This window comes from Galeopterus variegatus, unplaced genomic scaffold (assembly GCF_000696425.1).
Source record: "Galeopterus variegatus unplaced genomic scaffold, G_variegatus-3.0.2 Scaffold106, whole genome shotgun sequence".
Lineage (NCBI taxonomy): Eukaryota > Metazoa > Chordata > Mammalia > Dermoptera > Cynocephalidae > Galeopterus > Galeopterus variegatus.
The window spans coordinates 572,068-713,985 of NW_007726217.1; the positions used below are offsets into that span (position 1 = coordinate 572,068).

General features: G+C 44.2%; 5 protein-coding genes and 1 pseudogene across 13 annotated transcripts in view; 5 read left to right on the forward strand and 1 right to left on the reverse strand.

Moving 5' to 3' along the window:
- ZMYM4 (zinc finger, MYM-type 4) overlaps window positions 1–2,335 on the forward strand; it is a 144,831-nt gene extending 142,496 nt beyond the window's left edge. For all 3 annotated transcript variants that reach the window (XM_008585292.1, XM_008585300.1, XM_008585310.1), the window contains exon 30: window positions 1–2,335. This exon is cut by the window's left edge and continues 1,227 nt beyond it. The gene's annotated coding sequence lies outside the window, so the exon portion shown is untranslated.
- A 9,795-nt stretch (window positions 2,336–12,130) lies between these two features.
- Window positions 12,131–101,472, reverse strand: KIAA0319L (KIAA0319-like ortholog). Of its 4 annotated transcripts, none has more exons than XM_008585356.1 (22): window positions 101,432–101,472; window positions 98,789–98,888; window positions 98,330–98,499; window positions 69,400–69,929; window positions 49,007–49,253; window positions 46,200–46,301; window positions 43,170–43,267; window positions 39,381–39,468; window positions 37,973–38,065; window positions 35,858–35,990; window positions 32,588–32,816; window positions 31,191–31,314; window positions 30,448–30,580; window positions 28,367–28,515; window positions 27,152–27,303; window positions 26,472–26,610; window positions 24,839–24,998; window positions 20,693–20,835; window positions 19,724–19,846; window positions 19,058–19,148; window positions 17,909–18,000; window positions 12,131–13,445 (listed from the first exon to the last, which is right to left on the reverse strand). In XM_008585356.1, exons 3-22 carry the CDS (start codon window positions 98,469–98,471, stop codon window positions 13,258–13,260), a joined length of 3,156 nt encoding a protein of 1,051 aa, XP_008583578.1. In that variant the 5' UTR covers window positions 98,472–98,499; window positions 98,789–98,888; window positions 101,432–101,472; the 3' UTR covers window positions 12,131–13,257. The 4 variants fall into 4 exon arrangements, with proteins under 4 accessions (XP_008583578.1, XP_008583570.1, XP_008583562.1 ...); XM_008585348.1 differs by lacking the exon at window positions 101,432–101,472 and adding an exon at window positions 101,093–101,234; XM_008585340.1 differs by lacking the exons at window positions 98,789–98,888; window positions 101,432–101,472 and adding an exon at window positions 101,093–101,269.
- LOC103600961 lies at window positions 72,525–73,966 on the forward strand (annotated as a pseudogene).
- On the forward strand, window positions 93,928–94,230 carry LOC103600952 (uncharacterized protein C8orf59 homolog). The gene is given in 1 exon segment (XM_008585321.1): window positions 93,928–94,230. A coding segment is annotated over 1 exon segment (303 nt).
- Window positions 101,473–101,664: 192 nt separating the features above from the next.
- Window positions 101,665–110,918, forward strand: NCDN (neurochondrin). Of its 4 annotated transcripts, XM_008585388.1 has the most exons (8): window positions 101,690–101,765; window positions 102,153–102,246; window positions 102,958–103,098; window positions 104,184–105,152; window positions 106,223–106,464; window positions 107,020–107,244; window positions 107,660–107,802; window positions 109,404–110,918. In XM_008585388.1, the coding sequence occupies exons 3-8, from the start codon at window positions 102,976–102,978 to the stop codon at window positions 109,838–109,840; spliced, it is 2,139 nt and encodes a 712-aa protein (XP_008583610.1). In that variant the 5' UTR covers window positions 101,690–101,765; window positions 102,153–102,246; window positions 102,958–102,975; the 3' UTR covers window positions 109,841–110,918. The 4 variants fall into 4 exon arrangements, with proteins under 4 accessions (XP_008583594.1, XP_008583603.1, XP_008583610.1 ...); XM_008585372.1 differs by lacking the exon at window positions 102,153–102,246 and having other exon boundaries at window positions 101,665–102,101; XM_008585381.1 differs by lacking the exon at window positions 102,153–102,246 and having other exon boundaries at window positions 101,675–101,765.
- A 6,535-nt stretch (window positions 110,919–117,453) lies between these two features.
- Window positions 117,454–133,975, forward strand: TFAP2E (transcription factor AP-2 epsilon (activating enhancer binding protein 2 epsilon)). The gene is given in 8 exon segments (XM_008585404.1): window positions 117,454–117,480; window positions 117,792–117,962; window positions 117,965–118,081; window positions 118,637–118,688; window positions 128,296–128,518; window positions 129,942–130,060; window positions 130,653–130,794; window positions 133,073–133,975. Coding segments are annotated over 8 exon segments (1,134 nt in total). The 3' UTR covers window positions 133,356–133,975.
- The last annotated feature ends 7,943 nt before the right edge of the window (window positions 133,976–141,918 follow it).

The window sequence follows — 141,918 nt, forward strand, 5'->3', positions numbered from 1 at the left end:
CTCCTTCTTAACTGGCAAACCTGTGGGTGATTCCACAAAGACACAGTATTAACTTAGCTATCTGAATTATGGTAGAAAAGGTCTTAGTAGGGTCCTATATAAAGCATTTGGAAGATGACCTTGTTGCCCTAAGAAACTTGAAAATAGGTATTCTGGGGTTAGGATACAAAGACTTTGTCTGGCATATCCATAAGCGGGTCTTCTTATAGCATTATTCCAAACTAGCTGTTTAAGTAGTTCTATGAGGATTGCAAGTCATAGGCGTGAGTGGCATATCAATCCATCTCCCTCATCTCCATTCTCAGTTTCTTCCTCACAAAATTTTGACTCAAAGCATTTATGATGTTGGCCAATCACAGAACTTTTTTAGCTGAGGTTAATTTGACCCTATGATAAAGTTGAGAGAAGTCAAAAAGCCTTTTAGAAATTTTAACCTTGAAAGACTTTTCAGTATGTACCATTTTTTAGGTGGGGATGGCAGATTTTTTTTTTTTTAAACAAATAAAGGTAATTTAATAAAAAATTGAAAAGTAGGCATAGGCCTTTTGACATTGTATACTTGATGGTTCTTTCCTTCTGCCTGTAACAAATCTCATTTTTGTTACCAAGAACTGTGTGAAAGAAGTAAATTTGCCCCGATTCTGTATGATTAATTCCATCTGTGTTTGTCATTTCTGACTGGAAAACTTCTTACTTCCATACCTTGTTTGATATGGAGGAAAAACAATTGAATTGTCTGATAAATCTGCCAATAAACTATCCAGAAACATCAGGTAGAATAGTCCCCACTGTAGGAATTTTATGGTTTGTATAAACACTAACATTTTCCCCTTATGTAGTTGTATGAAAAACAAATATTGTTAGCATAGTAGATAAATTGTTATAAAATACCAGAAAGAAAAAAAAGTCTGTATCTTTTAACTAAGAACAAACAATACCCAGATAAATGATTGTATCAGAACTTCAATTGCATGTTAGTCCACAGAGTTGCCCAGAACCCTAAACTAATTCATAACAGAAAATATTGCTTACTTATTGGTCATTCCTCATAAGTGTAGCAGTTGATGTGTGTATTTGATTATTTTCTTTTTTTATCTTATTAAAATTGTGTAAAATTACATTTTTTTTTCCAGGGGAGAAAAAAAAGAGAAATATCTAAATCATCCTTTCCGTTCTTTTTTGATTTTTAACCACTTTTGGGTTTTCCCCTTGAAGAAACCACAGAAATATTCCCTTAGAATAAAATAGTATATTTGTATTTGATGGGTGAGTTCTTTTTCTTTATGTCTTGAAAGAATTTTAAATATCTTTTACTCTTTGACCTTATTGGTATGAGCCAACAGATAGTAAAATTGCAAAGAAAGAGAGCAGTTTTCAGAAAAGTTATTTGGTTTTTATTCAATCCAGTAAACATACTGTTTCACTGCAAAGTCTTCCAGTTTCCTTTTTTCCCTCAAAAGACACTTGTTCCCAGTTTTAGTTAATTTATTAACTATACAAAAATGCTTCAAAAAGTTTGTGGAAAATGGAATTAAAAGATAATATGAATCTTTCCATGAATTGTTTGAAGACCCCTCCTCATATTTAAAACACCAACATCTAGAAATATCAGGTACATAAGTATTTGATTTCAGGCAAACTTTTTTGAGATTTACAAGCTTAGATCAGTTTAACAATTTTGAAATTGTGAGATTAGAATAAGGAATATGCCCATTTTTAAGTATAAATCATATTTAAATTGAGAATGTAAAACTAAATGGCATTTTTCTTAGACTGTAAAGTTGTCTTGGTATTGTACAAACACATCTTCAAATTTCGTACTGTTTCTATCCACCTGCCCTATGGCATTCCTAATTTTGTAAAACAGAAGTTGTCATAAAAAGTATAAAGTAAAATGAATTTCTGTAAATGAATCCCAGTTTTTTATTAAATTCAGAATTTAATTTTCAATGTGAATTAAAAGGTCTCCTGTGGTACTGAGTTGAAATTTTAGGAAAGAATTAAGTAATAATATCTCTAATCCCTTTATGCTAGTACTTGTCTATCATCGTACTTTGTTATCATCACTGAAAAAAATAATAATTAAGAGGTATTGTTACATAGTGGAAAGATCATAACTTTGGAGCCTCGTCGTTCCACTTACTAGTTGTATAACTTTAGGTAAGTTAGTTAACCTCTCTGTGCCTCAGTTTTATCATCTATAAAGTGGGCATAATAACTTCCTTATAAGTTGTGCCTGGCACATGGTGGGCTTTCAAATGTCAGATATTTTTCATTATAACATATACAGTTGCCTGGCATGTACTAAGACTTTCAATAAATGTAAATTCTCATACTACAGTCTGAATTTTCACTAAATTCAGCACTTTGGATTCTGCAAAACATAATACTCGATCAATTCTTCATATTTGAATCAAATATTTAGAATGACTACATACTATAATAAAATCATAAGTTCTTTACCCATATGTGTTTATATGCATATCAGTAGTGATCAGCATCACAAAAATTCGTTGGTGTACTTCAGTACATTGAAAAAGGGAGGGAATACATGGTATATCAACAGATACAAAAGAGCATATGATATTTTATTTACTTGTTTTTTAATTGGAGAAAGAACACTTAATCTGTGAAACTTCTTTTGCTTGGTAACAGTTATATATCATCACTTTAGGAACAAGACAACTGTACCGTATTCATCTCCCTACTACCGCACCTCATTAGCAGAATCCTCCTTCCCCTCAAGTTTTAGGCAGTGGTTCCCTGGGTATTAGAGTGTATTTTCCAGGCTACCTTGCAACTAGGAGTGAACATGGGACAAGTTTTGATCAATGGAATGGAAGCAGAAGTGAGTTTCCTATTGAACTGTTCTTGAATTCCTTAGATAAACCCTTGTGGATTTGAAAAAAATACTGTTAGATCTGGCAGGCTAATATTTTATTTAGTTTTTTTGTGTTATTGCATCTATAGTCACAAGTGAAATATTAATTTTTTTCCTCTTTAATTCTCCTTATTTGGTTTTGGAATTACTGTTAACACTAGTCTCAGAAAGAGCTGGGCAGGTTTTCTTCCTTTTCCATTTTGTGGAACACCTCACATAGAACTTCAGTTCTCAAGTGTGGTCAAACTAAACTTTTTAATTCTGTTTGTGTTTTTTTTATCCCCCTAAAAGGAGATCTTTGCCTTTTTGATTAATGCTGATTGGTCTATTCAAGTTTTTAATGTCTTGCCAATTTGGATTTTTATGTTGCTCTACAACTTTTTCATTTTTTTCTACATATATTCAGGTTTATTAACTCATAGTTCATAATTATTTCCTTTTTCCATTTTGTATTTTGTTTGCATCTTCTCATTTTCCTGATCGTTCTTATTATCTTATAATCTTTTCAAAGAACCAGCATTTGGTTTTGTCAACCTTTTTTTCTTATTTATTTCTGACTTTATTACTGTTTTTCTTCTTTTTGTTTTTTATTCTTTAAATTATTTAATTCAATGATTTCTTCATTCATTGTTAATCTTTCTTGTTTCCTGTAAATGATTTCAAATGTATAATTTTTCCATCTCAGTACTGCTAGAAGCTGTATTTCCAGATTCAGACAAAATGATTTGTCATCAGTGTGTTCTAAGTGTTTTCCCATTTCTTTTCTTATCCCAATAGTAATCCATCCTCCCTTTACCTACCTGCAGTTTTGTGCATTTTCAGGCTGTGTTTGAGGTATACTAATATACATGATATTTACATTTTCTGGATTCATTGTTCTTATCTGTATATAATCATCTCCCACCTTTTTTCTTTCTTCATTGTTTTATCAGATGCTATAAATATTGCTTCTACAGTTTCTCTTGGTTTAAATTTGCTTGATATTTTTTCGCCATCATTTTTGCTCTAGAATTGTTAGATTTTTTAAAAAATCATACTGAGAGTCTTTGCAATTTTTTATTCATTTATTTACATTATTATAGACTCATGAATTCCTATTTTATTCATTAGGTTCTAATCTGGTACTCTCATGGTTTATTTTGATGCTCCAATTGTCCTAGATTTGACCAATGGAATCCTCTTCTAGCTGGCTCCTATGTTCTTCTGACATGTCCCCATCGTTTTTTCAGCATTTCTTCACTCAAAACAAATTCTGGGAGCTTTTTTCTTTCCTTGCCCCAGTGTTGGAATCAGCCATTTCTCCATAGAGTCATAATGCCTTAGCACTTGCTAAGGTAAAATTGCTATTATGCCCTCTCGGTGGGTAGAGCGAACAATCAATAAACAAATATTGTACATATATTCATATAACTATATATACATCTATATCCATGTACATATGCATATATAGTCTTTTGTTGTTTATTTGTTTAAATGTGTTAAGTTCATACAAATCTTCCAGTTTCAGTTCAACACCTCATGATTCCTTCTAGCCTTCCCTTTCTCAATGAGTGAGAAACCTGGCTCCCATTATTCTCAATATATGTGCTTATTTTCTCAGTCAGCTGACTTGTTTGCAGTGTAACCAATCTCCCAACCATTCTAGCCACCCACTGCACCACATGCTTCCATGGGCTCCAGGCATTTACTTCCTCAAATGCCAGTGTCTCCGTGGAGGGAGGGTAGGTGGAGATGGGAAGGAAAGGGGTGAGACTCTGTCTTTTGTTAAGTTTAAGATGTTTGCATTTATTTTAAGTACTGCTAGTAGAACCTATTTCTGCTTTTATTTCACAATTTCCACCTACTGTACTTTTGGGTTTTTTCCCTCTTTGTTTTCCATTAAATAGCAAATTTTTTTCTACCTGTTTAAAAGTAATACATTCTGGGCCGGCCCGGTGGCGCACTGCTACAGTGCGCCGCTTGGGAGTGTGGCGGCGCTCCCGCCGAGGGTTTGGATCCCACATCCAGATCTGCCGCTCACTGGCTGAGCGAGGTGTGGGCGCAACACCGAGGGTTGCGATCCCGTTGCCAGTCCCGGTCCAGTACGGGCGCGACACTGAGGGTTGCGATCCGTTGCCGGTCACAAAAAAAAAAAAGACAAAAAGGAAAAAAATAAATAAATAAAAAATAAAAGTAATACATTCTACTTTTTTTATTTATAATACTCTTAATACTAATCATGTTTGTTTACCCCTATGTCTTTATTACAATCTCAGTCTTCTTCCTTTGATTCTGGATTGTTAATATACTTAAAAATTTTCTTTTTCTTTTTCGTTAGTCTTAGTTGTTTCATACTACAAACTTTGCCAAAGTATTTGCTCACTGTTACTTCGTATATCTCTTCTCATGTCCAAATCTATTTTTTATATTTGACCACTTCTTCCAAGAATATTTTCTTTTTTTTTTTTTTGTCTTTTTTCCGTGTCCGGCAACAGATCGCAACCCTCAGTGTTGCCCCTGTACCGGACCGGGGACCGGCGACGGGATCGCAAGCCTCGGCGTTGCTCCCGCGCCTCGCTCAGCCAGTGAGCGGGAGCCGGTCTGTACGTGGGATCCGAACCCTCGGACGGGAGCGCCGCCGCGCTTCCCAAGCGGCGCACTATCCAGTGCGCCACCGGGCCGGCCCCCAAGAATATTTTCTAAATGGGTCTTTTGTGAAAACTTTTCTGAAGCCTCCTGTCCCTGAGAATATTTTTTATCACACTCATGTTTAAGTGATTTTGTCTTGGTATAAATTTTGAGGTCAAAGTTCTCTCCTTCAGCATTTTGAAAACATTCCTTTATCTTCTTTCCTGTAAGGATACTGTTAAAAAGTCTGATGTCCGTCTGATTCTTGTTCCTTTGTAATTGATCTGCTATTTCTGAGAGCTTTCAGATTTTTTGCTTTTCTTAGATTATCTTAAATGTCTTTCACTACAGTGTTTCTGATTGTACTTTTTCCTTACTCTTCATTCTATGATTTCTTTCATCCTTAATTCAGGAAGATTTATTTTCACTATTTTTTCAAATATTTCCTACACTTATTCCCCTTTCCTTCTAGGACTCCCATTATCCAGATGCTGGCACTTCTACTCTGTCCCTGGACTGTTGTGTGTGTGTGTCCCATGTCTTCACCCTTTCCTGCTGCTGCTTGGTAAAGTTCCTCAGTCTTCAGCTCACTGGTTTTGAGATGTATCTGTTCCTCTATCCTGTTCATTATATTTTTCACACTTAGTATTTCCACCTGGTTCTTGTTCCTGTTTTGAATTGCTAATAGTTCCTTTCTGTTTATTTTGTTTTGTTTTGAATTCTTGTTTAGTATGTTGTCTTTGAGGGCAGGGACCTGTCCTCCTAAGGTGGCATCTAGTTATTTGAGCCGTGTTCCCTCACAGCACCAGCTCCTCTGTCTGGTAGTATTTCTTGGTGAAAGACCAAAGCCAGGCTCTATTCAGAAGGGGAAGCTGCAGTCACTTCACAGTTGCTGTTGACCACTTAACCAGCAACTGCTCAAAGATCTACCTTCAGACTTCTAAAGCAGCAGCAGCACTGGGGGAAGTCATGATTCCTAGTTGTCATCTACCAGATCTGGGGCTTTGGTTGGGAGAAGGACTCTGAGTTTTAGTCCAAGAGCACCTGCCCAGCACAGCCAGCCCAACCCATCCCTTTTCACCTCAGCAGAGCTTTTAAGCTGCTCTGGTAGTGTCCTACTGACACCAGTGACTTTGCTGATTGTCCCATATCCAACAAGAGTAGACATGTCCCTGATGTATGATGTATGACATGTCTAGTATATGATAACCTTCAGTCTCCTGGAGGGGTTTTACAGGGTTTGAGAGGACTTTTTATGTTTTGGTAGTGGTTCCTCAGGTTTGTTTTTTCCTAGCATTGATTTTGGGGGAAGGGAGCCAGTAGCTTGTGCTAGTTCATTGTCTTAATAGGAACCAAAGCTCCGGTATATCTATTGTCCTTTTATTTTCAATCTTTCTATGTGGTATTTTAGGTCTCTCTCTTATAAATAGAAATTTATTCTCCTCTGTTAACTTCTGTTTGGTGGTGGTGGTGTCATTGTTTTAACATCCAGTCTGACAACTTCTGCCTATTAAATGGTCAAATTTTTAATGCTGATTTTTTCCCCCCTCCATTCCTGCTTTCTGATTGATTGATTTAAATATTTTCACTTATTTTCTTTCCTGGTTTAAATGTTATATATTCTAGTTCTGGATTTTTAGTGGCTTTCTCAATATTTATAACATGAACACCTGACTTAAACTCTAATCAGTATTTCTGCCATCTTATGGAAGGACCTTCCTTTCATTTCAGTCATCACACCACCCCCATCTTATATGTTATTGTTCAATGTTTTAATCCCATCTCTATTCTACCTGTAGTACTACCTGGGAACTTCCTAGGCCAGGTTCTGTTGGAGTCAGCAGAAGCTAGCAGTGCCTGGATCTGCCATCTTCTTCCCCTCTTTACTGGTGTTTTCCTTTGAGAGGCCCTGTCTTCCTTCCACACCCTGGGCTAGTCAACCTGTGTCCTCCTCCTGTGCTCCTGGAACCCTCCCCGTGCCTCTGTTCATGCTCGTTAGGCTCTGTGTTCATCATGGGCATCCCAGCTACTGTGATTGATAGGGACTCAGGATATGATGATAAATAAGATGCCATTGGTGTTTTTGAAATACTGAGGTTTATTTTTCTTCTCCAAACAAGAGTATGGTGTTTACCATTTCCAAAGAGTACTACATTTAAAAGCGCGTCATGCTTTTGAGAGAGATATCTTGGGATTTTTGAGATATGGTCAGGATAAAGTGTGTGCTGTGGTCACTCCTAAAAATGGTCATGTTTACGGTTTCTGTGGGTTCTCTACTGTCTGTTAATCACTGATGGGCACTTATGGCTTATAGGCAGCATGATAAGAAAGCTCTTCACCTGAGGCTGTTGGGAGTCATGTGTTGTTTCTATGTAACAGAATCAGAATGGGATGTTCCTTAGGAAGTGACTACTCCCAGATCATTTAGCTATCACTTGTAATGCCTGAACATCTGTGCTCCGTTAGAGGTAAGAGTGTTAACAAAACACAAGGTATGGCTCCAGCCTCATGAACTTACAAGCAGGTGGGAGACAAAAAAGGCCGAAGGCTGTGCAGTGTCAGAGGCACACAAATCATTGTGGTCCCAAACGTGGCCTTGAGTTTCAGAAAGAGATTCTAGGTTCCTAGGATCCAGACTGGAGGGCATTACCAGGGAAAAAGCTTCAACTGCTCCAACAGGATGGCACTTTGTGTGTTTTAATTTATTTAGCTTTAATTTATTTGGCCAACTAATAAACGCCAGAGAAAATCAGTGACCCCAGCTGTTCCCATGATTAAGCTCCCCATTTGGGGCACTACTGTTCAGACCATGAGTGCAGGTCTGACTCCTGGTGTTTACAGACAGTGTTTTACTTAAGGGCACTGGGCTCCTTCAAAGATTCTAGGCGCGAGTGATTACCTACACGTTACAAAGATATGACTTTCCTCCATGTAGCCATTATTTCCAGTTGAAAAATACTGAAATGCTGTCGTTATTTACAGTACAAAGTTTGAATTAAACACTTTTTGTACTGGATTTGTCCTGGTTCTTCATTTAAACAAGATCATAGAAATGGGCATTTTAAAGTATGTTCCATTTCCTGAGCTACAAGGTACAGAAACAGTTGGAATACCTCCTGTCAGCAGTCAGAGTGGGGGTGGAGGTAGGGGAGTTCTTCCACATACAGATACAGGGGTTTGTCTCATAGTGCTGCTGGTTATTTCTCTTTGAGCCTTCAAGCCTCCAAACCACACACTACAGGTACACATGCCCTTGTCCCCCAACCCTTCCCCACTTCCAGCTCCAGATCCCTGAGCATGTTACTCTTATTCTAAGGGAAGCTCTGGGGTATTACTGCCTGTTCTTCAGAACAAAAAAAAACATGTGATCTAGAACTGTATGGCCAAGACTGATGTTTCTCTTAGTCCACCTCAGCCCACATGGCTGTTGTGGAGGCACAGGCCTGGGCCAAGGCATCATTGTCACCCTGGTGGCCTACTCAGGTCCATGGAGGCCTGACACAGAAATGAGCCTGGGCCCTATGATCTTAACGCTAGCTATTTTTTCTTTGATGCAGTGGCTAATATAAAAATAGATAATAAAATAATAATAGAATTTACTTCCCTCATAACAACCCAACTCTTCTAAATAGTGGTTCGGGACCAGACTCCCTCCATCTTGTGTCTTCACTGTGGCCTCCGAGTCCCCCAAATGATCCTGTGCAGCTAGCCAGCAAGTACAGGAAGGAAATGGGTGCCGCAGTTTTCAGTGGGCCAGGGCTGAAGATGGAGCACGTGTCTTCCACCCATGTTGTGCAGAAGGCTGGAAATGTATACTAGCTGTGTGTCCTGGACAAGACACCTGGTTTGGTGAACAGCTAATCTCGGCCACACCCAACTTAAGGGATCTCTCCCTGAGCTGATTAGGAGGTACTGGGTGCCTGGGTGCTTTCCCTCTGTCTACCCAAACCCAACTGGTTTTGCAAGTCTTTTTGAATTGAGCTACTATGAGCTTCTTGACGGCAAGGTATGACTGCACAAGTTATCTGAGGAATTAGTGAATATTTAAAAATCGAAGTAACCTCTGTGTTACAGGTTCCAGGCTTCAATGCTTTATGTTCCCCAGGTGATTCTAATATGCAGCCAGCATGAGAACACCAATGTCAACGCACAAGAATGTGTTGGCTGATTAGGAGTGAGGGGAAAAATAAAGAGTAGATGAGGAGGGTGAGACTAGGCACTAACTTGCCAGGCAGAGGTGGTTCTGGATCTGACTGAGCACTAGAGAAAAGGCTGGCTGAGCCTGACCTTCCCAGGAGCAGTAACTTTAGTTCTGTTCCTTGTGACCAATACCCTGATGCCAAACCTGAGCAACTCAGAGCACCCCTTCAAGGACGGGGAGTTTTACCTGTTTTGGCAGCACTTGGACACAGGTGCACACCCTGTGGGGGCCCCTTTGTGGGGAGGCATAAGAGTGGACAGTCCTGAAAACCTTGGATGTTAGGGAGCTACAGCCACCAGCACCAATCACAAAAGGGGCGTTAGGGACATGGAAGGGGTTTTAATAGTAGCCCAGATTTAACTAGAGACTATAAGCCAGTCAACACCAATTCCACAGAGCCAAGTTTGTGTTCATGTCCTGCTCCATGTTCCCCAAACCCTAATCCGTGGGCTCATGGCTCCTCACTGTAGCTGTTTTCAGAGAGCTCCTCTCAGTGCCTGTGAGGACCTCGTCAGCTCCTTCCCCTTACCAGACAGGGCAAAGGTAAGCTGGAACAAGGATCAGAGCCTCTCATCCTTAGCTCCCCAAGCTGAAAGGCCACAGCTTGCAGCCCTATGGGGTCTTCTTGGAGTGTTGCCCCCCCAGTGACTGAGTTTCCACTACGCACACAGTACCTAGTGGGGTTTGAGAAATGCAGCAGTCTCCTCTGTTGGCCCTCCTCCTGGCCATTCGAGAAAATGAAAGACTGGGAGCCCTTTGGAGAGGGTGGAAGAGTATTTAACCAAGCTAAGTTTGGTCAAGGCAGGGGTTTCCAGGCTCCTGGATTTCATTATTATTTCTGAAGGGTTGCTTTGGGGTGACATGAGTTGACAGGAATTAATGTGGTGGCCTAGCTTCCCCTAAGCAACTCCAGGAATTTCTGCCTCTTGGACTAGTCAGACACAATAGGGACATGGCAGTCTTCTCAATGCAAGACTCCAAGCCGGAAAGCAGCATTGGTTCCTGATTTTTGTCATTTTCTGGGACAGGGAATGAAAAAATATTTTTCTCATCTCTGAAAATGAGGTAAAAGTATGTCCTTCAGTGGGCTGTGACTGAGAGAAACAAGATGAGAAATGAGTCCCAGAGGAAACAGGAAGCTCCCTACACAGCCAGTAGGTGGTCAAGTCCTGTAGCTCCTTCCTGAATCCTTGACAGCTATTCCCAACACAAGACCTTATGACCTCCCTGCCCATCTGCTGCCATGCAGTCTGGCCTGCCCCCAGCTCCACTTTTTCTGCTGCCCGTGCTGCTAATGGCTCTGCTGCATGCAGGCCGATTGTTTTTCCTCTTGTCACTCTCTCCAGAGCACCTTCCACTGCCGTGGGCTGTTGCTGCAGCTGTGTTTGGGCAGCATCACGCCCCTGCAAACTGAGCAATTCTGTCCTTAGCTTGGAGTACACTCTTGGCAGATTCCAGCTCTCCCTTCTCTGAACTTCTTTCACTTTCATTCATTTCTCCTATTCATGTTGCACTTAATATATGCATCTAGAATATAGGTTCTCAAAGTGGGGCCCCAGACCAGCAGCGTCAGCATCTCTGGGAACTTGTTAGAGAGGCAAATTCTAATGTCCCACCCCAGATCTACTGAATGAGAAACCTGCTGTGTTAACAAGTTCTCTCATGCTGAAGTCTGAGAAGCACTGATCCAGAGCAAGCACAGCCCTGTGGGCCTCAGTTCTTCCGTCCCCTTCTCCATGGTCTGAGTCACTTCATCTCACTATGCCTCGGCTTCTGAATGTGTAAAAACAGCCCCTGTTGCCCACCAGCAGCTGGTTTTTGTGCACAGGGCCTTGGGTAGAGCAAGAACTCAACTGTCTCCCTTTCCTCTCCCTTCCTTGGGAATCCAAGACTGTAGGCCAGTCCCCTTCTACTCCACATGCCCGACAAAGTGCTCCACTAACAACATACAGTGAATGCAGCTGAGGCCATGTGGCCAACCCTTACTGATCTTGATCCCCAAAGGGACGAGGAGTGGCCATAAATTCTGAAGGCCACACCCTGGATTTTAGTACACTCTGTCCCCCAGCTTGACCACAGGGGGACATGAATCATATTTGTGTTAACAAAAGGTATGGGAAGAAAGGACATAAACTCCTCTCACGGCCAGTTAGCTCGGTTGGTTAGAGCACAGTGCCGATGACACCAAGATCCAGGGTTCCATCCCTGCAAGGGCCAGCCACCAAAAAAACAGAAGCCAAAGAGCAGCAGTGGCAGTGGGGTCACAGAGGTAGTGCGCTGCACCCACCGGTGGCAGACAGGGTCCCAGTACCATTGGCCATATGTGCTGATGCCAGGCCTGAGACTTCCCTGCCAGAGGCCATGACCTCACGGCTGTACAGGTGGCGGGCCTGTGGCCCACGTGAGAGACGCAGCATGAAGCAGCACACCTGGCAGACAAGCACAGTTAAACAGCAGGTTTAATCATCTCACAACAGACAGTAGTGCAGTAGTAGAAACTGTAAGTTTCTTTTTAAAAAGTCATTCCCCCAAAGCTCCCATTCCTCAACACCTAGATCCCATGGCTGAGGAACCAGTGACAGGACCAGAGGGATTCAGGAAGTCTCTGTTACAAGGAGCTGAAAGTCGATACACGTCAAGGTTGCCTTGTGAGCAGCCAAGAGCCCTATGAGGAGTTGATGCACACATGCTCACTCTCGCTCACACGTGCAAGGGACAGATGAGCGGCAGAGAGCGACCACAATGGGGCGGTCGCAAACACTCTCTGTCATGCCTCAACATTCTAGTTTGTTCACGGCCACCTCCTCTGGGGACAGAGTGGTGGCCTGAGCCCTGAAGCAGCAAGTCCTGGTCAGAGGAAGAGGAAGGGAGGCTGTCTGTGTCCAGCCTGGCTGCTCCGACAGCCCCAGCAGCCATCCCTGAAACAGCCAGCCCTCCCCTAATCTCAGGCCAGACAGGAGACGGAGGAGGGAGGGGGGCTCCAGTGCTAAGGGGGGCCAGACATCGTTTCTGCACTACCTTCCCAGCATCCATGGCGAGGGGAGGGGAGGCCACTTCTTCTTGGCCTACCAAGAGGGCGCACTCTACCCCAGAGAAGAGAACAAAGAACACGGCCACAGTCAGGCTCTTTGGAGCCAGGAGGCTGGTGGTGCTTCCTTCCATGCCCAGGTGTGTGTGGGGGGTTGGGGGAGAGCACAGTAGGCCTTGCCACGCAGCACTCTGGGAGCAGCGACACTGTTAACAGGAGCCAGAGAGGCCAGGAGCCGGCTGTGTCCACACTTGGGGCAGGGGAGTGTGTGAAAAAGGAGGCCCTGAGGTGAGGGTACATATCTTGGGGGCCTACCAGACAGGGTTAAAGAAGAAACCTCTTCATTCACAGCTTCGTTCAGGGGTTCCTGGAGAATGATTGGATTCAAGTACCAGCAGTTCTGGTTGGGGTGTTGGGGTGGTTACCAGCGGATGCTGGGAGAGCAGCTGCCCACAGACTTGGGAGGTAGGAGAACCAGCTTGGCATTGCTCTGGGCCCTGACACTGCCAACCCCTTATCCTGAGGAGACAGACCAGACGGCTACAAGATCTCCTCCCGTGGGCTCCTGGCCTTGAGTGGGGTCTGCCCGTTGGGCATGGAGCCATTCTGCCCATGCAGGAGCTTGCCCTTCTCTCGGTCTGGCCACGTGAAGATGGCGTCATCGCTGTCCAGCTCCGACTCGGAGTGCATTAGGCTGCTGTTCAGCATGGGGCCTTTCAGTTTGATGCCTGCAAGAAGACAAGGAGCCCTAGTGTCAGGAGACAAATGTTCTCAGGCTTGAACCACACTCCGTGCCCTCATCCCAGCCTAGAGAGGAACAAGGGGTGGGGAAGGTTATGGTCCCTCTCCAGGCTGGCAAGAGCAGCAGGGAAGGAGGCCTTCTTAGTCCTTCTCCCAGTCCTGGCTGGCTGGAACCGTCCACTGAGGGGAGTCACAGAGAGGGACAGACTGGAGAGCAGACCTGGGTGTGTTCACTTATGAAAACCTGTCAAGCTGTACTTATGGTTTTCTGTACAGATTAGGTTGAACCACATAAAACTGCCACTGTTATAGGTCAAAGAAGTCAAACATCAGTAATTTCACATGGTTCAACCTAATATACTTCAATAGAAGGCTTTGAAAAAAATCAATAGACTAGTAAAACAAAAAACAAAACAAAACCCAAAACCACAGCTGCTGAAGGTAAACCTAGTCTCCTGAGGGCAGGCACCCCAGGCTCCACCTGGGGCCTTCGGTGTCCACGAGCTCCCTGCTCATACAGGTGGGACTGCTCTATCTCCACGGCTACTTGTGGCCCTGAGACTCACCTGGCTCCCAGCATGCACTGCCTGTTTAGGCTCACTTCCACACACATTGTCTTTCTCCGCCACATGCCCACTCAATCTACTCTTCCAAGCTAAACATCTTCAGTGCCACACATTATGCAAAATGGTCTTGAGTCCCGTCCCATTCTCCTCAGCTTGCTAGTGACTCTGCCTTGGGTGGGACCTGCTAAGCCACAGAGCCCAGGACAAGAGCCGGTGCTGCTGGCCTTCTCAGCCCACGCCAATGCTAGCAGACTCTCTCAGCTAGACACTGGCCATGACAGAAAGGCCCCGCAGACCCTCACCTGGTCTCACACTCTTGGTTCTGGCTACCTAGATGCCACTGGTCCATCCTGTGGCTCTGGCTCCCCTTTCTCAGTCTGCCAGACTGAGATCAGGTCCCATCCAACCTCACCTCTTCAGCTCAGTGCTTCCTGGTGCCATCACCTGTTTCTCCTCCCCTCCTTCCTCAGAAGAAGCATCTTAACTCCATGGCTCCCTTTCTCTCCTTTGTCCCCTACTCCCTCCTTCCTCCTCAGGAACCCCAGCTCTACAACAATCCCCTGTCTTCTGCATCTCTGCCTACAGATCTGCTCATGAATTCCCCACCTGAGGACACCCTTGCCCTCCAACCTCCATCCTGCCTCTCTTCCAGTTTTCACTGCTCAACTTCTAAAAGGATATTTGTATAGGGCCTCCATCCGCTCAGCACCTGTCTTTCTACATAACCTGCACTTCCCCTTCTGCCATCCCTCAGCACTCTACTCCAGCTCTTAGGTGACCAGTACCTTCCCCAGTGTCATTGTCAATTCTGAGTCTCTGACCTCTGCAGCAGCAAATGCTGATGGCCACTCCCTAATGACTCCCTTCCTCCCATCCCACACATTCTGCCCTAAGGGATATGACCCGCTTTTGTGGTGCTGATCCTCACCAGCAGGTAGAAGATTCCTATTTCTACACTTTCAGTTCTGACTGTTCTGCTGAGTTCAATTTAATTCATCTTCTCTTACCCAAACAGTCATTGCACCAGATGTCCTGGTTCTGTCAACAGCGCTATCATTCTCTGGGCTGGAAGTCAACCTCAACCTTGCCTGTCCCTCTGTCCCACTGACACCACACTGTTTGAGCCATCTCCGTCTCTTCCAAGGAACAAAACTCTCCTTGCTGTCCTCCCTCCCTGTAATCTCTCCCCTTCAAGAGATTATATGCTGTCACCACACTAATTTTCCTAAACCAGCACTTTTTTTTTTTTTTTTTTTTTTCCTTTTTTTCAAAATATACCTCTGTGTGTATTTACATAAAATGTAAATATGTTGTTATATAACATTAGTAGATTTTTGCTTTTTGTCTTATCCATTATCCCTCGCCTTCTAAATATCTAATAGGAAATTTAACTCCCTGTCTTTTTTCTTTTTTGACCAGTAAGGGGATCATAACCTTGACTTGGTGTCGCCTGCACCACGCTCAGCCACTGACCGCACCGGCGATCCCTATATAGGATCCGAACCTGTGGCCTCAGCGCTACCAGCGCTGCTGCGCTCCCAGCGCCACACACTCCCGAGTGCACCATGGGCTCGGCCCCTAAACCAGCACTTTTAAGATGTCACTTCTCATCACCATCAGGACAAAGGCTTAACTCCTTAGGTTAGGGAGATGTTCAAAACTTCCCACAATTTGGTTCTCTTCAGTCTTCCTGTCTCATTTCCTCAATTCCATTCGCAACTGTCCTAAACCAAATACTTGATCTTCTCCAACATTTCTTCTCCAGCCTTTCCCATCTTGGGGAATAACACCACCCAATCCACAGATGCTCGAGCAGAAGCCTGGGAACCATGCTCCACCTCTGTCTCTCTCTCACACCCCTCAGCCAGCATCCCATAAGCTCATCAAGTCTTCATCCACGTGTCTGCAATCTAGCTGCCCCTCTTTATCCCACCATCTCTCTATCAAAAGGACATTCTATCTAATCTCCTTTCACCCATTCATGCCCCCTCCAATTCCCTCACATGCCAGCCACAGCTGCCTTTTTAATATGTATATTAAATAACATCGTTCATCCCCTTACAAAACTATCAGTGGCTCCCCACTGCCCTCAGAAGGAACCCACAGCAATATCCTTGCCTGCCCACCCGGCCTCAGGCCACTCACCCCTTGCTCCTGTCCAGCTGTCGCCTTCCTCCACTTCATCACATGCCCTCTGCCCCTTCCAGCAGCAGGGACTTCACCACCTGTCCCTCTGTCTGGAATGCCATTTCCTGCAGTCTTCACCTGGCTTACTCCTACTCATCCTTCGGGTCTCAGCTTAAGTGTTATTCTTTACAAAGACCTTTTGTGCTCACATTTTATGTATTTGTGAGTTTGTTTGTTTAATGTCCATCTGACGCATGCTACACAAAAGCAGTCTGGATGTTTGGTTCACCACGATACAACCAGCATCAGCATGGGGCCTGGCCCGCAGTCGTCTCAGCCCACATTCAGAGCTGAGTAGGACACAGTCCTCACCCTCGAGGACTGCACTGACCGGTAAGGGGACAGACAGATACATAACAAATTAGAATACATGTGGCAGAAAGACAAGCACAGCTTCAGGAGGTTAAGGGAGGGATGAGAAAGAACTTTCTGGACAGAGATATGAACTAGCAGAACATGTTCAAAAAAGGGGGGGATCAGCAAGGAGGAAGATCCCAGAAAAGCAAACTGACGTAAGCTCACAAAGGCCATGTCTCTCAGACCAAAAGTTCTAGCTTTCTGTGATAGGAATAGCAAGTCACTGAAGGACTTCAAGGAGTGGCAAAGCCTGGTTAGAGTAATATGACAAAGCCAGGATTGGCTGCTGTGTGGAGGGCTGATTGGGCGTGTTTTGTCTTCTAGGCCTTCATTCTTAGTGTTCCAGGCAGAATGCTATGCCTCACTTCTCGGGTTTCCTGGGGCTTATTTCGAGCTGCTTGGGTGCAGAGCCCAGACTGCCTGTGAGCGTGTACTCTCTTCTGATGTGTTCTTGTCCCTCACTAGGCTGTCATTCTCTGAGGGCAGAGCTGTGTCTTAGGACTCATTACACCCCCTAAAGCCTCTCCCTAATACAAAGCTTTAAGGATGAAAGGTGTTTAATAAATACTTCATATAAAAATAGTTATATTTGCAGAGTGTTTAGGAACATTTTTATATAACATCCAGCTCTCATGAACAGACGATACCTGTCCTGTGGCCTCCATGATGAGTAGAAACCTCACCAGGTGACTGAGGCCAGCCAAGGAAGGGAGGCCCACTACCTGCCCTAACTCTCCCAGCGCCATCACTCAAAGCTACCTTAGGGTTTGTGCAGTAAGAAATTCTTCCAGTGGGAGGCACCTGACAGATAAGCCCAAGGCACCTGGAGCCAGCAGGGAAGCTGCCCTCCTGTCTGCCTTGAGACAATGATGGAGGCTGTGGATTTGCCAAATAATGGAGAGGGGAAGATGGAAGAGGAAGGCTGGCCGAGAAGGAGGTAAGCTGGCAGGTAGGTGCTGGCTTTGATCTCATCTCTGCTTGCAAAGGGCAGACTGGTCAGGTATAAGAGACCAAGATCCCTGACCCTGACCACATGGGGAAGCTTGGAAAGCTGAACTCCAGGCAATAAACCTGAGGGGCATGAGAAGACGAAGGAAAGCTAGAGGCCTGGCCCCTCTGCAAAGTGAAAGGAGTACTGAGAGTACCTAGAGTCAGCTTGTCCAGGATATAGCTCCTGACAGCTCAGGGCAAATTCCACCCTCAGTCTTCATCAGACACGGGAACAAAATATTTCCAGCATGAATGGCTGTTAGCACCACATTTAGGAGGGGGCTAGTGATGGTGGCTCTTCACAGAGAGAGTGCACAGACCTAGAGGCCCCCAGCTCCCAGGCCCCCTACCTGCTCGGGAGGTTGGCTTCAGCTCCAGGCTTTCCTGATCTGTGGCATCCAGGATCTTGTACTTGCTTTTCCTCTTGGGTTTTCCTTTTTGCCTACAAAACACGATCCTCTCCTTTACTCAGGAAAGAAGTTCTGTATGAGGCTCAGGAAGAGAGCCAGATGTGCATGCATGGCCCTGTCTTGGGGGGCTGCCTAATGGGAGGAGTGTCACTCCTCACTCCTCAGCCAGGGAAGGTGGCAACTGTGATTTGTTCCTCACCGATTCTGGGAAAAGGCAAGGAAGTTATAACAATCTCAGCATGGACCACCACTCCAGCAACGAATGAATAATTGGTTAAAAAAGTAAAGAAAGCAAAACCCTCTGCTTGAGGGGCATGGGAGGAGGGAAGCATTACACCACCACAGTTGTTAATGGTAGTTATCTTAGGTCGGTGGGAGCTTTAAAAAATTCCTTTAATTTTCTAAAGGTTTTATTGTAGGTTGCATCTCAGCTCTGTCACTTATTAACTGTATCCTCAAAGAAGTGATACAATTTTCCTGAGCCTAAGTTTCATTATCTGTAAGACAGGAAAATGTCATGATGTGTATTAAAGAAGATATTACCTGCAAAATGTTATGGTACATAGTAAACACAGAAATCATATTTATTATTATTAACGAAAAACATATCATAGATATAACCATTTATTATAAGCGTAGATAGGAAGACTCAATGAAAAACCAAGAGCATTTAATCATCACTAACCTAAGTCTACAATTGTGTGAACCCATGTATACACATGAATCCCAACTAAAAAGGAAGGCAGATTTAAGAACTCATGTGTTAAGTGGTGAGGCTGAGCTGTGGAGCATTAAAGCACATACACCTTAGACTTGTGATCCAGGCCACATCCCAGGCCCACCCACCTACCTCCTTACCTGCCCCAGCCATGTTCCCAGGTTCCAAATCACTGCAGTGACAGCCATTTGACTGCAGGAGTGTGCTCCTGCCCTCAGCAGCGTTTGAGAGAGAGAAGCCTTTCTGCACATGCCATGGGTGGGCCAAACCACTCACTTTAAGTGACTGGAGACCCAGCACAGTCCTTCCATGTGGAAGGTGCTAAATACAAAGAGAAGCCCAAGTGAACTTCAAAGGAAAATCCATCTTACCTCTTACAACAACAGACCACAGTCCAGGACAGGATTCCCAAGGCAACAACAATGACAAAGGCAGCAATGATAACATATAACACGCTCCACTCTGCCAAGAAAATCAAAACAGTGAGGGCTGTACAGAGAAGCTAGAGAACAGTATGGGCTGCCCTGGCTCGGGCAGGAGGTGGCTTCACTCTGTAGACAAGAATGCTCCAGGGCCCCCAGGTACCTCAGGTCCAGTGAGACCCTGGAGTTAAGGGCAACTGAGGCTTTAAACCTTTTGAAACGTCCCTGCTTTCTGGTACCTGCTCCAAGCAAGCCCTGAGACCCTGTAGTAGTGGGGCAGGCTGAAAAGAGCTTTAAGAGAGAGAAACGAGGGCTTCCATTAGGCTGTAGCATACAGGCCCTCCAAAAACACAGGAGGCCCTGTAGCTGATCACACTTAGGTTGCAGTTTGCAGTTGGTCTGATTCAAGCCTGGGTCTCCTTACACGACTGCTTTAGAGTTTTCCTCTAACTTGAGCAAGTGTGGAGGAAGGAAGTAAAAGTCCTCTGCAAACAGAAAATACACGAAGTTCTCCTTGCCTGCTCATCTGCCTCAGAAACACCAACACCCACCCACTCAGTGCAGAGCCACAGTCAGTGCCAAGCCTCCTGGCACAGTGCCACACAGGAAACTCACCACAGTTGCTCTCTCCATCCCTCAGCTGCACCTTGATGAAATTCTCCATCCAAAAAGGGTCACAGATACAACGTTTGGTGAATGAATCACAGTGGCCATGGTCAGAACAGTTCAACTGACACGCTGAAGGTGGCGGGAAAGGGAAAAAGTCAACAAGAGTCAGAGCCAGGGGGACAAGCAGCATGCAGTCCAGTGAGGGAACTAAGGCACCCCTGCTTAATGCTGTGCAGTGAAATGTCCTGGAGACTTGACCCAAGAGCTTTTACAGCCCGGGCATGTTGCCAAAATATCATCACTGTTAGATAAAACTGGTGCAGTTAGAAAGGCTGCTAGAAAGACAGTTCCAGTCTGTCCTCCCTTGTTGTTTATAGCAACAATTCTTAATCTTTTATGTGCCATACACCCCCTTCTCAGAAAAATGTAACTGCAATAATAAAATATATATAGTATTAGTATTACAGAGGAAAGCAATTACTTTGGACATGTTTTTGAAACATTTAAGAACACAGATTTTTGAAATAATAATACGTACGTGTCTTCATTAAAACATTAAGTAACGAGATCTAGAAGTGGGTCTAACGGCCATTGTAATTTTGAAGTATGATGATTAAAAATGATATTTTGTCATGTAACGTGATACAAAATTACTTGTGATTTCTATTGCCTCAAAGTGACAGGTTCTGTTAATACTATTGAAGTTTGTTGCTCACCTTCATAATTGAAGGAAATAATGAACTTCAATCAGGGATTAAGGAAATTAAAGATGTAATTTTTTCCCATTCAAGCTCACAGCCCCCCTGAATACTATCCCAGGTCCCCAGGTTAAGAAGCCCTGTGATGAATTGGGACTCTTTCAAGATAATGGGAATGCAGGAAAATGACTATCTCCCTGTTCCCAGAGAAAAGGAGATACAGGCGAGCTGCAGGCACTGAGCAGGCTCTTGCTCCCAACTTCCCAGAATCACTCACTGACAGTATTGATTTCCAGGGCTCCAAAAATCAGAAAGTCTGCCTTTTGTTTCCGCAGTTCACTCTTGAGCATTGCTGCCACCTCATGGCCTTTGAAGATCTGGTGGGGAGGCTCATTTTGAATAAAAAATACCATCTTGGTGCTGCAGAGACATGCAACAGTAGGAATGAGCTGAAGCTATCCACGACAACAACAGCAGTAGCTACCATTTGCTAATAAGTACATTCTGTTTGTGCCAGTCACTGTGCTGAGTGTTACATGTATTCTGTCACAGCAAGCCAGTGAGAAAGGTGTTATCAGTATCATCTCCATTTTACAGAGGCCAACACTGGGGCTCAGAGGGGTTAAGTAACTTGCCCAAGGTCACACAGTTAATTATGACAAAGCCAGATCCCAACCCTGTTATGTCTGAGTCCAATGTCTATTCTTTTAAAAATGTCTTATGCAGCTGCCCCAGCTAACAAGAGGACCCATTCCAAAAAGCTAACTGGAGGATGAGAAAACTAATAGGTATTTGGTTAAGGCTACATCCCTGTGGTCAGCATTTTCACAGCAAGATGGTAGTGCTGCTGAGTTTGTGCCTGGGTTACTTGCAAGACAAACCACAACGCTTTGTAGAATGTAAATTGTCAGACAGCATCAAAGATTATCCACAGGTCAAAACAGAGCCAAAATGCTTGTTACTATGACAGCAAAAAGAAAGACCCTACATGACAGTGTGGCTTGTGTGAAATCCTATTACTCCATGTCCAGAATCTGTTTGCTTTCTGACTGTCGATTTCTGTCCAAGAAAGACCATGTTTGAACTCACATTTGGAAAGCATATAATCTGTTCTCTGTGCCTGAGCCTTAAGTTTTGGTAGCCTGCTTCTTGAGCTCCATATTAGTTTCATAAACTGAACTTTGCCAATCAGTGGGTCACACTGGGTTCACAGGTGTGCCCAAGATGTTGAATCCCTCAGCATGCAGGGTGGATGGGAAGGACCTGAGTATACCAGAGGCCCTGGATCAGCTGCTTCCAGTATAAGTAGCCTTGTCTATTTATCCCAAGGTACCATATAAATAGTATAATTTTCTATGCGTGGCATGACATAACAATTTGTGAGGGCTGGCCAGATAGCTTATTGGTTAGAGTGTGGTGTTGTAACACCAAGGTCAAGGGTTTGGATCCCCATACTGGCCAGCCACCAAAAAAAAAAAAAAAAAAATCTGTGTGGCACTATCATAGATTTCTAAAAGTTTGCTAGACAGTGAGGCTAACAAGGGCATTATAAAGTCCAGAATCAAGAAACAAATCTTTAACATAAAAGATTTGTGGTCTATTTCCTATTATTTTCTCCCAGTTACCTAATCCATTCTTACAGTTTTAATTTCTATCTATATAACAATAACTCTCGGATTTTTATCTCTTCTCCCCATGTTTCTCTTGAGTGACCAATCTATATCTGCAAATGCTTGTGAGAATATCCACCCCAGATCTTCCATAGACACCTCAAATCCAACATGTCTCAAAATAAACTCATAGTAATAACCATTAATTGAACATTACGTTTTAGGGATTATGCAAACATTATCTTATGTAATCCTCAATAACAATTAAAAAAATAGGTACTAGCATTTTCACAGGGGGTAAAATAGGTTCAGGGAGGTGAAGTAACTTGCTTACTATCACAGAGCTAACACTAGTGGTGCAGGCTCAGAAGCCAGGTCTGTCTAGTGTAAGACCCATGCTTTTTCCCACTGCAATATACTATCTTCTTCCAATCACATGCCCCTCCAGAATTACTCAACTAAGTCAATGCAGTCCAACCCAGAAACCCAGAAAAATCCAAATGCTTCTCTCTTCCTCATGCCTCTTATGCAGTGATAGCAAGTCTTACCAAACCTGCCAACAACACTCTTACCAGCATTCTTTGCTAACATCTTTCTGCTGCTTCTACCCAACCAATTCCCACCAACTTGGATCAATCCAAGCAGCCATTCGCCCTGTTTCTACTCCCAGGCTGCTAAGCATAGCTTAGAATACAAAACAAAAAAAGTCCCAATCATGCTATCTCTGATCCAGTAAACCCTTATTGCATATCAAATTCACCTAAGGAGATTTTAAATTTTAGGTGTCCAGGCCCCACTCCAGACCACTGAATCATAACCTCAGGGGTCGAGGCTGGGTAACGAAGTTCAGAAAGGCTCCAGGTAGTGGTATTGCGCAGCTAGAGCAGGAACCATGCTCTCACCTCGTGACTCCAGCCTTGGCTGAGATCCAAGCATTGCTCAAAGTCAGCCTCCTTTCCTGGGGCTGCTCCCACCCTTTGCCACTTTCCTCAGGTTTCACCCCTCACTCCTATCTCCTCAAAGTGGAGGGTCTCACGTCCAGGCTCACAGGACGCTGGTAACGACACTTCAGATTTCATCCTCTTACCTCTAAATCTACCCAAAACAGCATATCTCTTTCCTCTCCTCCTGTCTCCAGAGAAAAGGATGCTCCTGCTATACCCATGGCCAGTCCCTAAGACCTGCCCCCATTTATTACCTACCCACCCCCTTTTCCTCTGCACTTTACCCTCAGTCTATACAAATGTGCAAGTATTCCCTGCCTTTAAAAGGTGTTCTTTCAATCCTACCTCCCATATTATTTTCAGCACCAGCTTCTTCAAAGAGGTGTTATTCTTACCCTCTCTGCATCCTCAAACCATGAAATCTGTCCTCTGCCTCCAACATCTAAGTAAAATGCTTTCACTATAGTTCTGATGATCTACTAGTGATAAACCCAAAGGCCTCTTTTGTGTGCTCACACCTCTGTCCCTGTAGCGTCTAAATCCTCTGGCAGCCCCCACTGCCAGATCATCCCTTAACTTCCTACAGACCACTCCCACCTGTTTTCCTCCCACCTGTTTTCCTCCCACCTCTCTCACTGCTGTTTCTTAGTTTCCTTTGCAACTTCTTGTTTCTCTGCCTCCTCCTTAAATATTGGTGTCCCACAGAGTTCTGTCCTCACCCCTCTTGACTCTCCTCCAGTGTGACTCATCCATAGTCATGGCTTTGACTTCTGCCTGTATGTTGGTGACTCCCTGTCTGTGGCTCTTCCTTCCACCCCAAGTTCCAGCCTAGACTTGCAACTATCTGATGGAACATCTCCCCACATAACCCATAAAACACCCCAAATTCAATAGTTGAAGCTGGTTTCTTTTGCCTCCCTAATCTCAATGAATGGCTGCACCATCCATCCAGGCATCCAAAACACCAGCCTCACCAGCAATGCCTCACTCACCTTCCTTCCCAAAGGGCCACATCCTGTTGATTTACTTCTGAATTTCCTTCAAATCTTTTCCTCTTCTGCTGCTGCCTGAATTCAGGTTTTATCACCTTTTTACTGGACAAATCCAGAAGCTTCCTGATTGGTCTCTCAGCCTTTGGTCTCTCCCTATTTTAGTCTAGCCTCCATACTACTTACCTCTATTTAAAAAAAAAAAAATCTAACTATGGAATTTCCTTGCTTTAAAAACAAAACAAACAAAAACTTCACACACATAAAACTAACTTAGGTCCTCCTACCCAAACTATTAAAACTAAACTCCGTGGCTTAAATACAACTGTTCTCGGTCTCCACAGCCAGCTTGATCTACCACATTCTGGGGCCCATAAGCTCTGCACCAAATGACTTCTGCCAGAAGAAACCCTGCATTTTCACATGACAGGGCCACTGCTCATCTTGTTCCCCTGTTCTGAATGTCCTCCTTGTCCTCCTATACAAGTTTTCCTGCTTTTGGAAAATCCTTGGATGTTTCTCTACCCCAGCTCTCCTGAAAGAATGAACTGCCCTGCCTCTGTGTTTCCACAATGTCACACTTTGTGTCAAACCCACCCTGCACTAACGTTATATGCTTTCTTGGTATCTCCCCTATTAGGGTATGGCCTTCAACGATAATGGACGTCCTCTGACCTTGTACCCCAGTGCTCTGCTGCAGTGCCCAGTGTGGAGCACAACACCTGTACTATAAGAGTTCATTACAGAAACAGACACTGTGAGTGGCTCCTGGTTAGAGCACCCACCCTTCTCTATCTATCCACACTATTTCTCAGCTCAGTCAAGAAGCCCAGGGGGCCCCTGGTCTTTCCTTTTCTCCCCCCATTCATCACCCAGCTACCTCTGCTCCGTGTACGGCTGAATCTTTTGCACAATGATGTCGGAATCCAGCACCCCCAGGAGGACCCCAATCTGGCGGATGAACATCCCCTTCAGCCTCTCAGTTAGCTGACTGACGTTGACATCCAAGATGATCTCCACCAGGTTGTTTTTCCTGGGATCTGGAAAGCATGTGGATCAGTCATGGCTTTAGAAGCAGGTGAGTTAACACAGACCTGCCACTGACTGTGCTTGGCAAAAAAGTAGTCAGAGCATTCAGACCTCCTTCAGATGGAAAGAAACAATAGTGAATTCCTGATACAGCAATTTGGGGCTGGCTTGGAAAGTTGCCACAGCATGCCTGGTTTCTATACCAACTTGAGAATCCCCACACCTGTGCTAGGATAAGGCTGAAACAGTGAGGCAACAGAGGCTTAGTGAAGGGAGTGGGGAAGAGAGAAACACTTGAGTGTTTTAAAAGCCTCTGCCCAGTTGGCATTGCTGAGCTCTCCAGGCCAAGTGGGGGTATCAAGCAATCTTTCCTGACTCAGATCCAATTTCCAGTGACTTGCTGTACTTTGTCTACAACACTGAGAGGAAAAATGTCCATCTCAACAATCTTCTCAGTAATGGGAAAGCACCTGTCCCTACAGCTTTAAACACAGTAAACACAAAGAAGATCCAGGCAGCCAAGAAACATCAAAGCTGCACTATCATTTTACAATTGTGAGACTACTGTGCTTTCCTTTTGAATATGTCCTAAAAACTGTTCTTCATTTGGAAGTTAAAGCTGATGTTCAGAATAACTTATTCACATACTTGGGTGCACCATTTGCCTGTTCTGATATATAATTTACATATTTAGTAGACTGTATGTGATCTGACTTTAAACACAGAAGACACTTTATAGGGTCTCAGCTGTTGTCCTCCCTAGAGGCAGGACAAGGCCTAGAAGACCTCCCCAAATCCCTTCCCATCTAAGACATCCGTGCATGAGCCTGGCCTAGACAATACAGAGTAGGTTTAAAGATAATACCTTCTCAACAGAAGCTCAGGAATTTATAAAATTCTATCCCACCTCCATACTCAGTTCCTCCCTATTACCAAATTAGCCTCAAAGCAAAACAAAAACATGGCTTTATTTAAGAAATAAATTTTATTTCTGCAAATATGAAAAGTGTAAAGGACCCTACTTACTTTACCTTCCCTTCGTTGTCAGATAAAACCTGAGACTCAAAATAAGTATTTTTCTGCATCTGGGTGCAAAGGAGATGTTATGACTCAAGCTATTCCTTTGCTTAGATTCCCAAAGCACCCTAGGCCCTCTCTCATCAGTCACATGTAGAGAAGGAACTGCTGGACTAAGGACACAAAGGCCTGGCTCTGACACAACTGCTGTGTGACACTGAGCAAGCCCTGCCCTCTCTGAGTTTGTTTCTCCATCTGAGATAAGTAGGGAGAGGTCTATAATCCTGCGTGGGTAAGAGGGGTATTGTTGGAACAGATTTCTCAGCTTGGGGTTTTTAGGTTTTTTTAAAAAGCTGGACATGCCATCTGGCTCTGTCATCCAGGCTGTGGGGGAAGGGGTCTCAGGATAGGGACCATGATTGGCTGATGCAGCAATTCCACTCTATCTCATCACTAAATGAACTCACCAGGTTTCACCTCCACAGTGGTCCGGTCTGTGTCACTCTCACCCTTTGCATCAGTCACTTTCAGGTGAAATGTGTAGGTTCCCTCGACCAGATTGGAAAGAAAGAGGATAGGATGATGGTCAGAATGATTTAACACCTCCTGCAGGATTAAACAACATGGCTCTGTTGGAGAACAAAATACCACTCCTTGGAGTCTGTTGCTGCTTCTGCCATAACTAAGCCCCTCTGGGCTGGACTGTTTCAACCTTGGCAGCTCCTGATCGTAATAGCACTGCAGCCTGTGGCTGCCAGGATGAGGGAGAGAAACCCATTCTGTGCCACACTAGCTTGCAGACTGACCTTGAGCAAGTCATTTAACCTCCCTAAATTTCAGAGAAGAATTCAGATTTGATACAAGGGGCCACTGGGTTAAAGCAGATACTGGACTGTTTGGTTCCTGATCCTCTCTCCATGTCACCATTTTTTTTTTTTTTTTTTTTTTTGGTCCTTTTTGAGACCGGCCGCACCGCACTCAGCCAGTGAGCACTGTGAGCGCACCAGACATCCCTATATAGGATCCGAACCCACGGCGGGAGTGCTGCTGCGCTCCCAGCGCCGCACTCTCCCGAGTGCGCCACGGGCTCGGCCCTCCACGTCACCATTTAAACCTTGTGCAGCTCTCCTGCTCCTGGCACACTTACCCCTGCTGCCGGGCTCCCCTCATCTCGAGTCCAGAGGTAGCTGACTATTGCCTTGTCATCTGAGGACTTGGAGCCATCCAACTCTGCTGTGTTCATGGGCAAGGTAATCACCACATTCCCAGTTATCTTGGCTATAGGTGGTTTGTTCATTTCTAACCAAAGAGATATCATTGAAATAATATGACATTTTTGGAAAAGAAGGAATGCTTTTTCGTGATGCTTATGGGGAAATTAAGCATCAAGAGCATCTTAAATGGATAACTGTTTTAAGTGCCTGTCCATGCCAGCAACCAACAGGACAGACATAAAGCCACCAGTGCTGGACATCTGAGGCGCCAGTCCTACCCAAAGAAATGTTCTCCTGACAACATACAACAGAGGGGACAAGATGCTTTCCTCTTGTATTCTCACAGTAGCCTTCCCAAAAGGAATACTTTGGAGGTAAATGATGATAGAAAACAAAGGCCCAAAGTGGCTTAAAGCCTTAGAATATAGGTTTCATTCAGCTGATATCTCAAATTCCCCTTTAAAATATCTTGAAACATTATTCTTTGAATACCTTTTTTAGTTCCTTCCTTGGCCCTTATCAAGAGAAAAAGGAGAGAGACCTCTCTTATCCTGGCCCCACCTGGAGCTTTGTTTACTTGAACATATATTCAGTATTTACTCAGCTCAGTATACTATATCTGGAGGTCCCCTGCATATCTGATGGTTTGTCCCACTATCAGCTTATGGCCCTCTCCTAAGGCCCTCAATGGTCACTATGCCTGCAAACCAGGGCAAGGCCAATCAACTGCTTCCAGCTGGCCCCAGCCCGCAGGCTCACAGGGCAGGCACAGGCAGCTGCAGTGCAGCACAGTCATTCTAAAGTCTGACAGCAGGTGTCACTGTAGCTAGCAGGAGAGTCAGAAATCTCAGGCAGCACAGGGGCAAAATAAAAACGCAAAGAAGAAAAACCCTAATTTTTTCCCTATTCATTTGTGAAAGTAAGAAAGAAAAGCTGGGTAGGGGGAGAAGGAGGGATGGAAGTTAAATTCACCTTACAGTCACTTTCACTTAAAGGTTGTTTTAGAAAAGCAAATAACAGCTGCCCTTACACCAACCTTCTTCCCCACCTCTTGTCTCTAGTCAATTTCTGCAGCCAAACAAGACATGATGGATTCCTCAGCTACCTAACCCAAAGAGGCTGCTACACAAACCAAGGCAGGGAGGTACCTTCTTTGACAATGACATTCACAGAGCTCTGGCTTTGCAAGTTCCTCTCATCTTTGACAGTCAAGGTGAACACATAGGTCCCCACTTGCAGCCCGGTCACAGTAACAATGCTGCTGTTAGCATTGTCGAGCTGCACGCCATCAGGTCCGCTGGATTAGGAGAGAAACAGGAGGGTAAAGTTGTACCCACCCTGACTCATAAGGAGGAGACGATCACTGCCTCAGCTACAACATGAACTATTATTTCTCAGACCTTGACAGGACATGTTTAAAAATATTCCATTTTGGGCCGGCCCGTGGCTTACTCGGGAGAGTGCAGTGCTGATAACACCAAGGCCACGAGTTCGGATCCCATATAGGGATGGCCGGTTCACTCACTGGCTGAGTGTGGTGCTGACAACACCAAGCCAAGGGTTGCGATCCCCTTACTGGTCACCTTTAAAAAAAAAAAAAATTCCATTTGGACAAAGTGTCATTTGGCCCCAAAATACAGGATACCTGCTGGTCAAAAAATCCGTTCACCAGCTTTCAAACACATCTAGCCTTATCCTTTATATGAGCTTCTAGAACACTTGAACTCTTTACTGTTCCAGTTTGTAAAAGGAAGAAAGTTCTCTGAGCAGGTCTCTGATCAAAAGAATGACTTAAGAGTGATGTTTCTGAAAAGCATTTCTGGCCCAGCAGTTGGTTCAGCTCTTGCCAGCAAAGCAGCAAAATGCATTTCTTAATCACGTGATCAAATCCCTCCTGATGAAAAGTCAAGGAAAGGAAATGGGCCAAGGCTGCAGGGGAACTCTCAGGACAAAACCATTTTTTCTCAGCAGCTCTATAAGCAAAGCTCCCTCCAGCTCTTCGACAGAGGCCGTCAAGGACCCAGGACACCCTGCATCTTTTCTGTTCCCGTTGTGGCCTCAGAGGGCAGCCTGAGCAGGGAAGTGAGCTCTGTGCCAACAACCAGGCACAAGGCTGCACACAACCAGAGAGCCCTTCTGCTCAAGGATCAAAATGCTCCAGAGCTTGCCTTAAAATTACAGGACAACCAGAGAAATCTACAGATGTCCTGATATTGCTTTGTTTTTCTTTTTAAAATTATAACCTCTGACCCTAGTGGCTCCTTCTGCAGCAGATTCTCCTCCAAGAAGCTATTGTAAGCATTATCTCTGATGTAAACTTACACTAATAAAACTCAGCTAAAAGGTTTATCAGCTGTATCTTCAATAAACAAAATTAAAACACACTGGGCTGAGGAAGATTATGTCTTCCAAAAGACATAAACAAGAGCTGAGGGAAATAATTTCTAGAATCCAACTCAGCAATTGTAAGTCAAGTAGTTTCTTCAGTCAAATTAAATCCCCTTTCCACCCATCTCTAATACCATAGCAAAAAAACAAAAACCAAAAAACCCAGTCTGTCCTATGGTTGCTACCTTTGGAAACTGAGAATGCTTTTAACTCTTCCTTGGAAATCTTTTGCTTCCTGTGGGATTCTGCATATAATTTGAGTTCCATTTGTTATGGTTTAAAGGAGCTGAAAGAAACTGTGAGAACCAGGAATGGTTCAGTTAGGTAATTTCAGTTTAATTAGTATTATTTTGGTTACTGCCTTTGGCCTCTGGCTAACTTAATTGGTAAATGGTGTCTTCAAGAAAACAATAACAGAGTAATGCTTTCATTTTGTAGGAGAAATTTCAATTCCTCTTAATAGCTGCTCTGCCTCATCCCCCCTGCCAGTCTTACCCAGTTAATTTTGAGCAACAGTATTTTTCTGCTCCATTACCCCTTCCATCCTGCCTCTCAAGTGTAATTAAACTATGCATTTCAGCAGATGGATTGTACCTGCAAAAGCACCAGGACCACACAGCACTACCTGGGGACTAGCTGATGGTAAGCATTCTTTCTTTCTTACAAAAATTATTTATAATATCATTTTTTTAGAGTTGAAGTATGGGATTGCAAACATTTCTCTCTCGGTACCCCCCATGGATAAGCCAATAGGAGCAAGTCAACACTTAAAAGCAAATAAAACCTGGCTCTTCCAAGGTCTAGAGGATTTGTATAAACATGGGTTTGTGTCAATACTCACTGTGTTTTTTCCCAAAGATATGAGATAATTTTCTGATCATCTGAGCTTTTGCTGCCATCCAGGGTTGTACTGTCCACAGGGAGGGTCAGCTCTTTATCTGGGCCTGCATCTGCCTGAGGAGGCTTGTTGTTTTCTGGAAAACAGAGATCTGGAAGTCAAAAGCAGCCAGTCCAGATGTGAAAGGCTGAGGAACCAATTGGGACATATGTTCTGGATGCCATGGGAACTCTGCCTCTCAGCCTACAGAACTATCAGATACTGTGGGAGATATGGACACCATCAGGGTGCTCACAGTGAAGAATATAATAAGACTGAAACTATCACACAATTCTGAAAGAAAGAAAGTAGGAGGTAACGAAGTTATAATACCATGCTAAATTTGAAATCTAATGCTATAGGAATTCAAATGAAAGGGTCTGAATGATAAGACAGGGCTTCCCTGAGGAAGTGATTTTTAAGCTGACCCTTAAAGGACATGGTAGGATTTCAGATGACATAGACTCTCATCCCCTCAAAGGCGCAATAACTAGCCAAGGGGAGGGCACAAGCTGAGGCTGGTAAAAATACTCGATCTCTAGCTATGAGGAAAGCACCAGGGAAATGGACAACAGAACTTGCCAGAAACTCCATGGATTGGTGCCTTCTGCTTCTACCCTCATACAGCTCAGAACCCACCCCTCCTCTCCCCCAAGGTGAAAGGGACCAGCTAATAGAAGAGCCTGAAACACAAGGTTGGAACTTACCAGGCTGCACAATAACAGTCACTTGAGCAGTGGCCTGTTGTCCTATTGTGTCAGTCACTGTGAGTTGGTAAGTGTAGTCTCCTTCTTGCATTGCAGAGAGCTGCAGGATTGGTGTTCTAACACCCTACACATAAATACAGAAGTGGAAAATCAAACTCCCAGAATCACCACATTACACAGTAATTCCTACTTTGGTAGAAATGGTTTACCCAGTTTTCTAAACCTAAGTTGGTATCGGGCTGTTACCTCTCAGTTCAGCATAATTAGTGAACGCTGAATCAGACATTATGAGACATCTTACTAAAAGGTTCCCCCTGCAAGGGGACAACCTGACATAGCAGCAGTTTCAAATAAAGCCAGAGTACTCACAATAGAGTATGAAAAATGCGCAGAGATTGCCAAAGCCAGTCTATATGACCCAAACCAGAAGAACACAATGAACATATAATAAAATGACACAGTTTTTAAAACACTGTTTAAGAAGATCCTCTTTCTACTGAGGCTACACAGCAAAGTTGTCTCAATAAAACATGGCAGCAACTCGGGATGCTAAATACTGCCATGCTGTCCCCTTACAGGTTTGTACAGATTCTGCAACAGCAGAGAAACCTAACACAGTACTTAAACTAATGACAGGTAAAATGTGGCCTTTAAGTCATGCCTCAAATCAAGAAACATAGAATCTTGAGTATCAGAAGGAACATGATAAATAATTTAGGGCAAACTTCCAATGCAGGAACTTCCTGTAGAACAGTGGGCAAAAACTGGCAGCCTGTGAGCTGAATCCAGCTTGCATTTTGTTTTAAAAGTTGTAAATTTTCACAAAAAGGTCTCAATTTCTGTCCTCTCTTGAAAAGCTGGACTGTCAAGCAATGTCAAGACCATACTTCCACATGGCAACAACCAGCTGGACCTGAAGAGCAGATGACCCCTTGAGTCAGAGCTTCAGCTCTCAAGTTCACCACAGCCCCCATCCAGTTTTATTTACTTACTTACATCACCTGCCTGGTGACAGCTCTAGTCTCTTAAATATCTCCAGAGAGAAGATAGTCTACCAGCTGGTCAGACAATCCACTCCAATTTGTAACAGAGCTCACTAAGATTTGCACCCTTGTGGCATCTAAATAGTCTGACTCTCTGGAGTCATCCAGAATAAGTTTCCTATCTAGCCTTTTCCTCTCATGCTAAATGTTTAAGATAAAGATTTTTGCTAACATGTTAATCAAAGGCTCCTAAACCTTTCTGGATTTGTTTTTGGGTTTCTTAAATCTAAATGTTCTATGCATAAAGCTGACTTTGGTAATTAAAATGGAGCAGAAATAAGGCTTGGATGGGTGACCCAGTCCAGCACCTCTATTTCTCCTGGGCAAAAAAAGACAGGAACCATTCCCTCGTACCTGCATCTCCACCACTTTCCCTTTGCTGCTAGGGCTGAGTGACCACTCATAGCTGGTGATGCCATGATCATCGGTGCTCTGGTTCCCAAAGAGGGTGATGGAGTTTTGGGGCAGAGTGATCACTTGGTTGGGGCCTGCGTTGGCCACAGGGGGGTAATCCACAGCTTTGTTCACTGTCAGGCTTGCAGTGGTGGAGTTGGTAGCTCCATCAGAGTCCACTACAGTCAAGCTATCAGGGCAGAGAGAGGAGTATAATCAGGGATGGGTTTAAGGAAAGAGGAACATACAGTAGAGGACTGAAAATCAAGGCTAAGAAATACCAAGGTGACAGGGTCACCTATTCTTCCCCATTCCTCTTGGAAAGGAAGAGAGTAACACTAGACACTAACATTAAGGGTTTACTATGTGCTAGGCACGGTTCCAAGTGGTTTATATCTCACTAAATCTTCACAATAGCTCTATAAAGTATTATCATCACTTTATTCCTTAAGAGACTGAAGCAAAGAGAGGTAAAGTAACTTTCCCAAGGTCATACAGCATGAAAGTGGTGGAGTCAGGATCTAAATCCAGGCAATTGTCTCCAGCACCAATTAGCTCTGCTGCCTGTATGCATCTGTATGCTGAGACCTTTATAAGCACTGTCTGATACGGCCCTCACAACAACCATATAAAGTAAGTATCATCAACTCCACTCTCCAGCAGGCTTTGACAGACTGAGTAACCTGCCCAGGCTGAGCCAAGATGCAAGCCCAGTTCTCAGATTACAAAGCTCAGAAACCAAGTCTTAGGAAGAGATCATCCTTGGCCACTATTCCTGTGGAGTCAAAAGATACATATTAAATAGAGCAAGCTCTGTCTGCAGCAGGCTGCCCACCCATCATCCTGTTTCAGCTGTGTACATATCACAGGAATGGACATCCTGGCCAGACAGCCTCTGGGACGGACCAGGAGGACTGGATCCGGTAAGGCAGAAGCTTGAGATGGAAATGAATTCTCCTACGCAACAGTCCCACAGTTTGTGCCAGTGAGAAACAGGATTTGCAAGATAAAAAAAATGTTCATTTATAAGAGCAGGCTTTTACCTAAATGATGCCTTCCAGCTGAACAGCCTAAAGCTTCTCATTGCACCTCAAAATGTGAACATAAGCAAGCAAGGAGGTTTGGGCTCCTTCCATTTTGCTGACAGAAAAAGGAAAAGCATAGAAAAGACATGTAGTTTGTTTAAATCTCACCACCAGCCACAGACACAGCAAAATATGTGTGGGGCTTTACTTCACCATTTCACCTTTTACCTATGGTCTGAAGCAGATTTGTGGGGTTTTTTGTGGTATTTTTTCCTTTAGAAAAAGAGCACAAAAACAGACACACACATACAAATCAGCAAATACCTGAAAAAGAAAAAATTCAAAGAAGTTTTGCCTCTTTTCCCTATTTCCCTGTTGTTTTCATGTGTTTTTTTCTTCTTTTAAAAAATATATCCCACTTATGTCTTATGTCAGAACAAAAGCAAGTTACAGACAGATGGCAAAATGGAAGCTGCCCATTACTCTGACTTTCACCTCACACAGTCCCCAGCTTGCCTGCAGGAATCCTGGAACCAAACGAGAGCTCACTACAGGGCTGGAGAACGAGGCTACTGCCATGTAAAAGTAGGAGAAAGGAAAAGGTGAATGAATCACAACCAGATTGGACATTAATGCCAATCAAATCCAATCCTATCATTTCATAAGCTTTTTTTAAAAATTGAGGGCTAGGAAGAAAGAATCACTCCCAATACCCCATCTACCCCAAAAACTTTAGGCTAATACTGTGGTTAAAAGCTCAAGTAGGGAGTCAGACTGCTTGTGTAACCTTGGGTAAATTACACAACCTCTTTGTGCCAGAATTTCTTAATCTGCAAAATGAGAATAACCATAATACCTGTAAATAAGGATTAAATGAGAAACTGCAAGCAAAGAATAGTAGCTAGCACAAAGTAAATGTTCAGCTAACATTAACTATTATTGTTACCATTTTTTAAAAGGATCAACCTGGCCCAGGCTAAATTCTATAAATGAAAAAATTCCTATATTAGAAATCTAAGGTAGAAACCAACTCAAATGTCCATTTAATCCAGTGAGAAAGCTCCGATCTTGTACTGGCAGCTACTTTTCATTCACCTGAAGTCTTGAGTCAGAGTGCTGCTGCTGTGTCAGAACTTGCATATTGATTTTTATGGTAGGTGTGTGCTAGGACACTCATCTCTGTGTCCCTGGTGTCTAAAACTTGATTAAACTCAGATCCATGAGAAGACAGACACTCATGAATAAGCTGCCAAACTAGGGTAGGTGCCACATAAAGGCACTGAGTGCAACAGGGAAAGAGGAGAGTCATATTCTCTCCTCTCTGAAGAGATCTCAGAGAGCCTAATGGAAAATGGAGCAGGTCCTTAAGGATGGACAGAACTTTAGCAGATTGAGAAGGGCATTCATAGAAGCATAAACAAAACATATATGGATCAAGTCAAGCAGTGGAGTAAAATGAGCCCTGACTTGAGGGATAGAAAATCTGCATTTTAGATCCAACTGTATGACTTCAGAGATGTTACTAAATACAAGGAGCCTCATTTTTCTCAGCTGTAAATGAGGATATTATCATCTACATACCGTGTTTGTATGATTCTTACATACAAGTGCTTTGTAATGTACAAGGAATTATGCAAATATAAGGAAAATTATTCTAGAGTCAGCCTCAAAGTTTTATTAATCACATTCTAGAATGTCAACACTCGTTCCCAAAAAAGGGCTTTCTTTGAATCAAATTCTCCAAAAGCCCCAACAGAGAAAGATCCTACAAATCATATTCAAAGAAACCACTAGTCAAAAGTAAATAGTTTGAGGTATCAGAAGTTAAGGAAGAAATTCCCAAAGGAAAGAGACAAGATGGGAGTAGGTTCCTTCTAGATTTTGCCTGAGAAAAGCCAAAGGAAGATGAGCCCTTTCACTTAATGTCAGAAATCCTAAAAAAATTTTGGAGATCTGCCAGATAAGGCTTTGAGAAGGATTAACTGCGGTAGACCTTGATTTACTTAGCAAAGACATTTGCCCTAAAAAGTTAACATCGTTATGATCACAATCACCATAGGGCTCAGAGAACCAATGGAACCAAAGGCTATATTATCAACCAACTCCACGGTGAATTTGATATTTGTCAGTTACTCCTACAAGAATGTAAAACCCATGAGGGAAAAAAAATGGCCTACAGTAAACTTGAAGCTGAATCCTAAATTACCTGAAAGTGTAGTTCCCAGGGACAAGTTTACTTAGTTTTAATATGGCTGTATCTTCAGAAATCTTCTCTTCTCTCAGAGGCCCCTTAAGTTCCTCCCAATGGTACTGGACGATTTTATCATCATCAGTGCTTTCTTGACCATAAAGAAACATCAGTTACAACATGAGAACACTGGGTCTCAGCACTTATCCAGTTTACACAAACCGGGGCAACTAACTACCCAGAGATTTGAAGCTAGGAAAACTTCATGAAATTACAGACTCTCTCTCCAGAGTGTTTCTTCTCTAAGAATATTGGGTCATTCTGCCTCTCTATGAATATTTCACTGCATAGTTTTCCAAGGACTCTAACACAGGCAACATCTGGTTAAAATGCTACTGTATGAAAAAAGGAAAATCAATAATTCTTAAACACATGAAAAGATACTCAACCTCGCTTAAAGGAAATTCAAATTAAAATTACACTTGACATGCCATTTTTTAACCTATCAGATTGGTAAAGACCAAAGTTTCATAACATATTACGTGGGTAAAAATGAGGAGAAAGAGGCCCAGACCACTTATTAGTCATGGTGGTGGCATAAATTGACACAACCTCTATAATGAGTAATTTGGCAATATTTATCTTTGCCCCTGCAATTCTTCTTCTAGGAATTTATCCTACAGATAACACTTGCGGATGCATTAAACATCATGTTTACAAGATTATTCATGATAACATTGTAATTACCGAAGAATAAAAGCAATCTAAATAGTCATTAATAGAGATTGATTGAAAACAAGTATATATTAATACAATGAAATTATACATCTATAGAATGGAATGCTATGTAATCACTAAAAAAAAAGAACAAGCATTTCATGTACTGATTCAGAAAAATCTCCAACATATAGAAACAAGTATTGTACATAATAGTGCACATAATGTATTATCATTTGTATAAACAAGGGAGATAAAGACTCTCTATGTATTTTTTATCTATGTAAAAAACATCTCTGGAGGGATACATAAAATAATACCATTGGTTGTCTGGAGGAAAACTGGATAGTTGGGGAAAAGGGATGATATGGTTCTTTTCACTGTATACCTTTATGTATTTAAATCTATAAAATATAAACAATACCATGTGAACCCTTTCTGCCACTCTCTATCACAAGTGATTCTTCCTGTTCTCTCTTCCTTCTTTCCCTGCTATTCTCCTAGCCTCCTCTTCTTGCCAGAACCATTGACACGAAATGCTCAACCTCACTAGAGAGTCCTCTCATAAAGCAGTGACTGCCTCTGCCAAAACCCACTGTTAGTGCTAAGACAGTCAGGGTAATGGGGCCTTAAAGGATTTCAAAAGAAACCAAGCAAATACTGGAAAGAAGACAGGCATGAAACCTCCTGCACATACACAGCCAGGATCAAGGGCAAAGACCCAGAAATCCTCTCATGTCACTCTGAAGAGTAAAATGTTAATGAGCCCAGGTAGGGGTGTGGAGTGCATTCTGTGAGTCTCTCCAAGAAGAGGCTGGCAAGAATCTTGTTAGGCAGTGATGGCTGCATGAGAGCTCCTCAGTCAGGCTCTCAGTTACTTATCTTGCTAAGATAGGAAGAAACCGTTTCCTTAACCAAGAAAGGCAACTCCATCTAAGTAAATCTGAAAACCAGTGAGTTTCAACTAAAATAATGTCAATGCTAAACACATGCATAATCCCACTTTCTTACCATCTCAGAAATATTACTTAAAACTAGCCACATGAGGGCCGGCCTGTGGCTCACTCGGGAGAGTGTGGTGCTGATAACACCAAGGCCAAGGGTTCGGATCCCATATAGGGATGGCCGGTTCGCTCACTGGCTGAGCGTGGTGCTGACAACACCAAGTCAAGGGTTAAGATCCCCTTACCGGTCATCTTTATAAAAAAAAAAAAAAAAAAACTAGCCACATGAGGATTTTAAATAGGGCCTGTCTGGTTTGTTACTTCCTAATCAGTTGTTTCAGATGATTGGTCTTCTTATAACATGGTCTACACAGAAGGCAGACATAGCTGGCTCCAAATTTTCTACCAGACTTTTCTACCCAAGTACACAGCAAATGCTCTTCTAAAACATCATGCTTAGACAAGTACTCACGGCTGCCATCAATGACTGTAGAAGTGGTTGGCAGAGAGATCTCTTGGAACTGAGGTGACACAATAGCAACAGGAGGCCGATTCTTGCGGGGCTCTGCAAGGAAGTGGTCAGGAAGAAATTGGGTGAGGGGCTTTAAAAATTATAGGAAGAGCAGGCTATATCTGAGTGGATTATAAATCAGTTTCATTACATAATTGATGGATGAAGTATTGCCACATGGGAAAGTAACATGACCAGGTTGCCAATCTAACACAGATGCCTGGGAATTTAAATGCCTCTTCCAAACCTGACCATTCCTAAGACCATGCCCTGTACATTCTTTCAATGCTCATGTGCTATTTAGTTCATGAAAAGTACTATGGCAACAAGTGACTGCTTTTAGGCAAGCCTGACTAGAGGTGGACAACAAGCAAGCTTTGTGCAAAAAGGCCTTGGCAAGCAAACCATCCCTTCGCACAGACTGTGCTGAAAAGATGATAGGTGGTTTCTCAACCATCCCTGAGCTGAATGTGTGAGAAGTGACTCTGGCTGACTAACGGGAAGGTCACAAACCACTCTGGTCCACCTGAGTCACTGTGAGCTAGAAACCCAACGACCTTTTCTTTGAGAAATGATCAAATGGTCTTCATGTTGATTACATTTTAAGATGACAAAGGCATTACCTTGGCTACAAATTCAAGGAATAAAAAGAAAATCTACAAGGATACTTCAAAAAGTTCGCGGAAAGACAGAATTGAGATAATATGAATCTGTCCACGAACTTTTTGAAGCAGCCTCATATTACCAACAAAGACAGAAAACAGTATTAAGAATTTGTGCCAGTATATGTGCCACTCTCCAACTTCTCCCCAATTTCTCTGAAAATGCAAAACAAGATAACTTGCTATTGCACTGTGATCTACCAACAGTGGCTCATTTAAAAAGAAAAACAGAATTTGGTTCTCAAGGTGGAAGAGACTGGTAGGGTTTAAACCTGGAACTCTGTGGACAAAGGCACATATCTCTGGAAAGAGATCAGAAAGAGCCTATTACTTCCGGTTCTCTTTCTACATGCTTCTTCTAGGCTCCTGGCTTTCTTGTGTCTCGATTACTACACATGGTCCTCTCTCAGCATGGCCCACTTGGAGAAGCTCTCTGGTACAGAGGCCATTGCTTGGGCTAAATTGCACTGTGGCCCATGTGACTCACGTTTCCCCTGCCCAGCCTGGTGTTCCAACTAGAACACTGTTGGAACAAAGGAGGTATTTTGCTACTAAAACCTTTTACTATATTGAACTAGGAATTGCCCAATAAATATATTACCAAAAAAAAAAGAATGGGAATTAAAAACTCCAAAGTCAAATCTCCCTCTCCTTAGAAGTCCTGCAGAGAGAACAATGGAGACACAGCCTGGGCTAGAAACACATACCTGGCTTTACTGTCACATTCACGTAGCCTTCCCCATGGGCATTTTGACCATCTACAATCACTTTGAATTCATACAAGCCTGGAGTGAGCTGCAGAAGTGAGAAAAGATCTTTTAGACAACCACAAAGAGCAGCAAGTATATTTAAGATACATATCTGAACTTTACCATGCTGGATCTTGCATTCTTTTCTTGCCCTGTTTCCAAAATGAAAAAAGCAAACTAACTAAAGAGATGAAACAATGAGTTAAACTAAACCATAGCTTTTAATGTGAATCTTATGACTAGCTGACTCTAGAACAACAGAAGGGATTTCAATATCTCTGTACTCCCATTTTCTTTTCAGAAGAATATTAAGGGCCCAACCATCCTACTTTACAGAGTTATGAAACTAAAATAATCTCTTCAAAGAAAAACATTTTGTAAAGATACCAAATAATTCCCAAATATCTAAATATTTTTCCCTCCTGATTTCCACTAACTATATACACACAATATAGAAGGGAAAGAAAACCAAAAATTGCCCACTACCTCACTATTCTAACACACCAACTCATATTTCTCTATTTCCTTCCAATCTTTGACCATATACAAAAAATAGTTTTATATAGTTCATTCATTCAACAAACATTTATTGAGAACCAGTCATGTACCAGTCATTGTCCTAGGCTTGGGGTTTGGAGATGAGCTCATATTTCAATGGTATTCAGGGTCTAGCTAAAATCAAGGTGTCAAACTTTTTACCATCCTTTCTTCCATTCATTTAGTATGAACACTTTCCTCATTATGATATAGTCATTTTAATATTCAGCTTAATGACTATGGAATAGTACATGAATGAATGTGTTATAATTCACAAAAGTATTCCACATTGTGGGATACTTCGGTTGTTTCCAAATTTTTACTATTATGACTAATGCTGTAATGAACATCTTCCAGGCAAATGGTAGGGGCGGGTGGGGAATGGTTTCTTCTGAATTATCCTTTTCAGGTAAATACTAATTGACTGCTAGTAGCATTTTTTACGTCTTTGTCCTTATAATGCTCTCCTTCCTTGGCTTTCACTTCTCTGCCCACTTCTCTTTCCCTTCAGCTTCCTCTACCTGCCATCCCTTACGTGATACTGCTCCCCAGGACTCTAAGCTCAGCCTGCTTATCTCTCCACTCTACATACTCTCCCTGGTTGATCTCATCTATTGCTATGGCTTCAATTATCATCTGTTAGAGGTTGATGTGCAAATTTTTCTCTCTAGCCCAGACTTGTCTCCTGATCTCTACCCCTTTACCCGCAGCTACTACTATCTGAACAACTCCACTCAAATGTCTCACAGGGACCTCAAACTCATTCTGTCCAAAAAGGAATTAACCACCTGCAAACCTCCCCCAAACGTGCTCTTCCTTCTATGCTCCTCATTTCAGTGAACGTCCACCCAGGTGCCCAAGCCAAAAATCTAGAATTATCCTAGACTTCTCTTCCCCAACATCCCCACCCAGTTCATCCATCATCAAATGTTATCCAGTTGACCTCCATATTATTTCTCAAACCCATTTACTTGTCTTCACCCACACTGCCATCACTTAGTTTTTAACCACTCATCATGGCACAGTTACTAAAAGCATGGGCTTTAGAGATGGAAAGCTCCAGTACAAATCTACTGTTTAATAGCTTTATGAACTTGGGCCAAACCACTTCATTTTTCCAATGACTAAAAAGTTTTGTAATTTGTTTTTTTATTTTTATTTATTTATTTTGTATAAAATCTTTTGTTTATTTATTTGTTTGTTTGTTTTTTAGTTTTATTTTGTCAATAAACAATGTGGTTGATTCTTGTAGCCCATTACCGAAACCTCCCTCCCTCCTTCTGTTTGCTTGTAGTGTCAGCTTCAAGGAATTGTAATTGTTGTGTCTTCTTCCCTCCCCCGCCCCAGGTTGTTTGTGTATTTATTTATTTAATTTTAGCTCCCACAAATAAGTGAGAACATGTGATATTTCTCTTTCTGTGCCTGACTAGTTTCACTTAATATAATTCTCTCTAGGGCCGGCCCTGTGGCTCACTCAGGAGAATGCAGCGCTGGTAGCACCAAGGCCACAGGTTTGGATCCTATATAGGGATGGCCAGTGTGCTCACTGGCTGAGCGTGGTGCAGACCACACCGTGCCGAGGCTTGCAATCCCCTTACCAGTCAAAAATAAATAAATAAATATAATTCTCTCTAGGTCCATCCATGTTGTTGCAAATGGCAGTATTTCGTTCTTTTTTATAGCAGAGTAGTATCCCATTGTGTAGATATACCACATTTTCCATATCCACTCATCTGATGATGGACATTTGGGCTGGTTCCAACTCTTAGCTATTGTAAAAAAATATGGAACACTTCACGAATTTGTGTGTCATCCTTGCACAGGGGCCATGCTAATCTTCTCTGTATCATTCCAATTTTAGTATATGTGCTGCTGAAGTGAGCACAAGTTTTGTATTGTAAAAGAGAGATTAATACCTGCATCTTGGGGCTGTCATGAAGATTAAAAGAAATAATTGTATAAAACAATTAGCACCATGTCTGGTACATTTTATGAGTTCAACAGGTGGTTTTAAATTTTTTTTTAGTTTTTTTTTTACTCAGGCTACTGTCACTTCACACCTAAATTTTTCAACAGATTCCTCACTCGTCTTCCTACTTTGAATCTTATCTCTTCCGATCTGCAGTCAGAGTGATCTTTCTAAACTAAAAATCTGAACAATGTCTTTCTCCTGCTTAAAACCTTTCAAAAGTTCCCTATTCCCTCTGAATAAGAGTCAAAGTCCTTAATCTGGCATACAAGATTCTGCTCCTCTGGCCCCTGCATCTCTCTAACTTACTTGTGCCATTGCCTTTCTCATACCTTAGGGTCCAGTCAGGCTATAATTCCCTTTTTTTTAAAAAAGATGATCGGTAAGGGGATTTTAACCCTTGACTTGGTGTTGGCAGCACCACGCTCACCCAATGAGCTAACCGGCCATCCGTATATGGGATCCGAACCCGTAGCCTTGGTGTTATCAGCACCACACTCTCCTGAGTAAGCCACGGGCCGGCCCAATAATTCCCTTTTCCCCACATTTTCTCTATCATTTTTGGCCCAGTGGACAGGTTGCTTCTTCTACTTGGGGTATTATCTCTCCCGCCACTCTTTACCCAGTAAGTCAGTCACCTTTCATGACTCAACTAGGCAGACCCTTAGAAATCTACTCTAATGACCCCCTGCACTGACCTAGTGTATCACCTGTTACAATTACCTGCTTCCTTTCATATCACCAACAACAATCTATTGTTCTTGAACATTAAGATTATGATTAATTCACTGATAATCCCCAATGCCTGCCACATAATCAGTGTACAATAAATAATTGTTGAGTGAGTGAATGAATGAGATGGCTAGGCCAAAGAATACAAACATTTCCACGGCTCTTAATAACTACACTGAATCCCAAAAGGACTGAGCCAATACACACAGTCATGTGGCCACAAATAACCTAGCTCATCTCCCAAATTCTAAAATCCTTATGTTACCCTTTAAAGCTGTTTAGTGTATGTTTTCAGCTATCACTACCATGCTGGTACAGTCTTCTCACCATAAATGAAAATTTGAGAATCATACACTAACAAATACTGGATGTCAGCCAGGCTTTTGGAGGATTCACTTCTGAAAGACTGTTCCCAACTTAAATGTAGACAGAAAACTCTGTATTATACATTTAAGAAAAAAGTCAACTTCCTCTATCTTAGCCCTGCAAGTGAAAGGAGGCACATTCACCTTGGATAGTTTGAGGATCTGGGAATGTTTCCCTTCCATTTCTCCACTATAGTCTTTAGGATGAGTAATCAGCTGCCAGTCGTAGGTGTAGGTTTCTCCTATAGAAGGGCAGTTACAAAAATCATGAAAATACACACCTACACACAAAGAGGACAGCCACATAGCCTGCCAATAACAAATCTCTTCTAAATCTTGACAAGGCCTTAGTTTTCAAAATTTCACCCCAAAGCCTGTAGGCAAAACAAACCATCCGCTGAAAGAAAGGGTGGATTCTGCTGGGTCAGCTACAGTTATGGCTTCTTCCACTCTCTCCCAGCAATGCTCATTCCTGTCCCATACCCACCCTCCCCAGCACTAAATCTCCCTAAAAATACCAGGTTGCTCTTGGTGTGCCATCTCACTGAAAATACATGCCTTACCAACCACTACAGATGAACTCATTGGGAACAAAGGCCATTTTCTTGCAAAACTTCTCTTGCAACAAAGAACAGCAATGACTTCTAAATAACATGGTTCAAAAATAGCTTTTTACAGAGTGCTAACAATGCTCGTCTCACTGAGGTCATCACACCCTGGTGAGTTAAAAGAGCTACTTCATTCCTGCTGAGCTAAATAACACACTGCAGAAGATGGTAGGGGATGGCCCATTTAAAATAGGCCCTACAGAAATTAATTAAGATCAAATGAAGCATTAAATGGTCCTCATTTGCTGCTCAGATTGTATCACTGGGTAGGGCAAGGGTAGAATCCTATTATCTAAATGGAATCCTTCCGCAATAAAAGTGGTCTTAAAAATTTTTTTGGAAGAAAATGCATCTCGAGCTAGGGAAGAGTGGGATTTGGTAGGAAAGTTTAGTTTAAGTTACTACTCAAAACTAAAAAAGAGGGTCGGCCCGGTGGCGCACTCGGTAGAGTGCGGCACTTGGGAGCGCGGTGGCGCTCCCGCAGAGGGTTTGGATCCCATACAGAGACCGGTCTGCTCACTGGTTGAGAGCGGTGCGGGCGCGACACCGAGGGTTGCGATCCCGTTACTGGTCACGAAAAAGGACAAAAAGGAAAAAAAAAAAAGAAACCTCAAATGCTTAGCAGAAAATGATCGTCTTTTTCTTATTTCATGAGTTCAAATGCTGAAGTTAGCACACAGAACCTAATTCCAAGATATCCTTCATCTGAAGACCAGATTTTATTTTACAAGCCTGGAACACAAGATCTTCCTTCCTTCCTCCAGCCAAAAATAGTATTGTTTTGGTCAGTCGTCAGCCCCAGCAGCTCTCGCAAATGTGTAATGTAGAGGTTGGGTTAGGAGAGGAACAGGAAAGAAGCAGAAGAAGGACCTGTGCTAAGAGACATTTCCTCCAATCATTGTTGGAAATTTTTTCCACACAGAAAACAGATACACTAGTTTGGGAACTGGTAATTTTATAATATGTAAGGCTAGCAACACGAATTTCAGAAAAGGACAATATTCCTAAAAGCTCAAGGGATGAGCTTATGTCATACAGGCAGAAATTTGCCCAAGAGTAGGAACAACTGAGTGTAGGTCTGTTAGACAGAATACTGGTTGTAATGACTTAGAACAGTGGTTTTGAAACTGGACCTCCAAACCCCAAGGAGGGACTCTAATGGGCTGCCATGGGTGGGGTTGGGGGATGAAGAACATGCAGAGTTGGTCCTGCCTCATGGCTGCCAACCTTTGAAAAGTTTGAAACCATCCATCTTGTGTATCTGATAAAGGCTGAAAAACCTGGGGAGAAGCGAGTTGAAAAGAATCTGTTTCTGAACTGATATGCTTTGCAATACTAATCTATAAGGTGATAGTAACTCATAGAAATGTATATGCAAAAAGAAAAAAGAAATATATGTGCAAATATGGATTAGAAAAGAAAATACAGTAGAGCCAAGCGAAGCGTATCTTTCACAAAACAGTGCAAATGATCACAGCTTAAGGCAGTTCTTTCCTCACCTCCATCTTCAAAGGCCACCTAAGTCCATTCACCCTAACTTACTACCAGAGGAAGAAAGGAAAAAGCTTCTCCAGGGCAACATGGAATTAACTAAGAGGGAGACCTCAATTTGAGAGCAGAAATATAGAATAGAGATGCATTTTGGTTCTGGAAAAGTACTTTTTGTATAAATGCACTATTTGGTATTAGACCCAGAAATTTGGAATACTGTATTGGAAACATGTGTACCTAAAAGGGAAGGACATCCTGAATAGGGAAGGACATTCTACTTGACTAACCTATTAAGGAGAGTAACATAACCCAACACAATCAATTTTCATCAAAGTATGCTTCACTCATGTCATAAATAGTCTTAAGTGAATACATGTGTGCTTATAAGTCAAACTCTGGTATGCTAATATATACTTCAAAGGTGAAAGGGATGCTCATATTAGAATAGTTTTCTTAAATAATGAGTTAATCATCCCCTAATTTATATATTTTATAAATATCGATTTTGTATATCACATTGGGCTTGCCTTTTTTTTTTTTCTTAAGTGACAAAATCTACATTAGCAATAGTTTTGAATAACTTCTCTTTAAGTTCTGTATCTGCTATTTAGTAGTTGTATGGCTGAAATAAATAAGTTAATCTGAGTCTCCGTTTCTTCTCCTTTAAATGGTATAATATAACCTAATAAATAAGATCTATGTTAATGAGCATCAGCTATATGCCAGGCACTGAACTAGGTGACTTATATACTATCTCATTTTTCCCTTTAAAGGAGCCTTATGAGGTAGGAATTATTACCAACATTTTACTGAAACAGAAGTGGAAACTTGGAGAAGTTAAGTCATTTGCTTAAAATCATTCAGCTAATGACTGGGTGGACTGGGATTTGAACCCAGGTTTGACATCAGAGAAAGCCTATGATCTCAAACCCTATACTATATTGCCTTTCATATTACATAAATATTTGTGCACATACACGCTATATCCTCTCCTCAGAGGACTGAGTAAAAAATAAATGGGTATGTGGACATCACTGCAAATTAAAACATTATCCAAATATAAGGGGATTTTTACCTTCAGGTGGTTCTGGGAGAACATATGCGTTTAACTGAACTTCATTCTTAGGCAGGGTTATCTGGACACTCTCTCCAGCAGATACCACCAGTTCTTTTATAACTGGAAACAAAGTAAATATACAAGAGATAAGAACTAGGTCCAGACTGTCCCACCTCCCTCTTTCCGTTGTGAACAAACTCCTTTTGTGAATGATATTCAGCTACTGACTTCATTTCCTAATTATTTTTCTACTCTCTAATCTCCTGAAATTCGATTTGGCCCCAATTTTCCAGCGAAAAGACTCTTTCAAAGACATCCACAAACTGCTTATCAAATCTAACAACTGTGTCTTAATCCTCATCCTTCACCTCAGTGGCATCTACACTGCTGACTGCCTCCACCCAAAAACTCTTGCTTATCATGACTCCATATTACTCTACTTTTCCTCCTTTCTCTCCACTGTGTTTTTTTTTTTTTCCTTTTTGTCTTTTTTCGTGACCGGTAACGGGATCGCAACCCTCGGTGTCATGCCCACACTGCGCTCAACCAGTGAGCGGACCAGTCTCTATATGGGATCCGAACCCTCAGCGGGAACGCCGCTGCGCTCCCAAGCGCCGCACTCAACCGAGTGCGCCACCGGGCCGGCCCTCTCCACTGTGTTTTAATTATGGTCTGCAAATGTCAGTCACAAGGCCTGCCTTACTTTCTTTCCATTCCAATTGCTACAACCATAGACTCGTTGTTCACACTAGATTATTCCAAGAATCTTAACTGGTCTTCCCTCTGATAGTTCTTCCCACTCCAATCCATTCTGTCTTCCTAAAATACCCACCACTATTAGTCTTTTTAAAATACTCACCATGCTACTCTCCTATTTAAGACCCCCAGCTCCCACACCATGTTTAAGACCAAATTCCTAAACCTGGCATTAGGAAACCATCTTCTGATCTCACTGTCTCCCCCTTCCTACCTAATTCTGCCTCTAGTTATACTAATTTTCCCTCTGTGCTCTGCAGAAACCATGGTCTACTCTCGGGAACTTTGCTGAAGCTACCTCCTTCAGTTGGGGTGTTTGCCTTTCTTTATTCTAAATACAGGACTTTGTTTCTAGCTCAAACCCTATCTCCTCTCCAAAAAATCTTCCCAGACCATTTCAGTTCAAATGGATCTCCTTTAGCGTTTTTGGAACACTCAACTCAGCAAACAGCTATATACTGTTTTCATACTATTCACGAGCTATCTCATATATGTCAGGGTTTCTCAATCTCAGCACTTTTGCCATTTTAGACCAGATAATTCTTTGTTATTGGGGGGATTGTCCTAAGCACTGTAAAATGTTTAGCAGTATCCCTGGCCTCTACCCACAAGATGTCAGTAGCACCACCACCACCCAACTATAACAACCAAAAACATTTGCAGACCATTGAGAACCACTGATTATATAAATCTTATTTCTCTGACAGTAATTATTCATTTGGTATGAGACCTCAAAACTAGGAGAGCTTAAAGCAAACAACAGGCTGGCCCACTCATATTTCTGGGAGGTGAGAAAGGCTTCCTAGACAAATGTGAAACTTGAGATTTATCTGCTTCTGCTTGAGAACATTGCACCTGAGGAGAATTGAAACCATCCTTTATGGAAAGCTTCAGAATTTGGATGCTCCAGGAGGTGAAATAAGAACTCTCTGAAGTGACTTCAAAAAAAGAAAGAAAGAAAAAAACCATTATACTGAGAGAAAGTGTAATGGACAAAAAAATGGGTGCTCAATACAGTACAATCCAAACCCCTCACTATTACACCAAAACCTACAGGCATTCTGCCTGAATACAAAAATGATTTTAGTGCCTCAGGATTGAAACCCTAAAATTTCACATTATGTTACCATGAAAGGAGATCCTATGAAATTAAAAACTGCCAAAAACGGGCCGGCCCGGTGGCGCACTGCTACAGTGCGCCGCTTGGGAAGTGCGGCGGCGCTCCCGCCGAGGGTTCGGATCCCATATACAGACCGGCCGCTCACTGGCTGAGCAAGGTGTGGGAGCAGCACCGTGGGTTGCGATCCCGTTGCCGGTCCCGGTCCGGTACGGGCGCGACACTGAGGGTTGTGATCCGTTGCTGGTCACGAAAAAAGACAAAAAAAAAAAAAAAAACTGCCAAAAATTTGTTTTCACTGGCTTTGCTTCACTCTCTTGACTTTTTCAGGGAATAAAGATCACCTTAATTACCTTGATTAACCATTTCCTTCTAATACCTTAGAAAAGTACCAGTGAAGCACAGACTTAAAACACAACACTCTATGTGTGTATAAATCTCCTTCTTGTGGGTTGCTTTAAAAATAAAGATGCTGTAAAAAGCAGAGAGACAAATATCTGACCCAGAACCAGCCTTTCAGAGGGCAAACAGGTACATCAATCCAACTCTTTCTTCCCAGTGGCCTCTGTTTACTTAATTCCTTGAACATTACTTAACTGAATCTTTGTTGTTGATGTTGGCAGCTGGCCAGTAGAGGGATCTGAACCCTTGACCTTGGTTACACTGTGGTCTAACCAACTGAGTAGCCAACCAGCACCTTAACTGAATCTTGTGCCTTTAAGTCACAGTAGAATCTACCGCTGGAAAAATGAGCCTTATCAACTTCCACAGGCTCGAGGCCTGCTTGGAAAGGTATCGAGAGCCCCAAACCCTATGATGATAGGATTATTTTTTCTCTAACATACAGTATTCAAGTCATGCCTCCCTCTCTTCTGTCCTCTAAAAGCAAACACTTTGATCAAATGCTCCACTTCCCCATCCTGTCTCCAGGGGCAGGGGCAAAGGGCCTCACCTGGGTATGGTGCTGAGGTGCTCTGGAAAGAGGCCCGGGGGGTGGGGGTAGCATAACTGTAGGAGGGAGCCACAGGCAGAGGGGTAGCAACCTGAATTTTCTCAAGACTTTTTACTTGCTGAGTGCTGGGCAGAGTACCGGGACCCTCTGATGTTTCAGGTTGGATCGATACATTCTTTGGCCAATCAGGAATCTCTGCAGTCATGCCTGTGGTTAAGGGACTGGAGACTGTAACTGCCTTGTGGACCTAAAGAAATGCAAAAATTCATCTGAGTAGGCAAAAGTTACACAGATTTTCAGGTTATGTCTCATGAAATACCACATTAAATGTTTTCTTGAGAAATACAAAAATGTCAAAAATATTAAAGTAGTCACATAACCCAAAGAAAAATGGTGCTAAAAATGATATAAATCTTCTATTTTTTCTATGCAAATGTTTTTTTTAAAACAAAATAGTAATAACCATATTATGTACACTTTTATCTTCTTTTCTTACTTAATATTTATATTCAATATTCCTACAAATACTTATTGAGCACCTACTGTGCAACAGGCCTTGTGGATCCAAAACATAAATGAAACTAAATCATTGTGCTCAACAAGTGGGGGAGAGAGAACTGAAATCATAAGCCAAAACAGCAAATATACTTATAAAAGTTACAATGAATGACAGAAACACAATCTGAGGGTACTTAACTTTCTCCCTAGGAGAGAGGGAGGGTGTGGAGAAGGATGATTTTAAAAAAAGAAAAAGGCTTCCTGGAGAAAGAGAATCCTAAGCTGAGTTTTAAAGGGCAAACAGTTGTTTACTACACAAAAGGCTGAGGGGAGAGAAAGAATAGGCAAACAAAATGAAATAAACTTCGTGTGTGTTGAGAACTGAGAACCATAAGCCAGGTGAGAGGTAGGAAGTGGTCTAAGATGATCTGGAAAAATAGGCAAGGACCAAACGGAAGAAGGCATTATATGCTACTTTAAGGAACTAGGTAACAGTGAGCAATTAAAGGGTTGTATGAAGGAAGTGACAAGGTCAGGCTTTGTAGCGCATGGGTTTGAAGAAGTAAGTCAACAGCAAGATACCACTTAGAAGGGTACTACGTTCATCCACATGAGAATGACAAGTAGCTAAACAGGGGTGGTGGTATGGACATTTTAAAATCTACTTAGTTGAAGTGTAATTCACATAAAATTAACTGCACACATTTCAAGTATATAAGGTCAATGTTTTGATAAATATATATAGCCATATAACAATTAAAACAGAACATTTCTATCGGCCCCAAAAGTTCATTCTTGTCCCTTTGCAGTAAATTCCTGTCTCCACCTCCAGGCTCAGGCAACCAATAATTTGTTTTCTATCATGGTTGATTAGTTTGGGCGTTCTTATATTTCATATAAAAGGAATCATATACATACTATTTTTTGTTTCTGGCTACTTTCACTAAACATAACGTTTTCATGATTTATCCATGGTATTGATTCAGTAGAACATTCTTTTTTATTGCTGAGTAATATTCCATTACAGAGATATACCAAAATTGGTTTTCCATTCATCTACTGGTGAAGATTAAAGTTGTTTTCAGTTCTCAGCTATTATAAATAAAGCTATAAGTGAATAAAAATGTTTCTGTAAACATGTTTTAATTTATCCTGGGTAAATACTTAAGAGAATTGCTTGTTATATATAAGGGCATGTTTAACTTCATAAGAAACTGTGAACTGTTACCCAATGTGGCTGTACCACTTTGCATTCTTACCAGCAATGTATGAGAGTTCCAGTTGCTCCACAACTTCACCAACACTTGGTATTCCTGATCTTTTTTTTTTTTTTTTTGTCATTCTAGAGGTTCTGAAGTGGTATCTCACTGATTTAATTTGAATGTCCTCAGGACTAATAATATTAAACATATTTTCATGTGTGTATTGGCCAGTCATTTTTTCTTTGGTGATGTTTACTCAAATCTCTGCTTATTTTTTTTACAGCGTTATTAAAGTATAATTGACATACATTGACCATATTTAAAGCATACGGGGCTGGCTGGTCGGCTCAGTTGGTTAGAGTGCAACCTTGTAACACCAACATCATGGGTTTGGATCGCCATACCAGCCAGTTGCAAAAAATAAATAAATTAAAGCATACAATCTGATAAATTTTGACATATGCATATACCTATGAAAGCATCACCACAATCAAGATAATGAACATATTCATCACTTCCAAAGATTCCTCATGCTCCTGTGTAATCCCTTCTCCTCCCCACCCATATTTCCTAAGCAACCATTCTCTTCTTCCTGTCACTATAGACTACTTTGCATTTTCTAGATTTTTATATAAATGGAACCACACAATATGTAATCTTTTTTAGGGTCTGGCTTATTTCATTCAGCAAAATTATTTTGTTATTCATCCATGTTGTATCAATAATTCATTCCTTATTATTGCTGAGTAGTGTTCTGCTATATGAATATACCACAATTTGTTTATTCTCTCACTTATAGATGGACATTTAGGTTGATTCCAGTTTTTGGCTATTACAAATTGAGCTGCTATCACCATTCTTCTACAAGTCTTTGTATGGACATGTACTTTCATTTTTCTTAGGTAAATACTTGTGAGTAGAATGCCTGGTCATATGGAAAGTGTTATTTTAACTTTTTTATAAAACCGCCACACAGTTTTCCAAAATTGCTGTGACATTATATATCTACTACCTCACCAGAATTTGGTGTGGAAGTCTTTTTAGTTTTAGCCATTCTAGAGGCACATAGTGGCATCTAACTAGGGTTTTAATTTGCATTTTCTTGATGATTAATGATGTCAAACATCTTTTCATGCATTTGTTGTACATCTGTATAACTTCTTTGGTGGACTATCAGTTCAAATCTTTTGCTCATTTTTTAAAATGAGTTATTAGTTTTTTAATTGAGTTGCAAGAGCTCTTTATATATTCTATACACAAGTCCTTTGTCAGATATATAATTTGCAAATATGTTTTCCCAGTCTGTAGCTTGCTTTTTCATTTTCTTAGTGTTTTCTTTAAATTAGCAAACATTTATAAATTTGATGAGCTCCAATTTATGATTTTTTTCTTCATGGTTCATGCTTTTAGTGACTATGAGTTTTACAGTTTTAGCTCTTCAGTTTAGGTCTATGATCCATTTTGAGTTAATCTGTACTGTGAGAAGTAAAGGTCAAGGTTCACGTTTCTACATATCACTGTCCAATTGTTCTACCATCAATTGTTGAAACGATTATCCCTTCCTCAATGAATTGCCTTGGCAAACCAAATTGATCATATATGTGTGGATCTATTTCTGGACTCCGTTTCATTCATTTAGTTGATTTTTACACCAATACCACTGCCTTGATTACTGCGGCTTTCTAAGTCTCCAAAGTGGACAGTTGAAGTCCTCCATCTTTGTTGGTTTTTTTCCAAAATCATTTTGACCATTCTAGAATTTATGAACATGGTTTGTTAGTTTCCTAAAGCTGCCACAACAAATTACCATGAACTTGTGGCTTAAAACAACAGAAATTTATCCTCTCACAGTTCTGGAGGCTAAAAGTCTGAAATCAAGGTATTGGCAAGGCCACACCCCCTCTGAAGGCTCCAGGGGAGAATCCTTCTTTGCTTCTTCCAGCTCCCAGAGACTCATAGCATTCCTTGACTTGTGGCAACATAACTCTGATCTCTGCTTCCATCTTCACATGGCCCATTATCACTGTAATTTCTTTGCTTTGGTGGATTCCTTCCAAACTTCTCAACCTTCAACTCTGTCCTCTGACACTTCATGTACTTAAGATTTCAGGTTTCTGCTGCCTGTTTCCTCATGGTTAAGAAATGCACTCAGTTAAAAAAACAGCAATTCACAGAGCTCACCTGGTGTAAGTTTTGTTTTTCAAAGACAGAACTCTGCACACTGCCTATCGGATCTGTGTCTGCTTTTTCACCAGGCCTCCTAGAGTAGCCCCATGTGGGTTTAGAGGTTCAGCCAGGGGTTTTAGCAGAGTCTATAGTCAGGTTATGGGGTTTGTCCTTTTTTCTTACTTTCAAGGCTCTCCTACTAAATTTCCAGATACCTTTTCTATCATGAACTCTGTTCTTTGCCACCATAAGAAAGTAAGCCTAGGGTTTTTCACTGCTACTTTCCTCTGCTGTGGGGTTGGTGAATGCCCTCTGGCAAAAATATTAAAAAGCTGCAAATTCACAATTCTTGTCACTTCCAGTTGCTGTTTTTTCAAAAGCAGACTCTCCTCTGCTTCTTTCTTCTTTCGGATTCTTTCCAGTCCTTTAAATACATTTTTTTTTAAAACAGATTTTATAATTATTATCTGTGGGAAGGTTCAGAAGACCACTTCACTCTGCCACCATTACTGGAAATTCCCCCTGTGGGATGAATTTTAAAATATTAAGGAACTAATATTTGTGAAACAGATATAGACCAAGGGTTTGGGGAAAAGAGTTCGAGATAATAGCCATGTCTCTAACCTGAGTAAGAAACTGACTACAGTAATGTCAAAAATTAAGACAGACTACAGAAGAGCAACTTTTGGGATGGCCCAGTGATGCACTGGAGAGTGTGCTGCTTGGGAGCGCGGTGGTGCTCCCGCCAAGGGTTCGGATCCCATGTGGAGACCGGTTCCCGCTCACTGTCTGAGTGCGGTGCGGGCGCGACACCGAGGGTTGCGATCCCGTTACCGGTCAGTAAAAAAGACAAAAAGGAAAAAAAAAAAAAGAAGAGCAATTTTTAAGGAAATTACAGGCAAGTTATGTTTTAGACATACTGAATTTAAAGTATCTCTGAGAAATTCAAGTAGAGACTCAGACTTGGAAAAAAAGTCTCAAGGATAGTAGCTGAAGCCATAGGAGTGGATGAACTACAATAAGAAGAGCATGTAAGTAAAGGAAACAGAAGTTCAAAAATAGAACACTTGGAAATACCAAGGCTTAACATATGAGCAGATGAAAGGACCCACAAAATTGACTAAAAAGGAATGTTCAGAAAGAAGAAAAAGAACCAGGAGCTGGCCAGTTAGCTTAGTTGGTTAGAGCATGGTGTTATAACACCTATAACACCAAGGTCAAGAGTTTGGATTCCTGTACCTGCCAGGTGCCAAAAAAAAAAAAGGAATGTGTTTTAATAACACAGAAGGGACTACTGCAACTAGTATAAAATAATGCAGAGAGGTCCAATCAGAAAAAACTGAAAAGAAGACACTGCAATTGGCAATTGTGAAGTTACCGGTGACCCCGGTAAGAATAGCCTCAGTGGAAATCAAATTCCACAGGGCTAAGGATTAAATACAAGTGAATGAAGGAGAAAAAATAAGTGTAGACTACCCTTGATATTTTTAAATAAAAGGAAGAGAGAGCAATGGAATAGTAACTAAAGATGCAAAGAGACAAGATCAAGGACATATTTGGAAGTACTGAGTTTGAACAATAAGCATCACATTCTCAGAATGAAAATACAGTGATAGAGTTTAGGGTATTGTACAAATATGTGGGAGGGTATCTGAACCAAATCTGTGGAAGTGAACATCAGAGAAGATTTCCTAGAAGAAGTGAAGCCTGTGATGAGTCTTGAAGAATAAGTAGTAGTTAGGCAGGTGAATGCCAGGTTAAAACAAAACAAAACAAAACAAAACAAAAACATGGAGGACTTCCGCTTCCAGTCAACAGATTTATCCTCCTGCCTGAAATGATTTTTCAAAAAACAGACAAAATACATGAAACAATGGCATTCAAGACACCAGACATCAGGTAGTGAAAAACAACAATCCCTAAGAGATGAAAAACAAGTAAGGTGAGGCCTATAATTGTCCCAGCTTACTGTCTGGAGAAAGTTTCTAGGCCACAGCAAAGGAAGGGAAAATCCAGGCAGAGAACAGCAGTCTGAGCTGAAGAGATGTATCTAGGCATCTAGGAGAGAGCTGCACAGAGAGAACTCTGAAGATCTGCAGAAGAACCCTTCAAGTAATTAAGTATGGATCATCTCATGTATGTGAGAAAATTACCCAAGATCAGTGAAAGAACTACCTAAAAACATTACAGGGAACACTACTCAAGTTCAAGGGGGCCAGGAATAGCACCTATTCTTAAAAAGCCAGAATAGAAAAATTCACAGGGCATCAGGTAGAGTACTAACAAAGGCCTTAGGGCCGGCCTGTGGCTCACTTGGGAGAGTGTGGCGCTGATAACACCAAAGCCATGGGTTCAGAGCCGTATATAGGGATGGCTGGTTAGCTCAGTTGGGACAGCGTGGTGCTGACAACACCAAGTCAAGGGTTAAGATCCCCTCACTGGTCATCTTTAAAAAATAAAAATAAAAAATAAAAAATAAATAAAGGTCTTACTTCAGTGTATGGAAAAATTAACCCCAGACTACACACAGCTCTGGACTCACATGACAAGGCTTAAAAGCAAGACTCAAAAGGATCAAATTGCTTTCAAATAATTTGACCACATCCCAGAACAAAGCTCAAGAATACTTACAGTGATACAAAAATATCCAGCACCTGACTAGGTAAAATTTACAATTGGGTCTGGTACCCAATCAAAAATAATCAGACATGCAAAGAAGCAGGAAAATAAATCTTATAATAAGGAAAAATATCAATCAATTAAAACTGATCTAGAAATAAAGAGATGACAGACTGGTAGACAAGGATATTAAAATAATTATTGTGATTGTATTCCATATGTACAGAAAGCTATAGGAAATACTGAATATATTAAGTAGAAACATGGAAGACATAAAAAAGACCCAAATCAAACTTCTGGAAATGACTATTACAATATCTGAGATTAGACAATGCAGAAGAAGGCTAGTAAACTTGGAGAATTTCAATAGAAACTATATAAAATGGAATACACAGAGAAAGACAGACTAAAAGAAATGAACACAGCATCAACAAACTGCAAAAGAAATTCAAGTGACCAAACATGCCTGTAGTAGGCATTCTCAAAGGGCAGAAGGGGCAAAAAAATGTTTGAAGAAATAATGGTCAATACTTTTCTAAATTTGATGAAAACTATAAACCTACATTCTAACCCAGATTAGAGAAGTTCAACAAGTCCCAAGCACATGAAACATAAAGAAAACTACGCTGAGGAATAATAAAATCCAATAGTTCAAAACTAGTCCTTATAAGCCACAATGGAAAAACCTCCTAACTCACAGGGCATCAGGCAGAATACTAACAAATGTTACTTACAAAGATTTCTTATAAGCAGCCAGAGAAAAAAGACATATTACATATAAAAGAACAAAGATAAAAATTACAGGAGATTTCTCAGTGGAAACAATGCAAGCTAGAAGACTTGGCACAATATCTTTAAAGTACTGACAGCAAAAAAGAAACCTGACACCTTAGATTTATTTGAACAGTGAAAATATTTTCCAAAAATGAAGGTAAAATAATATCATTTCAGGTAGTTCTTGATAAGCTAAAGACTGTATACTATAAACTCTATAGCAACCACTAAAACTATACAACAAAGAATTTTAACTATGTATTAAATTTTTTATCATTGCTATAACAAATTACCACAAACTTAGTGCCTTAAATAATACAAACTTATTGTCTTACAGTACTACAGTATAGGAATACAACACAGATCTCACTGGGCTAAAATCAAGGGGTTGGCAGGGCTGTGTTCCTTTCTGGAGGTATTAGGGAATAATCTATTTCCCTCATGTTTCCTGTGCCTCATCAGCAAAGCAAGTATTGCTACATCTCTGTGTCTTTCTTCCATAGTTACATCTTCCTTTTCCACTTTCAAGGATCCTAGTGTTTACATTGAGACTACCCAGAAAATGCAGAATAATCTTCCGATTTTTTTTTTTTTTGTCTTTTTCGGTGTCCGGCAACGGATCGCAACCCTCAGTGTCGCCCCCGTACCGGACCGGGACCGGCAACAGGATCGCAGCCCTTGGTGTTGCTCCCGTGCCTCGCTCAGCCAGTGAGCGGGAACTGGTCTGTATGTGGGATCCGAACCCTCGGCGGGAGCGCCACCGCGCTTCCCAAGCGGCGCACTATAGCAGTGCGCCACCGGGCCGGCCCCTAATCTTCCGATTTTAAGGCCAGTTGATTAGCAATCTTAATTCCATCTGCAACTTTAATTCCTCTTTGTCATGTAACATAACAAATTCACAGGTTCCTGGGATTAGAATGTTGACATCCTTAGGGGCCATTATTCTGCCTATCACAACCAATAAGTCGATAAAGGCAGGAAAATGGAATTTTTAAATATTCAATTATTTCAAAGAAAAGCATAAAAATAGGGGAAAAAGGACAAAGAACACATGGAACAAACAGAAAACAAATACTAAGCTGGTAGATTTGAATCCAATCACATCAATAATCACATTAAATATAAGTGATCTAACTCCAATTAATCAGCAGAGATTGTCAGAATGGATAAAAAGCAACCCAGCTATAAGAAGCCTACAAGAAATTCACTTTACGTTTTTAATTTTTACTTTTTTTTTTTTTTGAGGCTGGCCAGTATAGGGATCCAAACCTGTGACCTTGGTGTTGTAAGGTTGAAGAAATGCATTTTAAACATTAAGATACAAATAGGTTCAAAGTAAAAGAATGGTAAAAGATATATTATGCTAACACCAATCAAAGGAAAGCTTAAGTGGCTATATAAATAGCAGATAAAAGAGAATTCAGAACAAAGAATAGTACCAGAGATAGGAGGATTATTTCACAATGATAAAGGGGCCAATCATCAAGAGGACATAACCGTCCTAAACATTAACACATCTAATAATAAACTTCAAAAAAAAATACACACATAAAGCAAAAGCTGACCGAACAATGAGGATAAACAGACATATCTATAACTATTGTGTGATATTTCATCACCTCACTCTAATAACTAAAGGAAGGAGACAAAATAAGTAAGGATACAAAAGACTTGACAACAATAATCAGTTTGACCTGACACTCAGCTAACAACAGCAGAATACATATTCTTTTCAAGTTCATATCCATATCCATTTACAAGGATAGGCCATATTCTGAGCTATAAAACTGGTCTCAATAAATTTATTTTTTGTTTTTGGTGGCTGGCTTATATGGGGATCCAAACCTTTGACATTGGTGTTACAAGGCTGCACTCACCAACTGAGCCAACCAGCCTGCTCTCAATAAATTTAAAAGGATTCAAGTCATATACAATGTTCTCAGGCTATAATAGAATTAAATTACCAATCCATAACATAACAACATCTAGAAAATTCCCCCACATGTTTGAAACTACATAATACTCCTAAATAACCCAAGGGTCAAAGGAGTAGTCAAAAACGAAATTAAAAAGTATTTTGAACTGAATAAAACCATAAGCAAAATCAAAATTTGTGGGATGCAGCGAAAGCAGTACTCAGAAGGAAATTTATAACACTAAATGCCTCCATCAAAAAAGAAGGAAGTCTCGGGCTGGCTAGTTATCTCACTTGGTTAGAGCATGGTGGTGATAACACCAAGGTCAAGAGTTTGAACCCCTACACTGGGCAGCCACCAAAAAAAAAAAAAAAAACACCAAAAAGAAGGAAGTCTCAAATCAATGACCTCAAATTACATCTTAAGAAACTAGAAAAAGAAGAGAAAATTAAACCCAAATTAAGCCACAGAAATGTAATAATAAAGATTAAAGAAGAAATCAACAAAATAGAAGAGAAAAACAATCACGAAAAATGAATGAAACCAAACATAGTTCTTGGAGAAAAACCTAACCAGTCTGATTAGCAGAAGAGAGAGCAAGAGCTAGCACCAGAGTGACAGTGAGAGAAACAAATTACCAATATCAGAAATGAGGGAGATGGGCCGGCCCGGTGGCACACTGGATAGTGCGCCGCTTGGGAAGCGCGGCGGCGCTCCCGCCCGAGGGTTCGGATCCCACATACAGACCGGTTCCCGCTCACTGGCTGAGCGAGGCGCGGGAGCAACACCGAGGGTTGCGATCCCGTTGCCGGTCCCCGGTCCGGTACGGGGGCATCACTGAGGATTGCGATCCGTTGCCGGACACGGAAAAAGACAAAAGACAAAAAAAAAAAAAAAAAAAAAAAGAAATGAGGGAGATGACATAATTAGAGATTCTACAGATATCAGAAGGGCAATTAGTGAATATTATAAATTTTGATAAAGAAGAACAAAGTTGTAAGATCTACATTATCTGATTTAAAGACACTATAAAGCTGCAGTTATCAAGATAATGTAGTGTTAATGTCAATATAGATAGATGAATGGAGCCAAATACAGTCCAGAAATAGACCCATAAAACATTGATTAATTGATTTTCAGTAAATGTGAAAAAGCAATTCGGTGGAGGAAGGATGGAAAAATATGGTGCTTGTATGCGGAATATATAAGAAAAGAAACAACTCACTTTTTTTTTTTAACTGACCGGCAACGGGATCACAACCCTCGGTGTTGTGCCCGCACCGCGCTCAGCCAGTGAGCGGGAACCGGTCTCCACATGGGATCCGAACCCTCGGCGGGAGCGCCGCCGCGCTCCCAAGCGGCGCACTCTCCAGTGCGCCACCGGGCCGGCCCACAACTCACTTTTTTTAAATGGAGAAAAATATAAACATTTTACAAAAAAATTTGGATGGTAAATAAGCACATGAAAAATGTTCAACATCATTAGTCATTAGGAAAATGCAAATCAAAATCACTATGAGATACTATTACATACCAATTACAATGTATAAAATTAAAAAGACTGACCATACCAAGTGTTAGCAAGAATGTGGAGCAACTAAAACTTTCATACATTACTGATGGGAATGTAAAATGGTACAACCACTTTGAAAAACAGTTGCGCAGTTTCTTAAAAAGTTAAGTATAGACCTATGACATAACCCCGCTATTCCACTCCATTTAAGAGAAATTAAAGCAAATGCCCATACAAAAGACATGTACGCAAATGTTCCCAGCAGCTTTATCTGTAATACCCAAAATCTGGAACAACCCCAAATCCATTAACAGGTGAAACAAATTATGATCCATCTATACAATGGAATACTATTCAGCAATTAAAAGGAACCAACTACTGGCACGTGCTACAACATGGATGAACATAAAAACATTATGCTAAGTGAAAGAATCCAGGTACGAATGATTACATATTGCATGATTCCATTTATATGCAAAGTCCAGAAAAGACAAATATATAGACAGCAGATCAATGGATGCTTAGAGCTGGGGGTGGAAATAGGGACCGCACACAGGAACTTTTGGGCAAATGAGCACAAGGGAAGTTCTTTGGGTGATAGAAATGTTATCAAACTGGATTGTGGTGATGTACAACTCTATACACTTACTAAAATCATTGAATTGTTACGCTTAAGAGGAATGAATTTTATGGTATATAAACTATACCTCAATAAAGCTGTTAAAAAGAAATGTGTACTGGGCCGGCCTGTGGCTCACTTGGTAGAGTGCGGTGCTGATAACACCAAGGCCACGGGTTCGGATCCCATATAGGGATGGCCGGTTCGCTCACTGGCTGAGCGTGGTGCTGACAACACCAAGTCAAGGGTTAAGATCCCCTTACCGGTCATCTTTAAAAAAAAAAAAAAAAAGAAAGAAAGAAAAGAAATGTGTACATACTATATGAATCCATTTATTTAAAAATTCCAGTAAATTCTATAATGACTAAAAGTAGGTCAGTTGTTAGGGATAAAGGAGGGGGTGAGAGGGAAGGATTACAAAAAGGCAGGAGAAAATTTGGGGTTGATGAATATGTTCATTATCTTTTTTATGGTGATGGCTTTATGAGCATATATATATATAATAAGTGTACAACCAAATTGTACACTTTAAACATGTGCAGTTTATAATATGGCAATTATACTTTTAAAAAAGCTTTTTTTTAAAAAAGTATGGTGTCCACAGAAGAGAAAGCATTTAGTGTGGCTGGAGTGGGAAATAGAAGGGAGTAACAAAAGAGCAATTCATGTATCCAAAAATGTATTTTTAATGGTTAAACAATGTCCATTTTTCTCTTATTAGACAGACAGCTTCCACTTTTTCCGTTAAATAAATAGCATCTCATCATGGTATGCAAGCTCTTCATTTAGGAATTATTGCTTTAACTCTTTACAATAGCCAAGAGTTGGAACCAGCCCAAATGTCCATCACCGGATGAGTGGATATGGAAAATGTGGTATATCTACACAATGAAATACTACTCAGCTATAAAAAAGAATGAAATACTGCCATTTGCAACGACATGGATGGACCTAGAGAGAATTATATTAAGTGAAACAAGTCAGGCACAGAAAGAGAAATACCACATGTTCTCACTTATTGGTGGGAGCTAAAAATAAATATATAAATTCACACACACACAAAAAAAAACTGGGGGGGGAAGAAGACATAACAATTACAATTCCTTGAAGTCGATACGACAAGAGAACAGAAAGGACATTGTTGGGTGGGAGGGGGGAGAGGGAGGAGGGAGGGAGGTTTCGGTAATGGGCCACAATAATCAACCACATTAAAAAAATTAGAAAAAAAATTTTTTTTAAAAGGAATTATTGCTTTAGAATAGATTCCCAGAAGTAGGAGTATGCATATTTTTAGGTTAGGCACACGGATTTCTATTTTTAAAGAAACAGCTTGTTTATCATTTATTTATGCATTTATTTTAAGGAAACAGGAAAAGGAGACATGGAACAAATTATATTACTTCAGAAACTATTAAGTAATACTGAAAATTTTTAGGGGATGATATAGGGTTGGATGGAATTTCCTTGGGCAATTTTTTCTAGCACTTGACAAAAATCATAAAAACTAACCCAATTCTTATACTTTATGTATGTCATATAATCATGCCACATACCTGTTTCTTCTTCAAAGAAGCCTTATTCAGAATGATGAAAGATTTCAATTCACAGTCTCTTCCTTCTTCTCTCCATTCTCTTCTCTCCCTCCTCCCTTCCTAGCTTGCCCCCACTCTGGGGCTACCCTCTCTAAATCAAGCAAGCCAGCCCCAGTGATCAATGTCCTAATTCAAGATGATAAAGCAAAACCATCCATCACTATCTATTCCATTTTGAGTAGGAGCCTGCAGGGCACATACAGCATGTTCACACTTATCCAGGTCACATCACAGTCCAGGTAGAGGCCCTCCTTGGTAAGACACATATTATCCTGGTGTCTACTTAATGTTAAAGAACAATTCACAAAGTCAGCTTTCAACACACTTTGATTTAAGACACAATTGCACTAAAATAAAACAAAAATGCAACCATTGTCACTAATAAAAAGCCTACCAGAGGAAAGACAACGTCTCCCTGAAGCAGCAAAGCCAGTGGGGTTTAAAGACACACCCCATCCCAATTCTCAGCAATAAAGCTGAGGCTGGAGAATATAGCAGGGTTTATCTTCATAGCAGTTACTGACAAAGTATGTCTTCTCAGAGAAACTAAGACCATCCATGAAGGGGGAAAGGGAGAGGGATGACAGCCTGTGGAATTAACTAAGAGACTGCTACTTTTGAGACTTTTTCCCCCTGGCTCAGGATATGCCAGTTAGCAAGGATCTGTTAATGGACTCACACCAAAACCCTCACCAACTCTTGCTTCATAAATGCTATGGTCTGGGGCTCATGTGGTTAGAGTGTGGTGCTGATAACACCAAGATCCAGGGTTCAGATTCCTGTACCAGCCAGACTCCAGAAAATAAAAATAAAAATAAAAATAAAATAAATGCTATGGTCTGAATGTCTGTGTCCCCCCCCAAAAAAAAATTCATGTTGAAATTCTTACCCCCCAAGGTGACAGTATTAGGAGGTAAGGACTTTGGGAGGTAATTAGATCATGAGGGAGGAGCCCTATTGCATGGGATCAGTGCTCCACATAAAACAGGCCAGAGGCAGCGTGTTTGCCTGTTCTACCATGCAAAGACACAGCTAGAAGGCACTGTCTATAAAGAATGGGCCCCTGTACCAGACACCAAATCTGCCAGTACCTTCATCTTGCATTTCCCAGCCTCGGAACTATAAGAAATAAATTTCTATTGTTTATAAGACACCCAGTTTATGGTATTTTGTTATAGCAGCCTAAATGGACTTAGACAATAAGTTAGCTTACACAGTAGCCAACAAACACAATTTCAAACTCAGTGTATGTAGTAAAGACCAGCTAAGAAAACTAAAGAACCAGAACTCTTAAGGAGATTAGAAGAGAAAGTGGGCAGTTAAAAGGGAAAAAAATAAGAAAAAGGTGTTGTGGTTCAATACTTTTGAAAAAGGAATACTACAATAGCAGGGATTTCTGTCATGTTCACATGCAACAAGGAGACAGGCTGCCCACTTTTTCTCTTGCTACAATAAGCCGCTCATGTAAGATCGGAGTGGGGCTGGGGAGTGCTTAGTGAATATATGCACAAAGACAGTACTGGAAAAGCCTAGGTCACTGAGGCACTGAGGGGTGTGAAACCCAAAAAAATTATCAAAGCCAGAGGTTTGGAAGAGGGCCTGGGGCTAAAATATTTTTGGTAAAGGTTTTCAGCCTATCACATAACTGAGAATGAGAATCTGGGAAAACTAGGCCCTAACAGATTCCAAATTTGTCAGGAAATAGTAACAGCCAGAAGAATTAATGACCACTGGCAAACATTACACAAGCCTAAAGGATTTAAAGGAAACATTTAAAACAAAAACAAAAAAGCAAGCAAGCAAAAAACCCTGAAAAACCACCCAAAAAAACAAAAACAAAAACATAAAAGGAAACAGAACTGCTTGGGTTTTGTCCTTGGTTATGTAAGGTTCTTCTCTGTCTCTGCCCACACCCCAAGCCTCTATCTTCTGATAAGAGGTAAGCTCAGACCTTACATGGAGGCAGCACAAGAGTTCTCCTCAGTGAAAAACGGCAGCAGAGAGGTGTCCAAGTGCTTGGCTCACTTATCCACTCAGTCATTTGTTCCAGAGAAAGCCATTGGCTTGCTAGGGGTTGAAATGCTGTGATTACTGACTGGTAACTAGGAGATGATGATAGCAGAGAGGAACACCTCAGTTTTCCTAAAGCCAAACCTTCAGTGTGGGTATACCTAGGTGGACCTTCATTTCCTGGGTTCAAAGAAAGCACTCCTTCCTCTTTCACAAAGCAGGATTGGCAGTAATTAATTGCCAGTGGCTAAACTGCTCGTACTGTTCACATCCTGGGACCAATCAAAAGGCTTCCGGGCTTCCGTGCTTCCCCTGACAACACTTCAGAGATTCACGGCACAGAAAGGGTGCAGTACTTAAACCAAGCAGAATAAGCTCCTCTTCCTTTAAGTTTAAATAAAGGAATAAATTGATAATACTCCTTTCCTTTTTTGGAATTGCAAAATGTCCACAATACCTGCTCTTGGATATGATATGTTTCCAAAAGAATGAAAAATGCATACTGACAACCTAATGCTTTTGCAGCTCTACAGGCATTTCATGCAAGACGAGAACAATTTATGATACAATTTCTCCCAACTTTGGATGCAGAGTTGCTTGACCTACCTTAGTGAAAACAGTACAAAGTAGAAACTAGTGCTGCTAGCCAGTCATCCTTAATTAGGAGAAGATCTGTAATGCATACATTTCCTTTCCTTTCTCTACTGCATTAAGCACAAGTTTGAACTCCAAGTTCTCTTCCAAAAGAAATGTCTATCAGTTAACTATCCTGAATGCACAAGGTGATCTTACTACCCTTTCCAGAGCTATCCATGGCCTTTGGGTAAGAATTAAACTTCTAAGCACAGCATGTAAGGTCAAATATAACTTTTCTGGATCTGAAGAATTCACTTGGCCCCATTTTTCTGCAATATTTGCAATTCTAAATATGTGATGTCAAACTATGTAATGCCTCTCTGCAATACCACCTGCAGAAAGGCCCACTCCCACTCCTGAGGTTCATAGTTCAAGTTCAATATTCCTCCCCCCAATGTCTACCCATTCTCCACGTTAGACCACAAAGCTCTTGAAATCCTGTTCCTAACAGCAATTTACTGCCACTGCCCACTGCTAGTCAACAAGAAGAAAAATAACTCTCTGGCCAACACAACCTCAGGATCTTCCTTCCAGTATACACCTGAATTCTGTAAGGCTTGAGTTTGAGTTTTAACTACCTTCTGGGAGACTGTCAGGTCTAAATCTACCATATTTATAATTTCATTGGTCATACTTATCCTGAAATTTACTGGAGCTATTTTATTTGCTCCTTCTTCCCAATGCCCTTTTGCAAACCAATACTTTTCTCAAAGGAACCATTATACTTCTCAGAGGCTCGTAAAAACATCTTCTCCTTTGTCATCTTGCCACACTACACCTCAACTCTCATCATAGCTGCCACCTCCCAACTTACTCATCACTCCTCCTACTTACTGATTGGCTTTGACATCTGGCTCTCAAAATTCCTCCTCATCTCAAGTCCTGCCTGAAGAGTAAGAGGGTTAATAAGGCAGACTCTGGATAGAGTCAGACTGCCTGGATTCAAGTTTTGGTTCTACCACAGACTAGCTGTGTGCCTGGCCATGTTCCTTAACTTTTCTTTTCCTGAGTTCCTCATTTATAAAATGGGGATAATAAAAGTACTTCACAGGATTTGTTGTATGGATTAAGAGTCAATACATGTAATGAGCTCAGAATGATACCTGGCATATAGAAAGTGCTCAGCAACCATTAGCTACTGCTGCTACTATCATTATCATCATCATCACCACCACCACCACCACCATCATCATCAAAGACTATCTCAATGACCCCATGGATGACCATTTAACATGTTCTTTGAGCTTGCTGGGTTCTTTGGGCTCCTTGTCTTCAATAAACTACTTCTCTACCCTACCCCAGCAACTGTCTTCCATAGTTGCACCCATATCCCATACTCCGACCACTTCCTCCTGTCCTTCCAGGACTCACATTTCCTTGTTCCCCTACATCTGCTTCTCACCATGGAAACCTCTAAATGTCAAACTTCTCTATCTTACCTCTGTCGGGTCTGTCCTATCTTTGCCTCTTTTCATATCTTATTATACTTCCTCCTTTACTCACTCTCTTGACAACAACCTCAATCGCCATGCCACAATTTCATTTTGTACAAACTACCTAGCAAAGTTCCTATCTTGGGTGAATCAAACTATCAGGCTCTTCTTGACAGGGTTGCTTAGAGCTACCAACAAGAATCACACAATGTAAAAGTCAGTACCACTGTTATAAATTCATGGTCTCAGGCCGGCCCGTGGCTCACTCGGTAGAGTGCGGTGCTGATAAATTCATGGTCTCTATCTTCAAGGCTACCCACTAATCTCCCTATTTCCTTACCTAGTTTGCCATCTCCTATCCTTCACAATGGTTATGTCAAACTTTTACCACTCTCTCCAAACCTCTGATTTTCCTGCCTATTATCCTTATCTACCCTTAACCCATCAACCTGTTTCTACTCTCCATAAATCATCTATTACACTTCAGAAAAAAAGGAACAAGATCACAACTACCATGCATCCCACCCAATATTTCCTCCCTACCACAATGAAGAAGGTATCCTGCTTAAGGCTAATCTGTGCTTTGTGCTTTGTACTCTAACTCCCCTGCCCTATAAGGCAGTGGTTCTCAAACTGCGGTCCCTGGACCAGCAGCATTGGTATTCTCCCCAGAAAAGTACAAATTTCTGTAGTGTAGGAAATGCAAATTCCAGGCCCCACTTCAGCCCTAATGAAACACTGGATTTGGGGCCCAGCAATCTGTTGAGTCTGATGCATGCTAAAGTTTGAAACCCACAGCTCTAAGAGATTATTTGTTGTTTATCCCTTTATCTGTATATTTAACCTCCTTCTTTAGTGCAGTGTTTCTTTTACCTGAAGAGCCTATTTTATCGGGCCATATACATTCTTGCCCTTTTCTAGTCTATTCACTACACAGCAACCTATCTGATTATGTCATTCCTTGCTTAAAATTCTTTCCTGGGCCGGCCCGGTGGCGCACTGGATGGTGCGCCGCTTGGGAAGCGCAGCGGCGCTCCCGCCTGAGGGTTTGGATCCCACATACAGACCGGTTCCCGCTCACTGGCTGAGCGAGGCACGGGAGCATGAAACACTGGATTTGGGGCCCAGCAATCTGTTGAGTCTGATGCATGCTAAAGTTTGAAACCCACAGCTCTAAGAGATTATTTGTTGTTTATCCCTTTATCTGTATATTTAACCTCCTTCTTTAGTGCAGTGTTTCTTTTACCTGAAGAGCCTATTTTATCGGGCCATATACATTCTTGCCCTTTTCTAGTCTATTCACTACACAGCAACCTATCTGATTATGTCATTCCTTGCTTAAAATTCTTTCCTGGGCCGGCCCGGTGGCGCACTGGATGGTGCGCCGCTTGGGAAGCGCAGCGGCGCTCCCGCCTGAGGGTTTGGATCCCACATACAGACCGGTTCCCGCTCACTGGCTGAGCGAGGCACAGGAGCAGCGCCGAGGGTTGCGATCCCGTTGCCGGTCCCTGGTCCGGTACGGGCGCGACACTGAGGGTTGCGATCCGTTGCCGGACACGGAAAAAAAGACAAAAAAAAAAAATTCTTTCCTGACTTTCCACTGATCCTAGATAAAGACCAATATCTCACAAAGGCCTTGACAGCTCTGCACACTTCTCGAGCCTCTTCTTTTACCACCAGCTCTCTTACTGTTTGCCCATCAAAATCAGTGTCTCAATTTCTTGATCTGGCCATGCTCTAGGGCACCTAGCAAACTTTGAAATTGTTATTTCTTCTGCCTGAAATACTCTTTCCCTGTTTCTTTTCCTAACTCCTACTTCAAATCTTTGCTTAAACTTTCTTTCCTTAGGGTAACCTAACCTGACACCTTGGTCTCTATTAGGTTCCCATTAGATGCTCTCACAGTACCCTTTACTCATCTTCTCATAACCTACATGAAGCTTATAATTATCTAATGATTAGAAATGTAATATCTGTTTTTCTTGCCAGGGTATAAGCTCTATTACGGCAGAAGTCATGTTTATCTTATTTAATATAATATTCTGAACGCCCAGCTTAATCTAGTATGTTGTACACAGTAAATGCACAATAAATACTTGCTGACTGACTGAGCCTCTTACATATACTGGGGCTCTGCGCAGAATGCTTTTTCACTACCTTTAACCCCCTACTGAAATCCTACACATCTTTCAAGAAATGTTGAACATCTCTGTCAAGTCTTATCTACATTTACACACCACCTGCCTGCTCAAGTGAATCACTTCCTCTTTGTGTTCTTACTGTATTGTGTATATAAATCTGTTAATGCAATAATTACAGTATTGAAAATACCTAGCTTCATGCCTCAGACTCCACTAGATGATGACTCCCTGAGGGCATGGACGATATCTTGTTCACTTTTGAAAACTACCTGACATTGATAGTAGGTTTCCATAAATGTTTATGGGCATATTAAACCCAAGATTGTTCTCTAATATTACAGTGAAAGGTCTTTTTCTTAATATTAAATCTGGCTTCCAATTCTAGCTATGCTATTTATTAGCTGCATGATCATGGGCAAATTGTTTAACCTCTTTGGGCCTCAGTTTCCTCACTAATAAAACAAGGCTAGTAATACCTACTTGGAAATACTGCTACGAAATTTAAATAAAATGACACAGTACATCGATTAGCACACACAGTGCTTGGCATGTAGCAGCCTCCCCACTCTGGCTTCAACTTGATAGAGACAACTAGGACAAAACAAATACAAAAATAAGTCACAGCAATCAAGAGAGACTGAGCATAGAGTGAGTCATTCCTTTTAATCATTTGCCCAGGAAGATCAACAATGAAGAAACATAATAAGAAGCAGAATAAACTCTACTGGTGGTATCTCCCTTGGCGTACCTAACTGGGTAAGAATTCACCCAGAGAACTCTTGGCTAACGGTCACATCCGGCTCCCAGCAGGTCAAATCTTAATCTGTAGTAGCAGGCATGGTTAATTCAGATTGGAGTATAAACTATCTCATAAGGAATGTGTTTACAGGCAGGAGATGGAGGAGGAGAACTTGACTGCAACTACATCAATCAACTGTTTTGCAGAAAACTGTCTGCAAAAAACACTGCAGAGCCCTTGGTGGAGATTAACACCCACACAACTGCACTTACCTGCAGCCAAGAACCAGCTTGGACTAGATAATGAGCAGCTTTCTGCTTTTACCAAAACAATGGTCAGATCTGCATGTGGTGAACATCAAGGTCAAATTACCCTTGTACATCTGGCAGCACCAACTAAGATGACACCAAGCAACTCTATACATATACTCCTCAGCATATGAGTACCACCCACAGTATCAGCTTCATCGCTCATGTGTGCCAAATGTAAGGGCAGACTTAATAGTTTCTCTGATCCTTATTCATAATATGCTTACCTCTGCAGAGTCACTGGCAGTCAGATCACCCAGTTCCTTGGAGTCATTCACTTTAGAATGCTGTGTTACTATAGGTGCAACTACTTCTTCAGTGAGATGTTCTCTTTTCTGAAGTTTCCTGATTACTTTCTGCTCATCACTGGAAGATACAGCAGGTCTGACTGGAGCTCTGGGTGGGTTCTGTCTCCTCCATGATGCCCTGCTCCAACCTAGCCCCAGAATATGTGGTACTTTATCTTCAGGTGGAAAACTCAAATCATCTGCAGTTTGAAATTTTTTTAAAAACACCAACATAGAATTGGAAGAGTCTGTCTTAACAGCCCGGCAGCTCTGGGGCCTACTGCAGTCTGCCTGAATGCACATCCCTTCTAGCCACCAAAAGCCATGGCAAGCAGCATCCTGGCAGCAGGCAGCCCAACATGACTGGAGAGAGGGAGTTCCTTCAAGAAGCCAGAGGTGATTTCCTCCCCCAGATCTCAGGCCAACTCCAAATTCTGTCTTCCCCTGCTGGCACCTGCTCTCACTGGCATCTAAAAACAAAGAATGAAAACATTTTAAGAGACAATAAGAACAGGGACTACTGCTGTGTAAAGAGCCCTGAACAAAAACATTTGAGGCTATTTTGAAGAAAGCTTTCTAAGAGGGTGAAAAACTGTCTAGTGAGTGAACAGAGGAAGAAAAAGAGAGTTTTTTGGCGCAGGATACTTTAGCTTATGGAAATACTGGTCCATATTCATAAATGGTTCCCTTCTCGGTGAGTTCCTGCCACATAGATCTTTTACACAGAATTCCAATTCATGAAACAGAAAAAGAAAACAAAACAAAACCAAAAAAACAGCTATTTTTGGAAGTACATGTAGGGATGAGGGGAAAAGTCCCAGTGTTTGACCTCCTACTCACCTCCAAGGCATTTCTCAGGGACAATGTGAGGACTATGGGACCAGAAGTACAGGTAGCTGAACAAGCTGGAATATTTCTCCCACTGAACTGTCAGTAACACAAACTGAGTACTCCTGACTTTATGCAGGTTGCAGGTACATCCATTTGCCACAGTCAGGTGGTTTTTCCTATCATGGTGTCAGCCGGAATAGTAATCAAGATTAGAAAAAAAATTATAATCACAAGGATTCTGCAAGAATAGAATTCCTAATGACAAGCCATGTCATGAAAAGAAGAAAAAGAACAGACGTACAACAGGGATCTACTGTATGTAACCTAGATAACATGGTCCAAAATTCTGGCTAATGTTGCTTATGGATAAACTTTGGGCTGCTGAATTATTTCAGGCATGGCATTGATTTTCCTGAAATATTTCCTCACTTCTGTTTTCTTAGATGAAGTAAAGTCAAAACATGTTCTAAATGAAAGTTGCTATGGGAGTTCATTCTAAGGTCTCACTTATATAGGTGTCTATAACAGGCTGTGGTTAGAGTCATATAGGAATAGAACCAGGGTGAGGCAAGAAGGTGCCTTAGGCACAAAATTTAAGGATGCTCTCACTCTCAGAGTCACATGAGTGCAGGATTGGCATACAACCTCGAGAGTGACTGCCTTTTAAAATTTCATGCTCTGGACACCTCTCTTTCCTCAGCTCAGTCCTGGTCCTGGGGTTATAACATAATATCTATATTAATATTACTAAGAGAAAACATCCAATAGAACCAAAGCATTGAAGAGATGGATAACCATATCTGCATGTACACACAACTGAAAAAGGGCTCTAATTAAACTAACAACCTGATAATCAGCCAAAGCCAACTTGACCCCCATGAAACACTTACTAAATGTCCAACAGACTAACTGTGGGCACTAATCAACTGGGAGATAAAAGGGAAATAAAGGCAGGCATCTGGACGATTGAGTCAGGAGCACTATGGAAGTCAGCCTGCCATTGTTCTTTAAAAGAAAAGAGAAATACATTGGCACCAACCTAACACCAGACAGGGCAGTTCAGAAGGCCACAGAAAACAGAACTTCCTTAAGAAAAGATGAAGAAATAGCAACTATGTAAAAAATGAAGCTACCAAGAGCTACAGAAATACCCTTCATTTCCTTATCCACCTTCCCATACATTCACCAATAGTATGAATTTTGGTAACAGCTATCTGAGTATACAGACTTTGTTGAGATCAATAAATTGTTATATCAGTAACTACTATCAGTTCTTTATATCAACTTTCCCTCATTGTTCTCATAACAATTCTCTCTTATTTACCATAGCGAAGAGGTCAACATAGATAAAACAGCTCACATTTTTTTGTAAGACACTATTTTATTTAATTTTTAAAAATGCAATGTGACTTCCACTTCTGCCCTTGAAGGAGGAATCGCTATAGGACTTGTCCTCCCACCATGAGCAACTAAACTACTAGACAAAATATATGAAGCAACTGTTTTTAGACACTGGATAACAGGCAGCATAGGATTATAATCCCTGAGAAAAAGGAAACAAACCAGGTGAGCTCTGCAGTCACCCTGGCTTTCCACTGGAGGCATGCTCCAGACTATGGCACAAGCAAAGAGAATCCAAGCAGAACAGGGTGGTCTTGCTGAGGTGAGGAGACAGTTATGGGTAGCTGTGATGGCTAGAAATTTTGAACAAAGTACCAGAAAGGAAGAAGCTACACCAAGAAAGAGCTCCAAAAATCTGATTAGTGGTTCCCTTCAGTTTTTGGCTGAATACTAATTTACAAAAGTGTAAGTTGAAACTGTATGAAGGAAATTAGAAAATATCTTGAACTGAATGAAAATGAAAATTACAATATATCAAAATTTGTGAGATGTAATTAAAGCAATGTTCAGAGGGACATTCATAATTTTAAATGCTTATTTCAAAAACGAAGAAAAGTCTAAAATCAGTTATTTAAAGAGACACAGGGAAAATGCCATGTGATGACAGAGACAGAGATTAAAGTGAAACAGCTGCAAGGCAAGAGGGATTGTCAGTGACCAACAGAAGCTAGGGAGAGGCAAGAAAGGATTCTACTCAGACTCTCAGAAGGAACCAACCCTGCTAACACCTTGACTTTGGATTTCTAATTTCCAGAACTACTGGCTTACACAGGATTCTCTGCCCTTGCCTGGGAGAACAGTTCTATAGAAAGCTAGCAACAAAACTACCAAGAGCCCAGATCCAGGGATCACTGACATTTGGGGATGTGGCTGTGGCCTTTACCCAGGTTGCATGGAGACACCTGGGTGCCACTAAACAGGCCCTATACAGGGATGTGATGTTGGAAAACTATGGGAAACTGGTGTCTGTGGGCTTCTTTCTTTCAAACCAAAACTAATTCCATAACTAGAGCAATGAGCAGAGCCCTGGATGGAGGTATGAGAAGTTCCATCAGATACCTATGCAGTCCAGGAGTAGTGGTTCAAAACAAAGATGTCAGCCCTGAAGCAAAATACTTCTTAAGGATCTGTTCTAGGAGAGCAAACAAAAAGTATCATGATGGAAAGGGGCCTGGATTGAGAGAGAAGCTCCACACAGAAGCACCACAATAAATGCAAGGAATGTGGGAAAGTCTTCAAATATAATTCCTCCTTTATTACCCACCAGAGAAAGCATACTGATGAGAAACCTCATAATGTAAAAGAATATGGGATAGCCTTTATGAGTAGACTCCCACTTTCATCCCTTTTTTTTTTTGTCCTTTTTGAGACCGGCCGCACCGCGCTCAGCCAGTGAGTGCTGTGAGCGCACCGGTCATCCCTATATAGGATCCGAACCTGCGGCAGGAGTGCTGCTGCGCTCCCAGCGCCGCACTCTCCCGAGTGCGCCACGGGCTCGGCCCTCATCCCTTTAAATCATAAAATTCACATAGGCAAGCACCTCCATAAATGTGGGAAATTCTTCAAGAAGCACTCAACATTGATTAATCATCAGAGAATTCATTCTAGAGAGAAACCTGTACATATAATGAATGTGAAAAAGCTTTCAGAAAGAACTCTATCCTTTCAAGTCATCAGAGAATTCATGAGTTAGAAACTCTACAAATGCAATGACTGTGGGAAAGCCTTTGTTCAGAAGGCGGTCCTTACTCATCAATAGAGAATACACAGTGGAGAGAAAGTGATTACATGTAAGGAATGTGGGAAAGCTTTTGGAGATAACTCAACTGTATTGCAACATCAGAAAGTCCATCCTGGTGAGAAACTGTATCAGTGTAATAAATGTGGAAAAGCCTTTAGGAAGAGCTCAACTCTAATTAGTCATCAAAGAATGCATAGAGGAGATAAACCCGATCACTGCAGTAAATGTGGAAAATCTTTCTTCCTTTGCTGGACATCAGAAAACTCATAGTGGAAATAAACCCTATCAGTGTAATGACTGAGGGAAAGCCTTTACAAAGAGCTCAACCCTTACTGGACATCAGAGAATTTATGCTAGAGAAAAATGCTATCACTGTAAGAAATGTGGGAAAGTCTTCAGGCACAGCTCAGACCTCGTTGAGCATCAGAGAATCCACACCTAATGAATGTAATGAATGTGGGAAGGCTTTCTCCCAAAGTTTGGACCTTAAACAAGACAATTCATAACAAAGAAAGAGTTATCAAATGTAGTTAGTGTGGTAAATCATGCAAAAGTAATTTATTCCTTCTGACCATCAGAGAAGATATTCAGGCCAGACCCATGGCTCACTCAGGTGAATGTGGCGCTGGTAGCACCGAAGCCGCAGGTTCAGATCCTATATAGGGATGGCTGGTGCACTCACTGGCTGAGTGTGGTGTGAACGACACCAAGCCGAGGGTTGCAATCCCCTTACCGGTCAAAAAAAAAAAAAAAAAAAAAAGAGAGATATTCAATAAATAACACATTTAACACGAGTATTCTGTGCACATCTATCCTGGAAACCTTCTCACTTGTGAGGATGTTCACTGTAGTATGGTTTGTACTAGTGAAATATTTGAAGAACCTAAATGTCTGTCAATACGGAAATAGTTACTATAGAATACCATGTAGTAATTGAAAAAGAATGAGGTAGAATTCTATGAGTTCTTGTGTACTCATATACAGCCATAGAAATATCCCCACAATACCTTGTTCAGTTAAAAAAGAAAGTTGCCAAAAATCTATATATTATGGTCTATTTATATATTATTAAATGAAGCTATTTTTGTTTGTACACATATATTATATGCATTCAAAAATCTCTGAAAAAATAAAGGCCAAATTTTAACAGAAAAAAAAGTCAATTTGAAAAAGAAAAGTAAATTAAACCCCAAAATAAGTAGAGAAAGGAAATAATAAAGATAAGAGTAATCAATGAAACAGAAAACAAAGAAGCAAAACCAATAGAGAAAATCAATGAAACAAAAATCTGGTTGTTTGCAAGATCAATAAAACTGATAAAGCTCTAGTCAGACTGATCACAGAAAAAAAAGGGAACAGTCATACATTACCAACATCCAGGATGAAAGAAGGGATTTTACTACAGACTCAATAAACCAGGGCTGCAAATTATGGTCCAGTAGCCTCTGTGGGCTATTGTTTTGTTTTTTTATGGTGGCCAGTATGGGGATCCAAATTTGAGAGCTGGTGTTTATAAGGCTGTGTTCAAACAAATAAGCTAACTTAGCCAGTCAAGCCGCTGACTGTTTTTGTAAATAAAGTTTTATTGCAACAGAGTCACACTCATTTATGTACTGTCTTTGGTTCTACCACAGCTAAGTTGCAACAGAGACCTTAAGGCACACAAAGCCTAAAATATTTATTATGTAGCCCTTTAAGAAAAAGTTGGCCAATCTCTAGTCTAGGAGAATATACTTTTGTTTGACTTACTATTTGCTATTGAGTAGAGCCTAAATTTAGATGTTAACTAAAAGAAGATTGATAAGCTGCTAATGATTTTGATTTTCTTAGAAATACAAATTATTTCTGCCCAACATAAAAGATAAACTCAAATATTTTGGTTTTATTGTCCTGTAAGACATTAATGCTTCATATGTAACTTACAAACTTATTTCATCATTCTTTTCCTGACTGACCACATAAATCTATGTTCCTCAAAAGCAGCTTTACCATCTCCTGATTCCCTCATTCACGAGTTAAATGAATCTCTGACACACACTCACTTTATATTTGTGAAAGTGATGGCTTTAACCTTTTGAAATTTATTTACTCTGAAACATACAAGAGGTTCACATTCACTTACAGAGGCCACAAAACACAGAATTACCAAATTTCAGGGACAGAAGGGGATTTTAAAAAGGCATTTAGTTTAATTCCCATCTGGAGCTAAAATCTTCTCCAAAACAACTCCCAAGTATTTTTCAGCCTTTTTAATTACCTTCTGCAACTGAGAATTCATTAGCAAGGCAGGCCATTCTACCTTTGCATATTCTATGATACTAGTCCTTCCCAGGGAAATGGTTAAGTAAATTATGGCATATAAAGTTGATGGCTATCACACATGTTTAAAAGGTCATTAGGGAGAGCATGAAGCTGATAACACCATGGTCAAGGGTTTGAATCCTTATACATGCCAGCCACAAAAAAATAAATAAAAAGGTCATTAAAATGACCACATGGCAAGATGGAAAATTGTTTACAACGTAATGCTAAGAGTAAAAAGCTAAATATGAAAGTACATACATGGGGGCCGGCCCGGTGGCGCACTGGATAATGCGCCGCTTGGGAAGCGCGGCGGCGCTCCCGCCTGAGGGTTCGGATCCCACATACAGACCGGTTCCCGCTCACTGGCTGAGCGAGGCGCGGGAGCAGCACCAAGGGTTGCGATCCCGTTGCCGGTCCTCGGTCCGGTACGGGGGCAACACTGAGGGTTGCAATCCGTTGCCGGACACGGAAAAAGACAAAAGACAAAAAAAAAAAAAGGAAGTACATACATGGTCTGGTTAACTGCCAAAATGTCCATAATGGGCAAAAGAAGGAAACAAGCACATAAGAATCCAAATAGCACCTTTTATTTGTTAGAAAGTATGATAGGTGCTAAGGATAAAAAAAATGAACAGGACAGATCAGACCTCAGAGTCTAAAGAATGAGAAAGAAAAAATATTTAACTTCGATTTAGCATGATAAACTCTGTAACATGAAAAACAGAAGGCCCATTTAGGGCACATGGAAGAGCCAATCTAATCAGGTGAGGGGAGTCATGGTCAAATTCTCTGAGGAAGTGACACCTAGACTGGAACCTAAGAGATAAGAAGGAAATAAAGCAAAGGAGGTAAGGAGGTGGAAACTAGATGCTCAAATGAAGGCCCAGAGGCTTAGAAAGAACATGGAAAGAATTAAAAGTGATTCCAAGGGCCAAGAGTGTGGTGCTGATAACACCAAGGCCACGAGTTTGGATCCCTATATAGGGATGGCCAGTTAGCTCACTTGGGAGAGCGTGGTGCTGACAACACCAAGTCAAGGATTAAGATCCCCTTACCGGTCATCTTTAAAAAAAAATTTTTTTTAATAAATAAATAAATAAAAGTGATTCCGTATGATGAAATATAGTTGATTCCCTATACAATTTCCTCTGCCATGGCTTCAATAACTACTTGCACTTCCACAGCTTTCAAATGTAGATTCATATTTCTAATTCAGACTGCTTCTCTGCTGCCTTTCAGTGACAATATAAAATGTGCTAGTTCTTTATCTGTCTGTTAAATAAAACGAAAGTAAAAGTAAAACCATCCAAACGGTATACTTTGATTGTGTGGACCTTGGGTGACCCTCCTGAACCTCAGGCAGTTGCTTTCAAAGTTCTGTGTGACATGGTCCTATCTCTCTCCAGACTCATCTCTTGTCACTCTTCAGACCTCAATCTATGTGTTCAAGCCATACTGGCCTTCTTTCCATTTTTGAAAAGAACTTTGCTCTCTTCTCCTACAGGATAACTAAAACTATGAGCATGGATGAAATTATTCAGGAAAGGAGAAGAGATGTTTAGGATTCGTCTTCATATCCCTCGTTATCCAGGTCAGAGTCTATAGTCCATCACTTCAACCTCTCCAGTCTGATATTCTTAACTCCTTTACCCTTGCTGCCTGGGAAAATGGCAATCATGGATGAATCTAACCATCCTGAGAACAACAGAAAAAAATCCCCCAACCACACAGATTGATCCCACTGTAAATAAATGGTCTCCATTCTCATCAGCATTGGGCTTCCTGGTCATCCTGTGTGTACCTACCTTCATTTACTTCATTTCCCACAGTAGCCACTTCAAATAGCCATTCTTTTCAAAATTCAGGTCCTTACTTCCCACCTAGCTATTATCCTTATCTCCTTATTCATTTATCCATTCAACAAATATCACTAAACACCTGTTTCATGCAAGGCATTACTTTGATGGAACTTATAATTTAGATGGAGAGACAGAGATTAAACAAACACAATAATAAAAGTAGGACTGCAAACTACTATAAGTGCTCTGTAGAAAAGAAATTCAGCCTTTATAAAATAAAGGTAGCTAGACTTGGAATTTATTGAACAGATATACTAGCACTATGTGACATGATATCAAAAATATTCACTGTAGGGCCGGCCCGGTGGCGCACTCGGTTGAGTGCGGCGCTTGGGAGTGCGGCGGCGCTCCCGCCGAGGGTTCGGATCCCATATAGAGACCGATCCGCTCACTGGTTGAGCGCGGTGTGGGCGTGACACCGAGGGTTGCGATCCCATTGCCGGTCACGGTATGGGCGCGACACTGAGGGTTGCGATCCCGTTACCGGTCACGAAAAAAAAAAAAGACAAAAAATATATATATATTCACTGTATATTACTTGAAACCGAAAAATAGTGGAAACAATCCATCAATTGAGAACTGATTAAATAAAGTATGGATGATCCATGCAGCTGCTAGGATGAATAAGGCCACTCTATACAGTTCTGATATGAAATGATATCCAGGATACATTACATGGAAAAAGAAAGGTGTAGAATAGTATATATAGTATGCTACAATTTGTGTTGGAGGGAAAAGAATACAGTGCATATGTATATATACGCATAGGCTATTTTTGGAAGAATATTCAAGAAATTGGCATAGGTGCCTTTAGGAAAGGAAACTAGGTGGCTGAAAGACTTAAAGTAAGAGGTTTGTTTGTTCACTAAATACCCCTTTATGCCTTTTAAATTTGTACAATGTACATGTATTATCTTTTGAAAAATAAAGTTTAAAAATTTAAACAAAAATTTCAATGGCTTCTCAGGGCTCTAAGAATGATGATCAAAATCCTTAACATAACCTAAAAAGATATTGCATGGTCTAGACCCTGCATACCTTTCTGGTCCCACCTTGTATCACAGTCTCCCTCCTCATGTATCTATGTTCCAACCCACCAACCTTCTTCCATTCCTTAAATGGACCATTCTCCAACCCCTCAATGGGCCTCTGCACATACTGCCCCCTCTACCATGACTCCCTTCTCCACCCTGGTGACTCCTCATATGAGGTGTCAACTCAACCATCATTTCCTCAGAGAAGCCTTCCCTTGCTCACAGTCTTTTCCCCCTATTACACTGTAAGCTCCAGGACCATGCCTGGTTGGTTTGTTTATTTTTCCTTTCACTACTGTATCTCCAATTTGAGCACAGGACTTGGTATGTTACACTGCAGGTGATCCAAAAATCTTTTTAAATAAATGAATAAGTAAATACATGTGTGCATATGCATGAATAAAGTATTGAAAGAATGAATAAACAAATGAACTGTCAGGAAACTAGATGGCCAGGTATCGAGTGGATCATATTGAAGACATCCAGGTTAATGACAGGAACTTGAAAGGAGATGAGGCCCATATGCCATAATAAATGAGGGGGATGGGCCGGCCCGGTGGCGCACTGCTACAGTGCGCCGCTTGGGAAGCGTGGTGGTGTTCCCGCCGAGGGTTCGGATCCCACATACAGACCGGTTCCCGCTCACTGGCTGAGCAAGGTGCGGGAGCAACACCGAGGGTTGCGATCCCGTTGCCGGTCCCGGTCCGGTACGGGCGCAACACTGAGGGTTGCGATCCGGTGCCGGTCACGAAAAAAGACAAAAAAAGGGAAAAAAAATAAAAATAAATAAATAAATAAATGAGAGGGATGAATGACTTGGTTGATAGATGAGTAATGGTAAGGGGTAGAAAGTACTATAAACCTCAAAGAGCAGAAGTTTTTACATGAAAGTGGACAAGTAATATTCAAGAAGTGACAGTGAGGGGTGATAAAGAAATCAACCTTAACTCAGAGGTACATGGGATATGGGAAAATGAATAGCCATTGCCTGCAGGCTAGAGGGAAAACAGTGTCTTTCTCCAAGACAAAACCAATATCAGAACTTTCTATCTAATGTCTTAACTAACAAATTTGAGTTCAGATAGGGTTTATTAATATGTTCTTGTCACAGTTTAATTACAGTTGGGAAGGGAGGAATGGTAAGTGCAAGTGAGTCAAAAAGCACAAAGTTATACAGGAATGTCAAACCAGACTCACAGATCATCATGGTTAAGGCACCTTACAGCAAGAAAAAGAAGAGGATGAAAAAATATGAGTAGCTGATGACAGGATGGCTTGCCTATTCATCCTTGGTATAAAATAGCAAAAGCTTTGAGAAAACTCATGGGGAATATCTTAACAATGGAATCTGGAGGAAACAGATTTAGACTCAAAGGAATGGTCAAAGGGACTTATGGAGATTACAAGGTCAAAGGGGAGATGACAAAAAGTTCTATTCCCTGATTGCTGCTAGCAGCTTTGGTAAGATCCAGACCTTTGATAGAGGAAGAGAGGAAAGCAGGAGGACAAAGCTATAAGACTGGGTTGTCCTACAAAGGCCTTCCTTTGCTTCCATGGCTCCCTGAAGAATGTCACATAAGCTTTACAACTATCTGGGTATAAAGGGGAAATGTTTCATAACACAAACACCATCCATGCTTTGTGAAGTGACCTGGAAGCCTCTGTTAGAGACCTAATCCCATTACTCTGGGCCAGAGTGAACATATTCAGTGAAAAAAGGAAGAACGTGGGGAGTCATACACAATGTTCCAGACTCTTCCTACTTTGCTGTACTTCTTGATTGCTGTATTATTAAAATTATTACTAAAGCTTAGTAATGGGTAAGATCTCTGATTCATATGAGTCTTTTCTGACAAATGGATCCTTTGTCTTTTCTCAAGGGAATAGAGCTTGGGAGAGGACAGATGCACTTATGTCTTTGACAGTGACTAGGAATAAAAGAAATGTGAGGCCTGGGGGAGGTTAGCTGGCTACAGTGCTGCTAAGAAAATTAATCCCAGTGGTTCCCTCCCAACAAGGGGAAGAGGTATTCTAATCTCACAATTCACATGTTTAGTTAGTGGACTTTGATTATTTATTTTATTAAATATTATTTATTGTTGCTCTATTATGTGCCCCGTAATAAAAATATGAAAAGAAAAATAGTTCTTTTTCATCCATTAACTGGGTCATTGTTCTTTCCCTAAGATGATTAAAAGATAGCTAGCCATCTTGAACAGTTAAAAGACATGGATTCTAGTTTCAGCTCTGGGTCCACCATCTACTGGAAATTTAACCTTTAAAGAATAATTTAACCTCTCCAAAACTCAACTTTCACCATTTTCATTGTTGTTACTCTTGGGAAAAAGAGTTCATGAGAGGAGGAAGTAGGAAAGCACTGGTAGAATCAATATTGGATTCTAGAAGTAAGTTGAATAAAAGGTAAGATGAAAATAAACTCCAATTTTAGATCAGTTCCTCTCTCTGCCCACACTGCCATAGCCTGGCTCTGTTCCCAGGGCCCAAGCAAAAGCAATATTTAATCCTTATGAAAATGGGCTTACAGTTGGTAGAACTTTAGACTGAAAACCCTTTAGGAAAGTCTGGAACTCACTGTTTGTAGGCACATGTAGAAAACTTAACTAGGGTGAGAACAGTGGCGCAAAGCCAATCCCTTTCTTTCTAAAACCATGGCAAAGCAGAGAAGACAGGGCTTCCATATGTATTAGCTATAGGATCCCCCAAACAGGAGACTCTGGAACTAGCAATGCCCACTTACATCACTATTTCTCAAAAGACAGAATTCTAATAAATCTGGCACAAAATCTAGACCAGGTTTCATAATTCCAAACACAGTGGAAAAGTCTATAGAATATATGAATTATTGCCAGAAGGAATTCATTAAATACTTTTGGAAAGCTGTGAACAACTCTAGAAATATTTAGAGACAGTGCTGTTGCCTCTGGCATTCGTAAATCTCAGGTACCAAGCTTAACTTCTTGAGCAAACTTAGAAACTGCACTAACTGACAATTGTACTAGCTAACAACCGCATTGGCTGTCAAACAGGTAGCAGAGACAGAATGTCTGCTATCTCAGAAGCCATACTGTTAATGTGGCCAGAAAGTTACACTCTAACCAAATTCATCAGATTGTATCCAATGGTGGTAGAGAGCAGAGAAATGAGAGTAAAGAGAATGACCCAAGTATTATTTAAAAAAAAAAAAAAAAAAAAGAACAGTTGATAAATTCTTCTCTTGGGTGGGAGTTTCTCTGCAAAAAACAACACAGTCATCCCCTGGTACCCAGGGGAATTTTGGTCCCAGGACCCCTGCAGATACTGAAATCCACGATGCTTAAGTCCCTTATATAAAATGGTGTAGTATCTGCACATCCTCTAGTATAATTTAAATAATCTGTTGACTACTTATAATACCTAATACAATGTAAATGCTATATAAATAATTAGACTTTTTGCTTAGGGAATAATGACAAGAAAAAAAGTCTGTACATATTCAATACAGAGCAACCATCCTTTTTTTTTCCTCTGAATATTTTCGATCGGCAGTTGGTTGAATCTTGGGTTGGTTAAATGGCTAATTAGGAGTTGGTTGATCTGGTACCTGCAGATACAGAGGGATGACTGTACATGGTTAGGGTATTTTATAAGCAACATTTGCACTTAACTTTAACATTCATTGAAGCTGAAATTCTTTTCTTAAAATCTCACAATTTTATAATATGATCAAGAATTCATTCAAAGCTTTCCTTTGATAATTATACCTGTAATGAACTATTATCAAGCAAAAAGGCAGAAGCCTTAAATTTGCTGATGTTGTTAGTGATTGAACTATGGTTCTACACCATCTGTCTTCCTGCAGCTATCATCACAAGTATGCATTCTTTCAGAAGCAGTGGGTCTCAGCCAAGATGGCTGCCATATGAAAATGTGATAAGCAGGCACGTTATCAATCCCCGAAACAATTTACAGGAACCATTCAAAAACAAACCACCTCAGGGGGCACTCTCCACCTTTCTTTCGACTGTCAGCATGTCTGTCACCTGCACACCCACTAATAAACAAATATAAAAATGGTTACTCTCCACAACAGCTCTCCCCTGTGAGGCTTAGCATATTCAGAAAGCAAGGCACAGGAGGTAACTAAATCCTATGAAGGGCACAATCAGGTATTATGAAGTTTGGAAAAAGCCAGGGTAATAACCATTACCTCTCTCCTCATTTTCAAAAGGGCCAACACTTTTTTCAACTGCAAACAGGTTAGATTGAAAGGTGGCAGCTGCCTTACAAAGCAGTCCTTTGAAAATAATTACTATTCATCTCCTTTGCTGTGTGCCTAGCTTTGTTAAGAGCACAGTTTGTTAAATGTTATGGTGTAGGTGATGTGCTGAAATTAAACTAACTCCTAAACAAGAATTAATAGGCTTTCTGTCCATATTCTGACCCTTTCCCTTGACTACAATGTCTCCATTTTTCCCAAAGACCATTCTGATCAAAGACAGACTCCCCATGGAACTAGCTGCCCAACAGATATTATCTCAGCTACTGTTCACATTAACTCTTGATTATCTGCTAAATAGATAGAAAACAAGCTTCCAAGGACTCAACCACAAAACCTGAGTCTTGTAGCACTCTGCAAGTTAAGAATGTTCAGAAAAGCAAGTCCTCTCCTATAAGAGTATCACTAAAGAAGCCTCAAAGGTACTGCACTGTGGCGAACTGCTGAAGAGAAAAACAACATAACATCTCCCTAGAAGAGAGCAATACTTATGGACAAAGGGGAGGGGGAGATCATTTTTTTTTTTTTTTAAAAGATGACCGGTAAGGGGATCTTAACCCTCGACTTGGTGTTGTCAGCACCACGCTCAGCCAGTGAGCGAACCGGTCATCCCTATGTGGGATCCGAACCCGGGGCCTTGGTGTTATCAGCACCACACTCTACCGAGTGAGCCACGGGCCGGCCCGGGGGAGATCATTTTAATTTGTCTACTTAAAGCAGAATAACTATACTCCACAAGTCTAAGGAAATACAAAAATCGCCCTCATTTAACCTATGTTTAATGAAAAAATATGTCCAGTCCCCAAGGTGATGCTCATACAAAACTCTCGGAAAATTGAGTTAAAATTTGTTTTCAAAGAAAATCCCATATCAAGATCAATAGCCCTACTTCATAACTGCTCTCACTCTATCTTTTGGCTCCCAACCCAAAAATCTGTGGTTAAGCCTTTGGCTCCAGAAATAAGGCTGCTTGCATTTGAATCTCAATCCAATCACTTCCTGTGTCACCTTGAGTCCAGTTTTCTTAATTTCTTCAAGTGTAAAATTGGAATGATGATAACAGTACCTAACTAACAGGGTTATTAAAGATATTAAAGGAGATAATCTATGCAAAGTACTTAACATATGCTTGGCATATAAGTAAAAGCTCAGTAAATATTAGCTGCCATTATTTTTGTTGTTGTTATACTTCATTTTAGCTCACCACTTTTTCCAGGAAGACTTCCCTGATGAAAACTTTACCCCAAGATGCCTCTCTGCTGTGCATCCTACTTATACCTCTATCATAGCGTTTCTCTCACTGGATCATATTTGTTTGCCTACCTCACACATTCTGCCCTCTTTAAGTGCCGGGGTTGTAGCTTTGTATTTGTAGGCCCAGCAAGATGGCTAACACGCAGTATGTATTCAAATAATTTTGTTAATTTTAAAAGTTCACCCAATATTTAATACATATTTATGTTATTTTTTTCCCTTTCACTCCTGTTATTTTTTTTTAAACTAACAAAATTGAGCAAAAGATGTCAGCTCCAATATGGAATTAGTCATTTGAATCAGATCCTTAATATTAATTAATTTCCATGGCTGAAACAAGGACAAGGCAGGAGAGAAAAGCAAAGTTCCCAGTTCACTAAGAAATTAGAAAGAACTTTTCAAATTAAACTAGGGAGAGGACCGAATGAGAAGTATGGTGAGAAATGTGCAAAGAGAGAAAAAGAAAAAGAAAAGCTGACTGGATGAAGAAGAGATAAGTGAACCAGCTAGGAAACAGCCTTACCTGCCTAAACCCTGAAGTAGAAGATCCTTTCAAATCACAAAGCAATCTTTCCTCATGAAGGGAACAACCAAATTTCAGTTCCCTGAGCTATCTATTTCAGACCACTCCACTTCACTCAAAGACAAGACAGGCTTTCACCATGGAAATTTCTGAACAAAGCATCAGTGGAGAATAGATTCCCAGTTCACCTAGGCAAATAGCCATCCATCACTGGTGACATGTAGATCCATTCATCTTCCCTCTCCTGAGTAATGATGAGAAGGAAAAGAGAAAACACCTCAAAGTTCTGGTCATTTAGGTGAAAACACAGAAACCACTCTATCACAATTCTAGTACCTTTTGCTTCTACCTGATACTTATAAATATATCAAAAGTTTTTGCCTTAAGTAAGTATAGTTGCTATCATATTTCAAAAGATCCATCTGGCAAGGTTTAGCCCAAAGCCATTTTTCACAACCAAGTATTAATCAAATCACTGGTGTAGCTGAAAATAGCTCTCCTACCATAAAGTCACCTGTTCAGAAATGATCCAGTCATCAAGGGCTTTATAATACTTAAAGGCAGAATTAAGGCAAATGATTAAACCATGCACTTTAAAAAAAGAAAACAAAACTGTAACTAGGGGGTTACATTGCTGCATATGATGTACTCAGAATCTCCTGCTTCACTTTTTCTCCCACCACCTTATGACTAAAAGACTGGAGAATGCTGTCAGTAAGGAGAGCACGCCTCCAAGACACAGTGTGATGGAGCCCACACCTCTCTATGAAATACTGTCTTTGTACTTCAAAAAGCACAGGTATCAACGGGTAACAGATAAACTTTGGCCTGTACATAAAAGTGGTTCTAAAAAGAAAGAAATTTTTTTCTAAAAAGAAAAGCACCTAGATATGATGTCATGAATCTAGCAATTTCTTGTATAGCCCACTTGTAGATGTTATTGTTAAGAACCTGCAGTTGATTGCCGTCTCTGACTGCAGTTATTACAGGCTGATAGATTATTTGCATTTACCACAATCATACCAGCCTCCTTTGGAAACCCACACAAAGAACCTTGAATCACAGCACAGTTTTGTTTTTTGGGAAGGTTCTTTTTTCTTTCTTTCTTTTTTTCTTTTTGTTGGCTTGTTTTGTTGTTTCTAAAGAGAAGGTCATTTAGAGAGCTGCAGCAGAGATATGTAAATTAAATAAAATAGCAGTAAGCTTGGGAAGAAATGATATAGCCAGCCATGAAGTGTTATTTCAGCAGATATAGTTAATAGAGGGAAAGTTTATGTCAATTTATCCATTGAAAGTCTCTCTTTTTGGAGCGTTATGTAAGTGTCATAAAAATTTTTTTAAAATTAAAAAAAAAACCTGCAGTGGGCTGAACTGGGACATGTGAGGACTCAATACAACCAAGCTTCAGATACTTAAATATCTCAAACCACTTTTTGCTTATAGCAAATAAAATGCAGAGCTACAGATGCTTTCTCATCTGTGTGTAAATGAAAGCAAAACTGTGTAAGTAGTTAGTATTCTTAGAATTTTTTGAGAGTCAGTTTATTTAAATGAAATCAAAGCCAATCTGTATCTGTACAGAAATAATTTTCTTAGGGCTCTTATTCTCTAGACTTTACAGAGCTGGACGTCCTCTTTCCTCTATCCCTCCCTCTGAGATAACAAAGCGAAAAGAGCTCTGCAGGTTAAAAACCACTTCAAGTGAATCTGGGAGAAGGAGTTACAAAGGTATTGGAATATCCCATGCCTCACCAGCCTGCTATAAAACAGGCTTCAGCTCTTCTCTGCCCCATTCTTTGTGCTCACACAACACATCTTGGAATTTATCAAGTGTCTTTATGTTTCCACATCTACATGTGCCTCCACAGTGTGAACGCTGATGACAGGAACTGGGTTTTATTTAGCCTGCTGCAGTATCTGTTGACCTGAAATGTATGTATCTATAGTATGTACATAACATCTAGATATTAATTATCATTAATAATTTGAATTAAGCATCCTAGAGAAGGTATTAAAAGTGAAGTTAGCATATTTCAAGGCACTGAATGTTAGACAACACATATAAAGAAAAAGGGATCACAAATACTAGAAAAGTATAACGTTAATTCATCACCATAATGTGGCACTGACATTCAGATAATTTGGTATTAGTTGGTTTATCTACTGAGACATGTGGCCTTTAATAGACTTCATTTTTATGACATGTATTTACATGTATCTTTCTCGTACATTTCCATTTTTTTCTTTTCTTTTCTTTTTTTTTAAAGATGACTGGTAGGGGGATCTTAACCCTTGACTTGGTGTTGTCAGCACCACGCTCTTCCCAAGTGAGCTAACCAGCCATCCCTATATAGGGATCCGAACCCACAGCCTTGGTGTCATCAGCACCACACTCTCCCAAGTGAGCCACGGCCGGCTCTTATACACCTCCATTTTCAAGTAGATTGTAATTCACACATTCTACTGACAGAAATAAAAATTTGGGCAATTGGTCAACAGTCCTGACTACCAAATTACCTAGTATAGACTCTCTAAACCTTGGAGAAACTAGCCTTTCCTTATCCTCATCCATAAAATGGCAACATTTCTCTGCTGCTTCAAAAGAGACATTAATTCTAGGCAAGGTAATAAGAACACCCAAATGTACCTCAGTGTCTCTCTCAACACACACACACCCCCTACAAGCACACAGGAAAACCCCTAGAAATGCATCACACACAAAGGGCCTCCACTCTTTACCATTTCCTCCCCACTGACAGAGGCAGCCATGCTGCCAAGGCAGCAACCCCCACATGAAATATGAAAGAGTGGAGGCGAAACAGCTCAATCAAAACAGCTCAGGAAAAGAAAGGAGGACATGTTTGTCAGAGAGAGTTTCCAGGGATAGGCCAGAAAACTTTTGTGTCTGCCTTGACCGTCCTGGGCAAATAACTCTGCTTGAGGTCCGCTTATGTGAGCTTACAGGCCAAGTGCTCCCTTTAACCTTTCAGAGAAGGGGTAATATGAAAACGTGCCCCATTACTTGAAAAGTGCACTGTGAGAAATGTTAGAGTGCAGCTTATAAGCATAACCTGGGGAGCACAGCTGAGAGCAATTTTGAAAACCAGGCAGTTAGAAGCTGGTGAAGGAGAATGCACAGGTAGAAGAGAGCTTGGCACTGCTTCTGCACACAGGGCTGTTTTGCTTCAGGCCAGATGCCACAGACTGACCCAGCAGGATGCAGATTACTCAGCTTTTTGAAATGGACTATGGCTCTTCAGCTTCTCTCTACAAGGTTGCTCCATTTATTCTGATTATGACTCCTTTGCTCTAGCCAGCCCACTTCCATAAGCCTCCAGCTGACTCAGGTTGCCCTCAGTTAAGGACAATAAACACAGAACTGTATCAAAAAATAAAAATAAAAAACAGAGGAGCCATTTCTTAACAGGCATGATAGCAATCCTCTTAAAACTGTAAACTTGAATTTGATACTAAGGCTACAGAAGTGAAACTAAATCAAATTAAACCCCTCCATCTCCCAGGTCTGGTAATATTAGTCATTCCCCTTATTACCTAAAAGAGAGAGAATTCATGAACACACATTTATTTGAAACTCAAATGTGCTGCTGGATTAGAATCAAAGCATAATGTTAAGCCAGTTGGAAGAAAGAGAGCATTCCTAAAAATCCTGTCATCTGCTGAGAGAGTTTAAAAAGGGGATCTAGGGCCGGCCTGGTGGCGCACTGCTACAGTGCGCCGCTTGGGAGTGCGGTGGCACTCCCGCCGAGGGTTCGGATCCCACATACAGACCGGTTCCCGCTCACTGGCTGGGCGAGGTATGGGGGCAGCGCCGAGGGTTGCGATCCCGTTGCCGGTCCTGGTCCGGGCGCGACACTGAGGGTTGTGATCCGTTGCCGGACACGGAAAAAGACAAAAAGGAAAAAAAATAAAAATAATAAAAAAATAAAAAGGGGATCTGAGGAGAGATACACTGGGTACCCATCTTTAGAGGCAGAATCTACAATGGGTAGAGTTCCGGATAGGCCGTGGCCACCATTTCTCTCTGCTTCTGTTTCTCCCTGGACAGTATCTGTGATGGTTAACTCACCACTCAGGGAGGTTCATAACACCTTCTTATCTTAGAGTATTTCACAGTTTCCTTTTGTGGCTGACCAGGGACATTCAGGATTTATATAATTTGGTGCCTGCCTGATGCTATGCATTGGAATTGTTTCAACTGCGGTCCTGAGTAACAAACCTGATGCCTTGGAACCCTAGGGAGGCTTCAGACTCTTTGGAGGAAATCTTGATACCGGTAACATCATCCCTCTCAAAGAGAATTTCTGTTCCCCAAGAATGGAAAAGGTATCAATAGATGGTAAGCTCCATGGGGGCAGAGACCATATCTGTCTTGCTCACCACTGTATTTCTAATGCCTAGGATAGCAGGTATCCAATAAATATGTACTGAAGGAAGGAAGAGAATAACTCTGCAAGCTATTCTGACATAGAATCCAAAAGTGCCACTCAATCAGCCCCAATCAAAATACCGACCTGATCAAAAGACACAGCCAACCTGGCTTGACACAAGGCTTTGCAAAGTGTGGGCACATCATCAGTGTTGGAGGAAGTGAACTAGGGCAGAGGGCAAGGTGGTGTCATGGCAGCACAACAGAGTCCTCTTCCAGAGGAAAATTTTCCTTAGCTAGAGGAGGAAACAAGTGGCCCCTCATGCTCTTTAGTGACATGTTACAGATCATGGAAAACGCACCATTCAGTTCACTCTATCCTGGGCTTCAATCAACCTCAAGCCTATAAAGCTATATGAATGGAGGCCTACTTTCCCTGACAATGCAGAAAGGCCAGCTGCCTAAATTATACTTACTAATGTAGGGACTGAGATCTCACTGGACAGAGGTTTAAGAAGCCAGCAGAGAACTCAAACCTGCTGTCCGCTGGGTCATCCTGGGGTTAGACAAGAATTTAACCAACCTGGACATTATGTTATCATAGTATAATAACCATGGCTAACATTTGCTGAATTTTAGTTATGTACCTGGGAGTAGGCTCAGCACTTCACATGAATATTTTATTTAATTCTCACAACAATCCTATGAGAGGTATTATCATTACCATTTTATAGATGAACAACCTGATGAAAGGTGGGCTTCAGTAACATCCTCCAGTACTTAATAAAATCAGAACTCAGAGTCAGGCTTGCCCGACTCCCAAGTCCATGCTCCATGCTCTTAGCCACTTTGTCTCCTAACTCTTGCTCAAATGATGAACAGTCAGGTGGTCAAAACCAATTCTTATAACTTCTCTCTCAAACGTATCCAGTACTGTCTGGAATCAAAAGTGGCTATAGGATCCTAACCACATAGGCTGACCTTTTTTATGAAAGCTCTTGGATTAAGGATCAGAACAAAAGTTCAAAAGGCAGACCCTAAAACCAAGAGTTATCCATTTGAACCCAACCTTTTCAATACTGTTCACTGGACAACAGATGTCCAAACACTAAGCACACAGTTTTTGACCATGTTCTTGCCAATTCCACACAATGCATTGAATTAGAAGCTGTTCCAATTACTGAGATTTTTATAAAATCTCCAAAATGAGCCAAAAGGCTATGCTTTGGCTCTGTAATTGTTATTTTGTTTTTATAAACTCCTCTGCTGTCTTATTATTTCCTCCCTTGAGGAATTCCTGAGGAGAGTCAATTTAAGACAGCTTTTAAATTGAGTTGGATTTGCTGTCCAATTATGCCATTTTCTCATCCCTCTTTAGTTTGTCACAGAAGTTAGGAAGTAAGTTTATGTTTGAATAGTTTTTCTTTTTTTCTTTTTTTGGCAGCTGCCACAACAGGGATCAAACCCTGGACCTTGGTGTTATCAGCACTGTGCTCTAACCAACTGAGCTAACTGGCCAGCCGGCATAGTTTTTCTAAAGGGCAAAAAGAACCCACAAAATTACATTTTTCAAGATAAAGAAAAAGAAGATAATTATCTTTTACTGAAGAGTGTTTAAACTAATGAGAACTATTTCATTTCATTGGGAGAAAGGCTAACTTCAGGGGATTTCGATCAGTCTTTCTCATGTCAATTAAATTGTGATATAACAAAATACCATAGACTTGCTCAATGCTACCTGAATTTTAGAACCAAAAAGCGTGCATGATTTGTGTTAACAGCCAGAAAACTTTACCTTCGCCCAGCTGCCATGTACTCAAGTCGTTATCCTACAATCTGAGGAGACAGATTTAGGATTAATAATTTATTATCTTCCTGTAATGCAGTGTAGTTAAGAATATAAGACAGTTTGGCAGAACAAAGTTCCTGCTGAAGGCTCATTGCTGTAAGATATATTCCATTAGTCATCTACCTCAAATTAGGTGCCCAACAGATACAAGAAGAGCAGGGATAGAATGCCACCCAAAAAGTCTCCTGAAAAAGCTTTTCCCCTGAAGATAAAACCAATGCATGTCCAAAAAATATCATTTTCTTAAGGAAAAAGACACCACTTGGTCTGATTGGTACAACAGGGGCGACAGCCCTCAAAGTACAACCAAACAGTAAGGACAAAGGAAGAAACTGAGAAAGGGCCCATAGGTGCCTCCAGTCTGCCAGGGACACTTACCTGGGTTCATGAATGAAAGCGGGTATGAGAACAAAAAGAGAATGGCAGCTAGTGGGGAAGAGACATCTTGCTAAGGCAGGAACTGTCTTTGTCCCATTTGTAGTCTCTGTGGGGGATGATGGTGATAATTAATCTCTCCCATCCAAAGTGTGGGAATAATTAAAATATAAAACATGGCAGTTAGGGAGAGATAGAGATCAAAACATCATAGTTATAATCAGTGATAAGGGTGACTGGAGAACACGGCTGAGATGTATAATCACAAAGGGCCTTTCCTATACTGAATTAAATTTACCTGATTGTACAAATACAGGCTGTCCAGACATGGACAGACCAGCCAGAGCATGGCAGGAACAGAATACATGCAAATCCTGCAGACTGACCATTCCACATAATAGAATTCTTTTCTATCAATCGGAAAAATCACTTTGACACTCACAGAGTGATTTAGATGAAAGGCGGAGAAAAGAGTGAAAGTTACCTTCTTTTTTTTTTTTTTTCCTTTTTGTCTTTTTTCGTGACCGGTAACGGGATCGCAACCCTCCGTGTCGCGCCCGCAACCAGCAACGGGATCGCAACCCTCAGTGTCGCGCCCGGACTGTGACTGGCAACGGGATCGCAACGCTCGGTGTCGCACCCGCACCGTGCTCAACCAGTGAGCGGACCGGTCTTTATATGGGATCCGAACCCTCGGCGGGAGCGCCACCGCACTCCCAAGTGCCGCACTCTACCGAGTGCACCACCGGGCCGGCCTGAAAGTTACCTTCTAAATACTGTTCCCTTCTGGGAAGTGAAGTACCCACTTAAGGGACCAAGATTGAAAAACAGAGCAGGAAAGAATAATTCTCCCTTACATGTATATTCCAAGACAGTGATTTCCAACATTATCTTTAGGGTCATCCAGCAAACTTTTTTTTTTTCCTTTTTGTCTTTCTTACTGACCGGTAACGAGATCGCAACCCTCGGTGTCGCGCCCGTACCGGGGACCGGCAACGGGATCGCAACCCTCAGTGTTGCGCCCGCACCGCGCTCAGCCAGTGAGCGGGAACCGGTCTCCACAGGGGATCCAAACCCTCAGCGGAAGCGCCGCCCCGCTCCCAAGCAGCGCACTCTCCAGTGCGCCACCAGGCCGGCCCATCCAGCAAACTTTTATTGCTGCCTACTATGTGCTAAATGCTAGGGATTAACTGTGAGTAACACAGTTTCATGGAGCAGACAGACCATAAACAAGTGATCACAGTAGACTTCTGCTCTCAGCCATTTCAGAGCAGCAGCTACCACACTCGCTATCCTGCCATTAACAACTGTAAATATTAAAACTCTTCTTATATGTTCTTTAGTTGATCCCTCTAAAATTTTGTTTTTCGAAATTCATATATATAAGATATTAGTACCATGTTACTTGTTATAATGTATAAATAAATATATATTGGTGCTATGGCCTGAATGTTCGTCCACTTCAAAGTTCATATGGAAGCTTGATCTGCAATGTGGTAGTGTTGAGAAGTAGGGCCTTTGGGAGGTGACTGGATCATGAAAACTATGCCCTCATGAATGGATTAATCCATTCAAGGAGTAACGGGCTAATGGATAAATGGGTTATCACAGGAGGGGCACTGGTGGCTTTATAATTGAAGCTTCTTAGCATGGCATACAAGATCCTTTGTGACCTGGCTACCACCTACCTCTTCAGGAGCTGCCATTTTAGCTTTGCTCTTTATACCCTATCAGCGCTAAACTGCTTATAGAGTTTCTTCTATATACCAGGCTGTTTCATACTTTTGTGCCTCTGTTCTTGCAGTCCCACTGCCTGGGAATACTCTGTGAATCCTTCAAATTCAACCTTCAAAACTCTGTTCAGGTATCAGCCTCTATAGAAAGAAATCTTTGTATCTCCCCCTCTAAGCTAAAGGCTTCTTCTCTAGTTCCAGGAACACCCCATGCATGGTATTCCTCTACCTTTTTACTTACCACATCATAGGATGTATACATCTATTTCTCCCATCAAACTGAAAGTTCTTCCAGGGCAGGCATTTTGTTGTACTCATTTTTATTACCCTAGTGCCTACCTAGGACCAGACTCCCTGCAAGTTCTCAAAAAATGGTTCTGAATTGAATACTTTTTCTCTGTACTCAAAATACTTATTAACTGTATAATGTCCTTTCCAGAAGCAGGGGAATGTCAATAAAAGTTTTCATAGCCACCTGCTACCTTTAGGCCTAAGTTAACCTCAAGGACTCTCTTTATCTTAGATTTCCAAGGCCAGTTAGGTCCTTGCATCCCCCACAAACATGCACACAAATTCTTCAGATGTACACATCCTTTCTTTAGATATATTAATATATTTGTTAAGATTTTAGTCAAATCTTGCTGATCTCAAAGGCATTATGTCTCCTTAAGGTGCCTTTATATATCTTTGCTTTGATTGTTTTGATTTTACAATTTCTCTTAGGACTGGCAAGTTAGCTCACTTGGGAGAGCATGGTGCTGACAACACCAAGGTCAAGTGTTTGGACCCCTGTACTGGCCAGCTGCCAAAAAATAACAAACAAACAAACATAAATAAATAAACAAACAAATAAATATGTAGGTGCAGATGGCGTTATCTGGAGCTTGAGTAAGGTCTGACAATGGCCAAGAACAAAATAAGAGGGCAGAAGTCCAGAAACGTATTTCAAATAGCCAGCCAAAAAAATTTTAAGGCTAAAAACAAAGCAAAACCAGTTACCACTAATCTTACGAAGATTAACATTGTGAATAATGAAAAAGTTAGCACAGTGAATAAAGCTTTTGTAAATATACAAAAGGAATTTGCACACTTCTCAAAAGGTCTTTCTCTTGAACCTCTGTAGAACGAGCTGCTTCCTCAGTAACATCATGGAAATGAACCAGTTAATGTTGATGAAGCTACAAGATTAATGGCTCAGTTGTAATACAGTTGTGATGCATCAAATTACCCCAAAATACCAATAAATTAAATGTTTTATACAAAAATAAATAGTTTAATTCTCAAAGGACAACTAAGTCTCTTATTGCTAATTTATTCAGGCAACAAATATTTTTATGGTACACCTACTATTTGTCAAACCCTTGGTACTTGCTAGGAATACCTGGAATAAGTAAAAGAGGCAAGATCCCTGCTCTCAAGAAGCTAAACAATCTACTGCAGGAAAATTCATGGGGTCGCCTTATATTGGTCTCCAGGTCCAGTAACTATTTTTGAAATTACTTAACAGTAAAATTAAACAGAAAAACAGCAATTCAATAGCCCACAAGGAAAATACAGAGCATCTTTTATCAGAGAAATTATAATCACTGCTTTGTAGCAGTGGGCTTCAGCACTGAACCCAAAAGCAGAAATATAAGAGAAGCCTACTATGTGTAAGTCACTGGGTGCCTGGAGCCTACCAAAGATAGAGTAGACTACTAAGTAGTAACCAAGAAAGGAAGACAACTGGAAAACTGCTTTATTTTGGTTAGTTTTTCAGAAATAATCCATATAATCCATGAGCTAAATGATAACAGCAAACAATCAAAAATGTATTTCAAAAGAGTAAAACTACAGAGCTTGGGTAAAAACTGGATAAACTCACAAGTAGATATATACTGACTCAGGCTACCACCAAATAGGTTTATGCTATTATTTTGTTGCTGCTTTTCGGTAGGTTATTTTCCCCCTTATAAAAAAAAAGTTAAACAAATATACTGGAAAAAAAATCTGGAAAACACAGAAAAGTATAAAGAAATAATAATTCCATTACTCAAAAATACATATAAACATTTAGTTATATACAGATTGAGTATTCCTTATTCAAAATGCTTGGGACCAGAAGTGTTTCAGATTTCAGATTTTTTTCAGATTTTGGAATATATGAGTTATATACTTACCAGTTCATCATCCCTAATCTGAAAATCCAAACTCTGAAATGTTACAATGAGCATTTCCTTTGGCCATCATGTTGGTGCTCAAAGTGTTTTGGATTTTGAAGCATTTCAGATCTTGGGTTTTCAGATTAGGGATGCGCAACCTATACTTTGTTGCACTCAACCTGTATCTTGTTGCAGATTATTTTCTTTTTTGTTGCTGTTGTTTTTGGTTTTTACAGCTGGCCAACACAGGGATCCAAACCCTTAACCTTGGTGTTATCAGCACCACACTCCCACAAGTGTTTTCTATTATATAAAATTTTTTTTCTTTTCACAAAATTGGCACCATAGTGAATATGCAGTTGTGTAGCTTGCTTTTCTCATTTAAGAGTAGGAGCACTTTCACATGTACTTCTTCTTCTAAAATATGAAATTTGAGATTGGATAGCATTCTACCATGTGGATATGCAAAAATGTCACCACCCTCCTACTGTTAGGCAGGTTACAGCAATGTTTTGCAGCACAGAATAAATGAGTGTTGATAAGTACTCTTATTCACCACTACCTAAATGTATCCTTGAGATATTCTTAAATGGGGAATGAAGTCAAAGGATATGAACTTTTTTAGGGCTCTTGAAATTAATGCCAAAGAGTTCTTTTTTAAAAAAACTGAAGTGTTGGGCCGGCCCGGTGGCGCACTGCTGTAGTGCGCCGCTTGGGAAGCGCGGCGGCGCTCCCGCCGAGGGTTCGGATCCCACATACAGACCGGTTCCCGCTCACTGGCTGAGCGAGGCACGGGAGCAACACCGAGGGTTGCGATCCCGTTGCTGGTCCCGGTCCGGTACGGGGGCGACACTGAGGGTTGCGATCCGTTGCCGGACACGGAAAAAGACAAAAAGGAAAAAATAAAATAAAATAAAATAAAAAACTGAAGTGAAAGAGACCAATAAATCAACATATATAACAATATGTCTGTCATGTGTTGCTTGTACATTCCCTCAGTTTGAACATATATGGCTCTCAATCTTTCATTTCCATGGTAAAGCTCCAAACTTTCCTAAAGTGGAACTGGTACAATCTAATCCCCACCAGAACCACTCCTAACAATACCACCTTTCCTTTATACTCAGTCTGCTCCTTGGGGTGCTGTTTTTAAGCACCAGGTTCAAGGGGTACTAAAGACTTGCCCAATGAGCCAACATGTTTAACCAAGTGCTAGATTTGTCTTTGGTCCTCCAAAAGACCATCTGTGGTTGGAAGGCTGACTAGCAGAAGAAATAGAGCATGAGCTCTACAGTAGACAAACATGAGTTTAAAATCCTGGCTCTGTCATGTTCTTACTGTGCGACCTTGCTCAAGTCATTTTGCCTCTGCTGGGCCTTGTTTCCTTTTCTATAAAATCAGAACAAGACTACTGTTTTAAGGTTATCACGAATTAAATGATAAGATAGGAGAGATCTTCAAAAAGTTCACAGAAAGATTTGTATCATCGTTTTCTTTCTTTTTTCTTTTTTTTTTGTCTTTTTCCGTGTCCAGCAATGGATCGCAACCCTCAGAGTCGCCCCCGTACCGGACCGGGACTGGCAACGGGATCGCAGCCCTCGGTGTCGCTCCCACGCCTCGCTCAGCCAGTGAGCGGGAACCGGTCTGTATGTGGGCTCCGACCCCTGGGTGGGCGCGCCGCCGCGCTTCCCAAGCAGCGCACTATAGCAGTGCGCCACCGGGCCGGCCCTTATTTCTTTTTTCTTAAGGATGACCAGTAAGGGGATCTCAACCCTTGACTTGGTGTTGTCAGCATCACGCTCTCCCAAGTGAGCTAACCGGCCATCCCTATATAGGGATCAGAACCTGCAGCCTTGGTGCTATCAGCACCACACTCTCCCAAGTGAGCCACGGGCCGGCCCTATGATTTGTATTATCTTTTTAATTCCATTTTTCCATGAACTTTTTGAAATACCCTCATATGTGATGTTTATAATCAGGAGTCTGGTGTGTGGGTAGGTGCACTTCAAAAAATACAATTTTCCTATTCTGATGGTGCTAAATCAGTTATTTAATTTGAATGATCTCACATAAAATGTTGGCCTGACAGCTGTCACAGCAAAGCATCATCTCGGGTGAAAAAACATTTAGGTCAGCTTTCTGTCAACTGCAATTTCTACCACTATAATTATGCAATCATCAGCCAACACCGCAAGACAACAAAAACCCCAAACCCCAAAGCTGATGTTACTAAAATTGCTAAATACGGTAATTACTTATTTCTCAAGATCATGGCCACAAATTCCTTTAGGAAAGTAACAGAAATATTTGTAATTATAAGAACAAAAGTCTAATTAGTTATCCCAGACAGTGATGTCTATAGCAGAAGGCTTTGGGTCATTGTGCAGAATGGTAGCATACTCTGAAGTCTTTCTCAAATTGCTATTTTTTCATACTCCATACTCTGAAAGGAACAATATCAACAAAAGGACTGAAAGAAAAAAAGAAAGAAAGAAAGGGTATTCTCCTTTGAAATTTAGCATTCTTGGCACTGATTCCTGGCAAGAGACTCTATCCTGGTGAAATAATCTCTAGGAGGGAAGCATATTGTATAAAATCTATCAACATAGCCCCTTTCTATGGAAAAAGGAACACATTTTCTCTGTAAGCGTAGATTTGCTTAGGAAAGGAAAGGAAGTAAATTTTATCATTTAAATTTATTATTATTATTATTATTTAAATTTATTATCATTTTCTAAACACCATTGTTCAAAGTGCTGTACCACATGCTTTAATTATATCATCTCTCAAATCAAACTATGAGGTAGATCTTATCCTTCTTCAAAGACATTAGGTAACCTGCCCAAGGTTTTATCGTCATTAAGTGGAAATATCCAGCTTCAGGAACCAGATCTGTCCACCTCTGAAACCTCTTTCTTTTCAATACATCTTTATCAAATCTCAAAATTATTGTTCCAATTCTCCGTTACGAGAAAGAATCCAATTTAAATATTGGTTCCAAAAGAAAACAAATAAGCCCAACAAAATAAGTATCCACCAAAAGAAGGACCTTTTCTGTTAATTAGCAGATCACTTTTCTACATCTTAATAATCTTTAAAATGAACTGAGGGACTCATACAAAGTGCCCTTTATTAATCTTAAATCTATAAAGAAAATGGTACCTGTTGACAACCACAGAGTACTGAAGCAGAAGCAAGTATAAAACAGGTACAGGCTTCTCAACCACTTCACTGATGTCTGCCAACAATACTCTGATAAAATCCAGGAAGCAGGACTTGGCTTGACTCCCAGCCTCTTCTCCATGGCCTTCCCGACAGGAGGAACCAGTACACTAGAAAGACAGAAAGAAAAGAAATTATATGCCAAGTAATTAATAATTGATTCTTAGAAATGTGGAATGCTAGAGAATATGACAGATTAGGGGGAAGAGAAATTTCAAGTTTGTCTTTCACCATTCATCCCTGCCTATAAATTGTAAACCTGAGCTTTGACATAGCCTATAATTATCAAGATAACAACATAGCAAGGGATATGAAATAAATCCACTGGAATTAGAAAAATCCACTATTTTCTAATCTAATAGTACATCATCTGTGTGGTAGAATGGAAAGAGCACCTACCTGAAAACAAACAGATCCGAGTTTCAGTTGCAGTTCTGCTACCAACAGCTTTGTGACTTGACCAAAGACACCTTCTGATCCATGAGAAGAAGAACTTGAACTGTGGAGGTAAACTAACCTGAGGGTTTTGTCTGGCCCAGTGTTTTTAAAATTTTGAAATGCAATTGCCTTTGGGTAGGGCATGTGCTCTCCAGTTTGCTACTGTCCCCACCACTATTATCTCCTGATCCCTAAGAGTAATTTGCAATTCCTGGCTTAAATTCACATATACATTCAACAAATATTTATATCAGGAACTGTGCTGGCTAAACCCAGAATCTAGGGGCTGAATGATTTAGGACCCTCCAGCAGAAAAACAGATTTCCCGTTTAAGTTTCTTCCCTTTTACACAACTTTGCTGTATTGTATAAATTACTATATAAGTCTCGGCAACATTATGAGGGTTGACTGAGATCTGAAGAGCAACTCAAAAATCTTTTGTCCTAAATATGCACCTGTCATTCACATCTGGCAAATGGCAGAGGCTGATAACTCCTAACCCCCACCCCCAACCAGCATACAGGGAGATCATCGTTGCCTGGGTTGGATATCAATGCTGACTAATACTAGGAAACAGACACACATACAGCTACAAAACTGAGGTGTAGTCCAGGCTTTCACTGAGCCATAAGCATCTGATGGACTTCATCTTTCTCATTCACTTTCATCCATTTCTATTTCTAATTGCACTGTAGTTATATTTTAGGGAGCAGGAGGCAGAAAGGAGGAGTGTGGGTCAGAGACATGTTCAAGAGATATGGAAATGGAGCCTAAGTTAGAAAGTATATCCAGCAAATTCTCTAGCCTCCCAAGATGGAATGGGGGTGTGTGTGTGTCTCTCTCTCTTACCCAACACATTTCTGCCTACCACAAAAGGATTTAAAACTCAAGGTGACTCAACACCTGTCATCAATAGCCTGACAGGTGGGTGGGAGAAGCAGAAAAGAAATGAATAGGTTTTGAAAACAGGAGTAATAAACACCATTGGACCAGCAAGCTGATTAGAAGTGCAGTGTCTTACAAACCCTGCATAAGAGAAAGGGAGAGCTAATTTCATTTGAACTTCCAACCAGTCATTTCTCCATAACCTACAATTGCTTAAGGGCACAAATTACTGCTAGGGTCGTTACAGGCTTACTGACCAAAGGCAGGAACAACACATAACCAAGCTCTAAATGGTTTGTTACCGAATCAAAGGATAACAACCCAGGGAGAGAACACACACCCCCACAATACTTGACAAATGAAAATCTAGAAAAGCTGGCAATAGTTCTGGCATTTAGGGCGTTACAAGTACACCCGAAATAAAAGCACTCTGTTGCAGCAGCTGTTCAGACAGAGCAGGGGGTAATGTTTACTTAATACTTCAGGTTGATGGGGGATGTATCATAGTTCAGTCTGTCAACTACATACGTGGAACTCCATTTATGTACACAGTGATAAGATATGCTTTAACAGAGCATATCTGAAACAGCTTATTCAGATGATATGAGTAATCAAGAATAAAGCTTTTTCAAAAAAGGAAAAGAGTCTCGGATATTTGGGAAAGTTACAGAACAGACTGCCACGAATAGCTTGCTTGTATTTGCAGACACTGTTTTCCAAACAGCTGGAAAAATGAACAGATTGTTCTGGAAGGTCGTCTTTCCAATTTGTTCCTAGTTTCCAGTCTGCTAATCACATAAGAAAGCACAAGGAACGTCGACTAAAGCTCTTCACTAACACATCTACTGTCGCTTGGACATAACCACCAGGAGGTGGGAGAATGCAAAGCTTTTCTGGAATCCCGCCTGAGGGTTTTCTATTTTGACTTCCTTCGTCTCACCTTTGTGCTCACTGCAGCCACCACAGGATCCTCTGTGGGGCATAATTTTCAAAACTCCTGAATGAGACAAGTTTCGCATCATAATTTATACATCGTGTTCAACCCGCCCCCTAACTATTCTGCATCAACTTTCTATCTCAGTGGGGAGACCAAACACCAGAGACAGCAGCTAACGGTGAGACTGCAGAGGTCGAGGGCGGAAAAAGGATAGCGCCCCGAGCCCTGTCTGTCTGTCAGGGAATGGAGGGAGCTGCATGACCAGGCCTGGCCCAAAAGAAGTGGGGTTCAGCCTGGGACCTGAGCTCCGCACCTGCGAGGCCAGAAGCGCCACCTCCGGGTCCCAACACCCGGCCAGCGGACCCCCAGGCATCGCCCGTCCCGTTTGCCCCTCCCGAGCTCAAGGTACTCGGCCTGGCAGCCAGACGCCCCCGGCCACCTACCGGGGCTCAGGGCCACAGAGCGGGGCCCCGGCTCTCGGCGGCCTCCGCTTCGTCCCGGTCCATGGGCTTGGGGGCCCCAACCTTCGCTCCCCTCACCCGCAGGAGGAGGAGGAAGAGAAAGGTAGTGCAGGGTCCCCACCCGGGCAGCTCCCTCTCGCCTCAGCCTCCCAAGACAGCGACGGCGGCCGGAAACACCGCCTCCGCCCCCCTCCCCGGCCTCAACCCGGAAACACACTCTGCATGCCAACCAGGCCCTCCCGCCCCCCCACTCCCGGAAGCTCAATTCCAGCCGCGAGCCCGAGGGGGAGGAGGGGCAGTGCTGGGGGGTAAACTACGCACAAGCGAGGGAATCTGGAACCCCAGTCTCTCTCCTCCCGCTCTCCAGAGGCAGTCTGTACCTCGCCTGCTTTGCACGAGCCCCCGGCCCCGAACTCTGGCAATACCCACAAGCAAGATGGCGGCAGCGGCGGCACCCCCTACGGCGAAGCGCCCAGCCGCGCCATTGGCCAGAGCCCGGAGTGACGCCGCCGCGGATTGGTGGAGAGCGATGCGGGGGTGGGGGTGGAGCTGCCGCAGCCTGGAGCCCGGAGTGGGCAACGCGGCGTGAGCAGCGGCCCCAGGCTCCCGGAGCATCGCTCTCGGAGAAGACTTCGCCGCTCGGGGCCGCAGCCTGGTGAGCTCAGCCCCCTTCAGGCCCTCCCCTGCATCCCAGCCGGGGCCTCTCCGAGCCGGCGCTGATCGATGCCGACACACCCCGGGGACCCTATCGCGAATCCATCGCGCCATATCGCGACATCATCGTGCCCTGTCGAGACTCCATTTTGTCACAGGCTTTTTCGATATATATCTTTTTTTTAATTTGCTCTGTCATCTTTGGGGGCTGTCCCCCATGTCGTGATTTTACCGTGATCTCTCCGTGACATCACCGCGCCATCGTGAAGTGTGATCTCATCGCCGCCCTGTCGTGACTTCATCAATGTCGTGTTGTGACCTGGCTGCGGCGGGACAGGTGGTGACCGCCAGGAACCCTCCTCCCCTTTTCGTCTCCCCGTCTCTGCAGCCCCGCTTCGATTATCCGGCTTTTGGATTCTCCGTTGTCCTGGGAGCTACCCTGGACCCCTTCTTGCTACTCCAGCCCTTGCCGGCATCCACAGGCTGGTAGCGGGACGGGGAGGGCGAGGAGAGGGAGTGCAAGGGGTTAATTCTGCTGCCGCCGCCGCTGCTGTTGCAGGCTCGGCCCGAGGGAGGGAAAGGAGAGGAGGCAAGGAGCCTGCGGGGGCGACTGAGAGCCCTGGCTGGAGGGGTGGGGTCCCTAGAGGGGCGTCCAAGCGTTCCCTGGTGAGCACCTTGTATTTCACTTTTGCGAAGCTTATCTCCTGCCTCCTCTGAAGAAGGGAGGGAAAAGGAAGCCTAGGATGCCTTTTTCCCCCGTGTTAGCCTGAGTCCGGATAATCGAACTTCACCCTGTATGTCTCCATTTCTCCCTGTCTGTCCTCACCACTTACTCCCTGTGTGCCTCGGTGGAGGGAAGTAAAACCCGGCTTTCAGTGACAGGGCAGCTGAGCAGTGGGGCCGGCCCCCTCCCACCCCCAGGAGATGGGTGAGGAGAGCTGTCCAGCTAAGCAGCAGGATTCATAGTCCTTCTTTCCCACTTTCTGGAGGTGACCTTGGACCAGGGTCCCTTCTTCATCCCTAAGGATTTGCAGGTTCAGCCCCTTAAAGGGGCTTCCCCAAGGGAGGCCAGTCCTGAGGAACCCACGCTTCCAAATCCTCCCCTTCCTCTGTGCTAATCCCTCCGTCCATCCTCCACTCCCACCCCCACCCCTCCTCTGCAGAGGGATGCTCAGTCCCTCTTGTGTTCACAGTTGGACAAGGCGGGCATCATGGCCTCGGATTGTGAGCCAGCTCTGAACCAGGCAGAGGGCCGAAACCCCACCCTGGAGCGCTACCTGGGAGCCCTCCGTGAGGCCAAGAATGACAGCGAGCAGTTTGCAGCCCTGCTGCTAGTAAGGAACTGGCTGGAAATTGGGAGATGGGAAGGGCTGGGTGGTTGGACCCCCAAGGAATGGGGTCAGTGATTCCCCAAGGATATGTAGGTGGTGCTGGCAACCCTGGAGGCACCAAAGAAGGCCCAAGACTCTGACCCCTACCTTTGTATTCTTTTTTGCTCCCCTGAGAATAGGGGTGAATAAGGCTGCGGCAGTAGGGGCCTTGGAGGAAACTACCTGGGTCTGCTTTCTGGGGCGTCCCAGAGCAGATGGGAGCTGACTCAGAGGGTGACAGCAGCAGGTACTAACTAGTGCAGAGTACTTGAGGGCTGGGAATGATTGTGCTGGGGCTGGAGAGAGTAGCAGGACTGGAAGTAACTGGGGTGGGGTCCTATGGGATGGCCAGGATGGCGGTAGGTAGGTAAAGGTTAGGGAACTGGTTCAGGGCTTAGCCCTATTGGAGGAGCCCGAGCTGGGGACAGCAGAGCAGGAGCTGCAGTGCTAGGAAGGGGGGGTTGGCGTGTGGGGGGTGAAGGAAGGAGGGAGTACAGCCGCTGCTTGTTTGCCATGGCAACAGGGAGAAGACTCTGGAGTCAAGGGCTCACACTGCAGCAGAGGAGGTGTTTAGGTGAAATGTAAGGGGAAATGTTTTGACAGGCAGAGCAGTGAGACACAGGAGCCATTTCCCCCGAGAAGGTGGCAGAAATGGATCAGAGACTTCTCTGAAGGGAACAATTAGCGAAGGACCCTAAATCTGTGGGAGATTTTAAACATGAGTTCCAAGCCCCTTTCAACCCAGGTTATGGGCATTTAGATTAGATATCCGGAAGAACTTCTCAACTGGCTGAGTGATGAAATGCCCAAGTGAGTGGTTAAGGAGGACTGGACCTCCCTTCCATGGGATAATCATAGATGAGAGGGTCCCAGAGGTCACACTTGTCTGTCTCCAAGGAGAAGGAAGGAGCTGGATGAAATGGCCCCAGCGCAAGTCCTGTTGCATAACCTAATGCTGCTAGTCCTTCATGCCCCGGGGTGCAGGGAAGGGACAGTCTTTGCCACCTCTTCCTTTCATCTTGTTGATAGCACGTACCCCCCCCCCATAGGTGACCAAGGCAGTCAAAGCAGGTGACATAGATGCCAAAACTCGGCGGCGCATCTTCGATGCCGTCGGCTTCACCTTTCCCAATCGTCTTTTGACCACCAAGGAGGCACCGGATGGCTGCCCTGACCATGTTCTACGGGCCCTGGGCGTGGCTCTGCTGGCCTGCTTCTGCAGTGACCCTGAACTGGCCGCCCATCCCCAGGTCCTGAACAAGATCCCCATCCTTAACACCTTCCTCACAGCCCGGGGGGACCCGGACGATGCTGCCCGCCGCTCCATGATTGATGACACCTACCAGTGCCTGACAGCTGTAGCAGGCACAACCCGTGGGCCTCGGCACCTGATTGCTGGTGGCACTGTGTCTGCCCTGTGTCAGGCATACCTGGGGCATGGCTATGGCTTTGACCAGGCCCTGGCACTCCTAGTGGGGTTGCTGGCCGCTGCCGAGACACAGTGCTGGAAGGAGGCGGAGCCTGACCTGCTGGCTGTGTTGCGGGGCCTCAGCGAGGATTTCCAGAAAGCAGAGGATGCCAGCAAGTTTGAGCTCTGCCAGCTGCTGCCCCTCTTTCTGCCCCCAACAACCGTGCCCCCTGAATGCCTTCGGGATCTGCAGGCTGGGCTGGCACGCATCCTGGGAAGCAAGCTGAGCTCCTGGCAGCGCAATCCTGCACTGAAGCTGGCAGCCCGCCTGGCGCACGCCTGTGGCTCCGACTGGATCCCAGCAGGCAGCTCTGGGAGCAAGTTCCTGGCCCTGCTGGTGAATTTGGCATGTGTGGAGGTGCGGCTGGCACTGGAGGAGACTGGCACAGAGGTGAAAGAGGATGTGGTGACCGCCTGCTATGCCCTCATGGAGTTGGGTATCCAGGAGTGCACCCGCTGTGAGCAGTCCCTGCTTAAGGAGCCACAGAAGGTGCAGCTTGTTAGCATCATGAAGGAGGCCATCGGGGCTGTCATCCACTACCTGCAGCAGGTAACGGTGTAGGAGCCCACAGAAGGAGCCCAGTGTGGGGGAACCCGTGCAGGAGCCAGAAGGCCGGGGGAAGAGCAGTGCTGCGTGTACACGCGGGCTGTTACTGCGGCAAGCACTCCAGGGAGTAGTGTGTGGCCGAGCCTCCCTCCTGCTCCCTCCCTCCCTGAGCCTCCACACAAGCACCATACCACACACCATATGTGCACTCACATTACAGTACACACACACACACAACACAGTAACCTCCCACTCACATACCGCTCCCCCAATACACACATACTACACACTGCACACCTCTCCCCAGTGCACACACACAAGATTGAAGCACTTTGTTCTGCTCACTCTATAGCATTGTTTTACATACACATACACACACACACACACAAACTTGTAATGGTGCAGGAAAAAGGAGCAGGGCTGCCTGGCTCCTGGCCTCTGTAGAGATTTGGCTAAATCTATTTGACTGCCTCCACCCTAGCTCTCGTCTTCTTTCTCTGTCTGAGAGTCCAGCTGTCTGTCCCACAGGGATCCAGTCGAGACTCTGTCTTTTTGATGGGCTTCACTAGCCACTGAAATCACCAGCCACATATCCCACACTTCATGCTAAGTTCTCCTCTCGTTTTCCGATTTAGCTCGAAAGGGGGCATCCCGCACTCCCACCACTGAGGGTATTTACACAGTGGCCGGAAGCCTGTCCTCCCACCCCAGGTCAGAGCTGCTGTAGGGGAGCATTTACTTAGCTTTAGACCTGTGAGTTTCCTTCTAGCCTCGAGATACTTCAGAGGTGAGGAGACAGGGTTGCAACTGGAGTCTCAGCAAGTGCGGGGGCACGTCAGCAGACATGCACTGAGGACTTGCTCTGTGCCAGGCCCCTGTTGGGTATGTCCCTGCCGGGTATGTCCCTGCCATGTGCTAGGTGCTAGGCACATGGAGTAGAATAAGGCTTAGTGCCTGCCTCTGAAGGGCTCACAGGCCAGAATTCCCTTGTAGTCGTGTTACTTCTGGGCTGGCCAGCAGGCAAGGCAGGGTCTCTGGTCCTGCTCCATCTCAAGGGGGTCCTGCGGCAACAGGTGGGGCCGGAGAAGCAGAAGGAGCCCTTCGTGTTTGCCTCAGTGCGGATCCTGGGTGCCTGGCTGGCCGAGGAGACCTCGTCCCTGCGTAAGGAGGTGTGCCAGCTGCTGCCCTTCCTCGTCCGCTATGCCAAGACCCTCTACGAGGAGGCTGAGGAAGCCAATGACCTTTCCCAGCAGGTGGCCACCCTGGCCATCTCCCCTACCACCCCAGGGCCCACCTGGCCAGGGGATGCACTCCGGTGAGTTTGTAATTACAGTCTGTCCAGCCAGACCATTCTTAATTAAAGTGTAACACAGGAACACCCCCTCCCCCGCAAGTGGGCTGTGCCACAGGATTCCTGACTGAGCCGTGAGATTTCACTTAGGATTATTTCTGTTTTGGAGGGCTTGTTTCCACAGGACTCCTGGGCTGCCAAGTGTTGCTTGCCAACCCCAGATTTCTCAATAAAAAGAGAACTTGTGCTTACTGAGCATCTACTATGAGCCAGGTATTTTGCTATACCCTTCACCAAACCTATCTCATTTAGTCCACATGGCAAATCTGACATAAGTCTCATCCGTGTGTTAAAGATGAGAAAACTGAGTCCCAAAGAGGTTAAAGTAACTTGCCCACAGTCACACTATGTGGTAGAGCCTAAGTTTGATCCTGTGCCTGTGTGACTCCAAAGCGTGTGCTTTTTGTGTGGCACCTATGAGGACATGTCCTTCTCCTCTCCTACTTCCATTTCTCAAAATGGAAATCTGTGCCTTATTACTCCCAACCCCACACCCGTTTGTCTCCTCCACCTCCCCAGGCTCCTTCTGCCCGGCTGGTGCCACCTGACTGTCGAAGATGGGCCCCGGGAGATCCTGATCAAGGAGGGGGCCCCCTCACTTCTGTGCAAGTATTTCCTGCAGCAGTGGGAGCTCACATCCCCTGGCCATGACACCTCAGTGCTGCCCGACAGCGTGGAGATCGGCCTGCAGACCTGCTGCCACATCTTCCTCAACCTTGTGGTCACCGCACCAGGGCTGATCAAGTGAGGGGCTCAGGAGAGGCAGGGAGGAGGTTGGAGGAAGCAAAGGGAGCTGCCCAATCACCTCATATCTCCATCTCTTACTTCGCTTCCCTGTGCATGTGGGTTTCTGTTAGTGTTAGAATAAAAGTGTCTGAGTAGACAAAGCCAGCCCCATACCAGCATTTGGTGTTCCTGGAACTCCCCACACCCTGTATCATCTCTGGGCAAGTCTACCTGTTCCAGCCATAATGCAATCTCTGCTCCCCGGATGCCACGGTTGAGGCCCAAAGTTAACTCTTCACCCTGCTGCCTAATTTCTTGCCAACCAGTAGCCCAGTGAAGTTGGGAGCCCCTAGATCCCAGGTTTTCCAAAAGGTTTGATCTGGCTCTACTAATGCCCTGCCTGCCCCCATCCTTCTCTCCTATTCCTCCCCAGGCGTGACGCCTGCTTCACGTCTCTTATGAACACCCTGATGACATCGCTGCCTGCGCTAGTGCAGCAACAGGGGAGGCTGCTGCTGGCTGCCAATGTGGCCACCCTGGGCCTCCTCATGGCCCGGCTCCTTAGCACCTCTCCAGGTAAGCCCTGGGGACCTGGTCCTGATGGGTGAGGGCAAAATACCTGGTGGACCTGCTGTGTTATGGGCTTGTCACCATTTTCAGAAAATGTTTTGCAGAATTTTCCAATCAAGAGGAAATCTCTATAGTATTTCTCTATCCCCACTCCTCCCCCCCTTCTTCCCCATATGATGGCATTCTCTTCCTTCTGAAGACTTTTAAGGCAAGACTTTTAAGTACAAGACCACTGAGAGGTACAGGTTTAGGCACCTGGAATCCCAAGCCTCCCAAAGAATCTGAATCCTGCGTTGTCAAGGTGAAGCTGCCCTCACTCAGGCCTTGAGTCAGAAACCTGACTTCCCTCCATTGAGGTTTTCCTCTACTCAGCACCTTACCCCCTCAGTGACAGGTTTCAGCACTCACTGCCCCTCTGCACACACCTTCCCCCCAACCCTGCCTCATTCTGGCTGTGTGCAGGGGTAGGGGTGTCCCCTCTAACCCCTGGCAGCCCTCTGTGTCTTCCACTGTGGCTGTGGGTGTTTGCTTGGGTCCCTCTGTCCCTGTCTGTTCCCTGTGCCCCATCTGTCAGGTTGGAGGAGCTGAGCAGATGCCCGGGAACAGAGTGTAATATGCCCGTACCCTCAGCTGCCTCTGTGTTCCTGGTGTGGGGATCTCAGCAGGGTACCCAGCAGTGGGGAGGGGAGCATGTCCTTGTAGACCAGGAGCCCACCCTGCACTCTCAGTCCCAGGCTGCATCTCCACAACCCCGGGTAGAGCCACTGTGTCATGGTCCCAGGGTTGGCTCACCCACAATGCCACCAGGTTAGACTAACAGACTCCTGGAGAGCACCTGCAGTTCAGCAGTGAACCCCTGCATGTCAGGTAGGCAAAAGCCTGGTCACCTGCGCATGTTCCCTTCTGGTGCCCTCTTCCGGCCCAGAAATCAAACCAGTATGACCTCTGCAGCCTGATGTCCAGCTCTAGATCTCACAGCCGCCCTGGTCACTACCACATGAGAACCCTAAGGAGGGTTCTCTCTCGCATGTGACCCTGTGGCTCACTCCTACCTTCTGTACATATAGAGGTCTTTTTTTTTTTTTTATGTTTGTCTTTTTGTCTTTTTTCGTGTCCGGCAACGGATCGCAACCCTCAGTGTCGCGCCCGTACCGGACCGGGACCGGCAACGGGATCGCAACCCTTGGTGTCGCATCCGCACCTCGCTCAGCCAGTGAGCGGGAATCAGTCTGTATGTGGGATCCGAACCCTCGGCGGGAGCGCCGCCATGCTCCCAAGCGGCACACTGTAGCAGTGCGCCACCGGGCCGGCCCCATATAGAGGTCTTGATGGTTGAGTGTACCAAGATTATTACATTTAATTATCACAACAAATTTCTAAGATTAGCACTATATTGGCCCCATTTTAGGAGTGGAGAAACAGAGACCCAGAAAAGTTAATTACCCAAGGTCACATAGTAAGTGTCAAAGGTAGGGTTTGAACCCAGGCAGTCTGATTCCAGCCTACACTTCGGCTCTCTGAGTGTGTCCACCCAGGGGGGGAAAGTGAGGGTCTGGCACAGCTGCTGGCCCATCTGGCTCATGCCCCACTCCCTCCATGCCTTCCAGCTCTTCAGGGAACACCAGCCTCCCGAGGTTTCTTCGGAGCTGCCATCCTCTTCCTATCACAGTCCCACGTGGCACGGGCCACCCCTGGTTCAGACCAGGCAGTGCTGGCCCTGTCCCCTGACTACGAGGGCATCTGGGCCGACCTGCAGGAGCTCTGGTTTCTGGGCATGCAGGCCTTCACAGGCTGTGTGCCACTACTGCCCTGGCTGGCCCCCGCTGCCTTGCGCTCCCGCTGGCCACAGGAGCTGCTCCAGCTGCTAGGCAGCGTCAGTCCCAACTCTGTCAAGCCTGAGATGGTGGCTGCCTATCAGGGTGTCCTGGTGGAGTTGGCACGGGCCAACCGGCTGTGCCGGGAGGCCATGAGGCTGCAGGCGGGTGAGGAGACGGCCAGCCACTACCGTATGGCCGCCTTGGAGCAGTGCCTGTCAGAGCCCTGAGGGGTGTCCACTGGGGATAGACCAGGGGGCAGGCAGTAAGGGAGGGAGGGAGGAGGCATCTTCCCTGAAGCCCCCAAACTGCACCCCCCTCCCCAGACTTCCCCCACCAAACACCCCAGCTTTCTGGCTTTTCCAAGGGCAAGGGCATGGTGCCCACCCCTCAAGTGTAAGGACCTGCGTTCTGCCCCGTAGGCCCCCACAGGGGGCAGGATCGGCTTGGAAATCAACATGGTTGTCCCCACCGGGCCGGGGAAGGTTAGAGCAGCTCCCGGGGAGGGGGGCAGTAGGTGTCATTGTGCCCAATGTCTGGCTCCCCCACAGGAGGGAGGCCCTGGGTTAGGAAAGAGTTGGCAGGAGCTGACTGCCTCAGCCCATGTGCCCTGCCGGCCAGGGCATGGGCTTCCTTAGGCTGTGGTGCCCCCTCTGGCCCGCGCAGGTCCACGTCCTTTAAATTGGCTCTTCGGCTCTTGCCCTTGGCCCCCTCGGGCAGAGAGCAGGATCAGGCCATTGACATCACAGTTCTTCCTATCAACTTCAGTGACCCAGGATCTGAACTGCCCTCATTCTTCCAGGGCAGCCTGGAGCAGACAGGTCTGGTGGGGGATGAGGAATCCTCTGTCCACCTGAGCTTCCTTGAGGGGACCAAGGAGTCCATGGGCCCAGGTCTCTAAGCTTTTGTGTCATGTTGCAGCAGAGTGATGATGGGGGTTGGGGGTTATTTATTTTGCCTGTTCTTATCCCTGCTTGGACACCTGAGCATCTGATCCCTGTCCCCGTGCTGCCATCCAGCCTGGCTGGCGCCAGGAACAGGAAGGACACTTCCCCAGAATACGCATGTTTCCCCAGTGATTGCACCCCATTGCCACCGTAGTGCCTGGCTTTAACTCCCACCCCTGCTATAACTCTTCTCTGCAGAGACGCGACTGGCGGCTCCAGCAGGGACTACCTTTCTTATGAACCCAGGGGGATCCCCACACACACCTGATCCCTTGCTTCCCTCCCTCAGTGCATTCTGTGATCACCAAGTTCAAAGCTGTGCACATGTGGACACTCAATAAATGTTCATTGGTGACAAGAAGCCTCCTGCGTGATCTGCTCTGCACCTGCTCTCTCCCTTCCAGGCTCCATCCGCTCACAACCATCATTTGCTGAACACATGCCCTGCTAAGCACACTTCACAACTGTTATTCAGCCCTCCCAAGAATCCTATGAAGAAGGCACCATAATTCCAGTTTTACAGATGAAGTAAAGCAGGTGTAGCAGCTAGTTAAGTGCTAGAGCCAGGACTCTACATGAGCCATCCAACTCCCCAGCCTACATCATTCAATGGCACAGCAGGTTCCCCAAACTCAGATGACATGGCCAGGCCTGGTGGGGGCTCTGGTCCTCTTGTGTACAAATGGACCCCCATCCCCCACCATGTCAGCAGGTTGTTGCCAAATGATACTGTCATATGCTCTAATTTTTAAAGAATTCAGAAATCCCAATGTTTATGTGAAATCCAACTTTAGAATGTTGGTAACTAACTTTTTAGAAATTAGATCACTACTGACCCAACAAAACCTATGCAGGCCAAATGTGGCTTTCAGGCTACCAGCTGTTGACCTCTGTTCTAGCCAAGTGAGAAAGGGAAGGACTGAGCACTTCAGCAGGAGACTGGAGCCAAGCACCCAGGCCAGAGCCAAAGCTATCAGGCTGAAGCCAGACCAGCCCCAGGCACACACCCTCTGCAGGCTCCTCTACCTGGGCCCTCAAACCTACAGGCATTCACTGGGCACATTTTATGTGCCTACCTGTGGTTGTCTATGCATAGACACAGAGGAATATTCATTTATTTATTGAATTACTGAAAGCCATCTTCTTAACGTGGATTCTCGGGTAAATATGAAAAGACATAGACCCTGCACTCAAGCAGCTTAAAATTTAGAGGGGAGGCAGACAAGGCAACATAATGATGTAAGCAATGGCTTCTATGGAGGTCCGAACAAAGTGTGGCTGGAGTATGAGAGGCCCTCAGCCTGGCTGAACAAGTCTGGGAAAACTCAGCAAGCATTTGCTCTGAGACCTGAGGGTGAGGAGGGGCTTGCAGGTAGAGAAGCAGAGGAACAACAGGTATAAATGCTTGCAAGCTTGAGAATTGCAAGTCCTTTATTATTGCCACAGTGTAAAGTGGGGAGCGGTGGAGGATGAGGCTGAACCAGTAGGCAGTGCAGATCCTGTGAGTCCCAGTGTGTGTGCTCAGAAGCTTAGATATGGGATCACACCGAGGGATCAGACTGCAGATTTTAAAGCAGATTGAATGTGATCCAGTTTGCATTTTAATTTTAAAAAGATGATTGGCCATAAGAGGGGCAACTGAGGCAGGTATCTCAGGTGGTAAGTCTGAAGTAAGCCAGAGGCAATGAGGATGGAGAAGATTTAGGTAGGAAATAGTTAATAGGACTTGGTGAATAATTGAAAGTGAAGAAGGATAAGGAAAGGGGGGGTGGGATGGGGAGCAGCCAAGGATTACACCCAGATTCCTGATTTGGGCCATTGAGTGGATAATGGGGCCATTCACTGTTAGTGTGATCACTGGGAGAGAAGTAGGTTCGTGGAAAATAAAAGTTCAGTTTGGTAAATGGTTAATTTGTGCTGCTTGTGGAATATCCAAGGGGTAGTTGCTGTCCATGGTCTGGAGCTCAGAGAGAAGTCTGGGTGAGTGATGGTTTTGGGAATTGTCCATATAGAGGGTCCTTAAAGTCATGGGAGTGACTGAGGCCATCTGGGGAAATGAAAAATGGGCCCCAGACAAGAGACAACCACCCGTGGTCCTGCTGTCAAGGTGCTCTCCCTGGTACAGAAGGGGAGCCAAATCCTGCAAAACTTCATAATACCAGGCAGACTGAGTTCTGTACTTTAATGAAGTGTGGTCAGAGTTCTGGGCTCCAAAATGGGGATTGAGAGGAGGCTCAGCTTTCTGACACCAAGTTTGCTCCAGGTAATTCAGCTGAAAGGGAAAAAGGGAGATCTGCAGTGCGGTTGTGAGATATAACCACCAGGTGGCACCACGGCATCTCTTTGTGCCAGATTTCCCCACTGCAACACTCTTAGCCAGGCCCATTGCAGGAGTCTGGAAGGAGGAGGAGGGTGGCTATTTTGGCAATAAAGGAGGCACACTTGAGTTTTTCTTAACATAAATGTAGAGTCCAAATGCAAGCTCACTTTTTGAAAAGAGAAGGAAAAAGTTGAGCCTGGGAGAGGAGCGATATGCCAAGTATGCCAAACGGGAGTCCATGTATGTTTGAGCATGTACACCTACATGATCTGTTCTATGTTCCCATGGATGTCTCTGTGCATGTTGTGAGTCCAGGCATGTCTGCATGTCTCCACCTGTTTGTATGTGCCCCAGAGAGTGGGCAGCCAGAAATCCCCACCTCCATACCTCAGAGAGTGAAGAATCCGTCAGCCCTGAAAGAGAAGAGCTCCAGAGTCTGAAACTCATTTATCAGATATCTCCTCAGATTATACCGGCATTCTATGTCCACATAGAGCCTTCCTAAAGAACCCCTTAATAGGCTGATGAATTCATAAAGTCATCCATTCATTCATTCATCATTTATTTGATAAGCATTCATTGACCACCTGCCATGCACCAAGTGCAGTGCTGGACACATTTTCTGTTTCTCCTTTAATCTTGTGAAGTAGTTCAAGATGCAGGAAAGGAAAGTTAGTCACAACTGCAAAGGGTCTGGAATGCTGGTTATAGTGTTTGAACTTTTTTTCCTAAAGGTGGGGTCATGGGGAGCCCCATGAGAGTTTTCAGTAGTGAGTTAACATGGTCCAGTCACTGTTGGTGCTGAATGGAGTTGGAATTAAATCAGAAGAGATACGAATGAGGTCAGAAAACCAGCTAGGGGGTCGTTGCAATGTCCTAGACAGTTCTCAAGCATTAGTATGCTTCTGAGTCACCTCAAGGACTTATTAAAACACAGATTGTTGGGCTCCACCCCCAGAGTTACTGATTCAACAGATCTGAGGTAGATTCCAAGAACTGGCACTTCTAACAAGTTCCCAGATGTTGTTCGTGATGCTGGTCCAGGGAACCACACTTTGAGAACTACTGGTATATGAGAAAGAATAAGGTAGTTAAAAATGCTGGGATACCTGCCTCAAGTCTCCTCCACATACGTTCCATGGGTAGATGTTTAAGGGTTAGAAATGGCAACATTCCATGAGGATTAGCTTGTGGGGGTTAGGGAAAAAATCCAAGACTCTTCTGGGATGACTGGCAAGTTTTGAACTCGAAGGATGGTGTTGTCATTTACAGAACTATAGAACATAGGAGGAGAAGGGGGTTGGGGTTGGTGGTGGGGGTGGAGGAGATGCTGAGTCCAGTTTTGGACTTGGGAAGTTTCAGGTGGCTGCAACGAGATGTCTGGAGGAAATATCCAGCTGTCAGTTGTGTTTATGGGTCTGGATCTCTAGTGAGGTCCAGGGTTGGGAGAGAACAGTGCACAGGTAGTCATTAATGACTTGAAAGGGGATGAACTCACTCATGAAGAGTGTAGATAGAATAAAAAGGCAGAAGCTTCTACTCTAAGGATGAATAACTGTCATTAAAGATGGGGGTAAAAAGAGAGGAGACAGAAAAAGAAGACAGAAATGATCAGAGTAGGAGGAGAACGGGGCAAGAAGGAGGGTGTCTTAAGCTTCAAGAACATAGGGTGAGGAAACCCAAGGAAGCCCCCAGACAGGCAGCCCAGCCTGTCACTCTGGCCTTCCCAAGCCTGCTGGAGAGAGAAGGGGCATCCCCAGAGCTGGTCATGGGCATCATCTGCCTTGCTGCTCCTGGACTCTTGGGCCATGCATTGCATATGTCCTGGAGCTTGACTGCCGACGTCCTGTGGCTGATGTTGAGGGTGGGAGGAAGAGGGATATCGCCACAGACTTGCATACCCACAAATATATAGATACACATACAAACATACTCCTGACCTCTGATCTGCCCTGGGCAGGTAGGTTGTAGAGCTTCCCAATTCTGCTCCATCCACTACCCTAGGTGGTGTTTCAAACCTCTGAAACATTCTTGGTGATGAATCCTTGGCTGCTAGCCTCTTCCTTTCCTCACAGCCCTCCAGGTTGAGATGACCCAGGACTGACCTTTGCACCTATCATGTGCCTTCTGGGATACCCACGAAGTGTATTCTGGGTTACCCACCTGGAACCATATGTTCCATGGGTTAATGGTGTCACCTTCATCTCCCTTTCTCTTCTAGTCTACCTCAATATTTTTACCTTTATCTTCTTATCTACTACTTCCCTAAAAAGTGACTTAAGAAAACAACTAGTCTTCTCTGCCTTCCCCTACTTTTCTATTATTGTTGAAGAAACCAAGATTGGAGAGGAAAATGGACTCTCCCAGGATCACACAGTCACTTGCAGTCAGGACTAAATTCTAGGCCCCTGAGTCTAAGGCAATAAAGAATAGTGATTCTGAGCAGAGAGAGGGGCTAGAGGCAGCCTACCCCAGCTATGCACTTCACTAGCTCCTTGGCCTTGGGCAAGTCATTGAACCTCTCTGCACTCATTCCTCCCCTGAAAACGGGGGTGATAAGGGTATCTATCTCACAAGGCCATTATGAGGGTTAAATAACTCATTATTCATAAAGTACTTAGCACAGAGGCTTATTACACATTCTGTAATAAGTGTTTACTGTGATTATTCCTACTATGCTCTGCATATCTTCTTGCTTTTTTAAACATCTTCCTTCTGCTTTCTTAATTCCCTTTCTCCTTAGCATTCCTCTCATTTGCCTTTCATTAATCCTTGTCTTGCTTTTCAGGAGGGGAGGGTTGGGTTTTGGAGAAAGAAAGAAGGAGTGACTTGTAGAGACTGGAACATGCTTGACAGCCAGCCAGTGCCTGCCATGGTAACACATAAACACATAGCCTGTGCATGTCAGTGTAACAATTGCACCCCATCCACGTGAGTCAGTTACACAGATTCACTCAACAGTCTCTAGGTGTCCCAGGCTCACATTTAATCAGCCCAGGCCCCTGTGACCTCAGAAACATTAAGGCCCCTTCTCAGGTGGCGTTCATGTCCAAACCTACCCCAGGCAACTCTCTCTCTGGCCAGTTTGTGTCTCTGACTTCCTCAAATCCTGGCTTGACATGGAAGGTTACCAACCCAGGAAGCCTGGGTTAAATGAACACCGTCGAAGGGGTTTTGATCCAGAACCATTCAGAAGAGACTGTGACAGACCCCTGATATACATATACACAGGCACACTGACACACGTGTGCACATTAGCCAATTGGCTTGAGCTTGCAGCTCACAAACTTCTACATTCACAGTTGCCCACCTCATCCAAAGTCTGGTGAGGTGGTTAGAGAAAGGACTGATACCCATTTTACAGACGAGGAAGCTGAGGCCAGCAAAGAGCAGCGCTTTGCTCAAGGGCAGACTCGATAGAGCCCAGCAAATGTAGGGCCCCTGCGTTCCAGCCTTGAATCCTCTGTTTCACTGCAGCTGCGAGCCCAGAAGGCGGGTCAGATCAGCAGGGGGGGTGAATTCACGCCCCCCATCCCACCCCACTCGTTCTGCCAAAGCCACGCCTCCGCTTTGGAGGCCGCTGGGGAAAAGGGAGCGCGCGGCCTTAGCTTGTCTCTTTAATGCGCGCCTCCGGAGGCCCGGCGCGCCCCCGCCACTATAACTGGAGTGCATGGAGCAGACTGCGCTCAGAGGGAGAAGGGCGGGCGCTGGGCACCCGCTCGCCGACTTTTCCAAGTGCGATCAGCGCCCGTCCGTGCCGCCTCCATGGACCCACCCGGGGGTGCCCACTGCTGAGGACCCTACGCCCGCTAGGCTCCGGGCTGGTGTGCACCAGCTGCTGCACCGTGACCCCGCGGGCTCTGCCGGCTCCCCGCGCCTCTTGCCGCAGCGCTCGCCGTCGGGCGAGGACTCCGCCGCCGCCACGCCTCGCGCCCCGCGCTACCCGCCCCATGCTGGTCCACCCTTACTCCGCCGTGGTAAGCAGTCTCGGGAGATCGTATAACTTCGTATAATGTATGCTATACGAAGTTATGCAGACTCGATAGAGCCCAGCAAATGTAGGGCCCCTGCGTTCCAGCCTTGAATCCTCTGTTTCACTGCAGCTGCGAGCCCAGAAGGCGGGTCAGATCAGCAGGGGGGGTGAATTCACGCCCCCCATCCCACCCCACTCGTTCTGCCAAAGCCACGCCTCCGCTTTGGAGGCCGCTGGGGAAAAGGGAGCGCGCGGCCTTAGCTTGTCTCTTTAATGCGCGCCTCCGGAGGCCCGGCGCGCCCCCGCCACTATAACTGGAGTGCATGGAGCAGACTGCGCTCAGAGGGAGAAGGGCGGGCGCTGGGCACCCGCTCGCCGACTTTTCCAAGTGCGATCAGCGCCCGTCCGTGCCGCCTCCATGGACCCACCCGGGGGTGCCCACTGCTGAGGACCCTACGCCCGCTAGGCTCCGGGCTGGTGTGCACCAGCTGCTGCACCGTGACCCCGCGGGCTCTGCCGGCTCCCCGCGCCTCTTGCCGCAGCGCTCGCCGTCGGGCGAGGACTCCGCCGCCGCCACGCCTCGCGCCCCGCGCTACCCGCCCCATGCTGGTGCACACTTACTCCGCCGTGGTAAGCAGTCTCGGGAGACGGGGCACGGGGGCATGCTCGGCCGGGGGATCGGGGAGCCTGAAGGCTGGACTTTCCAAACCTCCTGCCTCCGTGCCAACGAAATCTCGGAGGGACCGGGCCACAGGGACTCAGTCAGCTGGGAATGCGGCGCTCAGGAGACCTGTGTCCCCAGCCTGAGTCGAGATAGACCTCAGTCCCCGGGAAGCGGGAGGGATAGCAGCCGGACCCTCGCAAGCTAAGGGGTTATCCTTTGGGGCTGGGGTTCTTTCAGCTGCCAGTGGGTTGCCTAACGCGTCCCCCTCCTTCCCCAGGAGCGCCCCGACGGGCTGGGCGCAGCGGCTGGCGGGGCCCGCCTGTCGTCTCTGCCCCAGGCGGCCTACGGGCCGGCTCCGCCGCTCTGCCACACTCCCGCCGCCGCAGCTGCCGCCGACTTCCAGCCGCCCTACTTCCCGCCGCCCTACCCTCAGCCGCCATTGCCCTACGCTACGCCGCCGCGGTGCCCCGGCTCCTGCACGGCCTGGCAGACGGCGCGCACGGCCTGGCAGACGCGCCCCTCGGCCTTCCGGGGCTGGTGGCGCCGCCCAACCTGGAGGACCTGCAGGTGAGGCCCGAGAGGTCCGGGACGGGCAGGGACCGGCCGCGGTGATTTAGCACCCTGGATGGAGGCAAAAGGTGATAAACGCGGGAATCCAACTTTTCTGCCAGCCTGCCACTTCTCACTTATGACTCTGAGAATGCGTCCCACCTCCCGGGTCAGACGCAGCCTGGTCATTAGGGCGCAGTGCCGGGATGGTGGCAACCCTCAGCAGGGACCGAGTCACTTCTCTGCCTCCCGGCTGGGCCGTTGAGCCTCTTAGCGCAGCCACGCCCTGTCCCAGTCTGCTGGGGCAGCCTGCGGCTGGGGCGAAGACAGGCGCAGCAGTTGCCTGTCTAAGGTTCAAAATCCTCTTTTTGCACGGCACGGTGAGGTACCTAAGGCCCCAGCTCAGCCGCAGATGGTGGCGAGGCACTGCGATTCCTAGTCCCGCCCGTCACCGCCCCAGGCGACGGTGGTGCGCGCTGGGCGGAGCAGACAGGGACCCCGGGTAGCAGGGGATTGAAAACCGACAGACGACTAGGTCCACACGCGCCCTGACCGCCTCCTTCTAATTTGCAGGCCATGGATGAGCCGGGAATGAGCCTCCTGGACCAGTCCGTGATCAAGAAAGGTAAGGATCAGCAAGCGTCTGCCAGGGCAGAGCCCGGCGAGATGGTGCAGGCCCGGGGCGCACAGACCCATTTTCTTCAACGCGGCCCCTTCCTCCTGGGCGTCGCCAGGCTCGGTGGCCACCGCACTCTCTTCCCGGCCTAGGAGAGGGGCAGCAGAAGCTGCAGGCCTGGCTAGAGAGTGGGCAGCGGCGCAGGCTTGGTGAGTTGGCCCCGGAGCCTGTGGCCTAGGGTGGGCCTGACCCCCGTCTGCGCTCACGCGGCTGCCGCGCGTGGGTGGGGGGGAAGGGCCCTGGCATCTCCCCGCCGAGGGGGGGACGCTCGTGTAGATCTGGAGTTAATTTGCAGAACGAGTTAGACCACTTCCCTGTTTCCTAAGAGGTGGGAATGGGAGTGCTCTTCCCACGAATTTCGGTAAATGATTTCCACTTTACAGAATCTTAGTATTTTGGAGCCTGGCAGGCACTTTCCGCCCTTTCCTTCCCAGCAGGGCCTTAGGGGCCTTGCGTTTCCCCGGGGAATTTTCTTTCCACGGGAGACTCCTGGTGGCGTTTAGGATTAGGGGAGCTGGTGTGTGAATATTGTGTGTTAGGCTGTGTGCATGCGGGTCACAGCCTGCCTTCTACTGGGTGTCAGTGTCTACATGAGTTCAGAGTCCGGTCTATATGGTCTTTTCTTAGGTGTTATTATATTTCTTGGCATGTAAGTGTGTCTCTTTTGTTGTGAGTGAATTTGTGATGCTTGTCCGTGTATGTTGGTGTACATTTCTCTGCATCTGAGATTCTCTATATGTGTTACAGAGTCTCTGTTGTGTCCTGGAATTTGTTCTTTGGTATATGCAGATTTCTAAGCATGTGAGGGTCCCTCCTTGTGTATTGTGGGAGTATCTGTGTGTCTCTTTGCATTAGTAAAAGCCAGAAGCGTGAGACCCTTCCTATAGTGGATTTTCGGGCATGAGGACTGAGTTTTGGCCATTCCAGGGAAATGTCAGAGAGACAGAGAAAGAGACAGAGACTGACTCAGAGGGGCCCAGGCTTTGGGTGGATGCCGGAAGGAATTCCGAGGCGCACAAGAGCTGGAGATGCTCCCGTGGGATTTGGCTCGAGTTGTTTTTCACACTACTGAATTCAAGCCTGGGCTCTGCTTACCCTCCACACATTCTCAAAGGAGGCTTGGGTGGATGTGGGGACTGGACTTCCAGGAGCTGGGGCTGGGTATCCAGGGCTGGGAGTGGGTTACAGGCCTCCCAGAACATGGTGGGGGTAGGAGGGTTCCAGGAATTGAGGCTGTGTCACCTGGAGCTGGGGATGTGGAGAGGACACTGGGAACCTGGCTGCACTCTGGACCTAGAACTTCGCTGGCAAGCGCTTCCTTTGCTTAGTGGACAGCGTCTTTCTTGAACCCCACACAAGGAAGAGCCTGGTCTGCAGTTGGCAAAAGCCTGCTGCTGGCTTTGTCCACCAGAGATATGGCCACGTCGCAGGCCCCCAGTTCCCAACTCCTGCCCGGGCTCAAGGGGTCGGGGGCCTAGGTTCACTGACTCCCTGAGGGAGGCCTGCATTTTGAGAGGGGGCTTGGGGACCTCTGCCCTGGGGAAGAATAGAAGGATCAGCTGTTGCTCTGAGCACCTTAACCCCAAACCCCAGACCAGAGCCAGAACAGGAGACAGGATTGGAGGAGGGACTGGAATTGCTCCAGAGTTGGTTTCTCTCAAAGGACATCAGTTTCCAAAACTCTCAAATACTAACTCTTCGCCGGAATCCACGAAGGCAGTCCCAAGAACACGAGTGTGGCCCGAACTGTCCCGGGTGCTGCACGCTGGCTTCCCGGGGCGGGTGGGCGCTGCGGCGGGCGGGGAGCGGCAGCGCGGACACGGGCGTGCACACCGGCGGGACCCCAGGGCCAGCCGGTCGGTGGCCGAGCGGAGCGCGGTGGAGCGCCAGCGGCATGAGTGGGAGATTGCAGCCTGGACGCCCACCCCAGTCATCGAGTTACAGCCTGAGGCGCTGCAGCAAAAAGGGAAGGGGCAACAGCCGGGGGCTCGGTGCGGAAGGAAGCGCCTGGTTCCAGAGGCGCGGTCTCAGCAGTCCGCGGCCAGGGCGGGCCTCTGGGGAGGACAGAGGGTCAGTGCGGGCGCTTCGGGCTTCGCAACCGCGCAGGCAGAGCTGGGTCCGCTGGTCACGACCTAGGGGAAGTGTGGACGGGTGACCCAGGGGAGCCGCTGTGGTTAGGCAAGTGGCCCGGCTGGAGCCCTGCTGCCTAGAGGCGACGTCCCCACCCTCGCGCAGCCGGCAGTTTTCACCTGGGCCTCCGCGGTCACTGCGGGACTCCCCCCCCTCGCTGCCAGCCTCTTGGGTCGCCAGCTGGGCAGTGGATTAGCGCCGGCCTTCGTCCTCAGGCCCTTCCGACGGCATCCGGAGCCCTTGTCGTGTACCGAAGACCTCCGATGCCCGCCCGGTGCGGTGCGAGGCCCCCCGCGCGGCGCCCGGGCCCTGGAACTTTAGAAGCCGCTCTTAGCCAGCTGATTGCTCCAGCTCCGGCCGTGGCGGGAGGCGCGGCTGCGTCGCGGGCGGGAGGTTGGGGTCCTGGGTGCGAGACGGAGACAGCCCCAGCCCGACACCAGAAGCGGCATTGCTACCGCGGGGAGGCTTGGGCCTCGACTTCTCCTCTTCAGCTGGGGAGAGGAGCCTGGAAGCTCTCAGAGCCCAGAACTGGGTTATAAAATCTTCGCGGACTCCAGGCACTCGCCCCGGAGGGGAGAGAAGACAAAGCCCCCGCCCCACCACACACTTCCAGGTCGCCCACCCCTTGCAGGGGTCAGGGCAGGGCAGACAGGGCTGAGGCCAACCGCAGGAGAAATGGGGAGCCCTCCGTTTTCTGCCCTCATTTGTCACCTCCGGTTCTGCAACCTGTCCCATAGACACAGAAAGCAAGCGGGACTGGTGGGGGAGACGGAGCTGGACAGGAGTATCATCCAGGCAAGAAGGGTAGTGAGCCGGTCTGTACAGGACGCAGAAGGAGCTCAGGGTTGGAGCAGTGATTGCCTGAGGGTGGGAGGCTTTCTAGAGGGGAGACATTTGAGCCGAGCTCCGTAGGGGCTCCGCGGGTGAGTTGAATGAATGGGTGGTAGGTTTTGAAGTCTGAGCGCATGGGAGGAGGGGAGGTAGAAAGAGCAGAGCTATTTTCACCACACTAGGCACAGCATGTGCAAATGCCCTCCCTGTGGGAAAGACAGGCAGGCTTAAAAGGCTAAAAACTTGCGTGGGTTTTAGGTTTTGCTATTACAGCTGGAGGGAGTGATTTCAGGATGAGACTTGAGATATATCCCTCTGGAGGAAAGTGGGTGGTGCCTATTTGGGGATGGGGAATCCTCTCCACAGGCTCCACTATCCAATCTCAGGGGGTCTCCCTGACAGGGGCTGATGTAAATAGTCACCCTCTCTTCTGTTCTTCTTGGCTCTGAGGAAGAGGTGGGGAGAGTCTGGGCTTCCAAGTGAATCTCCAAGCAGTCCAGGACTGGAGTAAGATGAGTGACCTACACAATCTAAAGAGGTACCAAAAAACTCAGTAATCAAGATTAATAATATGTTAATGCAGCATTTTAAAATGAAAAAATGCAAAAAGCCATGATAAATTATCAAAAAGTTACATAAAGACAGAATCTGACCCTGCACTTCAACAATCCTTCCTCACCTGCCTCCCAGGCTACTGTCTGCCCCAGAAAGCAATTAAAAGAACAGTGCCTAATGCAAACAGTTTGGGATTTACCTGAGGACAGTAGGAGCCGTGGAACAGCGTGGAGCAGGAGAGTGAGAGATAGGAGCTATGTTGAAAAGAAACCCTCTGCCAGCTGATGAAAAGGAAACGTAACCAGCAAGTCCCACTGGGGTAGACAAAGAGCCCAAAGAGGACTAGGGGAAAGGTCACCACCCCTCCTATTGCCTTCCTCCCGACACCTCCCACCACGCTTTGGACTAGTGGTACCCTAAGTATGATCTAAGAAACCACATGCATCAGAATCCCCTGGGGGTGCTTGTTTAAAATGCAGATTTCCTGGAAACCATCCTACATCTACTGAATAAGAATCCCTGGAAGTAATTTGCATTAATTTTATTTTATTTTTATCGCTTCTCGACCTTTTGGCCAAGATGAAGTGTATTTTATTTTATTTTTATTGTACATGTTTGTAGGGTACAGTTTGTCGTTCCATGGAACTTGCATTTTAAAACTGATTTATTGAGGTAAAATTTACATACCTAAAGTCCACCCATTCTAAGAATACAATTTGATGGGTTTTAGTAAGTGTATGGAGTTGTGTAACCATTACCACAATCCATTCTGAGACATTCTATTTTTTTTTTTTAAAGATGACCGGTAAGGGGATCTTAACCCTTGACTTTGGTGTTGTCAGCACCACGCCCAGCCAGTGAGCGAACCGGCCATCCCTATATGGGATCCGAACACGGGGCCTTGGTGTTATCAGCACCGCACTCTGGGCCGGCCCCATTTTGAGATATTCTAATTGTCCCCAAAAGTTCCTTCACTCCTACTTGTAGTTAATCCCCACTCTTACCCCAAGCCTTAGGCAACCACTGATCTGCTTTCTGTCCATACCTTTGCATATTCTGGACATGTTATACAAATAGAATATATAAATATGCAGACTTTTGCATCTAGCTTCTTTTATTTAGCATACTGTTTGGTTTTTTGTTTGTTTGTTTTTTAAAGATGACCGGTAAGGGGATCTTAATCCTTGGCTTGGTGTTGTCAGCACCACGCTCAGCCAGTGAGCGAACCGGCCATCCCTATATAGGATCCGAACCCATGACCTTGGTGTTAACAGCACCACACTCTACCGAGTGAGCCACGGGCTGGCCCAGTAGTTTGTTTCTTTTTATAACTAAGTAGTATTCCATTGTGTGGATGTAATATTTTCTTTATCTATTGGTCAACTGATGAGCACCCGTGTTGTTTCCATTTTTGGCTGTTATGAATAATGTTGCTATGAACATTCATATACATGCCTTCGTATAGACGTATGTTTTTATTGCTCTTGAGTAAATTCCTAGGAGTAGAGTTGCTGGATTGTATAGTAAGTTTATGCTTAATTTTTAAGAAACTGCCAAGCTGTTTTCAGAAGTGGCTGTCCTCTTTTACATTCCCTTCAGCAGTGTGTGGGGGTTCCAGTTTCTTCACATCCTCACCCAAACTTGGTATTGTCTTTTTGATTATAACCAGCTGGTTTTAATTTGTATTTCCCTAATGACTAATGATGTTGAGCACTTTTTCATGTGCTTATTAGCCATTAATCTATCATTTTTAATGAAATGTCTGTATTTTGACCATTTTCTAATTGGCTTGCTATCGAGTTGTAAGAGGTTTTTTTATATATTTGGATACAATACACATCCCTTATCAGGTATATGATCTGTAAATATTTTCTTCCAGTCTGTGGTTTATCTTTTCATTTTCTTAAAAGTGTCTTTCGGGCTGGCCCGTGGCTCACTTGGGAGAGTGCGGTGCTGATAACACCAAGGCCATGGGTTCGGATCCTATATAGGGATGGCCGGTTAGCTCACTGGGTGAGCGTGGTGCTGACAACACCAAGCCAAGGGTTAAGATCCCCTTACCAGTCATCTTTAAAAAAAAAAAAAAAAGTGTCTTTCAAGGTGCAAAAGTTTTAAATTTTGATGAAGTCCAGCTTATCATTATTTTATTTTATGGATCATGCTTCTGTTGTTGTATCTAGGAACTCTTTACCCACCCCAGGGTCATGAAGATTTTTCTCCCCTATTTTCTTCTAGAAGGAATTGGGGTTTTTGTTTGTTTTGTTTCATTGGCAGCTGGCTGGTAGTAGGGGGATACAAAAGGAAATATGATTTCAACAAGATTTCTGGGAGCATCTGTTGCACTCTCCCCAGATTCAGTAGTCAGACACATACCTGTGGATAGTGTGGAGATGTATATGTGTGCCTTGTCTGACAGGTTGAATAACTGAGCCTTGTGTCTGCAGGAGTGTGTATGTGAATGGCTTCTGTGTATGTGACCAAGGGGACACCATGAGCAGACTTCTCAGCTTCAGGAGTCACCAGGGTGGGGCCTGTCCTGTGGGTGTGGGAGACAAACACCAGTGTCTCTGCTTTGCCATCTGTGTTAGTTTAATCCACCTCCATGACTCCCCTTCCCCAGCCCACCTGCTTCCCTAACCTTGGACTCCGTCCCTCTTGCCATTTTTGAGGAAAGAGGCTCTGTTGATAAAGGGACAGTTGGGAGGAGCAGCAAGGTCTATCATTCATATATACACAGAAACATCCACATGTCGTGTCATTACACTTAGCTGCACCTAAGTTTGCATAAATCAGGCATCAGCAGGAGAAAGCACTTGCAGATATCCATATGCATGCTGCCATATTCCCACACACTCAAGGAGGGCAGAGACACTGGATGTATAGCTGCGGCTCAGCATTTGTTGAATGAGTATGTGTACACATGCACAATCTCACCCTCATTGCTGTATCTATGATGAGGGCATACCGTTTTTGTGTACAGTCACTTTTTTGACACAGGTCCTGTTTGCACATGCACAAACAGCCTCATGCACGCTTGGTCTCTCTCCCCTCTCACAGGGCCTGGCCTGGCCTCAGGGGACCCCAGATTTTCATAGCAGTTGGGTGGAGGAGGCTGCTGGAGGAGAGAAGAATTTCCTGGTCCTCTGATACCTCCCTCTGGCTAGGGGTGATGGAAGGGAGGAGAATCACTTTGCCCTTCTTTTTCTTTTTTATTTATCAATTTGTGGTTTTATTTTTTATTATTTTATTTGATATTTATTATTATTTTTTTTAAGTCAAGCTTGTGATATAATTTACATACAGTACAGTTTACCCTCTTTATTTATTTTTGGAGGCAGCTGGCTGGTGTGGGGATCCAAACCTGTGACCTTGGTGTTATGAGGCTATGTTCTAACCAAGTTAACCAGCCAGCCTAGTTCATCCTTTTTAGATGTACATTTCTATGAATTTTGACAAGTGTATACATAGTCATGTAACCACTAAAACAATCAAGATATGGAATAGTTCCATCACCCCCAAAAAGTCCCCTTTGGGCAGAGGGACACAGCTGAAGAGAGAACCTGGGGGTAGAGCACACAGGTGCACAGGCATGGGAGACACCAGGGTTGGGGGGAGGGCAGGGAGGGCTCCTACTGCATGTCCATTGTCACTGTGTCTGTTGAATCAGGACATCCTTGCTCCTCATCTGGTGTGGGGCCACAATTAGGGTAAGCAAGTGAGGCAGGGTCGTGCAAGATCAGGATCAGAGCCTGCCTTTATTTAAAATTTTGATATTTTTTCATCATGAACTTTTGACATTGTTTATCTTTAAAAGGTTTGCATTAAAATACCACAGATCTTGATTACTGAGTTTTTTTTTGTACACTCGATGCGAGTGCCTCACTTGCCTTACCCTAGTTCTAGCCCTGCCCTGGCACAGGGAACTTGTCTGGGGTGCGTGTGGGGGTGCTGCTCATTCTTTCCATATCCCTCAACTCTCTACTTTTCCCACTCACCCCTTCCAAGACCTTCCCCCCTCCCCCATATTTGAAGGGGGACCCAGGGAGGAAGGGCAGGTTTATTATCAGTTGACATCTGGGCTGTGGTTCATCACCCTTTTTCCCACATTGGGTTCCCAGGACCTTGCTTCACTCATTTATGACATTCACTGATAGCAACCTGTGCCAAAACCCTACCTTCGATGCACTCCTAGTTGGTGGGAAGATAGCTATGGAAACAGACAAGGAAGGTTCTGGGAGGTAAGGAGTCAGGGTGGGGTGAGAGGGAGCTGGGGTGGAGGGGCCCGGGAAACTCTCTGCAGAAGAAGATACCAGCTTATCATTAAGTGGTTTGGGAAGGAAGGGACATGCTCAGGAGAGCAAGGAAGGGCCTCTGAGACATATACCCTGGGGGTCCACATCCCAGGTGGTGCTTCCCACAAGTTCCTTTTGGCCTGTGCTAGGTTTTAAAATTTGTGTGTGTGTGTGTTTGTGTGTGTGTCTAGCCAGTGTGGGGATCCAAAACCATGACTTTGGTGTTATAAGGCTGCGTTCTAACCAACTGAGCTAACTAGCCAGCCCCAAATGTGGCTACGACATATGTGGCTCACATTATATTTCTGTTGGTCAGTGTGGGTCTAGAGACTAAAGGACAAACGGAGACCAGGCAAGAGGAGTAGGCAGGAGGCAGAACATGAAGGAGGGTGAAAGAGGACATCATAACCGGAGGGTTAAGGATGTGAACTCTGGAGTCGGGTCAGAGTTCAAGACCCATTTCTGCTCCATTTTAACCTCTTTGAACTTTCTGTTTCTCCATTTTGAAATGATCATATGGGCAATAGCATCTTCTCCATAGAGCTGTTCTCAGAAAGCATGTGGTATCAGGTCTTGGCACACAGGTGCTCAGCAAATACTTGCCGAATGGCTGGAAGGCTGCGCGCTGCCTTTGAGACCACAGTCCTGGGTTTGCTGCTGGTTCTCAGCCTAGCAGCTGTGTGATCTCAGGCACACTGCTTCACCTCTCTGGGCTTCAGTCTCCTTATCTGTAAAGTGGGAATAAGTATAGCCCCCTCGTGGGTTGTTCTGGGGATTCAGTGAGGGTATCTATGTGAGCACATAGCATAGTGAGTGCTCAGTAATTGTTAGCCCCAGACTCCCCGCTTGCCTCTGCCTTCACACAAGGCCTTGTCTGCCAAGGCTCTCGCTTCCTTGAAATAAGAGAAGGCCCTGGAGTTCCTCTGAAGAGCAAGAACCTCAATATTCTCCCTTCCCCCTGAGGCTGAGCAGGAGGATGGAGGTTAGACTGCAGGGAGAACTTTCTTTTAGAGCCAAGAGTATCTAAGTGAGTTTTAGAAAATTAACTTCTCAGATTCCCTTCCCTGACTTTCATAGCTAATTAGTAGATAATTAGGGAGTATTTGGGGGAGGGGGCTATAGGGCATATCTCCCTGTTCCTTATCTCCTTGAATATTCCAGAATGAATTGGCAGGAAGGGGGCCTGGGCTGAAGGCCTAATAGTGCAATAACCTCTCTGTCCCTAGGATGTAGGAGTCCAAAGCCCCCAGGCCCCTCACTGACCTTGGGGGTTGGGAGGACAGGGAGGATGAACGTGGGGATCATAAGTGGGAATGAGGACAGTTGGAGGCCCCTTGTGATTGGGATCTGGCTGGGCCCTGCCACAGTGACCCAAAAATCCTGCCCAAGCTCAGACCCCATCTCTTCATATCCACCTCCCTCTCTGATGGCACTTGCCAAAACACCAAGTCACTGCTGAAGCTGTTTGAGTTTTAGGAAGGCACTAGCCTGGCTCAGTGAGGGGGACATGGGTTCAAGAGCCAGACAGCTCTGGGTTCAATTTCCACACCTGTTTGCTAAGTGAACTTGGGTGAGTCACATAAACCTTTTTAAAGCAGGGAAAGTAGCACCTCCTCCAAAAGGTGCTGGGACATTTCAGTGCACATGGTTGGTCAGCACATCACCAACGCACCCCATCCACCATTGACTGGTCCCGTGCCCTGTGGTCACTGGCTCAGTGTTCCTCCCTCCCCGCTCTTGCTCCACAGTCCCCATCCCCTCCAAAGCCAGCAGCCTCTCGGCCCTCTCTTTGGCCAAAGACAGCCTGGTTGGCGGCATCACCAACCCCAGTGAAGTCTTCTGCTCCGTGCCTGGCCGGCTCTCACTGCTCAGCTCGACGTCCAAGTACAAGGTGACGGTGGGGGAGGTACAGCGACGACTCTCGCCTCCCGAGTGCCTCAACGCCTCTCTACTGGGGGGCGTCCTCCGCAGGTAGGAAGGCCAGCCCACAACTGCACAGCACCCAGCCCCATATCCCTGGTCTCCTCAGACCTTCTTAGGGCATCAGAGAGGAGCTGGCCTCACCCCAGGCCACAGCGTCATCTCTGCCTCAGTCTCCCTGGGGGAGAAGGGCCCAAGGATTCTAGATTGTGCATGCTCAGGGGGCAGGCCCAGGTCCCCAGCATTTCCCAACGTCTGTGGGGTTGGGGCTGGGGCAGGGGCAGAGAGATAAGCCTGGGCACAGAGAAGGGATGGAGAACTCACCCACATTGGGCAGAATGGACAAAGCTGGGTCTGGGGGAAGAGAGAGCGCCATCTCACCCACTCCCCTAGCAAAGGGACCCCCAAGACCTATGGCCCATTCGCCATGGCAGCATAGGCTTTGCTGGTGTGTGTGGCGTGGGGAGCAAGGCAGTTTCTGGCTTGTCTTCCTAGTCACTTGTCTGTCTCTGTGCATGTGCTTGTGCTGGGAAGGATGTCTCTGCTTCAGGGCTATGAGTTTTGATGAGCCTGAGAATGGTGTGCATGTGTGTAGCAGGGGATGGCCAAGAGTATATGTTTTCATGTGTGTGAGTGTCATGTGTTACTTTTAGTGGGATGTGTGGGCTAGAGTGTGTCCTACTGTGTGTATGTGTGTGTGTGTAATTGCATGTGCATCTGGAGTTAGTCATCTATATATTTACACATCTATACCTCTGTGTAGGGGTTGCATTTGTGCAGTTATAGGGGGTTTCTCCTTATTTTGGGTCTCTTTGAGCAACCTGGAGGGATGTGGCTAAGTCTCTAAGTGGTTGAACTTATGTTCCTGGAATCCTGACTTGGTGTAATCATGTGTCTCTATCTGTGTCTCTGGGTGTCCCTGGGCGTCTGAGTCTGTGTGTCTGTACATATGTCTGTCTCCATTGGTGTGTGTCTCTCTACTCTTGGCCCTGAGAGTGTATTCATCTGTCTGTCCATTTGTGTGTCTATGAGTCCCCGGATGGCTGTGTGTGTACCTGTGTCTCCCTGGGTATGTCTGGGTGTGTCTATGTCCCTGTGTGTCTCTGCATATAGGTCTATGCATCTCTGGGCAGCTGTGTATGGCCCAGTTAGGGTGCTAAGGTGGGGAAAAGACCCAAGATCCTGGCCTATCCTTCCCCACCCTGGGCTGCCCCTGCTGTTGAGAGAGGACTGGGAAGAAATGAGGGGCTCCTGGAGTTGGGTGCTGGGCCCCCACCCCTGTCTTGGCTGCAAAACCAGTGAGGTTAGGAAGAGGTTGGGACCTTGCTAAAAGAGACTCCAGAGCATTCCTAGGGCCAGACCCAAGCCTCAGCAGGGGTTGGTGGGGCAACAAGCCCCTTTTGGGGTCACTTATCCTACACGCTTCTCTCTTGTCTTCATAGTTGTGTGTGTGTCTCTCTCTGTGCATGTCAAGGGCTAAGTCCAAAAACGGGGGTCGGTGCCTGCGGGAACGGCTAGAGAAGATTGGGCTTAACCTGCCAGCTGGCCGTCGCAAGGCCGCCAATGTGACACTGCTGACTTCACTGGTGGAGGGTAAGTGAGGCCTGAAGGTGGGCGTGAGCAGGTGTGCGAGGGGATGTGTGTCATCTGGTGTGACTGTCTCTAATGCAGGAGGGTGTGTTTTGTCGTGTGTGTGCATATTCATGAAAGAGTTGCACTGTGTGTGTACTCTCTGTGTGTCATGTATAAGTAACGTGTATGTGTTCTGTGTGTGTAGTCTTTGTGTGTGTTTGCATGCACACGTGTGCACATGCAGTAGAGAGCTCCTTGCAATGTGTGTGCGTGTGTGTGTGAGCACATACACACAGGGAGTGGCGAGTGTTTAGATGTGGTAAAGGGATGAAGGGGATGAGAACCCCCTTCCCTGGAGGTTGGTGACTCTGGGGTCTGGCTCTGGGCTACTTGGTGGGCCCAGCTCCCATCTCTGAGCTCAGAGCCCCTCCCTGGTGGCCTCAAGGGAGGGCAGTGGAGTTGAGGCTGGAGCTGGACTGGGGAGAGAAATCAGAGGGGGCATCTACAGAAGCAGAATGGGGCAGGATGCCCTCTGGCCAGGGGTGGGATGTTAAAGGCTGTGCTCCAGGCTCAGAGGTACACCTGGCAGTAGTGACAGCTCCCCTCCCCCCAGGAGAGGCCGTGCACCTGGCCCGAGACTTCGGCTATGTCTGTGAGACGGAGTTCCCAGCCAAGGCAGCTGCCGAGTACCTGTGCCGACAGCATGCTGATCCCGGGGAACTGCACAGCCGCAAGAGCATGCTGCTGGCTGCCAAGTGAGTGAGGGCACCGTGCACAGGAGGTCATGGGTGCATGCACAGGCACAGACACCACCCATAAGCACACATGTGTACATGTGGCACATGTGCCACCACACATGGTCACAGTTGGCTCCCTGCTTAGGCTCACACAGGCACACATGTGCATGCCACATAGACACATGTGGGTGTATTTGGGCATCATGTTCATCACATGAAAACACACATGAACACTCCCCACAATCACCAGGAGCACACAAGGACACCACATGTGAACATATCTGGGTTGTATGCATCAGTAAAAAGTGTCACATACAGGCTCGCACAGGCCCATGTACAGGAACTTCACTCACATACACCGCCCCATGGCACCACCAGCCCCAGCCCCCTGCCTGAGCCTTGCCCATCAGCCCCTCTGCTCCAGTTACCTCCATCAGGCCCCCAGGTCACACCTGACCCCTCTGCAAGTACCACTGGTAACTCGCTGGCCACCATTCACATGTGTCTCCTCAACTCAGTCTCCTCATCTCATGCCTGGACCTTCACTCTAGAGCCCCAACGTCCCCTCAGCCTCCCTGCACATGTCTTGCTCCCCTGTCCAAGAACCTTCAATGGCTTCCACTGTTAATGCATTGATTGTCAAACAAGGTTCTGGGGGGACAGCTCAGGGACTGTTTAACAAACCAGTATTCCATTAAGATTTAGTTTTTCAGAAAGGGTCTCTGCCTTAGTCTGTCTGGGCTACTTTAACAAAATACCATAAACTGGGTGGCTAATAAGCAACATCAATTTATTTCTCACAGTTCTGGAGGCCAGGAAGTCCATGATCAAAGCAGATTCAGTGTTGGGGAAGGGCCTGCTTTCTGGCTCATAGACAGTACCTTGCTGCTGCGACCTCACATGGTGGAAGAGATGAGGTGTCTTTCTCTGATCTCTTTTATAAGGGCACTAATCCTATTTATGAGGTCTCTACCCCATGACCCTATCACCTTCTAAAGGCTCCACCTCCTAATACCATCACCTGGGGGTGGGTAGGATTTCAAGATATGAATTTGGGGGGGACACAACCCCCCATATTAACAACATGGCAGTTTCACTGTAAGAAAAGACAGAGAAAGAAAGGGATAGGGGAGAGATCTGAGAAGCAGCAATCTGTAGGCTAATGTCCAAACTCCTCTGAGGGCCCCACAATCTGGCCTACAGAAACCACCCACTTCAGTTGTCCTGAAGTGGCATTGCCCTCACATCCTCAGGCTTGCCCTTCTCCTGCTTTTTTTTTTTGGGGGGGGGGGGCGGCTGGCTGGTAAGGGGATCTGAACCATTGACCTTGGTGTTATAACACTGCATTCTAACCAACTGAGCTAACAGGCCAGCCCTCTCCTGCTTAGAATACCATTTAGTCCCCCTGCCTAATGCAGTCCTTCAAATCACAACTGCACCCTCCCTCCTTTGAGACTTTCCTCAAGCCCCCTAGGCAAAAGTGGAATCACAGACTCAGCTGACTGCCAAGTGGAGAGACCTTTGAGGCTGCTCATGTTGTAGTTGGAGAAACATACTGAATGGGCCATACCTCATTCATTAATCAGCTCACTTATCAAGCACTTCCTGGGTACCAGTCACATGGAAGATGCTGGCTGCATTCCATGGGACACAAAGATGAGTGCTCCATGTGCACAGGATGCACAAAGGAATGAACAATGGCCACAGACTAGAGCTGGATTCAAATTCCAGCTTGGTCACTTTGGCAGGTCATCTAACCTGGCTGAAACCAGTTTGCTCATCCATATGATGGGGATAATAATAGTATAAATTTGTTGTGAGGACGAAGTGAAATGATGCATGTAGTGTCGTTGGCATAGCATCTAGGTCTCAATTAATATTCACTGCCAGCTATTATTTCAATTATGCAAGGCAGATTCTGGATGGTTACCTAATTATCTCAGAGTCGAAGTTCTATGAAGCACTGGGTGCTTGCGGTGGGAGAAATCAAGGAAAGTTTTCTGGATGAGGTAGTAAGTCGTTCGGCTGTACTTTGAATGTAGGCAGGACATCCACAGGGAGAGAGATGGTAGTGTTTTGGCATGTGCTATTTACTAGCTGTGTAATATTGGGCTAGTCAATTAACTTCCCTGAACCTTAGTCTCCTTTCCTGTAGAATGGGTATGGTTATCATTTGTAGACTGTTGGAAGGGTCAGCAGTGATATGGATAATATATATAAAGTGCCCGGCACATAGTAGGTCCTTCTCTAGGCTCACGCCTATGTCTTTTAACCTCTGACCCTCCTTCCCCATCAGGCAGATCTGCAAGGAGTTTGCGGACTTGATGGCTCAGGACCGTTCACCGCTGGGCAACAGCCACCCAGCACTCATCCTGGAGCCTGGAGTGCAGAGTTGCCTGACACACTTTAGCCTCATCACCCATGGCTTTGGTGGGCCCGCCATCTGTGCTGCCCTCACTGCCTTCCAGAACTACTTGCTGGAGTCCCTCAAGGGGCTGGACAAGATGTTTCTAAGCAGTGCGGGTAGCGGGCATGGTGAAACCAAGGCTTCAGAGAAGGATGCCAAGCATCGGAAATAACTGCTTCTTCCGTCCCATCCCAAAGGGGCTCCCAAGGCCTGAGATGAGGCCTTAGCTGCTGGGGCGTGGGCCTGAAAGGACAAAAAGGTGCAATTAGAGTCAGGCCAGAAAAAGAACATACATCAGAAACCCCAGGGTTAGGGGTCTGGTTTGGAGTAAGGGAGGGTGGCCTCTCTATGGTGGTTTGTTGGTAAGTTAAAGGCCCAGGTGTCTGTCTCATGTGTGCAATTTTCTTACCTTTGATTGCTGAGAAGGGCTTGGACAGGAAATTGGCATGGAAAAATGTGGCTTATGGTGCAGAACCCTTCCCATTAGGGTGCCTGGGCAGCAATGGGTGCTCCTAGTGACCAAGGCCTTCCTGTTTTTTACTGATGGCAAGAGAAAAATTGTTAGCAAATCAAGAGGTGCTACTGAGGAGTTGATACCCCTCATCCCAGAAGCCCTTTGCCCAGAAAAGGGGTGCAGGCTGGAGACCCCAGTGGGCTCTTTAGACCCCTCCTAACCTTGGAGAGAAGTAAGCAGAAGGGCCCTCAAAAAACAAAGATGTTTGGATCCCCCTACTGACCAGCTGCCAACAAACAAAGAAGATAAAGCACAAATTGCAGTACTTGAATCCAGGCTGCACCTCAGTCTTGTTGTCTGTCCTATTTATTTATGTATGTTGTAATTAAATTTGAACATTTAAAAATGTCCAGTGCAATTTATTTATCCCAATGAGTTGGGGATTCATTTCACTGTTTTCTGCCCATGCACCAAGATGTCCAGCTGGACCAGAAGGAGATAGTGTTTTTGCTCAAAAAGGGCTGTGGGTGGGCTGGGAGGGAAGAGCAGTGTGTCAGGTACCCTGAGGTTGCCGCTGGGATTTTGTATTGACTGTTGTTTCTCTTGACCCTGAAGTTGATGTACCTCCCCATCTCTCAGAATGATTTCTCATTGTTGTAATAAAAAGCTTTCACTGGATATGATACCCTCCCTGTCCTTTTTCAGCCCAGGCCTGGATTTGCCTCCTAAGAGGGCAAGGTCACTGGGGAGAGGCAGTGCCTGGGAATTAGGATGGGGGGGAAGGGGCCTCTAAGAGGGAACCCCAAAGAGGGATTGTAGGCACCTCTGTGTGAGAGGGGATACAGATGTTGGTGGATCTATCTGGGTTGTCCGTGTGGCTATTAGTTTGTGTGTATGTGTGTCAAGTGAATACTGTGTATGTACTATTGTGACTTGGTGCGCCTGTGGGTGAATGTGTTAGTTCAGCTGTTAGGTTTACGTGATGTTGTTACCTTGACCATTGGTGGTGGGGCTGTCTGTGTCAGTGTGAATGCTGGTGACTATGTGTGTGCGCGCATGTGTGTGTGTGCATATCAGGCAAATCTAACCCAGCTCTCTTGTCTTGAAGATTTCATTCTTCAGGCATCTTTTCTTTCCTGCATCATTGATCTCTCCCTCTCTACTGGATCGTCTACTAGATCATTCCCCAAAGGACATGTGTTTTACAATCAGTTATCTTACAAAACATAAATTCTTTCTCTGTTTATTTCCTATGCAGTTACAGTTTTTGAACGATTGCTACATCCCTACCTCCACTTCCTCACTTCCAGTTCACTCTTCAACTCACTTCAATCAGGCTTCTGTCACTACCAGTCTACTGAAATCCATTCAGCATGGTCATCAGTGACCACAGCATCAAATCCAAAGACGTTTTGTCTGGATTTAACAGAAGCATTTGACATGGCTGACCACTTGCTCTTTTCTGAAACACTCTTAATCTTTGTGGTTCCCAACTTCTGGTTTCCTGTTACTTCACTGTTTCCAATTCTGTCTTCTTTGCTGGATCCTTCTCTACCTGGCCTCGAAATGTGTGGCCTTCCTTGGAGCCTTCTTTTCTCTATCCACACTTTTTCCCTAGATGGTCTTACTCAATCCCATGACTTTAAATATCATCTATAATGCTGCTAACTCCTGAATTTATATCTTTAGCCCAGAGAGCTTCCTGAACTGAATGTACAACTGTCTGCCTGATGTCTCTGCTGGGATGTCTAACAGGCATCTCGAACTTATGTCCAAAATGGAGTACCTGACTCAAGCACTCAAATCTTGACCTCTCCAGACTGTTCCACCTCAATCTAGAAACTGCAGAGTCATATTTAGTTCTTCCCCTACACTCCATCCCTCAGAGAGTCCTGTTGATTCTGAGTCCATCCTCTTCTTTCTTTGTCCTCTGCCACCACCCTAGTCCTCTGGACTACTGCTATAGTCTGTCAACTGGTCTCACTGTTTTCTCTGGTGTACCTTTGTACTAAGGCCCTGCAACAATCTGGACGTTGCCTACTTCTCCAACCTCATCTTAAACTACTCTCTTTGTTACTCATTTTGCTTCACCCACACTGGTTTCTCTTCTGTTCCTCAAACAACCCCTTTGTTTTATGCCTTGGGGCCATTGCACTCACTGTTCTTTACCTGGATGCTTTCTCCCCATGTCTTTGTAGGTGTGCTGCCAGGGACAGATGTTGGGGTGCTTTGCAGAAGTGAAGGGTATGCTAGGGACATGGGGTCTAGGGATCATCTCTCAGGATAAGGGTCCAAAGATGTGATTTCTAAGAAGTTTCAGTGCCTCAACCTACTCATATGAAAGGAGGAATGGGGAGAAGGCTGGGAGTATGCTCTGCTTTAACTGAAGCCCAGGACCTGGCAAGAGACATTCTACTACTAAAATTAACTTACTGTGGGAAGTTGACAGGATTAAATTAGAAAACAGACATATACCACTTACACAATGCCCAGTATATATGAAAGTACTTCAAAAAATTCATGGAACAGCGGTGCTCCCGCCACGGGTTCAGATCCTATATAAGGATGGCCGGTGCGCTCACTGGCTGAGCGTGGTGCGGGCGACACCAAGCCAAGGGTTGCGATCCCCTTACCAGTCACAAAAAAAGACAAAAAAAAATTCATGGAAAAATAGGATTAAAAGATAATTCAAATCTCTCTGTGAACTTTTTGAAGTACTCCCATAGTAACAAAGTAATAAAAGGTTGTAGATATCCAGAAAGTAAACATGGACAATAGTAGTTTATGAAGAACTTTTCAGGGTTGGACAACTTTCCCTAAGGAAGAGACCTCATAGTCCTCACCAAGTCCTACTTGTAGAAAATTGTAGCTCAGAGCAACTTGCCCAAGGTCACAGGGCAAGTAAGTAGGACTCACGCATACCTGTCTGATCCAACCCTCTCTTCATTTCCACTGAACCACATGGCCCTCTGCAGAGAGGCTCCCAGGCCTGACCCCAACGAGGGGAAGCAGGTCCTCCTAGCCCCTCGTGCCCCAAGGCTCTGATACACCAGCATATAGTCAGGATCATAAACAGTGCAGAGGAAGCTGTACAGTGTAGAGACTGCATAAGTGGCAGAAGAAACTTCTAATGAAGTCTCAGCATTTGATTCTTCCCAGTAAGTTGTTTTGGTTTTTTGTTTTTTTAATAGCAAAACAAATTGTGTTTTAGCCTCTGACTAGCTGGGTTTAGCCCTAAGGAAAGTAGATGATGGTTAAAGAAAAAGCATACATAGATGGTTTACATGGCCTCTTTTTTGCAGAGCAAGTAGCTGTGAATTAAATGAGGAGTATTTATACTGGGTAAGCATCGTGATTTTCAAATTGTGGGAGTTTAAAAGTTTATACTCATTTAAAGAAAAGACTTACCCATTTTCTTAGTTTCCTGGATCATAGTGTTCCAGCAGAAATAAGAAAAGCATAGCCTTTGGAAAGCTTCCCTCCCTAAAACCTCATGAAGGAAGGTGAGGGCGATGCAGGCCTTTCTCCTCCCAAACACACACACTCATACCTCACTCACACGGGAACGAAGTGAGTCACAGACATCTAGAAAGAACCCCCAGAATGTGCCTCCTTCTCTTGCGTGGTCACTGCTATTGCTCTAGTCAAAGGCCAAAGTGAGGACACTGGGCTTCAAGCAGTGCAGGCTCAGCTCCTGTTGCTCAACTGGTGACACCATGAGCCTCTCAAGCCATTGCAGCACCCTCTTCCAACTCTCTCAGAGGTTCCTCGTCAGCCTTCCCACCCTTCTGTAGTCAAGGCTGAGCTCCCCTACCCTGAGGCAAAACAGCTGCTCTCTTCTCCAACCTATCCCCCTCCCACCCCAAGCCTGGGAAGGAATACCTTGCTTTCTGTGTACTCATCACCTGAAAGCAAATGAGAACCAATCAGAGACCATTCTGAGCAGTGTTTGGCCAGAAGTATTAAAGAATTTATATATATATATATATATATATATATATTTTTTTTTTTTTTTAAAGAATTGATATATTCCCAGTGTTTTTCAAACTTCAGGAATCTATTTAGGACACAACTGGCATTTTAAAAAATAAAACCCAGCAGAAGAAAATAGAAGATATCAGAGTACACTGCATCATGACTCAATACAGACATGCATACATATATACACCTGTAAGAACAATTCCACAAAGCAACGCTTAGTCTTCTTACAGTAGGCAAGTATAGGTGTGAAGTTCTAAGTGTATGACTGAGACCATGTAAATTTAGTTGGATCACAGGCTTTATGAGGGGTAGAAGAGGAAAAGGAAATTGGGGAGCTAGGTTGTGAGATTATAAATGCATGCTGTTTCAAACCAAAGAACTGTGCTTTATTCTATAAGCAACAGAAAATCATCAAAATTATAAGCGAGGAAAGGGATAGATGGTCAAACTAGTTTTTTTAAGTATGGAGAAAGAACTGGAGAGGGAAGAGATTAAAAGTAGAGCAAAGTTAGGCGGCTGTTGAAGTAGTTCAAGAAATGATAGGGGGTGAACCAGAATAATGAGGATAGAGATTTAAAAGAGATTTAGGAAGTAGAAATGCCAGAACTTGGTGGCATTGTGAAGATAGGAGATAAAGATGGTATCAAAAATGATGCCTAGCTAAATGCAATGTGGTATCCTGGATTGTATCCTGAAACAGAAAAAGGATATTAGGGGGGAAACTGGTGAAATATGAATAAAGACTGGAGTTTAGTTAATACTAACATACCAACAAATGTTGGTTTCTTAGTTTTTTGTTGTTGTTGTTGTTGTTGTTTTTTTAAAAAAGATGACCGGTAAGGGGATCTCAACCCTTGGCTTGGTGTTGTCAGCACCATGCTCAGCCAGTGAGCAAACCGGCCATCCCTACATAGGATCCAAACCCGTGGCCTTGGTGTTATCAGCACCGCACTCTACCGAGTGAGCCACAGGCCGGCCTGGTTTCTTAGTTTTGACAAATGCACCATTGACATAGGAGGTGCTCAGTTTCCCTGGGTTCAGGTTTCAGGACACACTTCTGAATTTCAAGCTACTGCCCAAGGCCTCAGGTCCCTCCTCTAGGCCCTACCTTAGAAGAGAGTTACTGTTGCTTATTGTACCTATTTTTGATACCAACACAGGGAGACCCGAGACCACAAGGGGTGGGCTTATGCAAATCCAATAGCTGAGCATGCTCAGTAAAAGGAATTTATACAGGCTTACGTGACTCCCCAGTGACCAAGCATGCTCAGTGGAAGGGAGTTTATCCTCTGAATGACCTTCCACTAGAGGTGCTAAAGAGCACAGAATATTCTTCAATATGTCCAGTGCATGTGATAGAATTTGACCAATGAACATGCCCTAAAAGGAGACCAACTGAGAATGTGCAAGACTATGTTCCATAACAGGGAACCACCCCTTTAATTGAATATTCATTAGATATTGTGAATACATATCAAATAGCAAAGCTTCATAGTTGAATCCTGGCAGAAGGCAGGGTTGTTGCTCACTTTTCTAAGGCCAACCTGCACTTCACTGGCTGAGATGTGTATGCTTTTCTTTTGAGTTAAACTTACTTTCATTCAGCAAGTGGCTGCTCACTATCTTGAGCCAGCCTGCACTCTACTAAATTTTAATTATGTATTTCTCACTTTTGTGTCAAACTTGGTGAGGGCCCTGCTCAGTCTCTGGAGCTAGGCCACACTCTTTCTGTGAAATCTCTCATTCCTTACATTAAACTTGTTCTCACGGTCTACTGTGACTCTGCTCTTGAATTCTTTCCTGTGGCAGAGTTAAGAACTTGGTAAGAGGACAGGATGGGTTGAGGCCAGTTATCAGGCCACCCCAGATCTTCTCCTCCGGCAACTTACTGTTTATGCAAAACGTTAACATTATGGGAACCTGGGTGAGGGGTATAAGGAAACTCTATGATCTTTGCAACTTTTCTGTAAAACCAAATTTATTCCAAAATAAAAAGCTTACTAAAAATAAATGATGCTGAGAACAGTGTTATAACATCAAGGTCAAGGGTTTTGGTCCCCATACTGGCCAGCCACCAAAACAAACAATATATATGTACAAATGATGCCTAGGTTTCTGACTTGGGTACTTGGGAGCCAGGTGGTTCTAATTCTCTAAGATGGATTGTAAGAGGTTAGGAGGGAGCCAGATGGTAAGGCTCTGCTTTAGCCATGTTGTATTTGATGGAGGATGAAATATCTAGAAATAAGTTGACCTGGAGCTCAGGAAAGAGGGTTAGGGTTAGGGTTAGAAAAGAGACTGAGAATTAGGGTTGGTTTGTTGCCTTGGGGACACTGACATTCAAAGGCAGAGAACCATTTCATTCCTGGGGAAGCCTGGACACAGAATAAAGTTTACCCACAATTATGTACTTACTGAGCACTTACCACATGCTAGGCCCTGTACTAAATATTTATTACCTCTTGGAATTCTCATAACCATCCCGTGGAATAGGTACTATTTCAACCATTTTACAGATGGGATAACCATGAAGCAGGACTGCCTAGCTTTAGTAGTGGTACTCCACTGGAGAGAGCATCAGAATCATCGTGGCGCCTTTAAAATTGACGTCTCAGAAAGAGATTAAGTAATCTGGCTGTAAGTCCAAACCTATGCATATTCATAGTGGTTTTGGAGGTTGAACCAGTTGTGGTGATGTGTATCATCTTTTACCACATTGATTCGATGATTAGTTTTTTTCTTACGGTATAAAGCATTTACCATTGGTTTATTAAAAAGTGTATATGGGACCGGCCCGGTGGCGCACTGGAGAGTGTGCCACCTGGGAGTGCGGCGGCACTCCCGCTGAGGGTTCGGATCCCATGTGGAGACCGGTTCCCGCTCACTGGCTGAGCGCGGTGTGGGCGCAACACCGAGGGTTGCGATCCTGTTGCCAGTCCCCAGTACGGGCATTCATAGTGGTTTTGGAGGTTGAACCAGTTGTGGTGATGTGTATCATCTTTTACCACATTGATTCGATGATTAGTTTTTTTCTTACGGTATAAAGCATTTACCATTGGTTTATTAAAAAGTGTATATGGGACCGGCCCGGTGGCGCACTGGAGAGTGTGCCACCTGGGAGTGCGGCGGCACTCCCGCTGAGGGTTCGGATCCCATGTGGAGACCGGTTCCCGCTCACTGGTTGAGCGCGGTGTGGGCGCAACACCAAGGGTTGCGATCCCGTTGCCAGTCCCCGGTGCAGGCGCGAAACCGAGGGTTGCAATCCCGTTACCGGTCAGTAAAAAAGACAAAAAGGAAAAAAAAAAGTGTATATGGCATGGTGTTGATAACACCAAGTTCAAGGGTTCAGATCCCTGAATAGGCAAGCTGCAAAGAAAAAAAAAAAGTGTAGGACACCCAAGTCTGATGTTAACTCAAAACTTAATATGAATGTTATAACGTGTAGGTAGCATCTTAAAGAGATGATATATTTCATCTCAGACAAACCAAAAACTTATCCACATGTGGTATGAAGAACAGCACAGAACTGGGTAAAGTAGGGCTTATCTTAGTCTAAGACCAAATAGTTTCAAAGTGTGGTTCCCAGACTGGCAGCATCGGCATCAAGTGAAAATGTCAGAAATGCAAAACCTCAGGCTCCACCCTAAACGTGCAGAAAGTATGAGGACAGGACTCTGTAATCTGTGTTTCAATAAGCTCTACAGGGTTGGGATACACACTAAAGTTTTAGAACCATAGCTCCAAAGACCTTAACCGAAAGCTCTCCATCATGACTTTACAAAAGATAAGAATTATTTGGGAAACCTTTTTTTTTCTTGGCAACTGGCTGGCACAGGGATTGAACCCTGGACCTTGGTGTTATTAGTACCACACTCTAACCAAGTGAGCTAACCAGCCAGCTCCTACTTGGGAAGCTTTTTAAAAAATTCCGATGTCTAGGCTCCAAACCGTCTTAGAGTCTGGGAGTATAGCCTACATGTATGCTAAAAAGAAAACTCCCCAGGTGACTCTGATATACACATCTGGTTAAGAACCACTATTTTAGTGGCCCCAATCAAAAAATCTACATTATTCCCCAAAACTAGCTTAAGAGTAAAACAGACATCTGGTTAACTGCCCATGGTACATAAATTTAATGGAATATTATGCAACTGTCAACAAGATCTTTATGATGTACTGATATAAAAATCTCTAATATGGTATTAAATAAGCAATATGTAGAACACTTAAACATTTTTTAAAGGGGATGTGTGTCTGTCTATATGCCTGTGTGTATGCATTCTTTATACAGAAACATAAT

Coding starts and splice junctions, on each gene's coding strand:
- KIAA0319L (XM_008585356.1), bottom strand. CDS start 98,471: ATGGAGAAGAGGCTGGGAGTCAAGCCAAGTCCTGCTTCCTGGATTTTA. Junction 31,315..32,587: donor GGAAAGTGGTGGAGATGCAG/GTACGAGGGAAT, acceptor ATTTATGTGTAG/GGTGTTAGAACACCAATCCT. Junction 19,149..19,723: donor GGATGGAGAGAGCAACTGTG/GTGAGTTTCCTG, acceptor TTTTCTTGGCAG/AGTGGAGCGTGTTATATGTT.
- NCDN (XM_008585372.1), top strand. CDS start 102,069: ATGTCGTGTTGTGACCTGGCTGCGGCGGGACAG. Junction 103,099..104,183: donor AGTTTGCAGCCCTGCTGCTA/GTAAGGAACTGG, acceptor CCCCCCCCATAG/GTGACCAAGGCAGTCAAAGC. Junction 107,245..107,659: donor ACCGCACCAGGGCTGATCAA/GTGAGGGGCTCA, acceptor ATTCCTCCCCAG/GCGTGACGCCTGCTTCACGT.